Below are 135890 nucleotides of genomic sequence, written 5' to 3'. Positions count from 1 at the left end.
CAAGCTCTGTGTTAGACCATGTTCCTGTCGTCTAATAAACCTCTGTTTTACTGGCTGGCTGAGAGTCACGTCTGACTGCGGAGTTGGGGTTCAGGACCCTCTGGCTTCCCCAGGACCCCGCCTGGGCGGACTCGCTGTGGAAAGCGCACGGAGGGGCAGAGGAGGCTGAATGCTCCGAGGTCAGACCCAGGAAGGTGGAGCCGGGTGAGCTGTGTGTCCTGCAGACAGGCTGCTCACAGGAAGGAGACTTCCCCAGAGTCCTGCCTGGCTTCGTAGGGAGCAGTTCCAGAGCATCGCCCAGGGACCCCGTGACAACCTACGCCTGCACACACCCAGCTCAGCAATTATCAGACCAATTCTAGTAATAAATCCTTGCTGGAGATCCAAAATACTGAAAAAAGAACAGGAGTGCTTGTGGCACCTTAGAGACTAACAAATGTATTTGAGCAGAATAGTGAATACAGCCTAATTGCATTGTGAGCTCCCTGGGAGAAACCACCACCCAGAGCCAAGAGTGATCAGCTCCTATTGTCTAGCCTAAAGAAAACCCTTAAGTCATCAGTTTATCTATAAACAAATCTCTTGTTCTCCCTTGAACCATTGTATTTTCTCTACAAAAATCCCTACTCACCCTCCAGTCAGTGCTCTGATGCACGGACCCAAACTCTGCATCAGTTCCACTGGGACTCCATCATCTCCTGACTGAGCGTGCTGGGGGCTCTGCCTGTCTCCAGCACTCAGGACCCCCGCCACCTGGGAACCCCGACCAGTTCATGCCTCATGGAGTGGGTGAGATTCCCCTCTTTCTCTCTGTTTTCCTTTCTGCCTCAAGTATTAACCTTTCCTAATGAATGTGATGTTGGTTTAGGCTCTCTTTGTGTAGTTATCACTATTATTCAAAAAAAAAAAAAACAACTTTTATGGTTAAGCTGGTTGCTTCTCTCTCTCTCTCTCTCTCTGCACTTTACTCTTTTATAAAAAGAAAAGGAGGACTTGTGGCACCTTAGAGACTAACCAATTTATTTGAGCATCAGCTTTCGTGAGCTACAGTTCACTTCATCGGATGCACCTCACGAAAGCTTATGCTCAAATAAATTGGTTAGTCTCTAAGGTGCCACAAGTCCTCCTTTTCTTTTTGCGAACACAGACTAACACGGCTGTTACTCTGAAACCTGTCATTACTTTTTTATGTTTTTTGCTTCCCCCATTTCCTCTGTCGCGACGCCTCTTTTACCTAAGCGAAAGATCCCTGCGGCATCCCAAAATACTGTGGGGTTTGCTCCTCCAGTGGGTTACTACCCGTACAATTGGGACGTGAAAGCAGGATAGGGACGTGGTAAACCTGTGGCACATAAGGGGGGCGGGGGGGCCGACTGAGAGTGCTTAACCCCACCCAGTGAGTCCAGGGACCTATGAGGGGATCAGCTGGAGGGTGCGGATTGACCCGGTCCGCTTAGACGTGGGGGTGTGTGTGTGTGTGTTTCTAGGGCTGGAGGAACCCAGTCCTGGGGAACCGAGGTCCTGCAGGGTAGCTCCTTTGGGAGGGGACTTGCAGAAGGAAGGAGGAGCGTGGCATGTGAGCACACAAGAGGCACACTGATAAAATTACAGAAAAAAAAGAAACCCCGCCACGCCCCAAAGAGTAACCCTAATAAAGCAGCATATCCCAAAGGAACGGGCATATCTGGTAACACCCGGATCAGCCCAACAGGCCCATCCACCCGGTATCCCGCCCCCTCCCTGCCCCCCAGGCCCATCTACCCCGGTATCCCGCCCTCTCCCGGCCCCCCTGGATCAGACCCATGGGCCCATCCACCCCTGTTTCCTGCCCTCCCCGGCAGGGTACCGTGGTCTGGAAGGTGGAGTGCAGCTGGGTGAGGAAGTGCGGCCGGTCGCTCAGCGCCAGGACCCGCTTCTCCACCATGGTACATTCCACGTCGTCTCCTGGATGATCACGTCCTTCTTCAGGATCTTGATGGCGTAGAGCTCGTCCGTGCCCCGCCGCTCGGCCAGCATCACCTGGGGGGGCCACAGCCCTGAGCCAGCCAGTCCCTGCCCTGGGGCCGGATCGGGGCCAGCGCCCCCTAGAGGGGAAAGGCCCCATCCCCTGCCCCCCTGAGCCAGCCAGTCCCCACCCTGGGGCTGGGTGGGAGCTGGCCCCCTAGAGGGGAGGGGCCCAGTTATGTCTCTCTCCAGAACGTCAGGGCCACTGTAAGATCACAGCTTTGGGGGGGGATGTGCAGGGAGAACGCCTTCCCGAGAGCGACCACCCCAACCTTCTGCAGCAGCCCCGTCGACATCGCCCCGGAGGTAGCGCCCCCCACTCCAACCACCAGACCCCGCTCCCTTGCCAGAGCTGGGAACAGAACCCAGGCATCTGGGCTCCCAGCCCCCATGGCTCTAACCCACTAGGCCCACACTCCCCTCCCAGAGCCAGGGAGAGAACCCAGGTGTCCGGGGCGCCCTCACCTTCCCGAAGCTGCCCTTCCCCAGCACCATGAGGAAGTTGAAGTCGGAGATGTGGAAGCGGCTGGTCCCAAAGAAGCTGCCGTGCTTGGAGTCCGTGGGGCTGGGGGTGTGCGAGGGGCCCGGGCCGTGGCGCACCTTCTGTGGGGGGCAGAGATGGGGCACGGTGAGCAGCTAGCCACAGCCTTAGGGGGAGGGGGAGCAGGTCGGGGGGAGGGAAGTTGGGGGGGCAGGGAGAGGTGGGTGGAACAGGGGCGGGGCCCCGGGGAAGGGGCAGAAAAGAGGTGGGACTGTGGGCGGGGCCACTAGCAGAAGAGGGGGAACAGTGGCAGGGCCGCAGGTGCAAGGGGCGGGGAGGTCTTCCCCCCGTTACACAACTTGCTCACCCCCCGCCCCCAACCACTGGACCACATGCCCCTCCCAGAGCCATGGAGAGAATCCAGGAGTCCTGGCTCCCAGCCCCCCCGCTCTAACCACTAGACCCCACGGCCCTCCCAGAGCCGGGGAGAGAACCCAGGAGTCCTGGCTCCCAGCCCCCCCCCCCCCCCGTTCTAACCACTAGACCCCATGCCCCACTGGGTTGGCTTGGGGCTCTTTGGTGCCCTCTGCTGGAGAGAAGGGGAACTGCCACCCAGAGCATCACCAGCCTGGCCAGCCCCCCGCCCTCTGTGCCGAGGGGCCCCTAGCCCCAGGCGTTACCTGGTACAGCTCCAGGGGGTAGTTACAGGCCTGCAAGAGAGAGAAGGAGAGGGTCAGTGCCCGAACGCCACGTCCCCCAGCCCAGGAGTCCCCACAGCTGCTGGGGACAGGGACGGAGGGGGGCCAGACTGGGAATCTGTCCCCGGGCACCGGGTTCATGCCCCGACTCCACAGTCATCTGGGCTTTGGGGGTTATGTCACTGCTGAAAGATGGGGTGCCTGTGGCACGGCACCCCCTGCCGAGCTCCCCACCCCGCTCCCTGCAGCGCAGCGCCCCCCGCAGTGCTGTACTCGGGCAATGGGGCCAGCACGGACTGCCAGCCCCCACCCTGCTCAGGCTGCCATCCAGAAAGTAAACTGGCCCGACCCCGCTTAGCCAGCGGGGCAGAACAGGAGAGCTTTGGGGGAGGGGTTACCTCAAATTTCTGCAGCAGCTCACAATTTTCAGCATCAGCCACGGGGACATTGTAATACTCCCCTTCCTCCTGGTTGAGTAACTTGTACCTGAGACAGGGACAGAGACAGGCACAACACCGGGGGGGGGGGGGGGGAAGGGCAAGGGATGGAAAGAAAGAAAGAACGGGTGCAAAGAAAAAAAGTGAAAGTGTACAAAGGAGTTCAAAAGAGTGAAAGTGTGCAAAGAAAAAGTGAAAGTGAGAAGAAAAAAGGTGAAAGTGAAAAGAAAGGTGTGCAGAGAAAAAGTGAAAGTATGCAAAGAAAGTGAAAGGGCAAAGAAAGAAAAAGTGACGGGGCGCAAAGAAAAACAAGTACAACCGTGTGCAAAGAAAGAAACACGGCGTGCACGTGTGCAAAGGAAAAGCGTGACAGTGCAAGGAAAAGACAGACGCGAGTGCAGAGGGGACGCAGGCGGAAAGGCGAGAGGGGCAGGAACCGCACGGGGAGGGAGCACGGGGACGCAGCGGCGCCGAGGCAGCCGGGCGCAGCAGCCGGGCGCAGACAAATACCCAAACAGACAGAACGGTGGAGAGAGAGAGCAAGAGTGAGCCGTGGGCCTGGCTTTCCCCCTCCCTGCACGCCCCCCCCCACCCCAGGCGCAGGCCCCCCCCCTTACCATCCGTTCCGCGTGTCCCTTGAGCAGCTCCGACACGCCGAAGGACATGGCTCCCATGAAGTCATTGCGCGAGGTGCGGTCCCAGTCCCACACCTCGACGGACAGCCGCCGCTCCATGTCTCCGGCATCAGCGTGCTGGGGGCGGGATTCAAAGGGAGGGGGATTAAATCACCCACCCAGCCACCTGCCCCTTTAAGTGGGGGTGGGGGAGAATGTTTGCCCTCTGGACAAGACGTGTGGATAAAAGCCCTACTACTGTGGCTGCCGGGGGGGATCTCCGGGGTGGCCCGGACTGCGTTGGAGGGGCTGCAGGATCCCGGTTTATTTTGCGGGGGGAGGAGGGATTGTGGCTGACAGGGGTCTACTGTCCCCCCAACCCCAGAAGACGAGAGGGGGCACTCTGGGTATATGGGGAGAGTACTTGGGCGGGGGGGGTAGGATGCAGACACCTGCGGGAGCTCCGGCAGGTCCATGTTTCATGGCTGTGTCCAGACACCCGTGGGAGCTGTAGGGCCCCCATATCTCCTGTCCAGGCACGTACTCATGCCCACCTGGCCGCCCGCACCCCCCCTGCCCAGAGCACTCACAATAGGAAGGTCTCGTTCCACACGGGGTTCAGAGTGGATTTCACCGTCCGGGTTTTCTGCTTGCTCACGTTCTTGGTTCTTGGGGTCCGGGATGAGCTTCAGCTTCACATAGGGGTCCGACAGCCCATTGGGGTCCATGGGGATGAGGTTCCGGGCCTCACCCACTAGGGGGGAGGGTCCACACATCAGCACGTGGCACTGAGAGCTCAGTCGGAGCCCCTTCTAGGAGCGGAGCTGGGAGCCAGGACTCCTGGGTTCCATCCCCAGCCCAGACAGGGGAGTGGGGTCTAGTGGTTAGCGCAGGGGTGGACTAGGAGCCAGGACTCCTGGGATCTATCCTCAGCTCTGGATGGGAGTGGGGTCTAGTGGTGACAGCAGGATGGGGCTGAGAGCCAGGACTCCTGGGTTCTCTGCCCAGCTCTGGGTGGGGAGTGGGGTCTAGTGATTAGAGCAGAGGGCTGGGAGCCAGGACTCCTGGGTTCTCTCCCCACTGCTGACTCTGTGTTGTGCTGTAGTATCCCATGCCCTGGCCCGGAGGCAGCAGGACCGTGGTGGTGGCGGAGGGCTGCATGCAGGGAGGTGCCGAGGAATCCCCATTATGTAAGCACGGCTGGACGGGTTTCTTTCCACCTCCTACACACTCCCGCTGGGAGCGTGCGAGTGTGAGGGAGGGTGCGAAGGGGAGAGGAGGAGAGTGCGGCGCTGCAGAGCTGGGAATGGAACCCAGGAGTCCTGGCTCCCGCCCCCCCTGCTCTAACCACTATCCCCCACTCCCCTCCCACAGCCAGGGAGAGAACCCAGGAGTCCTGGCTCCCGCCCCCCTGCTCTAACCACTATCCTCCACTCCCCTCCCACAGCCAGGGAGAGAACCCAGGAGTCCTGGCTCCCAGCCCCTCCCGATCCAACCCACCAGACTTAGGCTGAGAGCACCTGGCAGCACAGCACCCCCTGGGGCCAGCAGTGACCGCCAGGAGAGTGCCCCCATTGAGCCCCTCTCTCCCCGGCCCGATCCCTGCCACCAATTGCAAAGCGAAATCAAAGTCACCACTGGGTGGCAACCTTAGCCACTAAAAGAGGGAGAGACGGGGATGGGGTGTGTGGGGAGGGAAGGACAGAGAGAGAGACGGGGATGGGGTGTGTGGGGAGGGAAGGACAGAGAGAGAGAGAGAGAGAAGGGGAATGGGGTGTGTGGGGAGGGAAGGACAGAGAGAGAGAGAGAGACGGGGAATGGGGTGTGTGGGGAGGGAAGGACAGAGAGAGAGAGACGGGGATGGACCGTGTGGAGGGAGGGAGGGATAGAGAGAGGCGGGGGGGGATGGATGAACGGATGGATGGACAGAGAGATGGGAGGATGGAGGGATAGATAGATATAGTGACGGGGAGGGAGGGAGGGATGGATAGAGAGATAGAGAGATGTGGGCAGGGGATTGGAGAGACAGACAGACAGATGCGGGGGGGAGGGGTCGGAAAGACAGACAGATGCTGGGGGAGGGGTTGGAGGGACAGACAGATGCGGGCGGGGGGTCAGATAGACAGACAGGCAGATGCGGGGGGAGGGGTTGGGGAGACAGACAGATGCCGGGGGGGGGGTTGAAGAGGCAGACAGACAGATGCCGGGGCGGGGTTGGAGGGACAGACAGATGCTGGGGCGTGGTTGGAGGGACAGACAGACAGATGCCCGGGGGCGGGGGGGGTTGAAGAGGCAGACAGACAGCTGCGGGGGGGGGGTTGCAAGGACAGACAGACAGCTGGGGGTGCCAGCCCTACAGTGCTACGGCTGAGGAGCCCCCTCTGGCTGGTGGAGACTCTGAACCCTACACGGGCACTCGGGTTGCCTTGAACTTCGCTGTGTTGGGGGGAGCAGGGGGGTAAGTCAGGGATCCAAATTTGGGGCAATCGGAGCCACGGCTCCCAAGGTGCAGCCCCCCACCCCCCAGCCTCTTTCCCAAGCTGATCCGTTCTAGCCAGGGCCTCGGTGCTCCCCCCCCAGCAGCCCCTCGCCATCCCCCCCAGCAAGAGCCCGGCCCCTGGGGGTGTCCGTGGGGAGAGCCGGTGGTGGCCAAACCCGAGGCCTGTGGGGAGCGGGCAGGCCCGGGCGCCGGAGCGAAGCCCGCGGCGGGCAGCGGCCCGGAGAAACCCCCTCCGGCGGCGCGGGGAGCGTCTACACCACGGCAGGGCCCGCGCTCCAGCCAGGCGCCGTCCGACTCTCGGCCGAAATCCCGGAGATCTGCCCTGGGGGCGCGGGACGTCATCTGGGGGAAGCCGAAAGTGCCCAAGCCCCCCCCCCCCCCCCCCCCGTACCGAAGACGCGGATCTCCTCCCCGCCGAGCCTCTCGATGCGGAGCTGCAGGCGGCCCCGGCGCTCGGTGTGATCCACCCCGCACAGGCTGGGCACGCACTGCACACAGCGCTTGTGCACGCTCATCTCGCAGCCTGCGGGGGGCACCAGAGAGTGAGGGGGAGAAGGGGATCTCGCCCCTAGGCCGCCCCCCCCGCGCAGCCCTAACGCCAGGGTTGGCACCCCACCCGCCCCCGGGCCTCGCTCCCCCCCCTCCACGCACCCCGCAGGCCTGGCCCCCGCCCCCATCTCGCGCCCCTCCCCCCCCGCAGGCCTGGCCCCCGCCCCCATCTCGTGCCCCTCCCCCCCCGCACCCCGCAGGCCTGGCCCCCGCCCCCATCTCGTGCCCCCCCCCCACGCACCCCGCAGGCCTGGCCCCCGCCCCCATCTTGCCCCCCCACACACACACACCCCAGGCCCCCGCCCCCATCTCGCGCCCCCTCCCCCCCACGCCTCCCCCAGGCCTGGCCCCCGCCCCCATCTCGCGTCCCCTCCCACCCCCACCCCCAGGCCTGGCCTCTGGCCCCATCACGCCCCCCCCCACACCCCCAGGCCTGTCCCCTCCCCCCATCTCATGCCCACCCCACACACCCCCAGGTCTGGCTCCTCCCCCCATCTTGCACCCCCCCCACATACACACACAGGCCTGGCCCCTGCCCCCATCTTGCGCCCACCCACCCCCACACACACACCCAGACCCACCCCCTCCCTGCTCACCCCTGCCCCTTCCCATCCCCCCACCTTGCTCCCGCCCCCCTGCCCACCGTCCCGCCCACCCCCACTCACAGGAGCACTTCATGCCCTGGTGCACCAGCCCGTAGAGCAGGGAGCCGCAGTGGTCGCAGAAAGTCGGGCTGCTGTAGCTGTGGATCTTGAACTTGTGCTTGCTCCGGGGGTCCTGGGGGGGGGGGAAGAGCAGACAGATCAGAGCCCCCCCCCCAGCAGTGAGGGGGGTGCGAGCTCACAGTCTGTGCAGGCACCGAGTGCGAGTTTGCACGGGGGGGGCGTGCAAGGCTAGCCGCACAGACCAGAGGTGCAAGCGGGAGGGTGAACGGTCCCACCCAAGGGCATGTCTGAGTGTGCCCACGGGAGCCGGCACGGGGAACGGGCCGGCCTGTGCCAAGGGAGGCGTGTGCACAAGTGGGTTGAAGTGTGCAGACAGGAGCTTGCATGGGGTGTGCGCGAGTGTGTGTCCATGTGCACACTTACAAGCATGAATGTGTCTACATGTGCACAGGTGAGCTTGCCCAGAAGGCGTGGGTTTGTATGCATGTGCAAGGGGTGTCAACATGAGCTTGCACAGGGAATTGCACACATGTGTGAGCGTGCGAATGTGAGCTTGACTGGGGAGTGGCGTGCATATGCAAAGGACGGAGCACGCCCAAGTGAGCGTCAGCATGCCTGAGTGTGCACAACTTGCACTGATGAATACACAAGCATCTAGATGTGAACAAGTGAGCTTGAATAGGGTATACCTGAGTGTGTGCACACGCACACACGTGAGCTGGCATGGAGGGTGTGCATTTGTGAGGATGTGCAAGGGGTGTAAGCATGAGCTTGCACAAGGAATTGCACACAAGTGCGTGCAAGTGTGAGCTTGTATGGGGAGCGGGCATGCGTGTGCAAAGTGGAGAGTGTGCATGTGTGTGTCTAAGCATGCATATGGGAGCTTGCACAAAGGAATGCATGAGCATATCTGCGTGTGCAAATGCGAGTTTCCACAGAGAGGTGCAAGTGTGTAGGTGCGTGCAAGTGGTGTGAATGTGAGCTTGCCCAGGGAATTGCATGAGTAGCTAGCACGGGCTGAGCGTGCAAGGGGGGAAGGTGAGTGTGCAGAGGGCCCTGCACAGGTGCCCAAAGGGGAGTTGCACACGGCGGGCACGTGTGTGCGCGCAAGGGGTGGGAACACAACCGTGCACAAGGCTGTGTGTTTCTAAGCAGTATGAACGGGGGGGGCGGGGGGGTGCATGGAAGAGATGTGACTGCTAACGCCATTCCTGCATCCTTTCCCTCCCGCTCTCTTCTCCTCTTCCACCCCCCTTCCTCCTTCCCCCTCTCCAGGCCAAGGACAGTAGAATCTGGGCCGTGCTCCGCCCCCCACTCGGGCAGTAAAAATAGCAGGTGAAATTGGGACACTCACCTGGGGGCCAGGGGCTCCTCCCCCACCAAAGTATTTCCTCCAAAGCCAGGGACAGAACCCAGGAGTCCTGGCTCCCTACCCCCCATCCCCACTCTAACCGCTAGACCCCACTCCCCTCCCAGAGCAGGGGACAGAACCCAGGAGTCCTGGCTCCCTGCCCCTCCCCCCAAACCACTAGACCCCCCACCCCACTCTCAGAACCAGGGACAGGACCCAGGAGTCCTGGCAGCCATCTGTCACTCACATCTGTCTGGGGTCCTTTCCCGGCTCCCGGGCATTCGAAGGTGACAAACTCATGGCACCGTTTGTGTACAACGAAGCTGCAGACTTGGCTGCAGACTTGGTGGGGGGGACGAGGGGGGGGCAGACAGCGGGGGGGGGAAATAGAGACATTAGCAGAGCAAGTTCAGGACAGTAACTGTGACACCCCCCCGCCCCATTCAGACCCCTCCCAGAACCCAGATTCGGGGCAGGGAAATCCTGGCTCAACGGACCCCTAGACTCATAGGTTTATAGCACCTCCTCTCCGCTGTGGGGGGACGGGCCCCCCACAACTCTGGGACAGCCAGCACCAGAGGGACAGGCCAGCTGGGGCAGTAGGGGATGGTTCGGGGGTAGGGATGGGTTTTGGGGGGGGGACGGTTCAGCATGTTGGGGGAAGGTTCAGGGTGAATTGGGGGGGCAGGGTTGAGGTTGGGAGGGAAGGGTTCAGTGCGGTCAAGGATAAGTTTGGGAGGGATGTTTTGGGGGAGGGATGTTTTGGGGGGTTGAGGAGAAGATTCAGTGGGTTTGGGGTGAGTTTGGGGCGAAGGTTCAGAGGAGTTTTGGGGGACAGGTCGGGGGAGTCAGACTGAGTTGGGGAGATGAGTCAGGGGAGTTGGTGGAGTCGGGGAGCCAGGTCGAGGGAGTTGGGGTGAGTCGGGGGGATGGGTCAAGGGGGCAAGTCAGGAGAAGGCTCAGGGATGAGTCGGGGGGTCGTGGGAATTGGGGTGAGTCGGGGGGACACGTCGGGGGAGTTGAGGGATGGATCGGGGGAAGGCTGAGGGATGAGTCGGGGGGATGGGTTGGGGAGTCGGAGTGAGTTGAGGGGGAAGAGTTGGGGTGAGTCGGGGGGACGGATCAAGGGAGTTGGGGGACGAGTCGGGAGAAGGCTCAGGGACAAGTCGGGGGGTCGGGGGAGTTTGGGTGAGTGGAGGGATGCGTCGGGGGAGTGGAGGGGCCCACTCAGGGGAAGTCTCAGGGATGAGTCGGGGGGGGGGCAGAGGACAGCTTGGGGGGGTCGTTTCTCTCCCCTTCCCCCTCTCGCAGCATCTTAAGGCTCCAAGGAGCGAGACGGGGAGATCTGGAAGACAGGTCTCCATGGAAACAGGCAGGAGCAGAAACCACAAGTGCCAGGAGCTGGGGGGGCGGCAGATAGGACTTGGGGGGGGCAAGGTGTGGGCTTGACTCCCCCATGCATCCTCAGAGCCGGCCAGCCCCCCCATGCCACACAGGCTGCTCCCTGCTCCCACCACTAGACCCAGAGCCAGGGATAGAACCCAGGAGTCCTGGCTCCCACCCTCAGTCAAGCTTTCTGCCCCGGGTGGGGAGTGATGGGGGCCCCCAGGGATCTGGGCTGGGACAAAGCAAACTCATTACCTACGGGGGGGGTGGGGGGGATGCAATGAACAATCCCCCCTTGGGGACTTGCCTGATGGTTCCCATAGCAACGGCTCCCCCACATCGCCTCCCCCTGGCCAGCTGCACCAAGAAGGGAAGGGAAGAGGGGGTGTCCGGGAACCTGCTGCATCCCACCGCTGCCACCAGCCGCCCCGGCTCTGCCAGTCTCCCAGGGGGCTCCCCCCTTCCAACTGCCGAGGTTCCAGGGGGGACCCCTGTTCCCCCCACAGCCCTGAGCTCCCCCTGCCCAGGGTCCATCCAGCACCCTGTTGCTCACACTTCGGCCCCACATAGCCACACGCACCAGCCGTATCCTGGGGCAAATGCTCGCCCCCCGTCGTTCTCCCCACCACACACCCTGTGTGCACGCTCCCCCCATCACGACCCACCTTTACAGTGCCTCCTGCACACCCACCCCTGCACACACCCTAGAAATGCTGCACACCCCGGGGCCATCCCTGTGCACGCCCAGCCATGCTTGTGCAAACCTACCCCTTCCTTGTACGCATCCTCCCACCGCACTGCTGCACTAACACCAAGGGTCTGCATGCACACCCCAACCCACACTCGGGCCAATGTGCACAAACATGCATACATTCGTGCACATGCAGACACCACATATTTGTCCAAAGGCACAAACTTGGGCATATACACACATTCCCCTGCATACTCCGGTGCATGTGTGCAAATGTGCGTACATGTGCAACCCCTGCATGTGTGCCAATTCACACTAGTGCATGCCTCCTGCACACATGCAAATGCACACACTTGTACACACACCCTGCACCATTGTGCAAATGCATACACTCATACAGATGCACTCATGCAAATGCACACCAATTCACACGCCCGGCCACTAATCCCACAGATCTGCACCCACCAGCTCTACCTTGCTGCACCAACACACACACATGTGCAAAAGCTGACCCACTTGTGCCCATGGCCGACATGTCTTGCCAGTCGCACCAACAGTCTCCACATGGACCCACCCTCACCAGTGTGTAAAGGCACCCACCACCTAGCCTCTGGCCACACACTTGTGCAAGGGTGTCTGTGTCACACACCCCCATGTGCTATCTCGGCACCTGCACACCTAGCCCCAAACCCTGACACACTCATGCACATCCCCAGCAGCTTGACACTAATACCCCACTTGCTCTTGCACACCCAGCCCCCAAATATGTCCACCACCACAGCCTCCCCCACATCACCGTGTACAACCCGTCACACTCCCCTCCGCCCACCCCATGTGCACACACCCCCACCCACCCATCACCCCCCTCTATCCACCCCGTGTGCACACCCCCACCCACCTGTCACACACCCCTCCTCCCACCCCATCTGCACACACCCCACCCACCCATCACATGTTGTGACGAAGTAGGAATGTTCTTAATGTTTCCTCTGAATAGTGTGGGGGTGCCTCAGTTTCCCCTAGGCAGTTCTTAAGTATCTAGGGGGTGGGATAAGGGTGTATGATCATTGCAGAGCCCTAGAGGGCAGGTGTGTGCAGGGGTCTGGACACAGAGACTGGCCGACACCCTGTTTCCTGGCAACTGATGGCCTGGGCCCTTCTCCCCTGCAAGGTGAGAGCTAAAGGGTTGGAGAACAAAGGAATCCAGTGACCTCCTGGCCAGGGAAGGGACAAAGCCCAGAGGAGGGGGTTGGGGGGCTAGAGAGAGTTTCAGTTTGGGGCTGGCTGGAGACATGGAGTGAACGGCAGACGGGGTTGTCTGGCTCACTGCCCCCCAACATGGACCCAGCTGAGGGGTCCTGTTCTCTGCACCTGCAAGCTCTGTGTTAGACCATGTTCCTGTCGTCTAATAAACCTTCTGTTTCACTGGCTGGCTGAGAGTCACGTCTGACTGCGGAGTCGGGGGGCAGGACCCTCTGGCTTCCCCAGGACCCCGCCTGAGCGAACTCGCTGGGGGAAGCGCACGGAGGGGCAGAGGAGGCTGAATGCTCCGAGGTCAGACCCAGGAAGGTGGAGCCGGGGGAGCTGTGTGTCCTGCAGACAGGCTGCTCACAGGAAGGAGACTGCCCCAGAGTCCTGCCTGGCTGCGTGGGGAGCAGGTCCAGAGCATTGCCCAGGGACTCTGTGACACATGTGCACACACCCCCCACCCATCATATCCCCTCCACCCGCCCCGTGTGCACTCCCCCTTCCTCCCACCCGTCACACCCCCTTCCTCCCACCCCCATGTGCGCACACCCCCCCCATGCATGCATCACCCCCCCTCCACACACACCCCTGTGTACACCCACCCCCAGTGAGGACACTCTAAGAACCACCCACCGTCCCATCTATTTGGTCCCCCCCACCACCACTTAACACTCAGATCCTGCCCCCACCACACTGGGCCTCATGCTGCCAGCTGGGGGGAGGGGGGGCAGAGTCCACTAGAAACTCTCACCCCACCAGCTCTAGGACTGGCAGGAATCCCCACCCCCATTTTACACATGAGGAGCCCAACACACACACCCCCCCTCAGTCCCTCTCGCCCACCCTGCCCAGAGCTGCTCCCCCAGTTCATCACTGGCTAATCAACCACAGAGCCACACCCCCATTCGGAGCATATGGGGATTTCCCCATTATCCCCCCCCAACACACATACACACACACATACCTGCGGGAGGGGGGAGGCAGGAAGAAATCTCCTCACCCCACCCAGAACCCCCAGATCCCCTACACAGCCGCCCAGCTAGCCCCACTGGCCTCCTACCCCACATGCAGCCCACCCCCACACACACAACGCCCCTAAACACAAAAGCTCCACATCCTCCACCCCCAGCCCCCACAAATCCACACTCCCCTCCCAGAGCCAGGCAGAGAACCCAGGAATCCTGGTTCCCAGCCACCTGCCTGCTCTAACCCAGCAAGGCCGGTGCCAAAGCCGTCCCCCATCCCTGGCCCTGGGACTTTGACCTCCTGGCCAGACACCCAGGAGCAAAAGAGCCCCACGTCACTGCAGAGAACCCAGGAGTCCGGCTCCCAGCTCCCCTGCTCTAACCACTAGACCCCGCTCCCCTCCCAGAGAACCCCAGGAGTCATGACCCCCAGTTGTCAAAGAAGCTTAAAGAATAAAGCTTCGAGCATTTGAAAGGTCACCCGGTATTAGGTATTTTGGGGCTTTTTTCAAGCAGAAACATGGAATTTTCCAGCCAGTCCCTAAAATAGCCAGAGTCGAGAAATCTAGTTCAGAGCCATGGGCTGTGTGCTGGGAACAGGCTGCAATGTTCCCCCTGACATGCGACCACACCTGGGGTGGAGCACGGGGGATGATTATACCCCTCGCCCGGTGCTGAGACACGGCCCCTCTGGGGTGGGGCGTGGGGGCTGGTTATGCTGGGAGCCCTCGCCCGGTGCTGAGACGCGGCCCCTCTGGGGTGGGGTGCGGCTGTGCGGGGGCTGGTTATACCATCAGCAGAAGGCAGAAGAGAGGACCCCAAGGCTGAGAGTGGGAGTGACTGTCTCCCCCCAAGTATGGAGTGGGGGCCCCCTCAGTGGAGTGGGGGCGGTCACTGACCCTGCAGGGTGGGGGGGTCTCTTACCTAGACACTGCAGTCCCTGCTTCCCAATCCCCCTAAAAGCAAGAGAGAAACACAATGTTACTCTGGGGCTCACAGCTGTCATGAGTTGCCAACACTCAGCTCACCCCAATACACATATTTAACATGCGCCCCACTCCTCCCCTGCCCTAACATCTGCTATGCCACAAAGTAGGAGGCTGGGAGCCAGGACTCCTGGGTTCTATCCCGGCTCTGGGAGGGGTGTGGGGGCTCGTGGTTAGAGCAGGGGGCTGGGAGCCAGGACTCCTGGGTTCTATCCCGGCTCTGGGAGGGGTGTGGGGGCTCGTGGTTAGAGCAGGGGGCTGGGAGCCAGGACTCCTGGGTTCTGTTCCCGGCTCTGGACCAACCAGTCCCTCTATGCTAAGACTAAAGGAAGGGCAGCAGCAGCAGAGCCATGGGGGGTGAACTGGGAAGGGGATGAGTTGGGGGGTTCTGCGGGGGGGTCTCACCAGATGAAGTCGGTGCAGTGGCTGCAGAAGGTGGGCTGGGGGTACTGGGGGGACGCTAGGGGGTGCTGGGGGGGCGCTATGGGGGGTCTCACCAGATGAAGTCGGTGCAGTGGCTGCAGAAGGTGGGCGGGGGGTATTGGGGGGGCGCTAGGGGGTGCTGGGGGGGCGCTAGGGGGGGTCTCACCAGATGAAGTCGGTGCAGTGGCTGCAGAAGGTGGGCTGGGGGCATTGGGGGGGCGCTAGGGGGTGCTGGGGGGGCGCTAGGGGGGGTCTCACCAGATGAAGTCGGTGCAGTGGCTGCAGAAGGTGGGCTGGGGGCATTGGGGGGGCGCTAGGGGGTGCTGGGGGGGCGCTATGGGGGGTCTCACCAGATGAAGTCGGTGCAGTGGCTGCAGAAGGTGGGCTGGGGGTACTGGGGGGCGCTAGGGGGTGCTGGGGGGGCGCTAGGGGGGGTCTCACCAGATGAAGTCGGTGCAGTGGCTCCAGAAGGTGGGCTGGGGGCATTGGGGGGGCGCTAGGGGGTGCTGGGGGGGCGCTAGGGGGGGTCTCACCAGATGAAGTCGGTGCAGTGGCTGCAGAAGGTGGGCTGGGGGTATTGGGGGGGCGCTAGGGGGTGCTGGGGGGCGCTAGGGGGGGTCTCACCAGATGAAGTCGGTGCAGTGGCTGCAGAAGGTGGGCTGGGGGCATTGGGGGGGCGCTAGGGGGTGCTGGGGGGGCGCTATGGGGGGTCTCACCAGATGAAGTCGGTGCAGTGGCTGCAGAAGGTGGGCTGGGGGTACTGGGGGGGCGCTAGGGGGTGCTGGGGGGGCGCTAGGGGGGGTCTCACCAGATGAAGTCGGTGCAGTGGCTCCAGAAGGTGGGCTGGGGGCATTGGGGGGGCGCTAGGGGGTGCTGGGGGGGCGCTAGGGGGGGTCTCACCAGATGAAGTCGGTGCAGTGGCTCCAGAAGGTGGGCTGGGGGCATTGGGGGGGCGCTAGGGGGTGCTGGGGGGCGCTAGGGGGGGTCTCACCAGATGAAGTCGGTGCAGTGGCTGCAGAAGGTGGGCTGGGGGTATTGGGGGGGCGCTAGGGGGTGCTGGGGGGGCACTAGGGGGGTCTCACCAGATGAAGTCGGTGCAGTGGCTGCAGAAGGTGGGCTGGGGGTATTGGGGGGGCGCTAGGGGGTGCTGGGGGGCGCTATGGGGGGTCTCACCAGATGAAGTCGGTGCAGTGGGTGCAGAAGGTGGGCTGGGGGCATTGGGGGGGCGCTAGGGGGTGCTGGGGGGCGCTGGGGGGGTCTCACCAGATGAAGTCGGTGCAGTGGCTGCAGAAGGTGGGCTGGGGGCATTGGGGGGGCGCAAGGGGGTGCTGGGGGGGCGCTGGGGGGGTCTCACCAGATGAAGTCGGTGCAGTGGCTGCAGAAGGTGGGCTGGGGGCATTGGGGGGGCGCTAGGGGGTGCTGGGGGGGCGCTAGGGGGGGTCTCACCAGATGAAGTCGGTGCAGTGGCTGCAGAAGGTGGGCTGGGGGTATTGGGGGGGCGCTAGGGGGTGCTGGGGGGGCGCTAGGGGGGGTCTCACCAGATGAAGTCGGTTCAGTGGCTGCAGAAGGTGGGCTGGGGGTATTGGGGGGGCGCTAGGGGGTGCTGGGGGGCGCTAGGGGGGGTCTCACCAGATGAAGTCGGTGCAGTGGCTGCAGAAGGTGGGCTGGGGGCATTGGGGGGGCGCTAGGGGGTGCTGGGGGTGCGCTGGGGGGGTCTCACCAGATGAAGTCGGTGCAGTGGCTGCAGAAGGTGAGCTGGGGGCATTGGGGGGGCGCTAGGCGGTGCTGGGGGGGCGCTGGGGGGGTCTCACCAGATGAAGTCGGTGCTGTGGCTGCAGAAGGTGGGCTGGGGGTATTGGGGGGGCGCTAGGGGGTGCTGGGGGGGCGCTAGGGGGGGTCTCACCAGATGAAGTCGGTGCAGTGGCTGCAGAAGGTGGGCTGGGGGTACTGGGGGGGCGCTAGAGGGTGCTGGGGGGGCGCTGGGGGGGTCTCACCAGATGAAGTCGGTGCAGTGGCTGCAGAAGGTGGGCTGGGGGTATTGGGGGGGCGCTAGGGGGTGCTGGGGGGGCGCTAGGGGGGGTCTCACCAGATGAAGTCGGTGCAGTGGCTGCAGAAGGTGGGCTGGGGGTATTGGGGGGGCGCTTGGGGGGGCGCTAGGGGGGGTCTCACCCGATGAAGTCGGTGCAGTGGCTGCAGAAGGTGGGCTGGGGGTATTGGGGGGGCGCTAGGGGGTGCTGGGGGGGCGCTAGGGGGGGTCTCACCAGATGAAGTCGGTGCAGTGGCTGCAGAAGGTGGGCTGGGGGTATTGGGGGGGGCGCTAGGGGGTGCTGGGGGGGCGCTAGGGGGGTCTCACCAGATGAAGTCGGTGCAGTGGCTGCAGAAGGTGGGCTGGGGGTATTGGGGGGGGCGCTAGGGGGTGCTGGGGGGGCGCTAGGGGGGGTCTCACCAGATGAAGTCGGTGCAGTGGCTGCAGAAGGTGGGCTGGGGGTATTGGGGGGGCGCTAGGGGGTGCTGGGGGGGCGCTAGGGGGGGTCTCACCAGATGAAGTCGGTGCAGTGGCTGCAGAAGGTGGGCTGGGGGTATTGGGGGGGCGCTAGGGGGGGTCTCACCAGATGAAGTCGGTGTAGTGGCTCCAGAAGGTGGGCTGGGGGTATTGGGGGGGCGCTAGGGGGTGCTGGGGGGGCGCTAGGGGGGGTCTCACCAGATGAAGTCGGTGCAGTGGCTGCAGAAGGTGGGCTGGGGGTATTGGGGGGGGCGCTAGGGGGTGCTGGGGGGGCACTAGGGGGGTCTCACCAGATGAAGTCGGTGCAGTGGCTGCAGAAGGTGGGCTGGGGGTATTGGGGGGGGCGCTAGGGGGTGCTGGGGGGGCGCTAGGGGGGGTCTCACCAGATGAAGTCGGTGCAGTGGCTGCAGAAGGTGGGCTGGGGGTATTGGGGGGGCGCTAGGGGGTGCTGGGGGGGCGCTAGGGGGGGTCTCACCAGATGAAGTCGGTGCAGTGGCTGCAGAAGGTGGGCTGGGGGTATTGGGGGGGCGCTAGGGGGTGCTGGGGGGGCGCTAGGGGGGGTCTCACCAGATGAAGTCGGTGCAGTGGCTGCAGAAGGTGGGCTGGGGGTATTGGGGGGGCGCTAGGGGGTGCTGGGGGGGCGCTAGGGGGGGTCTCACCAGATGAAGTCGGTGCAGTGGCTGCAGAAGGTGGGCTGGGGGCATTGGGGGGGCGCTAGGGGGTGCTGGGGGGGCGCTAGGGGGGGTCTCACCAGATGAAGTCGGTGCAGTGGCTGCAGAAGGTGGGCTGCTTGAAGAATCGCGCCGTGAATTTGTGGCTCTTGACCTCGTGGATCACCTTCTGGCGCAGCGCCCCCTTGCGGCAGAACAGCGGCTTGGCCAGGCACTCCAGCTCGGTGGGCGAGGTGACCAGCGCCATGGCCCCACCTGGGCCCCCCAGCCCCGGGCGGGAGTGGTGGGAGGGGGGAAGAAAGACAGAAAGAGGAAAGGGGGGATGGAGGGAAGGGAGGGACTGGGTGGATGGAGGAGGCAGAAGGAGGGGGAGAAAGCGGGGGATGGAGGGAGAGAAGAGATGGAGAGATGGAGAGAAGGAGGCAGGGGACGGAGGGATGGGAGAGAGAAGGAAGGGAGGGAGGAGAGAAGGGATGGAGAGAAGGCAGAGGACGGAGGGATGGGAGAGAGAAGGAAGGGAGGAAGGAGAGAGGGATGGAGAGAAGGCAGAGGACGGAGGGATGGGAGATAGAAGGAAGGACGGGAGGAGAGAGGGATGGAGAGAAGGCAGAGGACGGAGGGATGGGAGATAGAAGGAAGAGAGGAAGGAGAGAGGGATGGAGAGAAGGCAGAGGACGGAGGGATGGGAGAGAGAAGGAAGGGAGGAAGGAGAGAGGGATGGAGAGAAGGCAAAGGACGGAGGGATGGGAGAAGAGATGCGGGATAGGGAGAAGGAGGGATGAGAGCAGGGGGGATGGAGAACGAGGGATGGAAGCGGAGGCGGGGACCGGAGGGCTGAAGGCGACAGCGGAGCGGAGGTTCCCAGCCGCCGCCGCCGCCGGGGGCCGAGGTGGGGACGGACGCGCCGACAGGAAAGCTGCCGGCCGGTCGGGCAGTGTGTCGGCTGTGGGGGGAGAGTGGCGGGGGAAGGCGGGTCTCTGACGGCTCCGGGGGAGGAGTCGGCCTTAAAGGAGAACTGGGCCGGGCGGGAGGGGGGCGTTCCCCGAGGGGGGCCTGAAAAGGACACCCCCAAATGTAGATCCCCACGGACAGACACCCGACCCCCGCTCCAGATCCCGAATCCCCCCAGTTCCCAGCTCTGGGAGGGTAGGAGGCAAGAGGAGTGACGGGGCTGGGAGCCAGGACTCCTGGGTTCTCTCCTGGGGTCTGGGCAGGGAGTGTGGACTAGTGGTTAGAATGGGTGGGGGGTGGCTGGGAGCCAGGACCCCTGGGTTCTCCGCAGTGACGTGGGGCTGTTTTGCTCCTGGGTGCCTGGCCGGGAGGTCAGAGTCCCAGGGCCGGGGGTGGTTAATCGATAACCTGGGGGGGGGGTATTTATATCCAGGGCCGGGGACACTGGCTTCACAGGGACGTCGCAGGACCCCGCCTGCCATGCCCCGCGGTGCCCCCCTCCTCCTGCTGCTTCTGCTGCCCTGGGGCAGTCACTGCACCACAGGTGAGGGGCAGGGGACCCCCCCACCCGCTGGCATATCTTCCCGCCAGCCGCCTGCCTACCCCCCCCAGGGCTCCCCCACCCGCTGGATTCACAGGCTTCCCCCTCCCCTCTCTGAGGGTTTCCCCCATGCCCCTCCCCCGCCTGCCGGTGTCCTCCCTTCTCCCCTCCCTCGTCAGGGTAACCCCCCAGCTCACCCCCCCCCGCTGGCCTCGCGTCCCCCTCCCTCACTAGGGACCCCCCGGCTCCCTGCCTCTTCCCCCTCTCCTCCCCCCCCAAGGGGTCCTTCCACCCCCTCTTCTCTACCCCCCAGGGAGGGGGGCTATAGACTGGAGGGGGGATCCGCACTCCCAGGGAGCGGGGCTGGGGCGGGGATCCCGTGCCCCCAGGGAGGGGGCCTATAGACTGGAGGGGGTGACCTCTCCCCCCCTGCCCCACCCGAGGAGTGGGTCTGGCTCAGCCGCCTGCCCTTGTCCCGTGTGATTTTGTTCCCAGGTAATTGTCCCGGCTGGGGCTTTAAACAGCCTTTGCTAGAAACCAGGGAGGGGCCCCAGTTCTCAGCCCCAGAGAAGTGACCCCCACGGCCCCCACCATGGGCTGGGCAGGGTTGAGAAAGAGATGGAGGGATAGATGGATGGATGGGGATGGGGGGATGGATGGGGATAGAGAGAGGAGGGGGGGAAGGGGATAGAGAGAGGAGGGGCGTGGATGGGGATAGAGGGGGGGTGGGTGGGATGAGGGGGGTATGAGGATGGACGAATGGTGCATGGGGCCAGGTGAAGAGACAGGTGTCTGGGGGATGGACACCCCGCCAGGCTCCCCAGCTGGTACGGAGGGGAGAATTCTGCCCCCCCAGCCCCCACCCTGGCTCCCAGAGGCACTCGCAGGCCCTGCCCCACCAGCTGGTGGCTATGGTGGGGACTGCAGGGGCCCCTTTCCCCTACAGGCAACCTGCCCTCCTACCTTCCCGTTAAAGTGAGGGGGGCTTCGGGGGTGGGGAGGGAAATGTTTGTAAGAGGCCCCCCCCTCTTCAAACTGCCCCATTTCTAACAGCAGTTTGGGGGGGGTCCCTGTGTAAACAGCTGAGTGGAAGCCAGGACGTCTGGATTCTATTTGCTGTGACTTCCTTCCCCTCCTTTTATGCCTCAGTTTCCCACCTATACAAGCCACTCCAACAGCTCCCCTTCGTGTCCCCGCAGGCGCAGAGGGGCCCAGTCCCTGCCCAGCCCGGAGGGAGGCGCCGGCAGAGGGAATGGGCCAGACCTGCCAGAGGACCTGCACCCAGGACCGCGACTGCTCTGGCCGCAGGCAGTGCCTGTGTGATGGGGCCTGCGGGCTGAGCTGTGTGATACCAGGTAGGCACCGGGACTGCTGCCGGCCCCCACCCCCCCACTCTAACCACTAGACCCCACTCCCCTCCCTGAGCCGGGACACAACCCAGGACTCCTGGCTCCCAGCCCCCCCACTCTAACCACTAGACCCCACTCCTCTCCCTGAGCCAGGACACAACCAGGGAGTCCTGGCTCCCACCCCCCCCACTCTAACCACTAGACCCCACTCCCCTCCCCGAGCCGGGACACAACCCAGGAATCCTGGCTCTCTCCATCCCAACTGTCTTTGCGTTTCCCAGGCCGGACCTGCCCGTGGCCCGTGCAGATTGATAATGCCAAGATACGTTTGGCCCAGGCTTCCCGCGGCTTCGGGGCCCTCATGGAGGTGACCTGCCAGCCAGGCTTCAGGATGTCCAAAGGGCAGGGAGCGGCGCTGAGCCGATGCCAGGGGGACAGGAAGTGGAGTCTGATGGCACCCTGCGAACGTAAGGGACGGGAACACCTCCGCCAGTCACCAGTCGGGGCCTTCGCCATCCTCCACCCTGCAGTGCCAAGCACCGTGATCCTACCTCCAGCACCATCACCCAACACCCGTCCCCAACCCTGTCACCCTGTCCCCAACCCCGTCACCCAACATCCTCCCCCAAGACTGTCACCCAACACCCGCCCAACCCCACCACCCCACCCCCAACCCTGTCACCCAACATCCACCCCAACATCATCACCCCGCCCCCAGCGCCATCACCCAACACCCGCCCCAACCCCGTCACCCCATCCCCAACCCCATCACCCAACACTCGCCCCAACCCCGTCACCCCGCCTCCAGCACCGTCACCCAACACCTGCCCCCAACACTGTCACCCCGTCACCCCAACCCCATCACCCCACATCCGCCCCAAACACCATCACCCTGCGGCAACACCATCATCCAACATCCGCCCCACCCCAGCACCGTCACCCAACACCCGCCCAACCCCGTCACCCCACCCCCAACCCCACCACCCAACATCCACCCCAAACACCATCACCCTGCCCCAACACCATCATCCAACATCCGCCCCACCCCCAGCACCGTCACCCAACACCCGCCCCCAACACTATCACCCAACACCCGCCCAACCTCATCACCCCCCCCCAATCCCATCACCCAACATCCACCCTAACACCATCACCCTGCCCCAAACACCATTGTCCAACATTCGCCCCACACCAACCCCATCACCCCACCCCGAACCCCGTCACCCAACATCCGCCCCATCACCCCGCCCCGGCCCCATCACCCCGCCCCAACGTCATCACCCAACACCCGCCCCAACGTCATCACCCCGCCCCCAGCACCGTCATTCACGCTGGCAGTTGCCAAGGGCAGGCTGCTCTCTAAGCAGTGAGCTGATCAGGATGAGTCCCGGGGCTGATTCAAGGATAACGGATCCCCTGGCAAGCGGAGACCTAGATATGGAGGCAGAGCAGCTCTCCTGGACCTGCGTCCTCCCCCAGCCCACCCCCAGGGGGAGCCAGGGAACACAGCATCTGGAGCAAGGGGGCCCGGCGCTAAATAGGGTTAAGGGACCGCCTCCCCAGAGGGACCGAGCTCTGGGCCACATGGAAACTGTCCCACCGCCCCCTGCGACAGTACACTTGCGGGAGGGGCTGGGAGCCAGGACTCCTGGGTTCTTTCCCCGGCTCTGGGAGGGGAGTGGGGTCTAGTGGTTAGAGCAGGGGGGCTGGGAGCCACGACGCCTGGGGTCTTTCCAAGCTCTGGAAGGACAATCCAGAAAGCGGGGGGTTGGGAGGCAGGACCTTCTCCTCCAAAACCAATTTACTCCCCTGAATTTTCCCCTCAGAGCCAGGACTCTGCCTCCTCCCTAAAATTCCAGTGAAATAAGAGAAATGTTCCCCTCCAAGCCTCAGATGCTGCCCCCCCCGAAAAAAAAATTAGAGCCAGATCCTCAATCTAAACTCTGAACCCCCAAATTGGGTGACCCCTCCACTCCAAGATAATCTCTGACCCTTCGGCTCCAGCCACGAGGGAAGGAGCCAAAGTCTTCTTTATTCCCCCCCACATGAAATCTTCCCCGCCCCATGCCACCCAGGAGAGAGATGGAGCCTGTTGCAGGGAGCAGAACCCAGGAGTCCGGGAGAAGCAGCATTCGGGGAGGGACCTACTCCCAGCAAAACCCACGGGGTTCCCCCGCTTGTCTGGGAATTACAGCCCCAAGGGGAAGGCTTTGGAGGAGAGGCGGAGCTAAATAAGGGGAGGAGCCAAATGTGGAATGGGGTGGGGCCTGCTGGGAGGGGGAGGAGGCAAATGGGGCAGAAGGGGAGGAGTTTACAGAGAAGGAGGAGCCAAATTGGGTAGGGAGGGTCCAAATGGGGCAGAGGAGAGTCTTACCATGAAAAGGGAGGAGGGAAATAAGGGAATTGCAGGGCGCAATGGGACAAGGAAGGTCCCAGTGGGGATGGAGTCTACTGAGAGGGAGGAGCAAATGGGAAAGGGGAGGGGCCTATTGGAAGAGGGTGGGGCAAGGGCCTGTCTCTTAAAGGGAGACTGCCCTACCTCCTGCAGGTGTTAAAGGGGAAGGAACCTAAAAATATACCTTCCCCTTGCTGAGGGAGGCCTTTAATGGCTCTTTGTGTCTGGAGGATGCTAAGGGTTAAGGGAGAGGAACTTGGCTGCCAGACAGCGGTGACCCCCCCCCAAGTTGACTTCCCTCCCCCTCCCGTCCTCTGTTCCAGGGGATCTGACCCCGTCGTCCTTCTGCAGCCCCCCGCCAGAGACCGACAATGGATTTCACAGCGGTGCCTCCTACAGGGCAGGCGGGGAGGTGCGGTACAAGTGCAAGCGCGGGTGAGTTCCCCCCCCAGTTCTGCTGGTGCCCCTCACTCCCGACCCGCAGCCCCCTGCAAGCCCAGCCCAGAGCTCCCCCCCCGCACACCAGCCCTGCCATTGCCCCTCACTCCCGACCCGCAGCCCGTCAGAGAGCCCAGCCCCATCTCCAACCTCACCTCTCCCCCCGCTCCCCAGGTACCGGCTGGAGGGCCCAGAGACCATCCGATGCCAGGAGAACCAGGAGTGGTCTGGGCCCGCCCCAACCTGCCACCGTGAGTAGGGCGAAGGGGGGCAGGGGTGGGGGGTCCTAGTTTCTCTCTGTCCTCATCTGCCCCCATGCTGGGGCTGGCCCATCCTCCTGGGCTCCAGTGCCAGGCCGGGCCCCCTCCCAGCTCGAGGGAAGGTGGGGGGCTGGGACGGTGCTCTTGGAGGGGGTCGTGAGGGAGCTTGGGGGATGCCCTAGAGAGATAGAGACATGCCCCCTCCCTCCCCAGCCCCCTTCCCTTCATCCCTCCATCCACTGCTGCATCTCCCCCCATCTGCCACGTATATCCTGCATCCTCTCCAGCCATCCACCCCCATCTGCCCCCTACATCCCCTCCAGCCATCCACCCACCACACCCCCCCATCCAGCCACACACCCCCATCCACCTGTCACTCCCCCATCTGCCTCCACATCCCCTCCAGTCATCCACCTGTCACACCCCCATCTGCCCCCCACATCCCCTCCAGCCATCCACCCGCCACACCCACCATCTGCCCCCTACATCCCCTCCAGCCATCCACCCCCCACACACCCCCATCTGCCCCCCACATCCTCTCCAGCCATCCACCCCCCCACACCCCCATCCATCCCCACACCCCCATCTGACCCCTACATCCCCTCCAGCCATCCACCTGCCACACCCCCATCCGCCCCCCACATGCCTTCCAGCCATCCACCCCCACACACCCCCATCCACCGGTCACACCCCCATCCACCCGCCACACCCCCATCCACCCCCCACATTCCCTCCAGCCACCCACCCCCCACCCTCCTGCATCCCTGTACCCCCCATGCAGCCTCCATCTCTCCACCCAGCCCTTCGTCCTTCCCTCCCCCTGGCCCTGCTCTGTCCATCCCCCGGGCCCGGCCGTGACCCCCTCTCTCCCCCAGCCGTGTTCTGCCCACCCCCCGGGGACATCGCCGAGGGCTACCTGGTGGCGGTGGAGAAGGCTCAGTACCGGGCCGGGGAGCTGGTCTATTACCTCTGCAAGCGCAGCTACCTGCTGGACGGCACCAACCGGGTCACCTGCCGGGGCAATGGCACCTGGTCGCCCCGGCCCTCCTGCAGAGGTACTGCCCCCTCCCCCACTCCCCTCCTCCCCCAGAACCTCCAGCCAGAGCCACGGGCCCATCTACCCCGGTATCCCGCCTACTCCCATCCCTGCCCGATCAGCCCCTGGGCCCATTTACCCCGGTATCCCCTGTCCTCCCATCCCCACCCCGCGATCAGCCCCTGGGCCCATCTACCCCGATATCCCGCCTACTCCTATCCCTGCCCGATCAACCCCGGGCTCATCTACCCTGGTATCCCCTGTCCTCCCATCCCCACCCCGTGATCAGTCCCCAGGCCCATCTACCCCGGTATCCCACCTCCTCCCACCCCACCCCCATCAGCCCTGGTATACTGCCCTCTCCCTGCCCCCAGATCAGCCCCATGGGCCCTGGTATCCTGCCCCCTCCCCGCCCCCTGGATCAGCCTCCTGGACCCATCTACCCATTATCCTGCCCCTCCCTAACCCTCCCCACCTGGAGCCATGGGCCCATCACCCCAGTATCCCGTCTCCCCGCAGCGCGCTGCATGGTGCCGGCCCAGCGGAGCCGTGTGCTCTACCAGGGCCGCAAGCTCTGGATCCAGGAGATCCCAGAACGGCAGGTCCAGCACGGGGAGATCGTCACCTTCTACTGCCGGAGCCAGAACCAGACCCAGAGCTGCAGCTACCCGGCCCCCTCACACTGCTTCGACGGCCTGCTGCCCCTGCCTGCCTGCTACGACGGTGAGGGGCAGGGGGCTGGGGTGGAAGGGGGAAGCCGTTGGGGGAGCTATGGGGCAGTGGGGGGGGCAAGGAGAGAGCCGTTGGGGAGCTATGGAGAAGTGGGGGCAGGGAGGGAGCTGTGGGGGGAGTTATGGGGAAGTGGGGGCAGGGAGGGAGCCATGGGGGCAAGGAGAGAGCCGTGGGGGGAGCTATGGGGCAGTGGCGGGCAGGGAGAGAGCCGTGGGGGGAGCTATTTGGAAGTGGGAGCAGGGAGAGAGCTGTGGGGGGAGCTATGGGGAAGTGGGGGGCAGGGAGGGAGCCATTGGGGAGCTATGGGGAAGTGGGGGGCAGGGGGGGAGCTGTTGAGGAGCTATGGGGAAGTGGGGGCAGGGAGGGAGCTGTGGGGCAGGGAGGGAGCCGTGGGGACGAGAGATGTACTGGGGGGGGCGGCTGTGTGGGGACAGGGAGCTGTAGGGAGGCAGTAGGAAAGGGGTGGGGGTGTAGATCTGTGGGGGGAGGGGTATGTCCACAGGGCAGGGGGCGGAGGAGGGGGATCCTGGGGGGGGAGAGGGGAGTCCGGTGGGGGGAGAGCTGAGGAGGACGGAGGGAGCCCTGTGGGGTTCGGGGGGATTCAGAGGGGAGCTGCAGGGGTGCTGGGGGTATTTTTGCCCCACTCCCCTCCTCACTCCTGACCCCGTCTCATTTCAGAGCCCACCTGGCTGCAGTACAAACTGTTCCCCAAGCGGGTGGTGTCCGAGATCCGCCCCTGCTGAGCCCCCCCGGCCCCCCACACCCACACACAGCCTGTCCGGATGGACCGCCCATGTGGCGGGGAGGAGCCAGTGGCCAGCAGGGGACCCGCTGGACAATGCTCCCTTCGTGGGAGGAACAATCGTGTGAAAGCTCCTCGTGCGAGGGCCCCAGATTGCAAAGGCTGCTTGTACAAAGGTCCAGTTGTGTGAGGAGCCCGTCGGGCGAAGGCCCCATTGTGCAAAGAAGGTCCCCTTGTGCAAAGGCCCCATCGTGCACAGACTGTGATGCCAAGGCCCCAGTGTGAGTTCCCATCGTGCGAAGGCCTCGTTGTGCAAAGGACCCATCGTACGAGAGCCCCATCGTGCACAGGCTGCAGTGCCAAGGGCCTACCGTGAGACGGTCTTATCGTTCGAGGTCCCATCTTGCAAGGGCCTGTCGTGCAAAGGGCCCATCGGTACCAGGGCCCCATTGTGCTGCGCATGAAAGAGCTGTGGGTGGAGTGGGGCGGTGGAAGGGGGCTTCCCTGCCCCCATTCAGTGCATTCCAGTTGCCAGGGGGATCCAGTCCTGGCTTTAGAGCCCATCTCCACCCCAACAGAGAACGGTGGGGGTGGGTGGGAGGGGGAGAGAAAATCAAGGCAACTCCATTCCAGCTGGCAGTGGGATCCAGTGCCGGGTTTTCCCTCCCCCCCATAGGGCACACTTGGGCAATGCACGATGGGAGGAAGCCTAGCGAGTCCATTCCTGCTGCCAGGGAGATCCAGGGCCGGGTTCCCCCTGCCCCCGGCCTGCAGTCCCAGAGGAGCAGTCCATGGGGCGGGAGGGGAATCTAGTCGAGTCCATTCCAGCTGGCAGGGTGATCCAGTGCCGGGTTTTCTCCTCCCTGTGGCATCAGTGAAATCCCGGCCCGGATTCCCACACCTGGAGTGGACTCCGAGTCCATCTCTGTGGCAGGAGGTGGGGGGCCATGCCGGGGAGGTCTCTGCTCTCTGGAGGGGGAAGGGGGCGGGGCGGGGGCTGTACGTTCACTTGTATTTATTGGCTGTGAGGTTGCCATTTTTAGTAGAGAAATAAAACAAAGCATGATGCTGAAATCTATTCCAGAATCCTCTGGGGCCTGGAATTGGGTGGGGAGGGAAATGCCCCACTAAGGGATGATCTTGGGGTTCACCAGAAGAACGCCCTGCTATGGGATAATATCAGAGTCACCAAGGGAACTCCCTGCTACAGCATATCAGGGTTCACCCTGGGGGAATTCCCCAAAAAGGATAATATGAGGGGTCACCTGAGGAACTCCCTGCTACAGGATGATAGCACAGGTCACCTTGGGAACTCCTCACTATGGGATATATTGGGGTCACCTGGTGGCACCCCTATGATATCAGGGTTCACCCAGGGAATCCCCTCCCTAGAGCATAATAGTTTTCATTCTCAGGGTCCCCCCAGGATAATATCAATGCACCCAGGATCTCCCTGCTATGGGATAATATTGGGGGGTTCACATCCCTGCTATGGCTAATATCGACATTCACCCAGGAGACCCCTGCCCTGTGGGATAATATTGGGGTTCACTCAGGGGGACCCTTCCGGACTCATATCAGGGTTCAACAGGAAAAATCTCCCTGCTATGGGAAAATATTCTGGTTGAACACAGGGAATTACCCCTTGTGAGCTCATTTTGGGGTTCAGCCAGGGGAACACTCCCTTGACAGGTAATTTTGGGGTTCAGCTGAGAAACTCCCTGCTGCAAGGGATCCCCCTTTTCTCTCTTCCTCAGTGCTTCTGCCACCACACCCCAAAATCCCTCTCCCAGGAAACCTACATGGGGGGGGTCAAATTCCCCAGAGCTGGGTGGTGGCATTGTGGGGGCTCACACTTCCCCTTCTCCCAGGCATGCGGCTTCCTGGAATAGGGCCTGGGCAGCGTCCAATGCAGGCAGCCAGGGAACAAAAGGCCAAAGACCTGATACTATTCACGCACAAACAGAACAGGGGCGCAGAGGTGAAGGACTCCAGGAAGGAAGGGGACAAGGATGGGGGGGGTCAGTGTGTCCATCCCTATCCCACCCCAGACCACAGCGACTTGCCTCCCCCAACCACAGGAGCGGTGCCCCGTGCTGTTAAACCCGGGACATGTCACCTTTAGCCTGCGGAACTGACCGACACATGAGTTAGCATGGCCTCAGGGGCAGTGGACCTTCCTGGGCCCAGAGTGAGGTCAGGAAGGGCTGTGAGGGTTCCCTCTTCCCCCAGATGCATTACAGGGGGGGGAGTAGGGGGCTGGACCAGTCTTTCCTTATGGGGAGTTATTCCTCCATTGCCCATGTGGGGGCGTTTGGTATCTTCCTTTGACTTTGACAAAGCTACAACTGACCACTATCTGAGACCGAGGTAGATGGGCCCATGCCTCTGGTCGAGGGGGACAGGGAGGGGTGGTGAGATACCAGGGTAGATGGGCCTGTGACTCTGGTCTGGGGGGCAGGGAGGGGTGGGATACCAGGGTAGATGGGCCCGTGGCTCTGATCCAGAGGCAATGAAGGGGGCAGGATACCGTGGTAGATGGGCCCATGGCTCTGATCTGGGGAGCAGGAAGGGGGTGGGATACCAGGGTAGATGAGACCATGCTGTGGTGCAGGGGGCAGGATACCTGTCAGCTCTATGTTCTTGGTGAACCAGGGCGCAGCATCCAGTCTGTCTGACTCACAAAAGATCTCCATCTCCCCCGCACTCCCCCAAGCCTCTGCTTGCACCAAAACTTCTCCAAAGACAGACTTACAAAAAGCAATGGAAAGGCCGTGGGAAACCCACCGAAACCCCTGGGAAGAGGGTGACAGGATTAAGGCAACTCCCCGGCCTCATGTGCATCAGAGGTGGGACAAGGAGGCATCTCCATCAGCCTACAGCCTGGAGACCAGAGATCCCAAGGCAAGACCCGCAGGGAACTCTGGGACCAGCGAAGCAGGGAAGCACGGCACGCTGGGGGATCGCTGCTCCTGATGTTAATGAACCCACGCCTGCACACCCCCAGCTCAGCAGTTATCAGCCCAATTCTAGTATTGAATCCTTTATTGGTATCCAAAATACTGAAGCTCCCTAATTGCACTGTGAGCTCCCTGGAAGGAACACCGGCCGTAGCCAGGAATGATCAGCTCCTGTTGTCTAGCCTGAACAAAACAACGTTGGTATCCTCTCTTGGGCCGACAATTTACCCACAAACACATCTAATGTTCTTCCTTGAACCACTGTTCTTGCCCTACCCCTCTACCCACGCTCAAGTAAGTGCTCTGACGCCTGGATCCAAAATCTGCATCGGTTCCATTGGGACTTCATCCTCTCCTGACTGATCGTGCTGGGGGCTCTGCCTGTCTCCAGCACTCTGGACCCGCAGCTACCCCCACCACCTGGGACCCCCGCTCGATTCAAGCTTCACAGGGTGGCGAGAACCCAGCTCTCTCTCGGCGTAGCCTTCTGACCCTGGCTTGTGTGATCAGTTCTAGTTTTCTAAACCTGCCTTTTATAATCAAGTTTTAGTTTGATTTAATATTATAACCGCTTTGTTTGTTTGGCTCCTCTCTGGCTATTACCTGGCAATAAATAACTTTCACGGTTAAGCTGGTTGCTTCTCTCTCTCTCTTTGTCCCCGTTGTGGGTGTTTTTTGGCTTCCCCATTCGCTCTGCAGTGACACTCCTTGTAGCTAAGCTAAAGATCCCGGCAGGGCCCAAAACTCCTGTGGGGTTTGCTCATCAAGTGGGTTCCTGCCAGGGCAATTGTGCCGTGAAAGTGAGGATAGGGACATGCTGAACCGGGGACATAGGAGGGTGGCACCTTGGAAGTGCTGCTCAACCCAGTCTGCTGAGTCTGGGGGCATATAAGGGGTCAGCTTGGGGGTGCTGATTAACCGGGTCCTCTCCGATGTGCTCTGTGTGTGTTCATCCGATTCGGGGGCTGGAGGAAGCCAGCCCAGGGGAACCGAGGTCCTGCGGGAAGCTCCGTTGGGAGGGACCGTGCAGCAGGGAGAGGCAGAGCTCCGTGTGAGAACACCGGTGACATAACCAGCACGTTAATAGAAATACAGAACCCCCCCACACCCAAAGAGTAACCCTAATAAATGAGCGTACCCCAAAGTAACGGGCAAATCTGGTAACACCAGGGCTCTGGTCCGGTGGGCAGGGAGGGGGTGGGATACCACGGTAGATGGGCCCATGGGGCTGATCGGGGGGGCAGGGAGGGGGTGGGATATTGGGGTAGATGGGCCTGTGGGTATGGTCCAGAGGGGCAGGGAGAGGGCAGGATACTAGGATAGTTGGGCCCGTGGGGCTGACTGGGGGAGGAATACTGGGGTAGATGGGCCCAGGGGGCTGATCGGAGAACAGTGAGGGGGCGGGATACCAGGGTAGATGGGCCTGTGGGGCTGATTGGGGAGCAGTGAGGGGGCGGGATACTGGGGTAGATGGGCCCAGGGGGCTGATCGGAGAGCAGTGAGGGGGCAGGATACCAGGGTAGATGGGCCTGTGGGGCTGATCAGGAAGCAGTGAGGGTGCGGGATACTGGGGTAGATGGGCCCAGGCGGCTGATCGGGGGGCAGGGAGGGGGCAGGCTATGTCCTGTGCTCTAGGTTTCCCATGGCCCTGAGGGTTAATGATTAGAGCCTGGAGGGGAACAGGGGCCTTATCAGAAGTCCAGGGAACAGCTGCGGGGGGGCGGGGGGAGGATTTCCCAACCCAGGGGACTGGGGGAAGGAGTGTAGAACAAACAGCCCAGGAAGATGTGGTTCCCATCAGACCTTGGGGCCAGGAGGGGGGCTCTCCCCCCGGGCAAAGGGGGAGCCTAACAGAAGAGCCCAGGGTGGGGATGCTGTGGCACGGGTAGGGAAACTGAGGCAGAGAGAGGGGCAGCAGCATGGCCAGTGTCATTAAGCACAAGAATGCAAGAGCCGGGGATAGAACCCAGGAGTCCTGGCTCCCACCCCCCCTGCTCTAACCACGAGACTCCGTTCCCCTCCCGAGGCGGAGGCGGGGGTGAGGAGCGCAGGGGTGTCCCTGGGGCGCGGTTTTCTGTTGGTCTCACACCAGCCGGCAGGTGTCGCTGCAGCCCAGCGTTTCTGCCGGTTCCACACTGGGGAGCGGCAACCCCGGGCCGGGCTGGGGCAGGGCCGGATTGACCTTGTGTGACCCCATGGGGGCAATGGGGCTGGGGGGGGCCGGTCCCCGGAGCGAGGCGCCGGCCGGGGGCAATGGGGCGGGGCGTGGGGGGGGCTGGTCCCCGGAGCGAGGGGCCAGCCGGGGGCAATGGGATGTGGGGGGGGCCGGTCCCCGGAGCGAGGGGCCAGCCGGGGGCAATGGGGCCGGTCCCCGGAGCGAGGGCCCGGCCGGGGGCAATGGGATGTGGGGGGGGCCGGTCCCCGGAGCGAGGGGCCAGCCGGGGGCAATGGGGCCGGTCCCCGGAGCGAGGGCCCGGCCGGGGGCAATGGGGCCGGTCCCCGGAGCGAGGCGCCGGCCGGGGGCAATGGGACGTGGGGGGGGGCGGTCCCCGGAGCGAGGGCCCGGCCGGGGGCAATGGGGCTGGGCGTGGGGGGGGCCGGTCCCCGGAGCGAGGGCCCGGCCGGGGGCAATGGGGCTGGGCGTGGGGGGGGCTGGTCCCCGGAGCGAGGCGCCGGCCGGGGGCAATGGGACGTGGGGGGGGCCGGTCCCCGGAGCGAGGGCCCGGCCGGGGGCAATGGGGCTGGGCGTGGGGGGGGCCGGTCCCCGGAGCGAGGGGCCAGCCGGGGGCAATGGGGCTGGGCGTGGGGGGGGCCGGTCCCCGGAGCGAGGGGCTGGCCGGGGGCAATGGGGCGTGGGTGGGGGCCAGTCCCCGGAGTGAGGGGCCCGGCCGGGGGCAATGGGGCTGGGCGTGGGGGGGGCTGGTCCCCGGAGCGAGGGGCCGGCCGGGGGCAATGGGGCTGGGCGTGGGGGGGGCTGGTCCCCAGAGCGAGGGGCTGGCCAGGGGCAATGGGGCTGGGGGGGGGCCGGTCCCCGGAGCGAGGGGCCGGCCAGGGGCAATGGGGCTGGGGGGGGCCGGTCCCCGGAGCGAGGGGCCGGCCAGGGGCAATGGGGCGTGGGGGGGGCCGGTCCCCGGAGCAAGGGGCCGGCCAGGGGCAATGGGGCTGGGGGGGGCCGGTCCCCGGAGTGAGGGCCCAGCCGGGGGCAATGGGGCTGGGGGGGGCCGGTCCCCGGAGCGAGGGCCCGGCCGGGGGCAATGGGGCTGGGCGTGGGGGGGGCTGGTCCCCAGAGCGAGGGGCCGGCCAGGGGCAATGGGGCTGGGGGGGGGCCGGTCCCCGGAGCGAGGGGCCGGCCAGGGGCAATGGGGCTGGGGGGGGCCGGTCCCCGGAGCGAGGGGCCGGCCAGGGGCAATGGGGCGTGGGGGGGGGCCGGTCCCCGGAGCAAGGGGCCGGCCAGGGGCAATGGGGCTGGGGGGGGCCGGTCCCCGGAGCGAGGGCCCGGCCGGGGGCAATGGGGCGTGGCAGGGGTGGCCCCGCTCCTCCTAGCCCAGTGCGCGGCACTATTTACAAACCAGCGATTGGCAGGTGCACAGTGGCCCGCGTGGCCCTGTGCTGCCAGTGTGCCCCTTCCCCCCTGGGGCGGGCCCAGGCCACGCCACGCACACATCCCCCCCCAGTTCCAGAGCCCCCCTAGCCCCACTATGCCCAGCACCCCCTCCCCCGGGCCCTCCCACAACTGCCCAGCACCCCCCACCGAACCCCACTCCCTAGTGCCCCCACGCACACATTTTCCCCGCCCCCTCACCGCCCAGCACCACCCCAGAGTTCCCACAGACCCACTCCCCCATGCCCTGCCTCCAGGCCGCACGCACCGGCCGTGCTGGAGGGGTGGGGTGGATGGAGGGGTGGGTAAAGAGAGGGATGGAGGGGTGTGGGGGAGGAATGGAGGAAGGGCTGGGTAAAGGGACAGGTGGGGGGTGGATGGGGTCGTGGGTAAAGGGAGGGATGGAGGGGTGAGGGGGAGGAATGGAGGAAGGGCTGGGTAAAGGGACAGGTGGGGGGTGGATGGGGTCGTGGGTAAAGGGAGGGATGGAGGGGTGTGGGGGAGGAATGGAGGAAGGGCTGGGTAAAGGGACAGGTGGGGGGTGGATGGGGTCGTGGGTAAAGAGAGGGATGGAGGGGTGTGGGGGAGGAATGGAGGAAGGGCTGGGTAAAGGGACAGGTGGGGGGTGGATGGGGTCGTGGGTAAAGGGAGGGATGGAGGGGTGTGGGGGAGGAATGGAGGAAGGGCTGGGTAAAGGGACAGGTGGGGGGTGGATGGGGTCGTGGGTAAAGAGAGGGATGGAGGGGTGTGGGGGAGGAATGGAGGAAGGGCTGGGTAAAGGGACAGGTGGGGGGTGGATGGGGTCGTGGGTAAAGGGAGGGATGGAGGGGTGTGGGGGAGGAATGGAGGAAGGGCTGGGTAAAGGGACAGGAGGGGGGTGGATGGGGTCGTGGGTAAAGGGAGGGATGGAGGGGTGTGGGGGAGGAATGGAGGAAGGGCTGGGTAAAGGGACAGGTGGGGGGTGGATGGGGTCGTGGGTAAAGAGAGGGATGGAGGGGTGTGGGGGAGGAATGGAGGAAGGGCTGGGTAAAGGGACAGGAGGGGGGTGGATGGGGTCGTGGGTAAAGGGAGGGATGGAGGGGTGTGGGGGAGGAATGGAGGAAGGGCTGGGTAAAGGGACAGGTGGGGGGTGGATGGGGTCGTGGGTAAAGGGAGGGATGGAGGGGTGTGGGGGAGGAATGGAGGAAGGGCTGGGTAAAGGGACAGGAGGGGGGTGGATGGGGTCGTGGGTAAAGGGAGGGATGGAGGGGTGTGGGGGAGGAATGGAGGAAGGGCTGGGTAAAGGGACAGGAGGGGGGTGGATGGGGTCGTGGGTAAAGGGAGGGATGGAGGGGTGTGGGGGAGGAATGGAGGAAGGGCTGGGTAAAGGGACAGGAGGGGGGTGGATGGGGTCGTGGGTAAAGAGAGGGATGGAGGGGTGTGGGGGAGGAATGGAGGAAGGGCTGGGTAAAGGGACAGGTGGGGGGTGGATGGGGTCGTGGGTAAAGGGAGGGATGGAGGGGTGTGGGGGAGGAATGGAGGAAGGGCTGGGTAAAGGGACAGGAGGGGGGTGGATGGGGTCGTGGGTAAAGGGAGGGATGGAGGGGTGTGGGGGAGGAATGGAGGAAGGGCTGGGTAAAGGGACAGGAGGGGGGTGGATGGGGTCGTGGGTAAAGGGAGGGATGGAGGGGTGTGGGGGAGGAATGGAGGAAGGGCTGGGTAAAGGGACAGGTGGGGGGTGGATGGGGTCTGTTAAGGAAAAGTTAGCACATGTGACTCCATTTTGGTTTGGGGCCCACCATTGTTTAAATGCCAGCACAGCATACACCAGGAGGAGTGATCCTTAGATACTGAATCCCTGTGAAAATCCTCCTCCTTGTCTCCAGCCTGCCTTGACTCCCAGTATCTGGTTTTTGTTAGTCTCTAACTCCCTGTCTCTTGGCCTTGATGTGAGGCCTCCCATCCTGATAATAAAAGTTACTGATGCATGGCTTTAAAACCATGCTGTGTAATTAACACACTGGTATAGCACGAGGAATGCACCAAGCAGGGATAGGTGGTAGATAAGACAAGGGTTTGTTTATTGGCTAAGGTTTCCGATGCACGAGGGCAACATGCTTTGCTAAAAAGTATATAACCTTTGTATAATTTGTATTCAGGGTCCCCTCCTGGCTAGCAGGGGGGCACCACGCTCGAGCGTAATAAACTTAGTGCCTTTTGGGAACTCTGCATTGTGGACTTTATTTCTGTGCCTCAGCCTAGATTCGAACTGTGCGTGTCCTCTCAGGTGTAATTCGTAACAGTTTTGGCGACCACGAAGGGACTCTAGGCTCGCCCCAACAAGCGAGACTACACGCCTCCTCTCGGACAGCTCCAGCCGGCACAGGGTGAGTTCACCTTTGAGTACTCCGAGGAGGGGGGGTGTGAGCCGTCGCTTAGGCGATAAGGTGGCACATTTTGTGTTCTTTTGGTAGCCCACTATGGGTTCTGGGCAGAGTATAAGTAAGGGGAGCCCTTTGGCTGAAATTCTCAAGAATTGGGGAAATATTTCTGGCACCCATGGGTTAGGTAGGAAAAAAGCTGTTATTTTGTGTAAGGTTGAGTGGCCAGCACTAACAACTCAGACCTCTGTTGAATGGCCACCGGATGGGTCTTTTGCTGGGGATACATTAACGGTGCTTAGAAGGAGGCTGGAGGACAAAGCTCCAGCCCAGATGGATTATTGGTATGTATGGGACAACTGGGCTTATGCGCGTGCGAAAGGACGTCCTCTTTCCTCCTCCTTTTCTTATTCATCTCAGGGGTCTCCAGCCCCGCTCTGTGCTGTGCCTGCTTCTGCCCCTCCTCCGGCTTACCCTCGACTTTCTGACTTATGCCCGTCACCTCCTTGCTTGCCAACTAGCCGTGCTTTCTGTCCAGGTAACAAGCCTCATGGGGGGAGGACTCGGGTAGCCCTTGTAAGTAAAAATATTTAAAAAAAGAGACCAGGAGGGCTGGGGGCTGGTTAAGAAGCCCACTCTCCTTGTTAATTTGGTAGTGAAACAAAGCTGGTGCTCATGGAAGGAACAGTTCAGAGAAAAAAAAAAAACAGAATCGGGCCCAAGCAGGCAGGCAACAGATAGAGAGATTGGAAAACAGGTTGAAAACTTGAAGGTCATAGTGAAAAAAGAGAAGTAAAGAATTACAGGAATGAAAAACGTAAATCCCGGAATAATACTTAAAATGGTAAAATCTAAGTTAATTGGGTGTCGTTTTGGGAAATAAGCAAGTGATTTAAGAAAGAAAAGTAAGAAGTTAACTCTTTAGTTGCTGAAAAAAATTAAGCAATTAAACTTTGTAAAATACTGGAAAGAAAAAAAAATTCTTGGTTTCTTTGCAGCCATTTTGGAAAAAAAATGGGCCCTTTTCCAAAGAAATGCAATTATACAGTGCTACTTAATTAATATCTTATTAGGCTCCAAGGGGCTACAATAGGCAATGTCTTCCTTTTCAGGTCGCTGTGTCTTTGACAGCAGGAGTTAAAAGTAAAAGGCAATCAAAAGTCTGGTAAAGTTTATTGTGCCCTTTTTAAAGTAAAAATCTTTAACCTGTGAATCCAAAAGCAAGCCAGAAAGCATTTGTTTTAATGTAAATTACCTAACTGATAAGGTAGAGGCCACTGAAACCTGGGCTGCCTATAAAACAAATACAAGAAAATCTGGGTAATTCCTCTGTTTTGCCTGCAATTAACAAGGGTATTTGTATAAAAAGAAAATATTTTAAGCAATGACTGACTGCCCAAAAGGGGTAGATCTGTGTTTTATTTTTGTCTTTCAGAAAATCAGAAAAAACTAATGCCAGCTGAAAAGCAATTCAACATCTCATAAATTTACTGGCACAATAGGAATTCTGTTCTGTGTTCTATGTCCTGTCTTGTGGTGTTTGTCTTGTGGCCAAAATTGCTGTGTTTAATTTTTCATAGGACAGTTTAGTTTAAAACTGTTAAATCAAAATGCAGATACTTGTTTTATTCAACTTGGAATACAAAGTGTTTGGATAATATCAAAAAATGTAATATACTAAAGTTTAATACATTTGCCTAAGTTAAAAAAAAAAAATTTCATTGGCCAAATCTTTTAATTAAAAAAAATTGTTGTTAAAATTTGCACACCAACAGTCTTTGGAAGCAAGGACATGAAAGGTTAACCCACTCCCCATATTATACATGAGATCCTTCTGGCTACCTCACATTTCTAGCCAGAGGGCTGGGGAGGGAGAAAAGCTATTGGACACCAGAGGTTGTACCAAGTGGACTCCTCAAAAGTGGGTGTGCTTGTCCTGGCTTGTTGCTCCAAAGCTCTGTAAAAAAGTCATTTTCCTAAAAGGGTGTATGTGGCATACATTAAACAATAAGAACTAAAGTGCTGTATAATGGGCAATGTACATGTGTTCCTTTTTAAACAAAGGTGTATAAGTAGAAAGTAAAAGTTTCCTTTGCAGGTTAATAAAAGCCAAGAAGGGGAAAAGAAATAAAACGAAGGACAAGCTAATTCAACGCTGCAGCTGGCAGGCTCGGTCCAAAGATAAGACGCTGGCCTGCCCAAGGACACTACTCACAGCTAGGATTTGGCTAACAGCCAAGAAAGAGGGGGGCTTGAATGTGCCCAAGCAGCTGTGAGATCTGCAACACACTGTCAGACATTAATAAAATGTGTTAGGTCTCTGTATTTACAGGTAAAAGAAGTCCTGCTTCAAGAATCCTGAGCAAACCTGCCATTTGTTAAAACCAGGTGACTGGGTCTACATAAAGGTCCATCAATGAAAAACTATTCTGGCCCCATGCTGGAAAGGCCCTTATTAAGTCCTGCTAACTAACAACACCGCTGTGAAGTGCCAAAGACTGACTTCCTGGACCCATGCTTCTTACTGCAAAAAGACCCCTCCACCTCGAGATGACTTCACTTCGACTTCTGATCAGCCTGTCCCTCCTTCTGGGTTTTTTTTTCTTTCCTCCTTTTAAACAGCAGAAAAAAAACAAAACAAAAACAAGGTGACGTGCTAGTAACCTCTCCCCTGTATAATGCAAAACCATGACTGTTCCAAGAAAAAAGAAAAAACACCTGCTCTGCTAAAACCACCAAAATCCAAGGATTCCTGACTGCAAGAGACACGGAGAATTGGCCTTAATGGCAAAAACGGAGCATTGTACATTGGCAGGGAGGAAGTTGCGGGATGTATTCTTGGAAATGTGAAGTGAAGTGGTGGGGTGGGTTTATTCCAGAGGCTGGAACCTGTGCTTGTAGGCAAGTATAAATACCAAAAACGCCTTACAGCCACAAACATTACTCCCACCATCTGCCACCACTCCTTTGCAGGTAAAGGTTCCTGGATCCATCATAGCTACGTTAAGTTGGCGCTGGGACCCCCACCTGACCCTGACAAGCCTTTGGACGAGCCACTTCACGAATGAACACTACAACCAACCCATGGACTGAGCTTTCCAGCTACTGGGACCTTCACAGCCCACCAGGACTTTTTGTGTTCCTGTGTATTGGACTTACATTGGGGGTAGTGTTTTTTGTATGGTACAGGGGAGGATGTCGACATTGGTATGGTTTGCCTGGGGGGCCCTCTCCCTATTCCCAAGTCCAGTACAAGGATGGGAGGGCAATAGCTTCTTAAATTTAACCCGTGCTATCAAACAGGGTGTAAATCGAACGCAGTGTTGGATTTGTATTCATACCCCCACATATTTAGGTCAGGGAGTCCCGTTGGTAGGGGTACCAATCCCCCTTAATCGAACACTTCAAACTAAGCTATGGGCAAACACTACATTTAACTGGAATGTTACAATCCAAATATGGTCTATTAATATGGTGGCCCAGGGTAATTATGCTTTATGTGTGTCACGACATAAGGGCATAGAAAATACAGTTTTTGTAGGGAATTTTGTGGGGTGCAAGGACACCACCCAAATCAGCTCTGGTGCGGGAGGCCCCTCCACCTACTCCGGGGCCCCGTGGCCAGTCCCCGAGGGGTCTGGCTGGTATTGGTTATGCAATCACACAGCCTATAAGGTTCTCCCAGCAGGATGGCGTGGTACATGTACCTTAGGGGCTATAGTACCCGCCGTGACAGTACACCAGAACCTGACCCGGGGAGAGATCCGCAATCTAGTATGGAGGGACCGACGAAGTATTCTTTTAATCCCCCTTTCTCAAAGGCCCAAAGGCTTTCACTCCTTTGTGCGTTGGTTTCTGCCATGGTTGGGAGTAAGCGAGCTGAAAAAAGCTATAGTTAATATTTCAGCTGCTTTGGAACTAATGGCAAATGCTACTGCAGATGCTTTATCTGCCCTTCAAATTGAAGTCACCCAACTATCCCAAACCACATTGCAAAACCGCCTAGCCCTGGATTATCTCCTTGCAAATCAGGGCGGGGTTTGTGCTCTGGTCAACTCAAGCTGTTGTGTATTTGTAAATCAGCACCATAGGGTGGAAACTGACATCCACATCCTCAAACAACAGGCAGCCCTATTCCATCACGTCAGCCTCGACACTACCAGCGCCGGATTCCAGGGGGTCTGGGACTGGCTCACCTCATGGCTACCGGATGTGGGGACTTGGGAACGGCGTACTTTGTATTTACTTTTTTTGACTGTTATTGTTTTTGTGTTATTTTTTGTATGCCTACAATGCTGCAGTATGTGCTGTCGGCAGTTGCTAACCCTGCAGCGCGGTTACTCAGCCCCAATATAGCTTACTGACGTACAAAAAGAAAGGGAGGACTGTTAAGGAAAAGTTAGCACATGTGACTCCATTTTGGTTTGGGGCCCACCATTGTTTAAATGCCAGCACAGCATACACCAGGAGGAGTGATCCTTAGATACTGAATCCCTGTGAAAATCCTCCTCCTTGTCTCCAGCCTGCCTTGACTCCCAGTATCTGGTTTTTGTTAGTCTCTAACTCCCTGTCTCTTGGCCTTGATGTGAGGCCTCCCATCCTGATAATAAAAGTTACTGATGCATGGCTTTAGAACCATGCTGTGTAATTAACATACTGGTATAGCACGAGGAATGCACCAAGCAGGGATAGGTGGTAGATAAGACAAGGGTTTGTTTATTGGCTAAGGTTTCCAATGCACGAGGGCAACATGCTTTGCTAAAAAGTATATAACCTTTGTATAATCTGTATTCAGGGTCCCCTCCTGGCTAGCAGGGGGGCACCACGCTCGAGCGTAATAAACTTAGTGCCTTTTGGGAACTCTGCAGTTGTGGACTTTATTTCTGTGCCTCAGCCTAGATTCGAACTGTGTGTGTCCTATCAGGTATAATTCGCAGCACTTGTGTGCGTGTCCTAACAAGGTGTAATTCGTAGCACTTGTGTGCGTGTCCTACCAGGTGTAATTCGTAGCACATGTGTGCGTGTCCTACTAGGTGTAATCCGTAGCACTTGTGTGCGTGTCCTATCAGGTGTAATTCGTAGCACATGTGTGCGTGTCCTATCAGGTGTAATTCGTAGCACTTGTGTGCATGTCCTACCAGGTGTAATTCGTAGCACATGTGTGCGTGTCCTACCAGGTGTAATTCGTAGCACATGTGTGCGTGTCCTACCAGGTGTTATTCGTAACAGGTCATGGGTAAAGGGAGAGATGGAGGGGTGTGGGGGAGGAATGGAGGAGGGGCTGGGTAAAGGGACAGGTGGGGGGTGGATGGGGTCATGGGTAAAGGGAGAGATGGAGGGGTGTGGGGGAGGAATGGAGGAAGGGCTGGGTAAAGGGACAGGTGGGGGGTAGATGGGGTCGTGGGTAAATGGACGAATGGAGGGGTGTGGGGGAGGAATGGAGGAAGGGCTGGGTAAAGGGACAGGTGGGGGGTGGATGGGGTCGTGGGTAAAGGGAGAGATGGAGGGGTGTGGGGGAGGAATGGAGGAAGGGCTGGGTAAAGGGACAGGTGGGGGGTGGATGGGGTCGTGGGTAAAGGGAGGGATGGAGGGGTTGGGGGGAGGGAGGGCGTGCTAGGGGCGATGGCTGGACGATGCCCCAGTGCATGCTGGGCTGGGGCAGTGTGGGGTGCTCTGCTCGCTGTGGGGCACCCCACGTGGGTCCCGTTCAGCCCCTGAACCCAGCAGCCCTTGGGCAGGTGAAGGTGCTTGCAGAGAATAGCTGGTCCCTGACTCACACTGTGGACACGCCCCCCCCCCAATAAATCTCCCTTTCCTGAGAACAGATTGACTCATCCAGGCTAAAAATAGTGTGTGGGGGGGCGGGGGGGGGAGCGGGGCTGGGACTGGGAGCCAGGACTCCTGGGTTCTCGCCTCGGCTCTGAGAGGCTTCTTGGTCCAGAATCAAGTTTCCCACATCCTGCGTCCGGTCGGGAACCCCGCTGCACCCCACCCCACCCTGTGCTGCTCCCACCCCAAGGCCGAGCAGGGCTCCAGCCACGTTTCTCAGTGCAACAAGTAAAGACAGAACTGCTCCGGCCCACACAAAGGCCAGCAGAAATCCCGGCCCTTGCCCCTCTGCACATCCCCGTCCTCGGGGAGAGGCTGACCCGGACCAAAGGTACTGCCCTGGCCCAGCAAATGGGCCTGCTGGCCCTCGTGCCCAGGAGGCTGGCTGGTGTATTCAGAGCCATGCCCGGCCTCCTGGCTGGGGTCTGTATCGAACCTCCGTGCCCCTGGCAATGTCCTAGACTTGAGGGTCTTAACGAGCGTCGCTTGTTTCCACGCACGCCCCTCAGTTGCCAAGGCAGCTTCGGGGTTAAGCGACCCCAGAACCTGGTATCGCGCCTCCCCCACCCCACCCCGAGCCCACTGGGCCCAGCGCCCCAAAACTCAGGGTGGCTGACAGGCCATTCGGCCTCAAAGCTTTACATGAACCATTTACGCCCGTGCCTAGATACGGGCCCGGAGCCTACAATGCCACTGCTATGGGCAAGAGGTCTAGTGGCTAGAGCGGGGGGGGCTGGGAGCCAGGACTCCTGGGTTCTCTCCTTGTTGCTTTCCCCTCACTGTGGAGGACACAGCTGCCAGGGGAGGAGAGGGCAGGAAGGGGTTAACACTAGCCAGACAGGGCTGTTTGTAGGAATCGCCTAATTCCAGGCCCTGCCTTGCCCGGCCCCTTCTGGCACCAGCCCCAGGAGCGCACCCTGGCCAGCTCCTCCCGGCGCTGGAAAACAGAGCCCCCCAGCTATACATAGCAATGATCTCACCCGGCGCTGGGACCACGGCCAGCTCTGGGGTGGGGCGCAGGGGCTGGGTATACAGGGACCCCTCGCCCGGTGCTGGGACGCGGCCACCTCTGGGGTGCGGTGGGGGCTGGGTATATGCGGACCCCTTGTCCAGGGCTGAGAAGCGGCCGCCTCTGGGGCGGGGCGTGGGCCTCTGCGCGTCCCAGTGTGGTGACTGGAGTTGCCAGCACGGGAGATGGTGACATATCCTCTCTCTGGGTCTTCCCCCGGCCCATCCCTATGCAACAACAGCTGCGTTCAGAGAGCTCTCCACAGCGGAAACGGAGCTCTGAGCTGGAATTTCCACTGGGCCGGACGCCCGTCCCGTCCCCACGCCCAGCCTCAGCCTCAGCAGAGAAACAAGCCTTTCACTGATGGGGGGCTGCCCCACATGCCCCCTCTTCTGTGTTCACCCCACCAGCCAGCCTGCCCCCCAATTCTTGGGCAGGATCAAAGCCAGCGCTCCCTAGAGGGAAAAGGCCCCATTGCCCACCCCCTGAGCCAGCAAGTCCCTGCCATGGGGCCGGATGGGAGCTGGCGCCCCCTAGAGGGGAAAGGCCCCATGCCCCATTCCCCGTCCCCCTGAGCCGTTTTGTCAGGATAACCCCAGCTTATCCTTATCAGCAAAGCTCTAAACAGGAGAGACGACAGACAAACACAAAGTACCTTTCAGTCATTTATTGTTACTTCCCATTTTCTCTCTATATATTTATACGTATATAAACTCCCCCCGCCCCATAATTTGCTAGGTCAATTGTGACACAAACACTTGCAACAAAGACCATAATACTTTTTGTCTGCTTTTATACCAGTGTAAAAAATAGATGTATAAAAAAACCCAGATGAATGATACAAAGAGAGAGACTGGACCGATGTAAGCAGCTAGCTACATTCTAGCACTGTGAGGCACGGATCCGGCAACATCACCTTTAAGATAATGGCCGGCAGGACTATTTAAAACCCCTGGATAAATATTCAAGAACCAAGCAAATGGGGTTTTTGTTTTTGTTTTTTTTTTTAATTTCCAGCTAGAGGGCTGATTCGGTGATTTACCTTTAAGACTCCAGCAGGCAAGAATTTCTGACCTCCAGACAAATATTTTCATTAAAGGCTGCATGCTGTTTAACCACTGGTGGCTTTTTCTTAGGAAGGTGCCAGAGTGCACCCATTACCTTTAAGACTCTGGCAGGCAAGCATTTTTAACCTCCAGACAAATATTTCCATTAAAGAGGAGTCCTCACCTCTTTCCCGCCCTCCCCACTGTTTCTCCCTCTACTTCTGCTGGGATTGGAGGTGCTGGGTTTAAAGGCTCCGGCGCCCACTGGGCCCTGCTGGTCAGGCCACCGATCTTTCATCTGCTGCAGCTCCCGCTGGATAAAAGGCATAGAATGGCCGGTGATTAGCCATGATTCCTCCCCCACTCCCGCCCCCCAACCACTGTGGAGGGGAACCAACGGGCTTCTTAGAGGGCCAGGCTAAGGCAAAAAGGATAACACTTTTTACAAGGGAGTGGGTATGCCAGGACGGGGAATGCTGGAGAGGAGGAGAGGGGGGAGAAAAGAAGAAGGAAAAAGAATGAAAGTGAGAAAATAAATGAGAGAAAAAGAACAAAAGACCAAGAGAAAGAAAAGAAAGTGAGAGAGAGAGCTCCAAGAAAAGAAGGAATAAAGGAGAACAATCGAAAGAGAGAGAAAGAAAATAAACAAATAAATACATGACAGGAAAGAATAAATGAATTAATGAGAGGAAATGAAAGAAAGAGAGCAAAGAAATAAGAAAGAATAAGAGGGATAAAGGAAAAGAATCAAGGAAAGATAAAGACAGTAAATGAAATAGAAAAAGAAAAAATGAATAATTATGAGAAAGGAAAAGCACAAAAGAAAGAAAAAGAAAGAAAGAATCAAAGAGAGAAGGATAAAGAAAAAAGAAATAAAGATAAAGACAATAAATGAAAGAGAAAAAGGATAAAGAAAAAGGAAAGAAAATAAAAGAAAAAATAAATGAATGAGGGGGCAAAACAGACAGATGAAATCCAGAGAACCCGGTGGGGGACCAGCCCTTGTCCCCAGCACTCAGCCGGTCCAGCAGCCCCCGGCGACTAGGCCTGGATGAAGATGAGCCGGGCGGAGTACACCAGGTCGGCCAGGTAGACCAGCAGGTTGATGGCCGTCAGCACAGCAATGGCCACCAACTTATCCCAGGAGCAGAAGCTGTGGCTGTGGCAGGAGGAGGGCCGGCGCGGCTCACCGCCCTGCTTGCGGTCGAAGCTGTAGATGGGCCAGATGACGGTGGCCGTGGCGTACATGAGCACGGCCAGCAGCGTGTAGCCACTTAGGAACTTGTTGAAGGCACAGGGCAGCCAGCCGGTGCACTCCCCGATGCACAGCACAATGACCACCAGCGAGAGGATGAAGCAGATGCAGTAGACGGCCAGGCACCACTTCAGCGCCTCATGGCGGTCGTAGGAGACCGGCTCGCTGATGAAGACAAAGATGATGCAAGCCACGAATGTCTCCACCACCTTCAGCAGCCCGGGCACGGTGGCCATGTAGCCCGTCACCTCACCCGGCTTGGCCCGGGTCATGGTCACCTCCACCGAGTAGGCCAGGCAGGTGAGGCAGGAGAAGACGGTGGCAGCGATGCGGTAGTCCTTGGTTTTGCCAGTGACGTGGCTGTTCTGGATGTGGGTGACCGGGTAGATGACGGAGGCCGAGAGGCACATGAGGGTGGCGTACATGGCGAAGGTGATGGGGAAGTTCTTCCAGGAGACGGGCATGCGGTGCTGGAGCCCCACGAACTCCACCACCAGCACCAGCAGCGTCACGGCGAAGCAGAAGCACCAGCAGAACATGCACCAGTCTCCGTTACGGTTGTGCCAGCCCCCCTCGTGCACCACCAGGCTGAAGGTGACGCAGGCGAAGAGCGCCTCCAGCAGGCGGACAATGCCCACCTGGGAGGTCAGGGCCTGCGTGTTGCCCACGGACTTGGTGCGCTGGATCGGCATGGCGGGGTCACCTGGGGAGGAGGAGATGGGGGGAGAGAGTCAGGGCGTGTTACGGGAATCCGGCATATGCACAGAGCCGGGCAATCTCCATCCACTCCAGCAGGGGGCAGCAGGGACACACCCACCCCCACCCCCCAGGGCCTGTCTCCGCAGCCGGGGGCGTCAGACACACGCAGAGCCCAGCCGCTCCAGCAGGGGGCAGCAGGAACAGACACACACACGAAATAGGGGGGCCGTTTCTGTGCCTCTGGTCCGAGGCGGACGCCCCATCCCCAGTCGCCGGCAGCGCCCGGCTGAGCTGACCCTGGGGTTCGTGACCCAAGTGCCCTGTGGGGAGTGCCAGGCTGAAAAACTTGAGGAGAGGGGGCTGGGGGCCAGGACTCCTGGGCTCTCTCCCCAGCTCTGAGCGGGGAGTGGGGGCTAGTGGTGAGAGCACGGGGAGGTGGGAGTGTGCATCTCTGTACCATGAATCGGGTGGGGAGGAGAAAGGGAGATGGAGGAAGAAAGCGGCTGAACGAAGGAGTGACGGAGGGCTCTGGGCTGGGACAGGAAGATGGGTGCTTGATGGGGGCCCCCTGAGGCTGCGTGGCAGAGAGGGGGATGGGTCCAAGCCACCCCAGGGGCACTGCCAGGCATAGGGCAAATTCACAGAGGGAAAGATCCCCCGCCACCAGTCCTGGGAGCCGACGCCGCCCCCTGCTCCGGCCCCGCCCGGGTCCTGGGAGCCGACGCCCCCAGCCCCCAACTCCAACAGCTGGAACTGCTCAGCCAGGCCTAGAAATATCCTGTCAGGGAAGCGGGGGGGGGGATACACTTAGGTCCCCTCCCCCAAAACCAAGCGGTCAGACGGCCGCTACCCAATATGCCCCGCTGCCACCCAGTGCTGCCCCCACTTCCTCCCCCCCAGCTTCCACCCACTGCCCCCCCCCCGCTTGCTTGGATGCGGGGGTGAAAGGCTTACAGCCCCTCCCACCTCTCAGTCCCTGGGGCAGGCCAGGAACCTTCAGATTGAACTGGGGGGGGGTTAACGGGCCCCACATGGTTTATGACGGGGGGGGGCAGGGAGGAACTGAGAGCCGGACGCTGGAAGGGAGACCTGTTCCCATACCCCAGTCCTGGGGTTCCCCCACAGTGGAGTAGTGGGCCCAGCTGATGGTAGGGGAGGAGGGTCTAGTGGTTAGAGTGGGGCAGGGGGGAGCGCTGGGAGCCAGGACTCCCGGGTTCTACCCCGACACACTGCGCACCCTCTGACCACTCCGTCCCCTCTGCCTGCCTCAGTTTCCCCACCTCCGAGGAGAGGAGGGGCTGGGAGAACCAATGAGTCAGTCAAGTTCATTAGACACTGACAGCCGGAGTGATGGTGAAGGCGGTTAACGGTGCCCTGTCATTTCCTCTCGGTCCCTCCCTAGCATAGATCCGCTGTGCGGGTGCCTGGCAGACGGGAGACTCACCCTGCCCCAGCCCTGCCCACGATGCTGGGGGCCAGACACTAGATCCTGCTCTGCCTGGGAAGAAACTAGGCAACTGGGCTGGGAGCCCTGCTCCTCCCTGACCATGGAACCCAGGAGTCCTGGCTCCCAGCCCCGCCCCCCGCCCCCGCAACCAACCAACCAACCCACTAGACCAGTGATTGTCTGTCTCAGAGCTGCTCCCTTGGTCTCTCGGATAGTGCTGGGCTGGGGGCCAGAGAGGAGGGGCAAAGGGAGGGGGGGAAGGGCAGTGAGGGGGGTGACTGAGGGGGCGGGGGGCAGCCTGCAGCCGCTGCCCTTATAAGGCCTAGAGAAAACCCAACCCCGGCATGTTATTTTCCACCTCACGTCGGCATTTCAGGGCCTTGGGCGCAGGCCTGGAAGGGCGAGAGCTCCAGGATGCCTGGGTTCTGTCCTGCCCCTGTGCAGGCAGTGGGGTCTAGGGGTTAGAGCAGGGGCTGGGCGCCAGGACTCCTGGATCCATTCCCTGGCTCTGTTACTGCTTTGCTGGGCTACCTGGGGCGAGCCACTACCCCGCTCCATGTCTCTGTTTCCCCAGCTGGGAAGCGGGGCTCACGACCCCACGCCTTCCTGCACCGAGCGCCCTACGGGCGCCCGGCGCTGGCCCAGGGCAGCGGCTCCCCAGAGTGCCACCAGCCCGGACGAAAGCCACCACCCCCCTTCGCCAACATTTCGATTTACGCCTCCCTCGGCACTGGCCCTGCTCAGCCGCGGGAAATCCAGGTCTCGGCTTTCTATACAACCCTGCTGATGCCGGGGCCCCACCCACTCTAACCACTAGCCCACACTTCTCTCACCCTAGCCCACAGAACCCGCCTGGAGGGGCTCCTGCATTGCCATGTTGTGCAACCTCCACCCCACCTGAGCAGGGGCAGCTCTGAGCCCTCCCTGTAGGGGGCAGCGGGACAGACGGACACACCCCACCAGCCCCTGCAGGGCCCACCTGCCAGTGCGACAGACAGACACTGCCTGGTAAACTCCTTCCCCCAGCCGTGACCCCCCCACCCCGCCCATGTCACTCAAGGGGCCGGGAGGTCAGGGGATGAAATATATGGGGTCACAGTCATTCCCCCCACAATTCCCTCTTCCGGGGGGCTGAGAGTCTACAGCTCCCTCCTTTTAATGGGGTAACCCCCCCGGCAAAATATTTACCCCAGTGATGGGCCAAAATCGCTATGGGGGGGATATGTTAAGAGGCATGGGGGCAGTGTCCTGTGGTGGGGTTTTTTGGAGGGGACAGAGGGGTAGCCCCACAAATCCTGCACGCCAGGTTTGACAGTCCCCGCCCCCAAATTTCAGTGCAGACAGGGTGTGGCTGGACCCTGAGCTGCCTGGAATAAACTGCCATCCACAGGGTGTGGCAACCCCCCACGGAGGGACCAAATCCCCCCACCCTCAAATCACATCCGGCCCCTTCAATCCACGAGAGAACAGGGTCATCCCACCCACTGCAGCCCCCCCCCGTACTCCACTCACCCCCCACTAAACCCCTCACTTTCTGACCCAGCCCCCAGAAATCCTCCCAAGCCACACACCCCTCATCCTCCCCACAGCCTCCCCAAAACGGTGATACCCCCAAACTCCACATTGTGCTGGACCCCCAAAAAGATCCGCTCACCACCACCCCCCCAAAATAACTCCTCGGTTCCGATCCAAGCCCCACACCGAGTGTGACCCCCCCCCACACCCCGCTCCCAGAGCCGGGGAGTCCCCCAGACACGTTTCCATTACGCTCTAGGCGCGATGTGTAGGAAGCTGGGGGGCGGGGGGGGACGCATGGAGCAGGGTATTTACCTCGCTGGGGGGCCCGGAGAGGCGGCTGGGGGGCTGGAGCGGATCTGGGGCGCTGGTTCCTCCGCTGCGCGCTAGCTGCGGAAATTTTGAAGCACTGGGCTGGGCGGGGAAAGGGGGGGGTCTCTCCGCTCCGGGCGGGGGCAGACACCCCGCCCAGCCCAGCCGGGACAGCGGCGGCCACGTGCCACCCCGGGGAGGGTGGGACAGTGTGTGTGTCCCCGCCCCTCCCCTGCCCTCCCCGCCCCACCCCACAGGCAGAGACGGGACCCCCGGGCATGGACTGCCTGGACTAGGGACATAACCCCCTGCCCGTGTCCCCCCCATGTTCCCCCGTCTCCCCTCGCCTCGGCAGACACACCCCAGAGCTCCCCACCATACACACAGCCCCCCGTGCCCCAGAGCTCCCACAGCCCCCCATCATACTCCAGAGCTCCCACCCCCCATGTACACCCCCCCATACCCCAGAGCTCCCCACCCCACCATACACACAGCCCCCCGTGCCCCAGAGCTCCCACAGCCCCCCATCACACTCCAGAGCTCCCACCCCCCATGTACACCCCCCCATACCCCAGAGCTCCCCACCCCACCATACACACAGCCCCCCGTACCCCAGAGCGCCCCACCCCCATGCACACAGCCCCCCGTGCCCCAGAGCTCCCAGCCCCCCCGCACACAGCCCCCCATCCCCCAGAGCTCCCACAGCCCCCCATCATACTCCAGAGCTCCCACCCCCCCATGTACACCACCCCCCATACCCCAGAGCTCCCACCCTCCCCATGCACACAGAGCCCCATAGCCCAGAGCTCCCAACCCCCAGCGCCCCCACATGCACCCCGGTCCCCATGCACCCCAGAGCTCCCCACACTCCATACACAGAGCCCCCCCATATCTGAGAGCTCCCCACCCCCAGCGCCCCCCACATGCACCCCCTCCCCATGCACCCCAGAGCTCCGCACCAACCCTTCCCCTGCACACACCCTATCCCGCCCAGAAACATCAACCATTTCAGAAGGGTCCGAGAGGGATGGGGGAGATTCACCCTAAGGGGATGTGTGTGGCGGGTGCTCTGGGAGGGGGCAGGATACAGGAGTGGATCCGAGGGGCAGGGCAGGACACCGGGGTGGATGGGCCCTGGGGGTGGATCCGAGGGGCAGGACAGCGGGGTGGATGGGCCCCGGGGCAGATCCGAGGGGCAGGACACCGGGGTGGATGGGCCCCGGGGCGGATCCGAGGGGCAGGACAGCGGGGTGGATGGGCCCCGGGGCGGATCCGAGGGGCAGGACAGCGGGGTGGATGGGCCCCGGGGGTGGATCCGAGGGGCAGGACAGCGGGGTGGATGGGCCCCGGGGCGGATCCGAGGGGCAGGACAGCGGGGTGGATGGGCCCCGGGGCGGATCCGAGGGGCAGGATACCAATACCGGGGTGGATGGGCCCCGGGGGTGGATCCGAGGGGCAGGACAGCGGGGTGGATGGGCCCCGGGGCGGATCCGAGGGGCAGGACAGCGGGGTGGATGGGCCCCGGGGCGGATCCGAGGGGCAGGACAGCGGGGTGGATGGGCCCCGGGGTGGATCCGAGGGGCAGGACACCGGGGTGGATGGGCCCCGGGGGTGGATCCGAGGGGCAGGACAGCGGGGTGGATGGGCCCCGGGGCGGATCCGAGGGGCAGGACACCGGGGTGGATGGGCCCCGGGGGTGGATCCGAGGGGCAGGACAGCGGGGTGGATGGGCCCCGGGGCGGATCCGAGGGGCAGGACAGCGGGGTGGATGAGCCCCGGGGCAGATCCGAGGGGCAGGACAGTGGGGTGGATGGGCCCCGGGGGTGGATCCGAGGGGCAGGACAGCGGGGTGGATGGGCCCCGGGGCGGATCCGAGGGGCAGGACAGCGGGGTGGATGGGCCCCGGGGCGGATCTGAGGGGCAGGACAGCGGGGTGGATGGGCCCCGGGGGTGGATCCGAGGGACAGGACACCGGGGTGGATGGGCCCCGGGGCGGATCTGAGGGGCAGGACAGTGGGGTGGATGGGCCCCGGGGCGGATCCGAGGGGCAGGATACCAATACCGGGGTGGATGGGCCCCGGGGGTGGATCCGAGGGGCAGGACACTGGGGTGGATGGGCCCCGGGGGTGGATCCGAGGGGCAGGACAGCGGGGTGGATGGGCCCCGGGGCAGATCCGAGGGGAGGACACCGGGGTGGATGGGCCCCGGGGCGGATCCGAGGGGCAGGATACCAATACCGGGGTGGATGGGCCCCGGGGGTGGATCCGAGGGGCAGGACACTGGGGTGGATGGGCCCCGGGGGTGGATCCGAGGGGCAGGACACCGGGGTGGATGGGCCCCGGGGCAGATCCGAGGGGAGGACACCGGGGTGGATGGGCCCCGGGGCGGATCCGAGGGGCAGGACAGCGGGGTGGATGGGCCCCGGGGCAGATCCGAGGGGCAGGACACCGGGGTGGATGGGCCCCGGGGCGGATCCGAGGGACAGGACACCGGGGTGGATGGGCCCCGGGGGTGGATCCGAGGGGCAGGACAGCGGGGTGGATGGGCCCCGGGGCGGATCCGAGGGGCAGGATACCAATACCAGGGTGGATGGGCCCCGGGGGCAGATCTGGGGCAGAGAGGGGGAAAGGGAGCGATCCAGAGAGGGTGCTGTGCAGGGCCGGGGCCTGCCGGAAGGTTGCTTTGGCGTTGCTCAGAGAACAAAGGTGTTTCCTGTCTTTGCGGTAAGTGTCACATCACTTCTGCATCAGTCCCCCCAGCGGTGCCCAAGCCGGGACTCCGGCGCTGCGAGCTTCCCCGCAGCAGTGCCCCACAGGCTGGAGCTGTGTTTGGGGGGGACTGTTTTTTGTTCCCATGGTGACGGGAGGGGGAGGGGCTCCCCGCTGCGCACAGCTGCACTCCACATCTGGCTCAGCTTCTGCCACCAGCGGGCGGGGCAGGGGGGACAGCAGCGCCCCTCCCCCAATGCAGGGATGTCCCACAGGAGGCCCCGCCCCTCCCGGATCTCAATATTTGGTTGCCCAGACAACCCTAGTGCCGCCCCCAACTTCCATCACCTGACACAGGGGTTTTCACACGTCCCGCACCCCGACCCGCTTCTGACAACGACAATTACGGCACCTAACGCCAGCCCTGGCGACCCCATGACAACGGGGTCGAGACCCACAGTTTGATAACACCCGTCCTGACCCCTAGAGGGCCCCTCCCCCTGCCAGCGCGGCAGAGGGGGCAGGGTCTAGTGGTTAGAGCGGAGGGGGGGGGGGCTGGGAGCCAGGACTCCTGGGTTCTCTCCCCGGCTCTGGGAGGGGGGCAGGGTCTAGTGGTTAGAGCAGGGGGGGCTGGGAGCCAGGACTCCTGGGTTCTCTCCCCGGCTCTGGGAGGGGGGCAGGGTCTAGTGGTTAGAGCAGGGGGGGCTGGGAGCCAGGACTCCTGGGTTCTCTCCCCGGCTCTGGGAGGGGGGCAGGGTCTAGTGGTTAGAGCAGGGGGGGCTGGGAGCCAGGACTCCTGGGTTCTCTCCCCGGCTCTGGGAGGGGAGTGGGTTAGAGCAGGAGGAGCCTGGGAACCAACAGAGCGCTCTGAGCTGCCTTTTAGCGCTGCAAGCCAGGAGGAGCCCCCCTGAAAAGAAAATTCCCAGCCCCTCCGCCCCCCCACTCGCCAATCCGCCCCACCCCCCACGCTCCCTCCACAAGGCAGCCGCTGGTTCCACTTCCCCTTTCCTTGGTGGCAGCAGGGAACAGAAGGTTCATTCACCCCCCAGCCCGGGCCCAAAGCTCCCTGGAAGTGGCGGGGCAGGGAATGGGGCTGAGGGCCTCTCCCCTGTGGGGGCTGGCAGAAAACGAGACATGGGGCCTTTCCCCTCTTGTCAGGACCTGCCCCATTACTGGGGCAGAGCTGCCTCCTGTGGCCAGAGCCGGCATTGCAAGAAGCAGCCAACACCTTTCAGCGGCTCTCCTGGGGCCCCCTCCCCTCAGCCCCTTGGTTACAGCAGGGACAGCGAGCCAGGACTCCTGGGTTCGCTAACTGGCTCTGGGAGATTCTGGGCGGCAGGGAGCGGGGCAGGGGCTCCATAGGGGGTGCTCTGCTCTGGCCATCAGCGCTGGCCCCAGTGCAGTGCTAGGGGACATCAAGCCAGGGGTCCCCATATACCCAGCCCCCGCACCCCACCCCAGAGGGGCCACATCCCAGGGCCGGGCGAGGGGTCCCCAGATAACCAGCCCCTGCACCCCACCCCAGAGGGGCCGCATCCCAGCGCCGGGTGAGGGGTCCCCAGATAACCAGCCCCTGCACCCCACCCCAGAGGGGCCACATCCCAGGGCGTGGGGAGCTCACACAAACGCCCGGCAGGGGGCAGCACTGTTTCACACAATACAACCTTGTGGGGTTTATTGCCGATTCCATCCCTCCACTGATACAATCCCGCCACTGATTCCCACGCAGCATCCTCCACTTTGGGGTTGGGGGTCTGCCCTCTCCTGGTTCGGGGGAGGGTGGGGAGAGAAATTTCCATCTCACCGGGAGGGGGCATCCTCGCTCCACATCTGGGCATGCTCCTTGGAGACCATCTGGCTGTGGTATGTGGGGGGACATGGTGTGCATGGGGGGGGCGGTATCGGGCATCTGGAGCACATCAATTTCAGAGTGTGAAATTAACGAGCTTCCATCCATGATTGATTGGCGGGAGAGACCTGAAGATTAGACAAGATTCCCAGAGCGGGGGTGTGGTTTTGGGGGGACAGCGGGAGTGTCTCACCTTGCAACGCCCCCCCCCACACCCACTCCCTGCTGTCGGGCCAAAGGAACCGGCCACTTCAGCAGATGGAAAGGGGGGCAGCTTGACCTGCTGTGGGCATCAGTATTGGGGGTTCCCCCCACGGCTCCCCCAGATCTAGGGGGACAGGCAGCCTGGGAAGGCAGAGGGGACGATGGTGGCGGGGTGCATTCAACTGGAAGAGGGCAGAGGTGGAATCCAGCCCCAGGACAGCGCCGAGTGGGGACAGGGATGGGGGGAAAGGCAGAGAAAGAGGGGACCATGGGGTGGGGGGAAGCAGCACACACTACAGGAGTCTGACCGGGATGCTATTTGTCACAGGAGACCCAGCTCCGACCCCAGCCCCGGCCTCAGGCCTCCATGGGGTGCCGGGCCCCCCCAGCCGCCCGCAGCCCCCCCGGCTCGGTGTACTGGGTCTACTTGTGCGACGGTGTCTCCTCCTTGCTCAGCACCTGTGGGGAGGCAAACGAGATAGCTTGTTTCAGGAAGAACTGGGGGGGGGGGAACCCAGGAGTCATGGCGCCCAGCCCCTCTGCTCTAACCACTAGGCCCCACTCACCTCCCGGAGGATGCGGTCTCTCAGTTCACTGTGGGTGAGGGGTCGTTCTTCTTCCTCAGTCCCAGCTTCATATTCCTCCCTGCAGGGGGAGAGAAAGAGAATGAGGGGGCTAAGTATGTGTGAACCCCACTGCCTCCTGCGGAAGATAGAACCCAGGAGTCCTGGCTCCCAGCCCCCCAGCTCTACTGGGTCAGGTCTTTCTAGACCATATGTGCTGTGGGTGGGAACCCCCACCCCGATCCCATGGTTGTAGGGGGTTGGGGGCATGGTGCTTACCCAGCAGTGGGGGGCCGCAGGGGGTACGCTTTGGGGGCATAACCCACCATCTGCCCCAGGAGCAGTCGAGCCGTCTCTTCGGGGTGGTAGGGCAGATCGTAATTCTGGGGGGAGGGGGAAATGGTTGGGGGATGGTCTGGAGGTGGGGGGGCTCACCTCCTGCCCCCCCACAACTCCCTCGGACCATCCCGTCCCCCTGATCCCTGCTCCAGCACACATACCCCCACCCCATCCCACTCCCTGCTCCCTCCCACCTGGGACGGATCCCCCGAGCACCAACCTCCACACTTCCTCCCACCTGACACAGACCTGCCCCCTCTGCCCCATCCCACCCCCACGATCCCTCCACCAGCACAAATCCCCTGCCCCTGGTTTCCCCATCCCATCTCCCAACTCCCCCCTCCCTGCCCCCTCATGCCACGTCCCATCCCCCACCACGGTTGCCAGTACAGTTCCCACCCCAGCTTCACCCCATCCACAACGTCCTACCCCCCAGCACACCCCTGTGCAGAACCCCGCCTCCCCCCATCCCAGCTGCCCGTACCTTGGAGGCCAGGTAGGAGCGCATGGCCAACAGCTCGTGGGCCCGCTGCTCCAGGAGACCCAGGAACACGGAGATGTTCCTGTCCTGCACCACAGCCGAGCCCCCCAGCGCCAAATCCAGCTCCGAGCACTGACAGTCCAGCTTCCTGAACAGCGACCTGATCCCTGCCAGGACAGACAGACAGCCGAGATGCCTGGGTTCTACCCATAGCTTAGGGAGGGGAGCTGGTGGGTCAGAGCGGGGGCTGGGAGCCAGGACTCCTGGGTTCCTTCTACCGTTGGCTCTGGGAGGGGAGTGGGGTCTAGTGGTTAGTGGAGCAGGGGGGCTGGGAGTCAGGGCTCCTGCGTTCTCTCCCCAGCCCTGGGAGGGGATTTGGGTCCAGTGGTTAGAGCAGGGGGCTGGGATCCGGGACTCGTGGGTTCTACCCCTGGCTTACAGAGGCGATGGGGGTCCCGGGACCCCAAACCCCACCCTCCTCCCCGGCTCCGTACCCTCTTTGAGCTGTTCCAGGGTTTTCCTGACCACCTTCTCTTTGCTCAGCAGCTCCTGGGCCTCCTGCACGACAGCCTCCTGCTGCATCTCCAGTGCCAGGGTCTGCGCCCACTGCTCCTGCTGCTCCTGCTGCTCCTGGGCCTGTGCCTCCTGGATCTCCCGGCGCACCTGGGAGGCAGCAGAAGGGTACAGGGAGGGCACAGGAGCGGGGAGGGCATGCAGTGCCAGGCGTGGCCCTCCGGGGGGGGGGGAATTTGGCACCGCCATGGAAGGCAGCAGGGCTGTCTATGGGGGACAGGGCCCCAGGTGGCAGAGCCACGGGGGACAGAGTGAGCAAGGTTGTCTATGGGGGGCAGTGCCACTATGGGGGGGAGTGGCGGGCAGGACAGTCCATGGTGCAGAGGGCCCTGGAGAGGAGTTGGGAGGATGCAGGGCTTTCTGGGGGAGCAGGATGCTTGTGGTCAATGGGGAATAGTGCCTATGATGGGGGAGAGTGGGTGGCAGGGCTGTCTATAGGGGGCAGAGCCCTGGAGGGTGTTGGGGGCAGGCCCCTCTCACCTGGGTGATTCGCTCCCCCAGTCGCTCCAGCTCGTTGTTCTGCTCATTGACGTAGTTGAACTGGGCGAAATTCCGGTCCTCAACTGGGAGGGGGAAGGAGCGTCAGAGCCCCTGGCTGAAGAAACTCCACAGACCCTCCCTCCCGACCAGAAAGGCATCTCCCCCGACACACCCCTCCATTTCCACCAGAGCCAGCCTAACAGACCCCAGCCCTCGGACTGGAGAGAGAGCCCCCCACCCTGGGGCTGGATCAGAGCCAGCGCCCCCTGCAGGGGAAAGGCCCTGTGTCCCCGGAGCATCCCCTGGTGCCCCTCACCTGCTATGAATTTCTCCACCAGCACATCCAGGTCGTCCTCCCCTGTCAGCTGTTGAATCTCCTTAAAGGCAGTTTCATAGGATTCCAGCAGCTCCTCCCTGGGGTCCCGGTGTTTCCCCTCGGCCTCCTCTTGCTCTGAACGGGGAGTAAACCGGACACGGTCAGCGCCCCTCAGCCACCAAACCTAGGTGTCCTGGCTCCCAGCCCCCCTGTTCTAAACCACTAGACCCCATTCCCCTCCCAGAGCCAGGAGAAAACCCAGGCGTCCTAGCTAGTACCTCTCTTGCGCTTGGCCTCCAGCGCCTCCTGGGTGAACGTCCGCTCCTGCACCTTGATGTCCAGGAAGCGACGTAAGCGCCGGTCGTGGTCCAGAACCCGCTGCAGCTCCTTCATCTCGGCCCCATACTGGGCCAGGTCCTTCTCCGCCTTCTCCCGCAGCTGCCCCAGCTTGGTCTGGGCCTCGTCCCTGTAGGAGGGGAGGGGAGCAATAGAAGTGGGTACCCTGCCCACAGACAGCCTGCAAAGCCCTGGACAGAACCCAGGCATCCTGGCTCCCAAACCCCACCCTCCCTCTAACCACTAGATCCCAATGCCCTCCCAGAGCCAGGGAGAGAGCCCAGGGGTCCTGGCTCCCTCACTCTATACAGTAGGAGATACCAAGACCCCGGCCAACCCTGCCCTTTCCGGGGCCCCATGGAGGGTGCAGGGGGGCTCAGTCTCTGCAGCCCGTCTAGCCCTTGGCTGCTGCTGGAGGGGACAGTACCCTGGGGCAAGATCAGACAGGCTCATGACATGTGCGCGGATGGGATGGCCGATCCTGAGTGCACGGAGCAGCGGGTGGGGGGGGAAGTTGTGGCGCCAGCAGAGGGGCACCCTGGGGACACGAGGGATTGCTGTGGGTCTCCTTGGCACCAGGTGTCCAGCAGGAGGCGCCAGGGCCAGCAGGGGGCACCGTTGGGCCAGCAGGGGGTGCCCTGGGGCCCTACCTAGCATCAAAGGCCGAGGAGGAGGAGTCAATCACGGCTCCAATGGCTTTCCGCGTCTCCTGCAGCTCCTGGGAATCAAGGGGAGAAGGTCATGGGCTTCTGGCAGCCAATCAGTTCCCTCCGTTCTGGCCCTGTGTCACAGTGGGATCTCTGTCAGCCAATCAAATCCCTCCGTTCTGGCCAATCAGACCTCTCCATCCCACACCAATTTCTTAACAAGACCTTTGTTGGCCAGTTAGATCCCTCCATTCCATGCCTACTTCCCACTGGGGCCAGCATCAGACAACCACAATTCTTCATTTTATGTGCATCACCAGCCCTACTGGTGGGTGGGGCCAAACTCTGTGTGCTCCTCCCAGTGGTGCCCATTGGTGCCTCAGTTTCCCATGCTGGGCTTGGTGGGGCCTGATGGATCCCTGGTCACCATGTGACAGGCCTGGTGCAGGGGGTCCGTGCAGCTCGAACCATGAAGGGAAAGACGGGGTTAACAGCCACCACCACCGGCTCTAACCATTAGACCCCACTCCCCACCCCTAAGCCGGGGAGAGAACCCAGACGTCCTGGCTCCCTGGCTGAGCTCTCACCCTCTCCAGCCTGCGGTAGAGGTGTTCGAAGCGCCCACGTTCGATACGCAGGGTCTCCAGCTCCTCGCGCAGGCCGGCGTTCAGCGTCAGCTGGGAGTTGAACCGGGCTGATGCCTGACATGCGGGGGACAAGAAGCGGGGATGCTGGCATTAGCCCCCCCCGAGGGCCCAGACACCTGGCGGAGCCGCCCAACATGGAACACAGCCTCGCTCCCTAGGGCCGGCAACGACACCCTAGTCCCCTCCCCGAGCCAGGAGAGAACCCAGGCGTCGTGGCTCCTGTCCCCCCTACCCTCCACTCTAACCACTAGCCCCCACTCCCCTCCCCGAGAGAGAACCCAAGTGTCCTGGCTCCCAGCCCCCTGCTCTAACCACTAGACCCCACTCTCCTCCCAGAGCTTGGGATAGAACCCAGCCCCCCCCCTGCTCTAACCACTAGGCCCCCCTCTGGCAGTGACAGCCCTACCCCCCCTCACCTTGTCCAACTGGTTCTCCAGGGTGCGCACCCTCCTCTGGCCCTGGGCCTTGTGCCGCTGGCTGACTCCTGTGCTGCCCACCTGCTTCGCCAGCCCCGCCAGCCGCTTCTCCCAGCTCCGGATCTGCCAGTGGGGATACACCGTTAGGAACCACAGCCCAAGTCCCATGGTCTCACCGCCTGGGGTGCCCCATAGCACCCCCAAGAGTTTCTGGGTGATGCCCAGCAGTGCCCTTTGGGATGGAGAGAGGAAGGGGGGCCTCCTAGCCTGATCCCCCAGGCTCTGTCCCAGAGCATGCTGGGATGCACCGTAGCATCATAAGAATGGCCATACTGGGTCATATCAAAGGTCCATCAAGCCCAGTATCCTGTTCTCTGACAGTGGCCAGTGCCAGGTGCCCCAAAGGGAATGAAGAGACAGGTTATCATCAAGTGATCTATGCCCTGTCACCCAATCCCAGCTTCTGGCAAACAGAGGCTAGGGACACCATTCCTGTCCATCCTGGCTAATAGCCATTGATGCACCTATCCTCCATGAATCTATCTAGCTCCCTTTTGAACCCCCTTATAGTATTGGCCTTCACAACACTCTCTGGCAAGGAGTTCCAGAGGTTGACAGTGTGCTGCGTGAAAAAATACTTTCTTGTGTTTGTTTTAAACCTGCTACCTATTAATTTCATTTGGTGCCCCTTGTTTTTGTATTATGAGAAGGAGTAAATAACACTTCCTTCTTTACTTTATACCACTCATGATTTATAGACCTCTATCATATTCCCCCTTAGTCGCCTCTTTTCCAAGCTGAAAAGTCCCCGTTTTATTAAACTCTTCTCATACGGAAGCCGTTCTATACCCCTCATCATTTTTATTGCCCTTTTCTGAACCTTTTCCAATTCCAATCTATCTTTTTTGAGATGGGGCAACCACATCTGCACGCAGTATTCAAGGTGTGGGCGTACCATGGATTTATATAGAGGCGATATGAGATTTTCTGTCTTATCATCTATCCCTTTCTCGATGATTCCCAACATTCTGTTCGCTTCTTTGACTGCCGCTGCGCACTGAGTGGATGATCTCAGAGAACTCTCCACAATGACTCCAAGATCTCTTTCTTGAGCGGTAACAGCTAATTTAGACCCCATCATTGTATATGTATAGTTAGGATTATGGTTTCCAACGTGCATTACTTTGCATTTATCAACATTAAATTTCATCTGCCATTTTGTTGCCCAGTCACCCAGTTTTGTGAGATCCTTTTGTAGCTCTTCGCAGTCTGCCTGGGACTTAACTATCTTGAGTAGTTTTGTATCATCTGCAAATTTTGCCACCTCACTGTTTACCCCTTTTTCCAGATTGTTTATGAATATGTTAAATAGGACTGGGCCCAGTACAGACCCCTGGGGGACACCACTATTTACCTCTCTCCATTCTGAAAATTGACCATTTATTCCTACCCTTTGTTTCCTATCTTTTAACCAGTTACCAATCCATGACAGAACCTTCCCTCTTATCCCATGACTGCTTATTTTGCTTAAGAGCCTTTGGTGAGGGAGCTTGTCGAAGGCTTTCTGAAAATCTAAGTACACTATCGCCACCGGATCCCCCTTGTCCACATGTTTGTTGACCCCCTCAAAGAATTCTAGTAGATTGGTGAGGCATGATTTCCCTTTACAAAAACCATGTTGACTATTTCCCAACAAGTTATGTTCATCTATGTGTCTGACAATTTTGTTCTTTACGATAGTTTCAACCAGTTTGCCCGGTATTGAAGTCAGGCTTACTGGCCTGTAATTGCCAGGGTCACCTCCGGAGCCCTTTTTAAAAATTGGTGTCACATTAGCTATCCTCCAGTCATTTGGTACAGAAGCTGATTTAAATGATAGGTAACAGATGACAGTTAGTAGTCCTGCAATTTCATATTTGAGTTCCTTCAGAACTCTTGGGTGAATACCATCTGGTCCTGGTGACTCATTACTGTTTAGTTTATCAATTTGTTCCAAAACCTCCTCTAATGACACCTCAATTTGGGACAGTTACTCAGATCTGTCACCCAAAAAGAATGGCTCGGGTTTGGGAATCTCCCTCACATCCTCAAGAGTGAAGACCAATGCAAAGAATTCAGTTAGTTTCTCTGAAATGGCCTTATCGTCTTTGAGTGCTCCTTTAGCATCTCGATCGTCCAGTGGCCCCACTGGTTGTTTAGCAGGCTTTCTGCGTCTGATGTATTTTAAAAAAAATTTGCTATTACTTTTGGAGTCTTTGGCTAGCTGTTCTTCAAATTCTTTTTTGGTTTTTTTAATTATATTTTTACACTTCATTTGCCAGAGTTTATGCTCTTTTCTATTTTACTCATTAGGATTTATCTTCCACTTTTTAACGGATGCCTTTTTGCCTCTCACTGCTTCTTTTATTCTGTTGTTTAACCACGGTGGCTCTTTTTTGGATCTCTTACTATGCTTTTTAAATTGGGGTATACATTTAAGTTGAGCCTCTATTATGGTGTCTTTAAAAAGTTTCCATGCAGCTTGCAGGGATTTTATTTTTGGCACTGTACCTTTTCATTTCTGTTTCACTAACCTCCTCATTTATGTTTAGTTCCCCTTTCTGAAATCGTTCAAGGCCTTGTGGGTAATTCCCCACATAGCATTGTGGGATAGAGAAAGAGCCACCCCAAGCCTCCCCTCCAACCCCACCCCATCCTGTCCACTCACCAGGGAACAGGAGAAGGGGGAGCCCTGCCAGGGACACAGTCTGATTGCCGCAGCCCCACTCCCATCCCCGAGCCAGGAGAGAACCCAGGTGTCCTGATTCCCAGCCCCCCTGCTCTAACCATTAGATCCCACTCCCCTTCCAGAGCCAGGGAGAGAACCCTGGAATCCTGGCTCTCAGCCCCTCTGCTCTAACCACTACACCACCCTCCCAGGCCAATGGTACCTCATGGTCTAGCTGGGCCACCGTCCTCCTCTCCGTGGCCGCCTGCTCCTCCACCTGGTCCTGGTGTCGCAGCAGGGCACGCAGGCTGCCAGCCTTCTCCTGCTCCCGCTGCCTGTTGGCACGGCCCTCTGCCACCCGCAGCTCCCGCAGCAGCCCCTCCCGCTCCTTCTCTAGCCGTTGCAGGTCGGCCCTGCCGGAGACACCAGGGTGTCCAGCAGAGATGGGGGGCAGGGAGAGGCGCCGGATGGTGGGCAGCGCCGGATGGTGGCAGTGGTGGGGCCCCATGGCGCAGGGTGGAGGGTAAGCGGAGGCGGCAGGGGCTGGAGCTACTGGAGGGTGTGGAGCTAGTGTGTGTGATTGTGTGTATGATCTGGTGGGTGTCAGTGTGCAGGATCAGGTGGGAGATGGTGTGTGCGTGATCTGGTGGGTGTCAGAGAGATCTCGTGTGTGATCTATGGTGATCCGTCATGTGTTGGCCGGATCTTGTGTGATCTAGTGTCTGCACAGTGTTGTGTGCAAGTGAGATCTAACATGGGATCTTGTGGGCAGGTGAGTCTGGGTCACCTGGTTTGTGTGTAAGCTACGGTTTGATCTAATGTGAGAGTGTGGGTGTTCAAGTGTGCGAGTGTGATCTAGTGTGAGCTTGTCTGACTGTATGCATCTGTGTGATCCACTGTGTGTGATCCAGTGTGTTTGATCTCGTCCGAGCGAGTGTGAGCATGGGAGGAATGGGGGGGCAGAGGGCAGTGACTCAGCCTAGTGTGTGTGTGTGTGTGGTGGTGGGGAGTGTTGCTAGGTCCAAGTGGGTTGTTAGGGGGCTGAGTGTTACATCAATAACGCATCAGTGTGCAGAGGGGAGTGTGTCAGTCTGTGTTACAGTGTGAGGGGAGTGTTCGTTGCGTTGTATAGGTTTGTGTGTTGAACCTGCCCCCCAGCCTAGTGACCCCAACCCCTGGGATCTTTCCTGGGTCCCTCCCCCTAACCTAGTGATCCCACCCCCGGGGATCATTCCCAGGCCCCTCCCCACAGCCCAGTGACCCTGCTCTCAGGGATAATTCCCAGGTTTCCTGCCCCAGCTCGGTGACCTGAGCCCCAGGGATCATTCTCGGGTCTCCTGCCCTAGCCCGGTGACCCTGGCCCCAGGGACCGCAGGGGGGTACCTACAGCTGCTTGCGGATGGTCTCCTGGGACTGCAGGGTGTAGGCATGGCGGTCGCCCGCTAGCAGCCGGAACTGGCGCTGCAGCTTGGCCAGCTCACTCTCGGCTGGGGGCGTGAGATGGGGGGGGTCAGAAAAGGGGGGAAGGGAATAGTTAGAGAAGGCAGCAGACGAGTCTGAGGCCTTTGTCATCTGAGGCCAAGATTCTTTGTCTTGTCACGCCAAGGCCCCGTGACATCACACCAAGGCCATGCCCCATCACGCCAAGGCCCCATCATGTCATGCCAAGGTCTGCCATGGCCTCACCCTGTCATGTCAATACCCCATCCCATCATGCCAAGACCCCTTATCATACCAAGGTCCCACTTCCAAGGTTCCACATCTTGGAGTGAAGCGTTGGCCTCATCCCAGCGATGGGACAATGCCCCAGGCCAGGACAGAGTTGGGGGTGGGATATCTGGGGATCGGAGGGACTAAAGGCAGAGGGCAGGGCCGGGTTCTGATCTCAGCCCCAACCCCCCTCGGGGCCAATCCAGAGTCACTCCTGACTGCAATGGGGACAGAGCCAGGTTCTGATCTCAGCCCTCTGGGGTCAATCTGGAGTCACTCCTGTTTGCAATGGGGGCAGGACCAGGTTCTGATCTCAGCCCCCTGGGGTCAATCCAAAGTCCGTTAAGTGCAGTGATCTGGCTAAGTGAGGTGCTGCCCCCATCCCCAGACGCAGGATTGGTCCTCTGGCCACCAGCCCTGCTGCCCCCCTCCCACATGCCTTCCCCACAGCCTCTGGCATCCTGGCAGGGAAGGACATGTCCCCCAGCGTGGGGGGGAACCCCTTGCCCTGGCTGGGCTGATGGGGTAGTGCTGGGAGGGCCAGGGTATTGTTACCACCAGCTCCTGGGACCGAGGGCACGGGGCAGGGATCAGACAGAGATGTGGGGCAGGGAGAGAAAACAGGGAGGGCACCAGAGTGGTAGGGTCATGAGTAGGGAGCCCCATGTGGCACTGGAACAACAGGCTGTGGGGGCGGGGGACCATGCTGCGGGGCACTGGAGCCAGAGAACGGGGTGGGGCCACACAGCAGTATTGGGCATGGGGCCATGCTGGGGGTAGGGCCATGCAGAGTGCATGGGGCGGGAAGGCCATGGGGTGGGTACCAGGGGGCAGAGCACGGAGAAGGGGCCACACATGGGCACTGGGGGGCAGAGTACAGGGGGCGGGGCCACGTGGGGTAGCTCCCATTCTGTCTGCTGGCAACCAGGAGATGCCAACCCGTAGACTTCCCACAAAGCCCTGGGGCAGAGCCATTACCGATGCCCTCTAGGTCCAGGTCGCTGCCCTCCGAGCGGGTACTTGAGGCGGATCGGTGCAGTGGCATCTTCTCCTCCTCCTCCTCGCCAACAGGTGGCCAAGAAAGAACAATGAGGAGAGAGAGAGAGGGCTTTTAACTGGATCCCGGCTGCCACGGCCCAGAGAGAGATGGGGGTGCAGGGGGTGCGGCTGGACATTGGGGGCACGCCGGGGGTGCCCAGCCCAGCACTGGGGCATCAGGAGAGAGGGTAACCTCCTGAGGCTCTGGGGGCGCTGTCAGGCATGTGGCTGATTCTGGGGTGGGGCGTCGCGAGCCGAGGCTAACGCCGCCCCCATTCCCCACCTCGCGCTTTGGAGGGGCTGGAGAAGGCATGGGGTTGGTGCATAGGGGCTAGGAGGGTTTAAGGAGTTGGTGGGGTGGGATTGGGGGGGAAGGTTCAGGGAACTGTGGAGTTTGGGAGGCGGTCATTTGGGAGCAAAGGATCAGGTGGTTTATTCTGTGGCTAGGGGCAGGTTCAGGTGGTCAGGGCAAGTTTTGGGGGAAGGTTCGGGGGGCTCAGGCGAGATTTTAGGGGGAAAGTTCAGGGGTCGGTGGTGAGTTGGGGAGAAGGTTTGGAGGCTCAGGGGAGAGTTTGGGGGGAAGGTTCAGGGTGGGGGGAGATCTGGGATCCAATTTCCTTCCTAGCCCCAGTACTCCCCACCCTTGGGTGCAGGGATTTACCTCACTCTCCGGCAGCCAGTCCGGGGGGGATGGTCAGTGGGCTCGGGGGGAGCGCAGCCCGTGCCAGGCACAGGGAGGTGCGGGGATCACGCCTGGCCTCTCCTCGCCTGCCAGCATCCCAGTCCCCACTACCCTGCACTGCCCGAGTTGTTAGCAACCGTCTCCAAGAAGCAGAAATACCTCAGCCAATGAGGGGAGAGGACAGAGCCCTGGGAGGAGAAAAGGAGGGCGTGTCAGATTAGGGGGAACAGGAGAGCCATGCTGGAAAATCCTCTTTATTCCCCCCACCAACCCCCCACCTCCCTTTCCCCCACTCCACTCCACCCCACACCCATCCCCTCTCCCCCCTCCCCACCCCACTCCAACCACAAACACACCCCCATCCCTCCTGCCCCCAGCCATGCAGAATGTCTACACTGCACGGGGGGACGGAGGGCTGGGAGCCAGGACTCCTGGGTTCTATCCCCGCTCTGGGAGGGAAGTGGGACCTAGTGGTTAGAGGGGTGCGATGGAAGGATGAACAGGGACTCAGGAGGTATTTATTTCCAAGCCAGGGAGCCCCCAGGTGCCTGTACCAGGGATGGCAGGTTGGGGTGGGGTCCTGCTGGGGTGGGGGATGCCAGGATGTGGGGGAGGAGCCAAGGGACAGCAGAGCTGGGGCCACGGGGTGAGGGAGGACACTTGACACTGCCCCCTTCCCCAGTGGTTCTGTGTCCCGATGGGATGGCTGTTCTGTCACGACCACAGGGGGCGCCATTGCTGCTCGGGGTTGTTTCATTTCACCTCAGCGCCCTCAGGCCACACTAAGACTCTGTCCCATGTTTGCCCCCTCCTGTCATGCCAATACACCATCAGGTCACGCCAAGGCCCAATTACCCCAAAGACACATCAGGTTACACCAAGACACCGTCCCATCTGACCATGGCCCCAGAAGCTCCCGCTACACCCCAGCTACAGCAGGCCATGGCAAACCAAGGCCCCATCATGTCACGCCATGGCCCCATCAAGTCACGCCATGGCCCCACTACACCACGGTCCTGATGGGTCACACCAAGGCCACATCACTCCACAATCCTGTCACACCAAGGACCTGGCAGGTCATGCCATCATGCCAAGGCCCCGTCCAGTCACACCAAGTCCCCAGCTGGTCACACCAAGGTTCCAGCTGGTCACACCAAGGTCCCGTCCAATCACACCAAGACCCCAGCAGGTCATGCCAAGGCCCCAGTGGCCCCGTCAGGTCACGCCAAGGCCCTGTCATGCCAAGGCCCCATCAGGTCATGCCAAGGCCCCGTCACGCCAAGGCCCCGGCAGCTCACATGAAGGCTCCATCACGCCAAGGCCCCGGCAGCTCACACCAAGGCCCCATCACACCAAGGCCCCGGCAGCTCACATGAAAGCCCCGTCATGCCAAGGCCCCGGCAGCTCACACCAAGGCCCCGTCACGCCAAGGCCCCGGCAGGTCACACCAAGGCCCCGTCACGCCAAGGCCCCGTCATGTCACACCAAGGCCCCGTCATGCCAAGGCCCCGGCAGCTCACACCAAGGCCCTGTCACGCCAAGGCCCCATCAGGTCATGCCAAGGCCCCATCAGGTCATGCCAAGGCCCCGTCACGCCAAGGCCCCGGCAGCTCACATGAAGGCTCCATCACGCCAAGGCCCCGGCAGCTCACACCAAGGCCCCATCACACCAAGGCCCCGGCAGCTCACATGAAAGCCCCGTCATGCCAAGGCCCCGGCAGCTCACACCAAGGCCCCGTCACGCCAAGGCCCCGGCAGGTCACACCAAGGCCCCGTCATGCCAAGGCCCCGGCAGCTCACACCAAGGCCCTGTCACGCCAAGGCCCCGGCAGCACACACCAAGGCCCCGTCACGCCAAGGCCCTGGCAGCTCACACCAAGGCCCCGCCAAGTCACGCCAAGGCCCCACACCCTGCCCTGGGGGTGATGGGGTGTCTCACCAGGAGGCCAGGCGAGGCCAGGGGGCGTGGCTAGTTCAGGGGGCGGAGCCTGGCGTCACTCCCACCCCCAGACTCCTAAATCACCACCCTGAGCAAGATGGGCCAATACTGCGCATGCGCTGTCCCAACAGCTCCCTCCCTCCTCCCCCCACCCTCCACCGAGGCCTCGCCCAGTGCGCAAACCCCGCCCCTCTCGGCTGCCCCCGTCCTTCAGCTGGCGCCCCGCGCATGCGCGGTTCCTCCCTCCCTGGTCTGTGGCGGGAGTCGGGACGGGAGCGGTGTGCTGGGCCTGGGAAGTGGATGGAGGGCTGCGATTGGGAGCATTGGGGCTCGTGCACAGCTGGCGCCCTGGACGCATGGGGCACGTGCATAGCTGGGGGGATGGTGTATTGGGGGTGGGGTGCATAGAGCAGTGGGGTGCACAGCTGGGGGGGCCGTGGATGCATGGGGCACGTGCATAGCTGAGGGGGGCGGGTGCATAGAGGAGTGGGGTGCACAGCTGGAGTGCTGGATGCCCCGGGAAGCAGGGTGCACGGATGGGGGGGGGCAGGCGCACGGGTAGGAGGCCAGGGGCATAGGGAAGCAAGTGCATAGCTGGGGGGCTGGGTGCATTGTGGCACGTGCACAGCTGGGGGAGTTGGGTGCATTGGGGGAGGGGAGATGCACAGCTGGGGGGCTGAGTGCATTGGGGCAGTGTGCATTGAGGCACGTACATAGCTGGGGGCAGGTGTATTGAGCGGGTGGGGTGCATAGCTGGGGGAGCCAGGTGCATTGGGCAGGTGGGGTGCACAGGGAAGCAGGGTGCAACAGATGGGGAGGCAGGTGTATGAGCAGGGTGCTGGTACAGCTGCGTGAATACATCCAGGAGTGGGTTGGGCTGCTGGGGGCTGTGTGACTCATGGGCCTCTGGTCACCCCCCCCCCCACACACACACACCACGCAACACCCCAGCACAGGAAACCACCAAACCCCAACACCCCACCCACCCATCTGTGTTTGTCCCATCACAGCGGTTGCCATGCTGCTTGCAATGACTGTTGCCAGGGCACTGTGTGCCTGATTGGGCTGCGGGTTCGGGGACAGGATGTTGAGTGCGGAGATGATGATACATGGGTCTGCTTTCCTATTGCCCCATCTCCGCCCCCTTGAGCTCTCTGCCTGAGGTACCTGGGGTCGCCACCAGGGCCCCCCACAACAGCCAAGCCAGGGTGGGGAGGGGCAGCTGCATCCATGGGAATTTGCCTGCTGCTCACTGCTGAGCTCTAGATCCCATTCCACTCCCAGAGCTGGGAAAGAACCCAGGAGTCCTGGCTCCCAGCCCCCTGCTCTAACCACTAGATCCCATTTCACTCCCTGGCTCCCAGCCCCCGTCCCTGCGTTTTAACCACTCCCCAAGATAAAGAGCTGTTTATTTCTATTCCTGGTTCCCCAGCACGGGCTCCTTATTTTGTGCAAACCTCAATGGGGAAGTGAAAGCCCCAGTTGCCCAGGGGAGGGGGAATCTTATTAACCCTTTAAAAGTGGGGTGCACAGACCCCCATTAACCTGCCCTCTTTGCTGTCCAGGATTGGGGTCCCTGGCTGGCCCTGGGGGGCTAGTGTCCCATAGCCCTTCCCATCTGCCGTCCAGTGTGGGGGGGTTAGCAGTGGTGGAATGAAATTTACGGGTTCTGTTCAAATGTTGGGGGGGGGTCTTTTATGACGGGGCACAAACTCCTGCAGTTTGCTTCCCGACTTTACCTGGGGCGGGGGCTTTGGAGGGAATGATTTTGGCGGGCAGCAAAGTCTCGGGGGGGGATGCTGGGTATTGTTCTGGGGGGTTACCACGTTGAGGGGGGTGGAACGCTCTGGGGGTTCCCCTGCGTTCGGGGATGCCCCCCCCAGGGGGAGTGGAAATCCAGGGGGTTGTACTTCGCCAGACACACGCCAGCCCCGTCCGGCCCCTCCCTGCTGGGGCGGCTGCCAGGGGTAGGGCTGGGGAGCGGGAGGAGGATTCAGACGGGCAGAGAGAGAGGGATAGAGGCAGCCGGCGCGAAAGAGGAGAGACCCCCCCAGCCCGTCTGCAGCGCCAGGTATCCCCCACCCCCTCCAGCGGGGGGGACCTGCCCCCTTTCACTCTGTCCTGGGGGGGGGATCTGCTCCCTTTCACTCTGTCCTGGGGGGACCTGCTCCCTGCCCCCCTCCAACTCCCCGCTGGGGGACCTGCCCCCTTTGACTCCCTGCTGGGGGACCTGCCCCCCTTGACTCCCTGCTGCGGGACCTTCTCCCCCTTAACTCCCCGCTGGGGGACCTGTCCCCCTTAACTCCCTGCCCTGCTGGGGTCCTGCCCCTTTACCACCCTGCAGGAGGGGAGATGTCTCTGTCTGTCTGTGGGTCGGTCGGTCCGTCCGTCTCTGTCTGGACGTTTTCTTTGCGGAGTGTAAAAGTTCTGCACTAGCTGCTGTGCGGGGGGGGCGGTCCCAGGGCTCTGGCTGCTCCCCCCAACTTCCATGCTCTTGGTTTAGAGGGGAAGAAATAACCCCTGAACCCCTGCCCCGGACACTATGCGGCCTCTAGTAGCCCCTCCTGCCCACAGCATCCCTGCCCCTCCACAAACAGCTAGGTCCCTTCCCCCAGCACACGCAGCGCCCCACCCAACACCCCCCCCCAGCACACACAGTGCCTTCCTACCCCACCCAACCACCCCAGCACATGCAGCGCCCCCCCTTAACACCCAACACCCCCCCAGCACACACAGTGCCTCTCCAGCCCACCCAATCCCCCCCAGCACATGCAGCGCCCCACCCAACACCCCCCCAGCACACACAGTGCCTTCCTTCCCCACCCAACCACCCCAGCACATGCAGCGCCCCCCCTTAACACCCAACACCCCCCCCAGCACACACAGTGCCTCTCCAGCCCACCCAATCCCCCCCCAGCGCACGTAGCGCCCCCAGGTACACCCAGCTCCCCCCCCAGCACACACAGTGCCTCTCCAGCCCACCCAATCCCCCCCCAGCACACGCAGCTCCCCCCCCCCAGCACACACAGTGCCTCTCCAGCCCACCCAATCCCCCCCCAGCACACGCAGCACCCCCAGGTACACCCAACTCCCCCCCCCAGCACACTCAGTGCCTCTCCAGCCCACCCAATCCCTCCCAGCACACGCAGCGCCCCTCCCCCACGAACACCAACCCCCCCCCCCCCCAGTCCGCCCAACCCTTGCCCCCAAAGTGCACACAGCCCCAGAGGAGGGCCCTGTTTCTGGATCCATCCAGCCCTTGGACTCTGCTCTGCTTGGTGTCTGTGGACCCCCATCCCACTAGGAGCTGGGCTGAGACCAATGGACACCCACAGTGGGATAGAAGTTGGCGCCCCCTGGAGGGGAAAGGCCCCGTGCCCCATTCGCTGCCCCCCTGAGCCAGCCAGTCCCTGTCCTGGGGCTGGATGGGAGCCGGCGCCCCCTAGAGGGGAAAGGCCCCGAGCCCCATTCCCTGCCCCCCTGAGCCAGCCTGTCCCCTGCCCTGGGACCGGATGGGAGCCGTTCAGTGAGGCAGCCAGTCACACCCAGGCCAGCACCACTGCAATCAATGGTCAGTTGTTTGTGTCTCTTCAATGGTGTCTTGATTTAGAACAGAAAATACTAACTTGTGGCTGAACGGCCCCGGGCTGGGAGCCAGGCCGGTCACCAGCACTGCCGGGCAGGGCTGGGGCTGCCTTTGAGGGGGTTACTGTGACTCAGAGTGGCCCACAGTGCCCCTGTGGGGGGTGCCGTGCTGCAGGGAGCAGGGCGGGGGGCTCAGCAGGGGATGCTGGGCTACAGGGAGCTGGCAGTGAGTCAGCAGGGGGCGCTGGGCTGCGGGGAGTGGGGTGGGGGACTCAGCAGAGGGCGTTGGGCTGTGGGGAGCAGGGCAGGGGGCTCATGAGGGGGCGCTAGGCTGCGGGGAGTGGGGCGGGGGGCTCAGCAGGGGGCGTTGGGCTGGGGGGAGTGGGGTGGGGGGCTCAGGAGGGGGTGCTAGGTTGCGGGGAGCAGGGCAGGGGGCTCAGCAGGGGGTGCTGGGGCAGGGGGCTCAGCAGAGGGCGCTGGGGAGCGGGGCGGGGGGCTCAGCAGAAGGCGCTGGGCTGCGGGGGGCTCAGCATGGGGCACTGGGCTGCGGGGCAGGGGGCTCAGCAGGGGGCGCTGTGGTGCAGGGAGCAGGGCGGGGGGCTCAGTGGGGGGCATTGGGCTGCGGGGAGTGGGGCGGGGGGCTCAGCAGAGGGTGCTAGGCTGCACAGAGCGGGGCAGGGGGGCTCAGCAGAGGGCGCTGGGCTGGGGGGAGCAGGGCAGGGGGCTCAGAAGGGGGCGCTAGGCTGCAGGGACCAGGACGGGGGGCTCAGCAGGGGGCGCTGGGCTGCACAGAGCGGGGCAGGGGGGCTCAGCAGAGGGCGCTGGGCTGGGGGGAGCAGGGCAGGGGGCTCAGAAGGGGGCGCTAGGCTGCAGGGACCAGGACGGGGGGCTCAGCAGGGGGCGCTGGGCTGTGGGGAGCAGGGACGGGGCTCAGCAGGGGGCACTCTCCCCAATCAGCACAGACTCTAGGGAGTGCTGTGCTCACGGATGCAGCATGTTTGAAACGAGCTGTAATACTGAGGCTATTCTCTGTAAATATTTCCTATTTCCCCCACAAACTGGGGGGTGAACCCTGCCACAGTCCCAGCTGATTCATTTTGGCCTGCCTCAATTCACCGGCGGGGGGTCCCTGTATACCCAAACCCCACCCCCCACCCCAGAGTGGCTGTGTCTCAGCACCGGGTGAGGGGTCCCCGTATAAAGTGCCATCCTACATGGAAACATGGGGTGGGGGGAGCTGGCCTGAACCCAACCCCAGAGGCCGATGGAGCTGGGGGGAGGGCGGGATTCCCACATGCCCCAGCTGAGAGGCCAGGAACAAATTGGGAATTCCTGAGTAGGACGAAATATTCAGTGCTAAATTGATAGGCCCATCTACCCAGTATCCCGCCCCCTCCCTGCCCACCAGATCAGATCCCCGGTCCCATCTACCCCAGTATACCACCCCCTCCCTGCCCACCGGATCAGACCTCTGGGCCCATCTACCCCGGTATCCCGCCCTGCCATCTGGTAAATGGGGAGGCTGGGAGCCAGGACTCCTGGGTTCTCTGCCTGGCTCTGGGAAGGCAGTGGGGGGTCAATCCAGCCCCACACCCAGCACTCACATGATCCTGGAGCATCTGGAACCCATTAGGGGAGGCTGGGACAGAGGGATGTTTGTATGTGTGCATGGGGGGTGGGGAGTGGAGTCAGAGATTCGGGGCGGGACGGTGCCTGGGGGGGGTGTGCTGGGAGCTTCCCGCCTCAGAGTTAGTCTTCCCCTTTGGATTGGAACCGGGAAGTGTGTGGAGACGAGCGGGAGACCGGGGAGGGGGGCACGGAAGGACTGAGGGGTAGCCAGGAATCCGGGGGCACAGGGGTGTGGGCTGGCTCCTGGCTGGTTTGTGGGGGAAGGCCTGGGGGATGTCCTGACAAGGGGGTGTGTGAGGATCTGGCCCAGGCCTCAGGAGGTGTTTGGGCATGGGCAGGTTCCCCATTGACACCCGCTATCTCTGAACCCCCCCCACAGCACTCGCCATGAGCTTCCTCCTCTTTGCCATCACGGGCCTGCACGTCCTCATCCTCGTGCTGCTCTTCGTTGCCACTCTGGACAAGGTGAGATGCCCCCCCCCCCACGCCAGGCAGAGAACCCAGGAGTCCTGGCTCCCAGCTTCCCTGCTCTAACCACCAGCCCCCACTCCCCTCCCAGAGCCAGGGAGAGAACCCAGGTGCCCTGGCGCAAGTCCCCAGGCAGGGGGAGGGGAGGCCATCTCAGGGCCCTGTGCTAACCCCCTTGTCCCCCCAGTCGTGGTGGGTGCTGCCGGATGATGAGACCGTCAATCTGTGGTACGACTGTCTGTATGACAACAGCACCCAGAGCTGGGTGTGCGCCTCTGTTGCCGACAGCCGTGAGTGGGGGTCCCGGAGCGGGGCAGGGAATGGCGGGGGTTGTTCTGGGATGGGGGGAAGGGGGTGGTAAGCATGAGGGGGATGGTAGGGGAGTGCCAGGGGGCAATGACAGGATGGGGTGGTCCCAGATACTCTGGGCCAGCCGCACCACACTCCAGAGGGGCTGCATCTCTGTGCCGGGCGAGGGGTCCCCGTATACCCAGCCCTCGTGCCCCACCCCAGAGGGGCCACATCCCAGCGCCGGGGGGCGGGGGGTCCCTAAACACACAGCCCCCGTGTCCCACCCCAGAGGGGCTGCGTCCCAGCACTGGGTGAGGGGTCCCCGTATACCCAGCCCTCACACCCCACCCGAGGGGCCACGTCCCAGCGCCGGGGGGGGTCCCTAAACAACACAGCTCCCGTGTCCCACCCCAGAGGGGCTACGTCCCAGCACCGGGGGGGAGGGGGGGCGGGTCCTATATACCCAGCCCACGTGCCCCACCCCAGAGGGGCCACATCCTGGCACCGGGCAAGGGGTCCCTGTATACCCAGCTCCCGCACCTTACCCCAGAGGGGCCACGTCCGGGCGAGGGGTCTGTGGTCTCACCAGCGGCTGTTCCTCGGTCCCCAGAGTGGCTCCGTGCCGTCCAAGCCCTCATGGTCCTGGCTCTGCTCTTCTCCAGCTTCGCCTTCATCCTCTTCATGTACCAGCTCTACACCATGGAGCGCGGGGGGCTCTTCTACGCCACCGGCATCTGCCAGCTCTTGGCCTGTGAGTGCCCAGCTCCGCGCCATGCGAGGGGGCCCTATGTAACCAGCCCCCACACCCTGCCCCAGGGGGGCCGTGTCACAGCACCACTTTTCTCCCCAGCTCTGGGAGGGGAGTTGGGTCTAGTGGTGTCAATGTGGTGGGGGGGGCCGGGAGCCAGGACTCCTGGGTTCTATCCCTGGCTCTGGGAGAGGAGTGGGGGCTAGTGGTTAGAAGGTGGGGGCTGGGAACTAGGACTCCTGGGTTCTATTCCCGGCTCTGGGAGGGGAGTGGGGGCTAGTGGTTAGTGGGGGTGGGCTGGGAGTCAGGACGCCTGGCTGCTCTGGCCTGAAGCTGCCCCTCACCCCTCCTCTCTCTGTTGTCCCCCCCTCACCCCCGGTGCAGGTCTCTCGGTGTTCACGGCCGCCTTGATCTACGCCATCCACGTGAGCAAATTCCACCACCACCGGCAGCCGGGCGGCTCCTTCGGCTACTGCTTCGTGCTGGCCTGGCTGGCCTTCCCCCTGGCGCTGCTCAGTGGCATCATGTACATCCACCTCCGCAAGAGGGAGTGACCCCTGCCCCCATTGTGGGGGGGCACATGACCATGGCCCATGTTGGGGTGGGGGAGTCATCCTCATGGGCTGATCCCTTCCCCCTGCCCCAGGGCAGCCTGGCTGTCACACACCACTGGGGCCCTGGAGCCTGTCCTGGCCACACCCAGCTCCCTTCGCCTTGCCTGTGCCGGGGCACCCAGGGTCGGGTCCCCCTCTGCATGGGCACCTGCTCTCCTCCCACCCATGGCCAGGGCTCCCTCCTGCCCCCATGACAAGGCCCCCTGGCCATCCCCTGTTCCCTAGCCTGTTGTGGGTGGGACAACCCAAGCCATTCCCCTGGTCATGGAGAGGATCCCCCCGGCTGGGGTGACACTGTCCAATCATCTTGCTGAACACGCTGGGGACGGGGCCCCTGGCCATGCCTTACAAATCTGGGTGCCATGCCCCTGAACATCACATAGAAATCGGGGGGGGGGTGTCAACACCCCTTGCCCATGGCTGGCAGAGATGGGGGGCAGGGCTTAGTCAAGCCACAGCCCCTGGTCCAGAACATGGCTTATAAATCTGGGGTCCACCCCTCCTTGACAGGTGGCAGTTCCACAGTGCTGCACCCTTCACTCCTCAGGAAGGAGGTAGGCACCAGAGGGGTGGTCCCAGGGAAGGGATACCCCTTCTTCCCCAAGGCGGGGATTTCTGGGCTCCCAGGGGGCTATGGGGAGCCTTCCTTCGGCAGCATCTCAGTGCACGGCTTCTGTCCAGCCCCGTGCCTGGGCTCCATCATTTATACGTTTGGACAATAAAAAAGTGACCTTATCTACCCGACTGGTGGCTTTGACAGCACTTTTGCCTGGAGCAAGGGATTGTGGGTACAGCCGGGCCAAGCGGGTTGTGGTAGAGCCACAAACACCCCTGTGTGACCATCTCCCTCCAGGAGCAAGGGATTGTGGATAGGGCTGGGCTACGCACCTGCCCCCCAGCCACACCAACTCTCTAGGCTGCCCGATGGGGGTGGAAATCACCCTGTGCTGGGGGGGAGGGAATGTAGCGGATTTGCCCCCAGGCTGGCATGCCCTGCGAAGATCAAGGCTGGGGGCAGAGAGCAGGGATCAAACAACAAACCTCTTTATTGCACTGCAAATACAGTAGGAACTCCCTTCCCCACAGAGAGGCTTTCAGGCCGGGGAATAAAGCTGGGCTCCTAAGGCTAAGACATTTTATCGTTGCTCATCCGGGGCTGGGAGCCAGGACTCCTGGGTTCTCTCCCCCCCCCTAGGGAAAAGTGCTGGCTTGGAGTCTGACTAGCCCGGAGTCAATGTGGCCAGCTCCCCCGCAGGCGTGAACTGGCCCTGGCACAATGGGAGGTGTGCTGCGAGCAGTCCCACCCGTGGCAACTAAAGTGCTTTCATTTGGGGGGAGGAGGCCCAGCGTTCTTCCACTCCTGCCCAAAAGTCCCTTTCTCACACATAAATCGAGGCCAGGCGCTGTGAAAATGAGCAGCAGAGGAAATCATGGGAGGAGCCAGAGCGAAGCAGCCCCTGCCAACTGGCCGGCCCGTCGGAAATCACGGCCTGAATTCTGCATGCCCTTCACGGCCTGAATTCTGCACTGGCTCGGGTCGGGTGGGCCAATCCCGCTCCTCTCACAGCAGTGCGGACACTCGCTCCCAGAGAGGCACTGGGTGCAAATCCATGCGCCATGGGCAGCCAGTGCTGGGGTCCGGGCACAGCAGGGAGGGTTTGGCCGGGTGGCCTTTGGGCACTCTCTTTCTGCCAAAGAGAAGGGAAATCCAGGGTCCAAATCCCTTGTGGGAGATGGGGGGAGGGGCTGTAATGGGGCCAGAGCCCTCCCGGCTGAATAGCCTTTGACCCATTGGTGTCAATGAGCCAGCGCTCCCCTGCCAACGTCCACGCATCCTTCTTGAACGGTGGCCAACAGAACCCCTCGGCAACCAGGCAGCCCAGAGGGGGTTAACGACCCAGCAATCCAGCCCTGGCAGTAGCTGGGTAACGGCAGGGCCATGCCAAGCATGGGAGTTGGCGGGACTCCCAGAAGGCACCAGGAACATGCTCAGAGTGTGTGCGCATGGGGGGGGCTCAGTTCTCCTCCCCTTCCTGGGTGTTGCATGCTCCATAGGGGCCCCCCCTCCAGTGCTGTCCCTGCCCTTCTTCCCAGAGCGGCTGTAGCACAGCCGGGAGGAGGGATCGGGGGTGCCCACGCTGCAAACGGCCATGGGGCATCAGTGGGACCCAGGGGCCACGGCAGGATCGGCCCGGTGCCCCCCCTCTAGGCTGAGCAGGTGCCGGCAGGCGCGGTCGGCACAGAAGGAGACTTCCAGGCCCGAGTGGAGCCGCAGCCACGACTGGACGTGCTCCTGAAGGCCAGCCACAGTCTCAGGGTCTGGGGAGAGAGGAGACCTGGGTCACCCTGGGGAGAGCACCCCCTGCTGGGGAACCGCCCCACTGTCAGCCCTAACACCCATGAGAGCGCCCCTTGCTGGGGAACCCCCCCCCCATCAGCTCTGTCCCCGCTTGAGAGCGCCCACTGCTGGGGAGACCCACACACACTCAGCCCTGGGGTCCCTCCAACCTGATGGGGAGACACTCCCTCTCAGCCCTGCCCTCCTGAGTGAGAGCGCCCCCCTGCTGGGGAGACCCCATCTCTCAGCCCTGCCTCCCTGGTCCCTACCTGCGAGGCCATGCGGGGGCCGGGCTGGCTGCCGGCGCAGGAAGCTGTGTGCCAGGATCAGCTCCTTGGCATGCTCCTCCTGGGCCCGCAGCACCAGCGCGCCCAGCAGCTCCGAGTTGTTGGAGGTGCTGCGGTAATACAGCATGTGCGCCAGCTCCAGGGAGTGGATATTCCGCCGTTGCCTGAACACCTGAGCGGGGAGCACAGGGTCAGGATGCCTGGGTCCTATCCCCTGCTCGGGGGGGGAGGGGGGGGTCTAGTGGTTACAGCGGGGAGCCCAGACTCCTGGGTTCGATCTCCTAGCTCTGGGAGGAGAGTAGCTGCAGCACCAAGGCCTGGCAACTTGGTGGTTCCATTCAGATGCCGAGGGGAGCCTTCAGGCCATGTGGTCTCATGGGTAGGGCACTGGAGCCCTGGGTGCTCTTCCCAGCTCGACCCCTGACCTGCTGTGGGACGCTGTCAACTCAATTAGTCAATCCGTGCCTCAGTTTCCCCTCTCCCTTGTCTAATTAAATTGTGAGCTCTTTGATGCAGGACCTATTTCTATGAGAATACACAGGACCCAGCACAATGGGGTCCGCATGGCACGACAGGGGCCCCCAATCTCAGCCGGAAGGGGGGGTCTGCGCAGTGCCCGGAGCGACGGGGGCCCCAACCTCCCTCCCAGGGGTCTCAGCGGCCCCGACCTCACCAGAGGCACCTACCTTCCAGGCGCGGAAGGACATGAAGGCGGCGAAGCAGAGCAGCAGGAAGCTGGTGCCGATCTTGAGGTCGGACAGCACCACCATGCCAACATTGACGAAGAGGACCAGCCCGCTCACCACCAGCGTGACGTTCAGCAGCGTCTTGTAGAAGATGGACGTGCGGATCCTCACGCCCGGCAGCAGCTGCTCCAGCGCCTCCAAGGGGATGTCCTTGAAGCACTTCAGCACCAGGTGGGCGTTCCTGGGCCGGGCCGCCACCAGCACCCGCTTGAAATAATGCCTGGGGGTGGGCAGCACCGTCAGTGGGGTGGGATCTAGGGCCAGGCACTGCAGGTGCAGCCCCCTAGATCATGGTTCAGACCACGACTGACAGGGGTAGGGAAGGGAGGTCAAGAGCCTGGATGGATCCCTGGGGCCAGCACTGATTGCTGGAGGAGAGCGCCCCCTACTGAGCCTCCCACTTCACTCCTGGGGCACTGGGGTCAACTTTGACTGTGAGGGGAGAGCACCCCCTACTGAGGCCCTAGCAGCACAGCGCCCCCTAGCACCGCCCTGGGGCTTTGGCGCGAATGCTGACTGCCAGGGGAGAGCGCCCCGTATTGAGTCCCCTGCCCCATTCCCACAGCACAGCGCCCCAAGCCATTCTGCTCCTAGAGATCCTGGCTGGAGGGTAAGAAGAGGGGGTGTCCTTGCCTTTCCGTGGGGGTCCGGGCCGTGCTGAACAGCCCCTTCCGGGGCCCCAGCGTGGATTTAATCGGGAGGACTCCAACACGCTGGCCGAGGGCCCAGAACCGGATGTACTCGTATTGATCTAAGTTCACTGAAACCTGGGGAACAAAGGGGAACATATAGCCACAACACACAATGGGATGGGTTGCGAAGCCTGGGTCCTCCCAACACAACCGGCCCTCGAATGCGGCCACTTCTGGGGAGGGCCACAAGAGCTGGTTATATGGGGACCCTTTGCCAGGCGTGGAGACGTGGCTCCTCTGGGGTGGTGCATGGGGGCTGTTTATACAGGGACCCCTGGCCTGTTGTTGAGATGCAGCTGCCTCTGGGGTGGGGATTAGGGTTTTTTCATTGCACAGCTCAGGGAGAGAAGGGAAATCCTGTATACCTGATGGGATTATACGCAGGCAGGAGGGTCTGTCCCGAAGTGGTAACCAAGGGAGAGGCAGTTGCAGGGGGCAAGAGGCCTGCTGGCTCAGTAGCAGGGCACGGGATCGGGGCAGAAAGGAATTAGCTTTTCCGAAGCGTTATACTGGGGCAGTGCCGGATGGGCCGCTCCCCTCCCCAGAGGTGGCCGCACCTGGACATCATCCTGAGGGTGATGCACGATGAGGGCGTAGGCCAGGGCATCCTCCGACAGACTGTTGAAGTTGGCCTGATCCAGCACCGGTTCCAACTCAGCCAGGACCTGCCGCTCCTTAGCCAGGCGCTCGGTGTCACTCAGAGCCAACTCTGGCAGGGTGTCCCGGTCGGGGTTAATGGGGTCGTAGAGAACCTGTAGAGGGGCAGCAGGAAGGTACGTCTGTATGAGACACCCAGCCCCAAGGATCCCACAGCACCATGTCTGAGAAGGGATCTGTTCACTCCACACTGAGATGCTGCCAACCCTAGGGTCGAGCACTGCAGCTGTTTATACATGGACTCTCACCCGGTGCTGAGATGCAGCCGACTCTGGGGTGGGGAGCGGGGTCTGCTTATACAGCGATCCCTCACCCAGCGCTGAGATGCGGCTGCCTCTGGGGTGGACCAAAGAGACTGTTTATAGAGAAAATCCACAAGTGAGTCCCCCTATTGAGCCCCTGCCCTGCTCCCAACAGCACAGACCCCCTAGGGCTGCCCTGGGGCCAGCGCTGACTGTCAGTGGAGAGCGTCCCCTACCCACCGTGTTTTCTTTCACCGGCTCCCATCCGAACCTCAGCCTGGCTTAGCTATTTCCAAAGGGGACGCCGTGCAGCTGACACCTTACCTGCAAGTGCCCCAGGAGGGAATGGTAGTGATGCAGGAGGGAAGAGTCCACCCGTGCCACGAAGGCCAAGAAGGAGGCGCGCTCGGCGTCACTGGAAGAGTGGAACTCCTAGAGGGACAGTTAGCGCCAAGTGTGGATTCACCAGGAACCGGCATCCCTGGATCTCAGAGGCATATCCTGTGCTGTGTGTGAGAGCCATCTCCTATGCTGCTCCAACCGCCTAATTGAGAGGCAGGCGCCTCTGGGGTGGAGCATTATGGCTGTTTATATAGAGCCCCCTTGCCCGACACTGAGCTGCGACCGCCTCTGGGGCGGGGCACTTTATACAGGGCCCCCTTGCCCCCAACTTGAGATGCGACCCCTCTGGGGTGAGATCGGCTCTGACTCGGAGGGGATTGCCCTGTACCAAGTCACCCACCCTGCTCTCGCCAGGTGTTTCCCAACGGTATCCCCTCTGCGTGCTGCCCCAGCCTGGCCCTGCTTCGATTTGTGGCCCCCCGGGGAGCGCCCTGTACCTTGAGAAGGCTGCTGACCAGCTGCCCCTTGGAGAAGGGGATGAACCGCTCCCTGTACTGCTCAGCCCACCCCTGGGGCTCCACAGGCTTCCACATCCTCCGGTACGCTGTCATCCGGGAGGCGAGGGAGGCCGTGCTGCGGCAGGGCAGCCCCAGCACCCCTGTCCCCAAGGCGGCCCAGGCCACACCCAGCATCCTGCAAGAGAGGGAGGCATCAGCCCAACAGAACACAGCCGCCATAGCCCTGCAGCGAGCAGCTCCAGCTCCGTGGCCAGCTCAGTCCTCAGTCAAACTGCCGGTCACGGGGTCCATTTATACAGGGATCCCTTGCCAGGCACTGAGATGCAGGCACAGGGGCTGTTTGTACGGGTACCACCTTGCCCAGCGCTGAGATGCGGTCCCTCTGGGGTGGGGCACAGCAGCTGTTTATACAGCAACCTCTTGCTTGGTGGTGAGATACAGCCTCTCTGGGGTTGGGCATGGGGGCTGTTTATTCAGGGACCCCTCGCCCAGGAACCGGGCTGAGACCCAGCCACTCAGTTCACACATGGGCCCAGCAAGCAGAGGTCAGATGAGAATGACTTTTAGCACTCGGTTTCTGAGAGAGGGGAACCAGTACCCCCATGGAAGAGGCAGGCCCCATGTCCCATTCTCTGCCCCCCATGAACCAGCCAGTCTCTCGCCCTAGGGCCAGATGAGAGCCAGCACTCCCTGGAAAGGAAAGGCCCTGTGTCCCATTCCCTGCCCCACTGAGCTGGCCAGTCCTCCGCTCTGGGACCAGAAAGGAGCTGGTGCCCCCTAGAGGGGAAAGGCACCATGCCCCATTCCCAAACCACCCACCGCCGCCCAGCGGCCATATCCCTGGCCAGTGCAAGCCTGTTTCTCTGTTGCGTCCGTTCCCAGGAGTCAGGTCTTGGGAGACTCTTCAGATTCTTCCATGGCACCATTTAAACCCACTGTCCGAGCAGAGAAGAAGGTGGGGCTGCAGAATCTGGGGTGGGGGAGGTAACCCCTGGAGAGTTCAAAGGTCGCCCGCCCCGGGGCAGGAGTAGCAAAGTTGACTTGGCTGCTGTGCAAGGTTCAAAGGTCGCCAGCCGTGGGTGCAGGGTTCAAAGGTCGCCGGTTGCGGGGTGGCAGCACTGAGGGATTCTTGGCCGCCGCGCAGGGTTCAAAGGTCGATCGGTGCACCCGGCTTGACCAGGTCAGAGGTCACCAGGCCTGCAGGGACCAGTCACAGAGGTCAAAGGTCACCAGGCAGCACACACTGCGGGGGGGCCGCTGACTCCCTCCCCCCAGCCACATGCTCCCTCCGCCCACGGACCGCGACCCAGCCAGGCCCCTGAGGGCTGGTTAACAACGTGCAGAGCAGGAAGAAATCCCCAGGCACCAGCAGCAGCCCCCTAACCTTGGGCAAAGCGCTGTTGACATTGAGAGTCTGCGCATGCGCATCAGGACCTCCTCGCTCGCTCTCTCCCCTTCCCTCTGTGCCGCCCGTGCCTCTTCACGGTGCGCATGCGTGCCTTCCTGCCTGCCTCCCAGGCTGCGCGTGCGCACCAGCAATCTCGCTCGGCTGCCCTCACTCCCCTCCCGTCCCCTTTCCCGGAAATCCCGCGCGACTGATTCGAAAACCCGGCGCGCGCGCGCTCGCGCCCCTGCTCCTGCCCCTGTCCCGGACCACCCCACTCTAACGGGCGTTTCCAACCGCCGCCTGAGCGGCGGATTTCGAAATCGGGGCGTGGCCATGGTCTAGCCAATCAGGCGTCGAGCCCTCCCTTTCTCTCCCCTTCCCCCTCCCATCGGGAATGCGGGGAGGGGGAGGATGCGCCTGAAAGGAAAAGGCGGGAAAAGGGGATTGAGGCGAGACTCTGAGGGGGGATAGGGACAGGTGAGCAGGGTCTCTGAGGTGAGAGCCCCCCAGTATCGGGCCCCATAGAGAAGCCACAACCGTGGTCACGCCAACCCCCCAGTGTCAGAGAGAGCTGAGGGGGTCACGGTGGGGGTCACGCCAACCCCCCAATGTCAGAGAGAGCTGAGGAGGGTACAGCCAGGGTCATTCCAGTCCCCCAATGTTGGAGAGAGCTGCGGGGGCAACAGCAGGGGTCACACCAACCCAACCCCCCAATGTCAGAGAGAGCTTAGGGGGGTATAGTCAGGGTCACGCCAACCCCCCAATGTCAGAGAGAGCTGAGGGGGTCACAGTGGGGGTCACACCAACCCCCTAATGTCAGAGAGAGCTGAGGGGGGTACAGCCAGGGTCATTCCAGCCCCCCAATGTTGGAGAGAGCTGAGGGGGGCACAGCCGTGGTCATGCCAACCCAACCCCCCTATGTCAGAGAGAGCTTATGGGGGTACAGTTAGGGTCATGCCAATCCCTCAGTATCAGAGCTGGGAGGGGCACAGCTGGGATCATGCCAACCTCTCAATGTCAGAGAGAGTTGAGGGCGGCACAGTCAGGGTCACGCCAACTCCCCGAATAGCAGAGACAGCTGGGGGTGATGGGGGCAAAGCTGGGGTCATGCCAACCCCTCTAGCATCAAAGGGAGCAGGGCTGGCAATTAGGGTACATAGGGCATAGCTGGCATCATGCCAGCACTGCCACTGTCAGAGATTTGGGTTGTGGTATGACGGATGCTGGGGTGATGGCAACCCCCTTGCATCAGATGGTGCACCTGTTTGTGAGGGAGAGCAGGATGTGATGGGGGCACAACTGGGATCACACCAATCCTGCCTCTGCCAGAGACACGCTAACCCCACAGCAGCCAGGGATGGGTCAGAGAGCAGAGCCAGGGTTACACCAACCCCACCACGATCAGGAAGAGCCTAGAAGTTAAAGGGTCAGAAGTAGGGCTGGGGTCTCACCCCCCTCATAGCAGCAAAGAAGATGAAGAATGGTAGCAGGCAATGCGGGGATCATGCTAACCCTGGTGCAGTCAGGCACAGGTCAGAGGGCACAGCTGGGGTGATGCCATTGCAGTCCCAGTCAGCAATGATGAGGTCATTGGGGTCAAAGGACAGGTGGGGATCACACCAACCCTGGCTTGTCTAGTTGCAGCAGGTTAGGGGGGCTCAGATGGCAAAGATAGGGTCATGCCAAGCCTGCAGCTGTCAGGAACATTGGCAATGTGAGAGGCCGGAGGGAAAAGCCAGGATTATTCCCATCAGAGGGTCACGCTAACCCCATCCTCACCCTAGTTAGGGACAGCAGGAATCTGAGGGAGTCAGCATGGTGTCAGCCCTGCCATGTTCCTGGATACTCACCTTGGAGGAGGTCCCTGGCTGGGGAGGATCAGACAGCAGAACTGGGGTCTTGGCAACCCCAGTTCAGGAAAACTCTGGCATGCTCTGGGATAGTGGGATGGGTCAGCACAGAGCCAGGGTCCATGAGCCCCGCCACAACCACAGTTACCTGGCTGCCAGGGGTCAAAGGGCAGAACCAGGGTCAAATCCTTCCCCTCTGACTCACAGATACCTGGCTGGGGGGCGGGGGCAGCTTAGAGGATAAAGTGAATGTCATACTTACCCCACCAAGTACTCTGGAATGCCTCCTGCCAAATCCCCTGCAGCCAGGCAGGGTTAGCCAGAAGTAGGAGAGGGGAGAGCCGGGCTTACATGAATTCCGTGGCAGTAAATTAGGGGCATCCCACTGAAAATAGGATGTGGGAGCATTATTAGGGTTCAGCTGTTGGCCCTTTTTCCTGTGTGACTGAGGGAACTAAAGATCACCCAGCAATGGGAACACTAGACACCTCTCCTTGCTGTCCATCACCACTTCTAATCTCTTGTTTCCTTGCCTCCCTCTAGCACCCTGCAGATCCATCTTCACCCTGAGGCAGGTGAGAAGACAGCAGGATGAGGAGGGTGAGCTCGAGTCTGCAGGAGCTCTCAGAGAACAACGTGGTCCAGTTCCTGAGGCAACCTCAAACCATTGCTAGGATCCTAGCTGGGGTGAGAGAAACCAAGAGAAAAAGCCCACCTCCAAGCCCTGGGGTTGGAGATTTAGTCTCACAACCAACGCTGGCTTAAACCTTGACAAAATGTGCCCTAATAATTAATTATGAACACGTATATGATAGTAGCAGTCAAAAGGCCCCAAGGAGGATTTGGTCCCATTGTGCTTGGTGCTGTACAAACTCAGATAAAGGGTCCTAGAGAACTTGCAAACTGAAGTCCTCCATTCCCAGGGCAGATGGATGGACACAACACACCCCTACCTACATCCCCCCCCTCATGGTGTTTCCAATTCTGTGTGAAACCAGAGCACTTGAAAATATAAAACACCCCAAAGTACTAAACGTTTTCAAACCTCAGAGTTCACTCAAGCTTTGGGCAAGACACCCAATCTCTTCATATTTCAACCAAGCCAAGCCAGGCCAGCCCATCTGTCTATGTAAAAGGGGTGGTCCTACTGGACTGGATCTCAGGTGTCCTGGGTTCTATTCCCAGCTCTGCCACTGGCCTGCTGGGTGACCCTGTCCCCCACTCCGTGCCTCAGTTTCCCCATCTGTGAAATGGAGATAATAGTGACTTCCTTTGCAAAGTGCTTTGATATTGGTTGATGAAAAGTACTAGCTAGGAGCTGCTTATCACTTTCTTTCACTGTTCATTGGCTAGCAATTGATTCCTCCAATCACATTAATTTTTGCTTGGTGGCTGGGATGCAAGTATTCTGACAAGTGCTCAGGTCCTGCAATCATTATTATCAGTGTTCATTATATCACAATATAATGAACACTCAAGGTCCCAGAACACATTATAAGCTTTTTGGAGTAGGGGCTTTAAATAGACAGGCAGGACTATAGCCCCCATTTCACAGAGTGTGACACAGGTATGAGGACACATAGAGCCTAGACTTGAACTCAGATCTCCTGAGTCACAGTCTGTTTCCCTAACCCCAAGAGCATCCTCTCATGAGAGCAAAGCCTCTTCTTTTTTGCTACAGCAGAGTGGGAGGCCAGAGTTCAGGCACCCCCCACAACTCCTGAGCTACAAACAGAAACGGTGTCCAAGGATTTCTCTGCCCAAGCTGATAAATAATATTTTATCAGAGCCCAGTGCTGTGAGGCGCTGAGCAACCTCAGCAACTGTTGAAGTATATTGGAGGCATGGAATCATAGAAATGCAGGTCTGGAAGGGAACTCGAGAGGTCACCTAGTCCAGCCCCCTGCACTGAGGCAGGACCAAGTAAACCTAGACCATCCCTGACAGGTGTTTGTCCAATCTAGATGATTATGATGGACCCTTCTGGCTTTATAGTCTATGAGTCTATAATCTGTTCTTAAAAACCTGTAATGACGGGGATCCCACAGCCTCCTTTGGAAACCAATTCCACAGCTTAACTTCCCTTAGAGTTAGAACATTTTTCCTAATATCTAACCTAAATCTCCCTTGCTGCAGATTAAGCCGATTACTTCTTTCCTACCTTCAGTAGACACAGAGAACAACTGATCTCAGCCCTCTTTATAACAGCCGTTAACGTATTTACAGGCTGTTCTCAAGTTCCCCCTCAGGCTTCTTTTCTCTAGATTAAACATGCCTAGTTTTTTAACCTTTCCTCCTAGGTCAGGTTTCCTAAATCTTTGATCATTTTTGTTCCTCTTTATTATTTGTATTGTGGTGGTGCCCAGGAGTCCCCGTCACAGACCAGGACCCCTCTGGCACTAGGTGCTGTACAAACACAGGACAAACAAACAATGCTTGCTCCAGAGTGCTTGACTGCTCACCACTTCATTTTATTCGTGTATGTTACAGAATCATACAGTTCGGGATTGGGGACTCATTGTGCTGGGTTCTGAACAAATAGACACAGTCCTTGCCTCAAAGATCTTAATATCTAAAAGAGGAGCTGGCGGGACAATCATATTACCCACAAGTCGCCCCAGCCCTACACAATCCCAGCAGTGTCTGTCTACATGTGGTTAACTCTTTCCCTTTTTGCCACGCCAGCTCTTCTCGCTGATCATATTTGCCTCCCTGGTGACCGACGGCTACCAGAACTTGACAGCTTCATCCCAGCTGCGCTGCGTGCTGAATGACAATGGGGTGGCCTGCAGCTATGCCATCACAGCTGGGGTCCTGGCCTTCCTGCAGTCCTTCCTCTTCCTGGCCTTTGACGCTTACCACAACATTATCATTAGCCACAAGGTCAAATCTGTCATCCTGAGTCTGGACCTGACTTTCTCCAGTAAGTGATTACTCCCCCAGATCCAAATGTCCCTCCATGGGGTTGGTCATCAACAGCTCAGCATAGCACAGCAGCAAGCCCCTCTTCACTCACGCACTTTCAACCCTTTCCACTTTGGCCAGAGCCAAAGGGCTAAAAATCTTGGCATCGAGACATCTTGGCTGCTGTCCCATTTCCCAGCTGGACTGGATCAGACCCATTGGTCTGTCTTCACCCTCTGCCAGTATCACATCAGATCAACTGTCTATTAAGCATGGTATCCTCTCCGCAGACATTTTCAATCAGAAAAGTAGCCCGTTTAAGGCAAGTACCCCTGCCACCATGTCTGAGCAGAGGTGCGGTATACCTGGCTCACCTGATCAGGCTAACAATCCGTCTAGTCTGCTGCATCTGCCCACAGTCTGCCTGCTGCACTGGATCACACCAATAGTCCCTAGCTAGTTCTTTTCATCAGTAGACCTCAAAGCGCTTTACAAAGGGAGGTAAATATCATCATCTACATTTTACAGATGGGGAAACTGGGGCAATGAAGTGATTTACCCATAGCTGAAGCAGGAATTGAACCCAGGTCTCCTGAATCCCACTTCAGGGGAGTCCGGTGATCCATCTAGCTTGGTATTCTGTCTCCTTCTAATGTCTCAGAAGAAGGCAAAACACCTCTTTAATACACCCACCAATTTTCCAGTGACGTTCATCAGAGATAAAAATTCCCCCCGGTCCCTCAGGCAGCTTATCCCCTGGAGCAGTAGATGTCATTGAGTTTCCCATTGATTTGGTTAGTACAATAACCACCGGGGAGCACTTTATTATATTTTTCAGCTGCTTTATTCTTTGAAATGCAGCCCCTTTATCTCAGTCATGTGTGGAGGTTTGCCTCAGATAAATGGGAACACTCACCCTGAGCTTTTGCATGAACCTTTGACAGCTCCATTCCTACCTCACCGTAACTCCCCAACACACCTGTTTGCATTGCCCATAATCTCACTCCCTGTCTTTCCAGTCATCTGGTCGTGCATATGGTTCATTGGCTTCTGTTTCCTGGCAAATCAATGGAACAGGTCTGCTCACCACTACCTGCTGGGAAGTAGCTCAGCCCGCGCCAGCATTGCCTTTGCTTTCTTCTCCATCCCCTGCTGGGTAAGAAATTCTCACTTCTCTTTCTTGACTCCAGTCCTTTCCAGAGTGAATACACCCCGTTGATCCAGCAATCATAGCAAAGCCCCTGCTGTGCTGCCTTGTAAAAGGAAAGTTTCACTACTGGGCAGGAAAGAAAGGAGATTTCCCCTCTTAAATGAGACAGAATTGGCTCTTTCTGGGAAACAGCACTAACTTAAGAATGAAAGTGGGGTGCTACTATGATCCCTGTCTATTTCTTTCCTCCTGCATTAGGGGGCTCCTCCTTCTCATCACTTAACATGGGTATAGCACTTTACATTTCCAATGCAATTAACCCTTTTAACAGACTCTGGAGGTAAGCAGATATATGGGGAAACTGAGGCACAGAGCCAGCTGTGGTAAGAAGCCAAGTGTGCCTGGCTCCTTTGCTGGCAGCACCCATGTTTATCCCACTAGTCCACACAGGTCCTACCCACAGCTGTGACTTCCCATCCTGATGACAGGAATTCTTGGCTTATTTCATACCAAGACACCACCCCCTTCATATTTTGTCAGTCCACCCTTCTTCACGCCTGCACTGAGAGGTGCCAAAAAGAAAGCCTGATGCCTTTGTCTTTAAGGGGAGCAGCAGTTGCTGAGCACCTCTTGGGATCAAGCCCTTAACAGACCATCTGCAAATGGGTGACTCACACTTTCCTCAACGGGCTGCTGACCTAGTCACTTGCTGTCAGGAGGGGCCTTCTTACAAGATCTGTTATGGACCTTCCCTGTCTCACTCACTCACACGCAGGCACCAAATGAATTGAGCAATTCAGGATTCAGCTAGTATTCCAGATTGGGAAGTGGGGGATTCCGATGCCAGAAGGGGGAGCCTTCCTCAGGAAGGGCTGAACTGACCAGTTTACAAACTGAGGGCCAGATCCTCAGCTGGAGTAAATCAGTTGTCAATTCAGTGAAGTCAAGAGAGCTATATGGATTTACACCATCTGGGGAACTATCCCTGGAAGTAATTCTGAGGGCCTGTCTTCACTGCAAAATTAATCTGAGTGTTGCCCCTAACTTGAGTCCCATACACACAACAGCCCTTGAGTGTGGGGTGGTGCTCCTGGCCCGAGAGGGGGTATAGGCTAAAACTGTAGGAAGCACAGCTCATCAGCTGCTAACACGACCTTTTTCCAGCGTAGAGGCAGGCTAGCTCTGCTCAAGTGCTGCTAATCCTTCCCCCAGTCCCTCCCTTGTGCCCAGAAAGGACAGACAAGTTCTCCCGTAATTCACTGGGAAAGAATAGAGAGCAGCTCAGTTTACTGCAGTGCTCAGAACCACCAGATGTGCCCCCCAAGGTCCTAGCACCACACATGCACCAATGCGGACACAGCCGGTAGTTGAATTGTAATTTGAGTGTAGCTAACCTGAGTTAGCTCTGCAGTGAGGCCATTCCCTAAGAGTAAATGGAGATGCTCAGATTAAGAATGACATGTGTGTGACAGGTCTCCACATCTCTGCCTTGCAGGTGTACCTGGGCTACCAAGCCCTGAGGGGCCTGTGGGCTGAGCCCCTCATTCCCTACAAACAGTCCTTGGACGAAGGCGCTGTGGCCCTGAACCCACTCTCTTCTGTCACCACCACCTCCATCCCCAGGAGCATGGAGTATCATAGCCCCACCAAAGGCAGCGGCGGCAGCTCCGCCGCCCCCTTTCCGCAGACTCCCAAGAGAAACCAGCTCACTTTCCTGAATGACAATTAGAGATCTATTTTTTCACCCTGCAGTAAATAAAGAGAGGCTTTTGCTTTCTCAACCAGAACCTGAGTGGCTTAATTCAAATCATAAGGCAAGAGGGAAGGAGACTTGAGACACAGAGAAACAATGTTGAGATGAAAGTCAACAACCACAGGTGTCAAACTCATTGGATGCAAAGGGACAAATTCCACATATAGTTAAGGCCCTAAATATAGGGCTCCATTCCCCCGCCACCCTGCTGATGCCAACTGCAAGTTCACGAAGATCGAGGGTAGAATGTGTCTAAATTAGTTACCGTTCTTTGTCACATTTGGTGACAATAAAGTGAGAAAGATACACCCAACTCCTTAGAGGTCAGTGGTATTTCTGCACTCTTCCTTCTCCCATCCTCCTTTCTCTCCCTCCTCCTTATCTTTGTGGCTCTGCTGTTCTTCCTGCTGTATTTCCTTCCCTGCACCAGCTGCTTCTGCTAAAAGGACCAGCAGCAACACAGTTACATTGACAATGATGCAGCATTTGAATCAACACGTCAACAAGATGCAGGAGCAAGGACTTCATGCATCTCCAAGCTGTTGTTTCAGGCTGCTTGCAGACTCAAGCAGGCAGTGCTGCTTTGGTTCAATGTCAGTTCCCAGGGGAAGGTTTTCTTCACAACCAGGAGGGCTTGAACCTTACTTTTAAAAAAAATGGGTAAAGCAGAGATTCTGCATCATCTGAATGTGGCACATGGGCTGTAAGTTTATTTGAAACCCCTGGAACAGGACTTACTTTGAGCTGAGCAGAAATAAGTGATTCCCAAAGAACTCAGAATTACCGCTGGGCAGAAAATGGTTTCTATTGCCACAGACAATTTTCACTTTTTGGCAGGAAAAAATAAATCAAAACCTGAAATCTTTCAGTTCAAATATGCTGCTGCGGTGTCTCATTGAATTTGTAGTTTAGTTGCCATTCTGCTCCATAAAACAGGCTCCCTGGTTGGATTCCATCTCCCCTGGTGCATGACCGTCTCCCCTCTCACTGAAGGGAGCTGGTGCATCATGGGAAATGAAACTCAGTTGGGAAGCCCAGGCCATGGAGGAGACTGGAAATATTGAGGCACCCAAACTACAATTCCCCTGAGGCACTGCAGCAGCATATCCATAAGAACTGCCATAGTGGGTCAGACCAATGGTCCATCTAGCCCAGTATCTTGTCTCTGACATTGGCCAGTACCAGAGCTTCAGGGTGAACGTACAGCACAGGACAATTTTGGAGAGATGCAGGCCTGTCTTCTCATCCCACGTTCTGGAAGTCAGAGCTTTCAGGTCGCCTGAAACATAATGTTGCATCCCTGATCATCTTGGCTAAAAGCCAGTGATGGACCTATCCTCCATGAACTTATAAAATTATTTTTTGAAACCAGTTATACCTTTGGCCATCACAACATCCCATGGTAATGAGTTCCACAGGTTAACTGGGTGTTGTGTGAAAAATCAAATCAAAATATTTCGGGTTTGGGGCATTTGTTTTTGGATGAAACAATTCAAAGTTACCTGTGGAAAAAACAGACCCTTTTTCAACAAAAATTCCTTTAATCAAAACCCCACTTTTCCATGAAAAAAAAAAATGTTCCAATGAAAAACATTCAATGGCACACACTGCAACACCATGTTTAGGACAGGAAGTGATGGGGAGCCCTGTATCCAATCGAAACTGCCAGAGGAACAGAGGGGAGACAAAGAGGTGACCACACACAGGACAGGAAAACAAAGCAGGTTTCTCTTTTATTTTTATTTTTTTTCCAAAAAAAGGCACTAAGTTGATTTAAAAAAAAAAAGATTTTTTCCTTTTGTTTATTTAAAGCGAACAAGGAATTAACCATCAATTATGTACAAAACAAGGAGATTTACAGAGTTTAGTGTGTTGCACCCTCTTTGCCAATATAAAAAAGGAATAAACTGAGAGATTCAATTCCCACCTTGAAATGAAAAAAAAAAAAAAAGGATTTTTATCAAAAGGAACCAGAGGCTATTTCAATCCCTGCGGTGTGAAATAACACCCCCACCCTATGCCTTAAAAACAGCACCCCAAAAAACCTGGCCTCCATCCGAGCAAGGCGTTGGCGAAACCACGCCGCAGGCACCAAAGACCTCAGCGAGCCTGTCTGGCTACACAACCGGGGAATCAGCCAAAAGGGAAGAGAAGAGCCCATTTAAAATGTCCCCGGCTGTTTATAAAAATAAGGGAAGAGGAAGAAAAAGATGAGAAGGGGCAGGGCAAATGGGGTTGGGTGTTTTCAAAAGGCAAAAAACTATAAACAGTCAAACCCAGAGATCCGTCTTGACCAGAAAAGGCCTGTCGGCTGTTTCCTCCCAAATCCCCACGGTCTCTCGCTCGAGTGGCTAACAGGTCCAGGTGACAGTAAATACAGGAGAGCTCAGCTCGACTTGTGGCTGGTTCGGTTGGTCAAAAAACAAAAAAAGAGCCAGAAATGGTACGTGTCTGTCATCTGCTTGTGAACAGGCTTCCTCCTAGGGGCCGACGGAAGGCAGCGGGAGCAGGATGCCACTATGCTGGCAAACTCAGCTTCTTCCCCTTTAGAACTGTGGGAGGAAGGATTTCAGCATTTCTTACGCCTTTGGTCTCAAGGCATTTTACACCTTCACCCACCACTGAGAGAGGCAGCCCTTTCTAGGGTGGGATGTGATAGCTGTTCCCAAGGGACTTGCTGACCCAGAGGGGAAATGCAGCCACCTGTGGGTCAGGCGCAGCAGCTGCTTGTACAAGGAGCTCTTTCTCAGCACTGAGATGCAGCCACCTCTGGGGTGGGGGCATGGCAGCTATTTAGCAGACACAACCACACTAGAAAAGTATGACAAGCGAGAACAGAGACGAAATGCCAAGCCCTGAATTTTAGGCACTCAAACAAGGGCTGATTCGCAGAGGGGCTGAACACACTCAGCTCCCATTGACTCTGGAGCACCTACTCCCACTGACAAAATCCTGCCTCTTCCCCGGGGTGGATTTTGATGCCTAACTTTAGGCAGCAGAATTCAACATAGTTGGCTGGCGCGGTGGGCTGGCATAGCAGGGGCGACAGGGCCATGGGATAAAATCGCCACTGTGCAGGGATTTGCCCATCCAACTCCCCCAGTAAAGCCCCACAGAGCCTTTAATGACCACACCGGGTCTGTGTTGCACAGATCCCCCCTGAATTACCAGTGTTAGCCCTAGAAGCACAGGTTCTAGGTTCGGCCCCAGCACCCCACACGTGCCAAGCCTGGGAGGTGGGTGAGCACAGCTCAGTTTCCAGAAGTGCTAAGTGGGGTATAGCGAGGGGAAGCGACTTGTTTTCTCCCCAGACCACACAGCGTATCAGTGACAGAGCCAAAATAGAAACCAGAACTCCTCACTTCCAGCCGCCCCCCTGTAACCACTAGACCCCACTCCCCTCCAAGTGGAAGGACAGAACCCAGCAGTTCTGGCTCCCAGCCCCCCTGCTCAAACCCATGATACCCCACTACCCTCACAAAGCCGGGGAGAGACCAAAGAGTCCTGCTTCCAGCCCCCCAGCTCTGACCACTAGATCCCTGTCCCTAATCTCCGGCACGCACCTTTTGTGATGTAGAGGTAGAAGAAGTCGCAGTAGAGGATGGTCTGCACTAGCCCAGCCACGATGGCGATCAGGTCAAAAAAGCCCTCCTGCTGGTAGCGCCAGATCCAGTTGAAGAGGTAGAGGGTGCGGTAGATGCCCAGGGCGAAGAGATAGTGGCTGGTGATGGTCTCCGCCTCGCCCGTCTTGCTCACCATGAACAGCTGCGGCAGGATGGCCACCGACTCCAGGTAGATGGAGAATGTCCAGAGGATCTTAGGACCCGCGCGACGACGGGGAAAGAACCGGTTAGAACTCACGCCGGAGTCCACGGGATCCCCCCGCACCAGGCTCTAGGCGGGGAGTCACCCTCCCTCCCTGCCCACCCCCAAAGTAACCAAACCCCGCCTGACCAGCCTGGCGGTGCCCCCGCCGAGGGCAGAGGCCCACCGTTACCTCCAGCGGGGTGAAGTCATGGTTCACCAGGAAGGCCAGCACAGCCGTGGGCACCACAAGGAACTCCACCCGGAAGGTGTCGTGATTCCCATCATATGTGGCCTTGAACTTGCTGTAGATCAGCCACACCGTGGCATAGGAGCAGGCGATGTACACAACCTGGAGACAAGAGGCGGCGCTGGGTGGGAGCCCAATCTTCCCCTGCTGGCTATCACGGGCGGCGGAGGAGCAGCCGCGGAGAGGAGCCTGCGATAGGCACTGCACAAACCCAGCACAACCAGGTAGCCCCCCGCCCCAAGGTGCAATGACATGGGTTGTGTGCCTCTAGTGCAGACAGGGACCCTTCACCCAGCGCTGAGACATGACCCTCTAGGGTGGGCGCTGGTTATATGGGGTCGCTTCGCCTGGCACTGGGACGCAGCCCCTTTGGGCTGGGGCGTGTGGACTGGCTATATGGGGACTCCTCACCCAGCGCTGAGACGCAGCTGTGGGGGCTGGTTATACAGGGACCCCCTCACTGAGACATGGCCCGTCTATGGTGGGCACAGGGGCTGGTTTTATGGGGACCCCTCACCCGGCGCGGAGACTGGGGTGACAAAGAGCCAAGCATCCAACTGAAACCCAGGGGAAGGCGGGCGGGAGCTGATGAGGGGTGTGGGAGGCGATCGGGGGGGCGGGGAGGTTCAGAGAGGGCCTGGGGGGCAGATGGCAGCAGGGCGGCTGGGGAGCCCCCAGGCACGGTGATCAGGCATTACCTTCATGGAGGTGTTGTAGAAGGAGATGAAGTTGGTGACCAGGTCCAGGTAGCGGGTGGTGAACACTACAGCGAAGAGAATCTGGCTCTTCCCAGAGATCCCTGCCGGGGGAGGGGGAAAGACAGGACATGAAGTGGGGGCCAGGGGGCTGTGGGTCAGGAGTTGGGGCACCTGCAGAGCTGGGGGGTGGGGGGAGAGCCCAGGGCTGGGCTAGCAGGGGGGCGGCATGTCGGGAGCGAGGAGCACCAGCCGTTCCAGGCCTGCTCTATCCAGGGCCTTTCCCATCTGCCCTGAGCGTGGATCGCTCTGCAGCGCAGGGGAAGCTGCTGACGCCAGCCCGGGGCTGCCCCACACAGACCAGGCCTCTGGCTTCACCCCATCACAGCCCCCTGTAGTGCGTGTGTGTTGGGGCGAGGGGTGCCTGGGGGGTCCCAACAGAGGGGGGGCAGGAGGGTAATTTGTGGGATCTCTGACCCCCCCCAGCTTCCATATCATCACCCTCCTCCCCTTCCCCACAAATCACCCCCCCTCCCAAAGCTATTGGGGGTGGAATGACCCAATCACTGGGACCACCTTTCCCCAGCCCCCCAACACCCCCCAGAGGAGGGGACATAACCCCTCAAATTTCCCCCAAAGGCAGCTCTTCAAGTGGGGAACCCTATTTCCTCCCGTCCCCCAAGTCCTCCGCCCTCCAGAACCCTATGCCATTCAAAAAGGAGCCCTCCAAAACCGAGCAGAGGCTAATCCCACCCCGCCTCAAAAATACACAAGTGGGAGGGTGCACTGAACCCCGCAAATCAAAGGGCCCATCCCCACTTCATGAGGGGTGTCCGCTTCTCAATATGAAGTTTAATTATCCCCAAATCTCTCCCCCAATTAGTTCTCTAAAAGCCCAGTCACGGAGGGGTGCGCTGGGGGGTCATGCACCCCAATAATTTCCCTTTGTTACATGGGAGGCGGAGAACCACCCTGCTCCGGGCGAGAGGCTGGGCTGAGCCAGAGAGGACCCCTCCAAAGAGAGCCCGGGACAGTTTCCCAGGGGAGACCCGGAGGGGCAGTTTGGGGGCACAGAGGAGGGATAAAGGGGGGCCCTCCTTACCAGCACAGGACCTCGTCTTCCAGATCTTCATCAGCAAGATGATAATAGCCAGGAGGTGGGAAATGTCCCCCAGGAATCGGAAAATGTTCATGGTGGGGGGCGAGGAGGTTTTTGGGGCGCTGGCTGGCGAGATGGGGGGAGGGGCGCCCCTTACTGTCTGGGAAGAGCCCGGCTGGAGTGTGTGTGGGGCTGAGGAAACAAGGCCCGAGCAGGTCGAGGAAGGAGGAGCAAAGAAAATCCCCTCCCCCCAGGGGGCTGGGCTGAGAGATGACAACGTGTCCAGCCCCTCCCAGAGCCGGGGAGAAAACCCAGGAGTCCTGGCTCCCTCGCCCCCTCTGTTCTAACCACTAGACCGCCCCCCCTCCTGGAGCTGGGAGGAGAACCCAGGAGTGCCAGCACCCACCCTCCTGCTTCAGGAAACCAAGCTGAATGACTTGAATGCCACCCCACTGCTCCCCAAATTTGCTGTAATCCAAGTTGCCCCTGTCTTTGCAACAATCCTCCCCCTGCTGGCGCCACAGAGGATATCCAGAATAAATGGGTCTTTGGGGACGTCCTCCCCCTCCTCTGCTTTCAGCTCAGGGACACCCCTCATGCCTGCCCCCCAAATCTCAACCCAGCCAAATACACAGTGATGTCACCTTGACAGTCACCGCTGGCCCTGATGCCCTAGGACAGCTCTAGGGGGGGCGCTGTGCTGCAGGGCGTGAGGCAGGGGCTCAGCAGGGGGCGCTGCGCTGCGGGGAGCGGGGTGGGGAGCTCAACAGGGGGCGCTGGGCTGCGGGGCGAGGGGCAGGGGCTCAGCAGGGGGCGCTGTTCCCATCCTCTATGCTGGCCTCAATGCCCTAAGGCGACGCTAGGAGGCGCTGTGCCTTCGGAGTTGCCACATTTCTGATAAGAAAAGGAGTACTTGTGGCACCTTAGAGACTAACCAATTTATTTGAGCATGAGCTTTCGTGAGCTACAGCGATGAGCATGTGGGAGTCAGGATTCCTGGGTTCTATCCCAGCTCTGGGAGGGGAGAGGATTCTAATAGTTACAGGTGGGCGGGGTATGGGGGGGGGGACTGGGAGCCAGGACTCCTGGGTTCTCTCTCCGGCTCTGGGAGGAGAGTGGGGGCTGGTGGTTAGAGCAAAGAGGGTTGTGAATTAGCTCTGTGGTTCTCCCATCCTTTGGCGGGGGGCAGGGTATAACACCTCCCTCTCTCCCCCAGGTTGCCCCAAGAGAATGGGCTCATGCTGTATGAGCATCTAGCCCCCACCCCCAAATAACCCCACAGGTACAGCCCAGCAGGGCTTTGCCCATCCCCTGGGGCAGAAGGGTTGGGCCCAGAGAACATAGCCTGGGGGGAAGGCATTTTGCCTCTGTCGGGGGGGGCATAGCTAATGGGGGTGGGGTGATTTGGGGGTCCCCACAGGCTCCAGCTTCGTTGGATGTCCAGCACACAGGCTGGTGCCACCCACAGCCCTCCACGCTGTGCCTTGCAGGACAGCTGTGCCACGGACAGAAGCTGGGTGGAGGAGTGCGAGCTGCCAGGTCACCATGTCCTGCTTACAGCTGATGCAGGGAGCGGCTGGGAGGGAAGTGCCAGCCAGTGCCTGCCAGGGCTGGGTAGAGGTGGTGGAGAAATTATGCTAAACCCCTGCTCTACCCACTAGACCCCACTCCCCTTCCAACCCCCCTGCTCTAACTGTCCACATGCACTTTCCAGGGACCCTTTGCCCAGCGCTGAGATGTGGCCTCTCTGGGGTGGAGCATGGGGTCTGTTTATACAGAGACCACTTACCCAGGGCTGAGATGCGGCCCCTCTGAGATGGGGTGCAGGGGCTGGTTATATAGGGACGCCTCACCCAGGGCTAAGATGTGACCCCTCTGGGGTGGGGCATGGGGACTGGTTATATAGAGAGGCTGGTTATACGGGGACCCCTTACCCAGGGCTGAGATGCAGCCCCTCTGGGGTGGGGCACCGGGGCTGTGTAACAGCCACACCAAATGTTTAGGCAGGAAGAGAAAGAGAATCCTTCATCAGATGCAGGCTCCAGTGGGGGATTTAGGGAGGGCTACGCTGAGTCCTTTGGGACGTGGCATGGTCCGGGCACTGGGGTCCGCCAAGGGAAAAAGGTCCTGTGGCCCCATCCACAATTCTCAGTTCATGTAGCTGAGCCCCTTCTGGCCAGCAGGGGGCAGCGCCAGCTCAAGAACTGGCCTAGCCAGCCTTGGTGTGCTACCCAGCCAGCTGGCCCTGAGCCCTGGGCAAACTCCAGCCACTGGTGTGTGCAGACACAGAGGGGTCGCTTCTGCCCCATTACATGGGGATGGAACCCCGGCATCCTGCCTCCCAACCCCAGCATGCGCTGGGGCAGACAGAGCCAGGCAGCAGAATATAGACAGGCCATGGGCCAGGTTTTCCCAGCTCTAGCCACTAGGCCCCACTCCCCTCCCAGAGCCAGGGTTAGAACCCAGGCGCCCTGGCTCCCAGCCCCCCTGCTCTAACCACTAGGCCCCACTCCCCTCCCAGAGCTAGGGATAGAACCCAGGCGTCCTGGCTCCCAGCACTCTCCTCATAAGCCTTGTCCGTCCCCATGGGCTGCCTGGCACCTGCGAGCCCTGGAGGCAGCGCCCTGGGCTGGGGGAGGGGGCAGCGAGAGAGGGGAGGGGCGCAGCTGTTCATTGCCTCTGGCTAGAAAAGTGGGGAGGCAGCTGGTGCTGGGGGGGAGCTGGTGTGGGCGGGTGCTATTCCCCTCACGCTGCCAGGGTCGAGCAGCTGGCGCTCCGCACCAGTCATGCTCCCCTGTTTGCTAATGACGGTAGTTAATTGCTTTCCGATCCACATGAGGGGAATGGTAAGCAGGACAGCAAGCTTGCTGGCGGGTGGGGGGGGAACCAGGACTCCTGGGATCTCTCCCTGGCTCTGAGACGGGAGTGGAGGCTAGTGGTTAGAGCAGTGGGAGCTGGGAGCCAGGATTCCTGGGGGCTTCTGAGAGGAAATTCATTGAGGTTTCTAAAAGCCCTCTGGTAGGCACTTAGAAAAGGCTAAAGATAGATTAATAACGCTTTCCAGTTACAGCTTTTATAAAATACAGCTGCCTCTGGGGTGGGGTGCTGGGGCTATTTATACAGGGACCCCTCACCCGGCGCTGGAACGTGGCCACCTCTGGGATGGGGCGCGGGGGCTAGGTATCCGGGGCTCCTTGCCCAGCGCTGAAAAGTGGCCCTGCTGGGGTGGAGTGCAGGGGCCGGTTATACGGGGACCCCTCACCTGGTGCTGAGATGCAGCCCCTCTAGGGTGGGGCATGGGGGGCTGTGTAACAGCTCGCAGGAACATCTGGGGCAGGAGATGAAGTTTCCCGTTGAAATGTCAGGGGAATTATGGGATTGGTCCAGGACACCTGGTTGCACAGCACCACTTTTGGAGGGAAAAAGCCAAGGGATGGGAGATGAGCTTGGCACTGCCAGTAATAATACAGGGCCCCCAGGCCTGGGCAAGCAGGGAGGGGCACTGGCGGAGCTGCGTGTGGGCTGAGTTCCCCTCCCCCACCGTTCCTGGCACCTAATGAAGGGGGTTTAGGGAGATGATTTAGGGGGCCATGGAACAGCAGGAATGTCAGGGGCCCACAGTGGCTCAGCACCAGCTCCAGGCTGGGTCAGATCAGCCCCCACCCGCCCCCGGAGCATCCCAGCTGCCCTACGCCCTTTCCCGCTCACTCTCCTTCACCCCGGCCCTCCCAGAGCCAGGGAGAGAACCCAGGTGTCCTGGTTCCCAGCCTCCCCTGCTCTAACCACTAGACCCCACTCCCCTACCAGAGCGGGGCGGGGACTGATCGGCTGTCTTCTCACACCCAGCTGGCGCTCTGCCGTTACATTTTCTATCGGCCGTGTCTATTTTTTCCTCCTTTCTTCCTCCTTCCCCTTGTTCTCTGCAGAGAGCCCGAGCGTCACGAATGGGGGACGGGGCCTTTGTTCCTGTGAGCCGCCTTGCTCCCCGCTGCTCCTAACCAGCCCCAGTCGCAATCTGCCACGGCTTCCATCGTCGTGCCTGCTCCAGCAGGGCGTGGGGACTGCACCGGACAGCGCCGAAAGAGAAGACAGCTGGACTGAGGTGCTAGGGGGGTGCTTGGCAGGGGGCACTCTCCTCTGCCAGTCATTGCAGACCCTGGTGCTCCAGGGCAGGGCAGGGAGGGTGCTCTGTAGGGGGTGTTCTTCTACCCGGTAGTGCTGCGGGGCAGGTATCTCCCCCAGCTTGGTGAATCTTTTTGTCAACACCTATCCCATAGTGATCCCTGGGTTCTGGGGTGAAACCTGGCGCAAATTTACCCCTCTCTGGGCCTGTGAGCTTCTGAGCCTCCCAGTACCACCAATCCCCCCATAGCACAGCCCCCCTTTTGGTTCAGGGGTCTTTGGCAGCCAGGGGAGCACCCCCCCCTTTTCAGCCAGCAGCCTCTAGGTACAGCCCTGACTGCAAGGGGAAGATATCCCAGCCACACACCCCTTAGACTCTAGAGGTCACTCGCCCCTTTACCAACCACTTCCCAGCTGGTCTCTCCTCCACCCTCCTAACTTCCTGGGCCCTGCTTAGCTTGCAGAGACCAGCTGGTATCACAACTCGGGGTGCCTATAGGGGCAAATTGGTGGCTGGCTTCTGGGGGGAGTGGGGGAGGGAGGGGAGTGTGGCATTGTGTATACCTCACACACACCCCTCTGAGACATACATTCCTTGCACACCCTCCTCTGCTACACACACACACCTTTACTACATACACACACATGCACACACACCCCTCTGACACATACACCCTCACACATTCCTGGGCTACATACACCCCTTGCACACACACATACACCCTCACACACCCCAGTGTTACATACACCCTTGCACATACACATACACCCTCACACACCCCTCTGAGACATACATCCCTTGCACACACATACTTGCACCCTTCTCTGCTACACACACCCCTCTATTACATGCACACACACACCTCTGACACATACACCCTCACACACCCCTCTGTACATACACCCCTTGCACACCCACACACCCCTCTGCTACATACACCCTTTGGACAACCCCTGCCCCTCACCTGCTTACCTTCTCTCATTGTCTTGCTCTGATGGGGGGGGGGGACGGGACCCCAGACAGCAGGGCTGGGTGGGTTGAGATTTGGGGGAGCCCGGGGGGGCAAAGGCCGCCCCCCCTTCCTGCTCCAAGCTCTCCCCTCCCACTGGGCTCCATCCCTCTCTCTTCACAACCCCCTCCCTTTTCACTTCAGGGGTGATTCCTGTCTCCCCCCACACACACACCCACACCCCCCTTCCTCCGGGGGTGGCTGGCTTGGGACCCCCCCTCCGCTTCAGGCAGCCACGGCCCGCAGCGCCCGGCTCCAACCTGCGCCCGCCTGGCTGGGCGGCGATGGGCTGTGAATGTTAATGACCCTGGCGCTGTGTGTGTGTGAGTGTGTGTCCCAGGCGGGTGTGTGTGTGTGTGTGCGGGGGGGGGGGGTGCGCGCGCCAGCCAGCCGGGGCGGGTGTAGCTCTGCGTTAGAGGAGTCAACCCCCCTCCCCCGGTCCCCACTGCGCGCTCCCCGGGCGCACGGAGAAGGGTGACCCGAGGGGAAGGGGGGAAAAACCAGCCAAGCGGAGTCCGGGCGAGCAGGGAGGAGACACGGGCCGGCGGATCGGCCATTCTGGGAGGAGGAGAGGAGAGGAGAGGGGGGGCCCCCCCGACCCCTCTGCCGGAGAAGCTGGGGCGGCGGGGGGGGGGCCTCCGGGAGCCGAAGCAGACGCGTTTGGCATCGCGCTAACTTCGGATGCAACATGTGTAGCGGCTGCCGGGCGGCGGAGCTGGGGCTGCTGCAACCTTGAGGAGGGACAGACGGGGGGGGGGGGCGATGTCGCCTCTTGGGAGCTTTCCCCGCGGGGGGGCTTAGCCTGGGTTTTCTCCAGGCAGGACAAAGGGGGGAGGGGGCGGGAACCCGCCGCTGCCCGGGTTGCGGAGCCGGTGTCGCTCCGGATTTTGCCCGGCTCCGGCTCTGCTGCAGAGGTTCTGAGCTCCCCGCCCTGCTATGCAACGGAGGTGTCATGAAAAGGTAAGAGGCTTCCCCCTTCCTCCTGGGCTAGGGCTGAGACACCCTCACACCCCCAGACAGACTCCCTGCCACACACACAAAACCACCCTGACACACACACAGACACCCTGGCGCACACGCCCTGACACACACTGACCCTGACACACACACACCTTGACACAAACACAGACACCCTGACACACACACCCTGACCCTGACACACACAGAAACACCCTGATACACACACACAGACACCCTGACACACAGAGGCACACAGATACCCTGACCCTGAGACAGACACAAACACTCTGATACACAGACACATATCGGCACACAGACACCCTGACAGACACCCTGACGCACACTCAGACACACAAATAGACACCCTAACCCAAACAGACAGACACACACTCAGACACCCTGACACACACACAGAGGTTATTGTGCAGGTGCAATAGGCACAGACGGATTGTGCATTGCTGGGCTGTGTGAGTGCCTTGTGGCTGTGCAGAGACCATTTGGCTGTCAAGCAGCACAGAGAATTTCTCTTTCAATATCTATTTATCCAGCCCCAGACACTCCACCCCATCCACCCCATCTATCAATCCCCAGCCACCCCATCTCTCTCTCTCTCTCTCTATCCCCACACCCCTTCTATCTATCTATCTATCTATCTATCCCCACACACCCCTTCTATCTATCTATCCCCACACACCCCTTCTATCTATCTATCTATCTCCTCACACCCCTTCTATCTATCTATCTATCTATCTATCTATCTATCTATCTATCTATCTATCTATTCCCACACACCCCATCTATCTATCTATCTATCTATCCCCACACACCCCATCTATCTATCTATCTATCTATCTATCCCCACACACCCCATCTATCTATCTATCTATCTATCTATCTATCTATCTATCTATCCCCACACACCCCTTCTATCTATCTATCTATCTATCTATCTATCTATCTATCTATCTATCTATCTATCTATCTATTCCCACACACCCCATCTATCTATCTATCTATCTATTCCCACACACCCCATCTATCTATCTATCTATCTATCCCCACACACCCCATCTATCTATCTGTCTATCTATCTATCTATCTATCTATCCCCACACACCCCTTCTATCTATCTATCTATCTATCTATCTATCTATCTATCTATCTATCCCCACACACCCCTTCTATCTATCTATCTATCTATCTATCTATCCCCACACAGCCCTTTTATCTATCTATCTATCTATCTATCTATCTATCCCCACACACCCCTTCTATCTATCTATCTATCTATCTATCTATCTATCTATCTATCTATCTATCCCCACACACCTCTTCTATCTATCTATCTATCTATCCCCACACACCCCTTCTATCTATCTATCTATCTATCTATCTATCTATCTATCTATCTATCTATCTATCTATCCCCACACACCCCTTCTATCTATCTATCTATCTATCTATCTATCTATCTATCTATCTATCCCCACACACCCCTTCTATCTATCTATCTATCTATCTATCTATCTATCTATCTATCTATCTATCTATCCCCACACACCCCTTCTATCTATCTATCTATCTATCTATCTATCTATCTATCTATCTATCCCCACACACCCCTTCTATCTATCTATCTATCTATCTATCTATCTATCTATCTATCTATCTATCTATCTATCTATCCCCACACACCCCTTCTATCTATCTATCTATCTATCTATCCCCACACACCCCTTCTATCTATCTATCTATCTATCTATCTATCTATCTATCTATCTATCTATCTATCTATCCCCACACACCCCTTCTATCTATCTATCTATCTATCTATCTATCTATCCCCACACACCCCTTCTATCTATCTATCTATCTATCTATCTATCTATCTATCCCCCACCCCCACCCCCAAGCCATACATTTTCTTGCTCCGTTTCCCCCCAGCGATGTGACTGTCTTGTCCCCATTCTCTGGGGCTGATCCCTTTTTCTGCCAGGAGCATTTGGCACCCCTGGCGGTGCAGGAGTCGGGGCATCCCAGTCACCTTTCGCAAAACTCCTCTCTGAAGGGCAGATGGCCCCCAGTGCCATTACCCCCTACCCCTGAGGCTGGCGCTTTGGGGAGCTAAGATCACAGCATTCCCTCAGTCCCTGCCACCTGTTCCTCGTGAGATGGGCACTATTTTAGTTCTCGGTATTTCACCCACCTTCTTCCGTACATGACTGGTCCATATACCCCCAGTGGTGCCTATATCCTGTCCAGAGCAGAGCTGGAAAGCAGTCCAGCAGGAAGGATAGCGAGCCCAAGGTACAGTGCATGGGTGAGGCAGAAAAACAGGGCTTCGTTTGGGTCCAGATGCTGGGCCATATACACGCTCCAGTCCTTAGAGGCAGTTGTCATGCAAGTAAGCTGCCTCTTGTTTGTAGGAGAAGGTGGAACCTGTCCTTAGGAGATCCTGTGAGGATCTCCAAGGTAGATTGGATGAAACTGGTCCATATAACTGGTCTCTACTGTGGGGGGCTTGAACGGTCCCATATAAGTAGTCTTTATATTAGAAGGGGCTCCAGCAAGATTAAGTTGTCCATATAAGTGGTCTCTACTATAGGGGGGTGCAGTGAGGGAGAAGTGGTTTCTATGAGCAGTCCATATAACTAGTCTCTATGCGAATGAGGGGCTTTGTGAGGGTGGAGTGGTCTATATATAACTGGTCTCTATACATGGGGGAACTGGAGACATATAACTGGTCTCTATACATGGGGGAACTGTGAAGATGGAGTAGTCTGTATGAGCAGTCCATATCACCAGTATCTCTGAGTGATGGGGTCTGTGCAGGTCGAGCACTCCATATGAGTGGTCCATATAACCAGCCTCTATGCAACGGAGAGGTTTCATGAGGGTGGAGTGGTCTATATAACTGATCTCTATACAAGGGGGGGCTCGATGGGGGTGAAGCAGTTCATATAAGTGGTCCGTATAACCAGTCTCTATGCTAGAGGGGTTTGTGTTGGGTACCTGGCATTGGATAGCCAGTGTGTAGGGAGAAGCATTCTCTGTATAAGGGCTTGGATGGAGCAGTCTGTATGAGCAGTCTATATAACAAGTCTCTATGCAGAGGTGGACTTTGTGTGGGTGGAATGGTTCATATAACTGGTCTCTATAAAAGGGGTGTGGGGGGGTGGAGCATTGTGTATGAACAATCCATATAACCAGTATCTATGTGTGATGGGGGTCTATGGAGGTGGATCAGTCCATGTGAGTGGTCCGTTGAACCAGTTGCTATGCTAGAGGGGTAAGTGTGGGACATTTGGCATCGGGTAGGTGGTCTGTACAGATAGGCAGTCTCTATGCAAGGGCTTGGATAGAGCAGTGTGTATGAACAGTCTATGTAACCAGTCTCTATGAGACAGGGTCTCTGTGGGTGTGGAGCAGTCCATTGGAGTGGTTCATACAACCAGTCTCTATGAGACAGGGAGCTCTGTGGGGGTGGAGCAATCCATCGGAATGGTCCATTGACCAGTCCCTATGCTAGAGGGGTTTATGTTGGGTCCCTGGCATTGGGTCAGGTAACCAGTCCATACAGAATGGCAGTCATTACACAGGAGCTTGGGGGCTCAGTGGGGGCAGGGCAGTCCCTATCACTGGTCGCTATAGGAGGGTGTACCCGGACAGGGTGCAAGGATATGAGTGGCAGCAGGACAAAATGGGAGTGATTTCTCAGCTGGTCATTTTAATAATCACCACCTGTCTGGAGGTGAAAGGAGAAATGTCTCAGTCCCTTCAGGAAGCTGGCACTCTCCCTGTTCTGCAGTGAGAGAAACTGTGGCACACAGAAGGGAAGGGTCTCACTTGAGGTCACAGAGGGAGCTGGGATTTGAACCCAGGAGTCCTGAAGCCCACCCCGACCCCCACTTCAACCACTCTACACCCCACTCCCCTCCCAGAATCTCTGCTCCCCTTCCCCTGGGGGCATCTTTCTTTCCGTCACACAGTCTGGAGCGGTTCACAGCCGTGTGTATGCACCTCAGGGCAGACTGTCAAGAAACAGGGCACAGGCCCCAAACTGGTTGTGAGTGTTATAATTCGATTGTGCCAGCCCCATACCCAGTGTGAACGCCTCAGGCCCTACCACAGCCGTAACACGGAGCCACCAAGCGTGCCGCTGGGTGCGCCAGTCTGTCTTGCCGCCCAGGTGAGCCCGCCCTTGCGAGAGATGGTCCCTTATGCCAAAACTCGCAGCAATATTCAGGTTACTGCCAGTCCCCAAGGCCCGGTCATTTACCCCAAGTCAATTGCACCCGAGATCTCACACCAACCACAAGGCCTGTAGAGAATCCTGGAATAAACTAACTGAAGATTGATTCACGAGGGGAAAGAAATAGAGCAACTGACAAGGTTAAAGCAGGTGAACACACACACACACACACACACACACACACACACACACGAGGTACAGTCCAAGGCAGGGGTGCTGGAACGGGTGGGCCTGGCCTCATCACTTTTTATCAGGACGAGCGACAGGGGCGAGGGGGCAGACAGGAGTGAGCAGGGGGCATGGCATTGGGGAGAAGGGGCGGTGCATGGGGCGGGGCCTTCGGGGAAGGGGGCAGGGCCACAGCTCAGGCACCGGTGGCCCGCCCTCCTTTAGGAAGGTTCCCCCACTCCTGTTGTTCGGGTCCAGGACAGTAGCTGCTCTGATGTGCAAGCTCTGGCTCTCCTTGAGGAATAACCCAAGCCAGTTACCCTGGGGATCCCTTGCTTATGCTTAGAAATATGGCCCTCTCTGAGCAGCACAGCCCCACTGTTTTCTTCTGGTCCGGGATTTTTATTCCCTCCCCCCGGAGTTCAGAGCTGTGATGGGACGTCCCCGCTTCGTGGGCGTCGGGGGCGCCCTCACCAAAGTCTTTTGTCCCCCCCCACAACGGTTTGTCTGGCGTCTGCTGGCCTTCTTGTGCTGGGCAGGAGCCGACGCCTCATGGGGTGGACTGGGATTTCTCTCCTGACTTGGCGGGAGGGGGGGCGGGTGTCCCAGTTTCAGAGCAAACAGGTTTAGAGTTACAGAGCAAATATTTTAAGGTGGGACACAGGTGTGATAAGTGAGATTAAGGCCGGCAGCAATTTACAAGCATTTCGTAGGAAATCTGTCTCCTGTTTTACCGCTGGGAACACACCAGTGAGCCAGGCTGGTTTCCAGCCACACATTTGTCAGTGTTCAGTGAGGCCTGGGGGCCTTGGCCTGAGCTGGCACCTCCTCTGCCAGTGTCACACTTTCTTCCTTCGCGCCAATGGGCAGCACCCCATGCCCCATGCCAGCAAATCCCCAGTCCCAGCCTCTGAGCTCACCCCCTTTCTGGGGCCCCCAGACTCCTGGAGCCTATGACCTCCCCCTGCTCAAAGTTACCCCCCTTCTTCTCAGACACCCACCCAGACTCCTGGGTCCTATCCTCAGAGAGCACCCCTGGCCTGGGGCACCTGGATTTCTGGGTCCCTATCAATGCTGAGGTCTCCTCAGCTTCCCCTTCTGAAACGCCAGGACTCCTGGGTCCTCCAACCCCCTGTCCATCCCTACCCCAATGTCTGGGAGACACAGGCAGGGCTAGTGAGGGGGAGGCACCCCCCCTTCCAAGGAGATCCCAGAAACAGGCATTCATGCACAGTCAGAGCACACACATATCCTGGCACAAGCCAATCCCTGAGACAGGCACAGATGCACACTCAGAGCCAGCCCTTGTCCACCAACCCCCAGCAAGGAAATTCCCAGAGACAGAGACAGGCGCAGTCACAGCCGAAGCCCACACATCCCTCAAAAAGAGACACCAGGGACTTGTGCACATGCAGTCAGACTCTATATACCCCTCTCACAAGCCGAGTCCAGAAACAGACAGACATACACACACAGTCAGATGCAGAGCCCAGAGACTGGCAGTCTCACACAGTCAACCGGCAGTCACACAATATACAGCCAAACACAGAAGCCAGAGACAGATGGTAACGCACACACAGTCAGACGCAAAGCCCAGAAAGAGACAGGCAGTCTCTCTCTCTCTCTCTCTCCCTCTCTCTCTTTCTCTCTCTCTCTCACACACACACACACACTCAACAGGTAGTCACACACGCACAGTTGGATCCGAGCCCATTGATATTTGAACTATGGGCCCTGAATAGGGCTTTGCAGTTTCTGTCCCGGGGCAGGATATCGAACCCCGCAGCCGGCTGTATTACGTCCAAGTTTGGCTGTCACCTGGAGAGAACACAACAGCCATTCCCTTCCTCATGGGGTGGCCTTCCCACAAGGGTCCTGCTGTCGCATGGGAGTAGTGTGAATTTCACATGGCAAAGTTCAGGAGATTTTGGCGTGTTCCCACCAGTTGACATCAGTTGGAGGAGCCACCTGTAGCTAGGGGCAGAATCTGTGTGCAAATGACAATGCATCTGCACGCACGGCCAGTACAGCATGTAGTCGACATCCCACCCAATGTACGCTGCATGTCACAACTCCGCCAGTAGTGTTACACTCGTGTGCAGAGAGAGTGTCTTGAGAAATGTAACTACATATGCTCTGAAGGACACACAAATGTACAGACTGTACCTCCACACCCTCATGAATATGCTGTTCCTATACACTGTCATAAAAACACCTTCACGCTGGAGCTTCATACCCTCCTAAATACCCTCTCAGACTGTGCCTACACACTTTCGCACTGCAGCTACACTCCTTTATGCTATCCCTACACACCTTTCCACACTGTCCTGACAACCATCCCTAGCTACACACAATACTCTACTGATACAGCCTATAAGTGTATTATCAGGCGATACCTACACACTTTCATAATGTAGCTACACAACTTTGCACTCTCAAGTGGAAGCTACATAGTTTCACACTGGACTGACACCTACATCCCTTCATACTGTACTTACACCCCAAACTAAATATATTTTCAGACTGTATCCGTAAACCCACAGATTGTGCCTTTGCACCCGCAACAGTGCACAGTCACACTGTACCTACATTTTTACACTGTGGTTATACATCCATAGAAATACACTCGCAGGCTCCAGCAACGCACATGCAGTAGTTACCATCTTCACATTGTACCTACACAACATCATACATCCACTTTCTCACTGTACTTATACATCTTCAGATTTTCAGGCTGTTACCTACACATCCCTATAATACACAGTCACACTGTATCTACACCTGTGTAGACTAGAACTACTCCCCCCCACCAAGTACCCTTTCATGCTGTACCTACAGCAACTTCAGACCAGAGACGTGAGGCAGTCACACTGATCCTACAGCCCATACATAGCACTGTATCTGTTCACCATCAAACACCACCACTGCAGACACCTCAGCAACAGGCAGCCTCCATCCATCTCTTCACCTGTCCCTTGTCCATTGCTCCACCTGTCTCTCTGTCTGTCCCTCCACCGGTCCTGTTGTCCATCCCTCCACCTGTCTCTGTCCATCTTTCCCCCTGTCTCTCTTCTAGTGCCTCCAGCTGTCCCCTTCTCTGGCCCTCTGTCTGCACCTCGTCCTATATCTCAGTCCATCCCTCCACCTGTCTCTGTTCATGCTTCTCTCTGTCCCCTTGTCTGTCCCTCTGCCTGTCCCCTTGTCCATCCCTCTGCCTGTCTCTGTCCATCCTTCCACCTGTCCCTCTTTTAGTGCCTCCACCTGTCCCCTTCTCTGGCCCTCTGTCTGCACCTCCGCCTCTCAGTCCATCCCTCCACCTGTCTCTCCCATCTCGCCAAGGCCTCTGTCTGCATGTTTTCCTCTCCCCACCCCACCGTCCCTCTGCAGCTCTCTGGCACAATCCCCCCACCCCACCCCCTGCTCTAGTTCCCAGAATAACCCTCTAATAGGTATTTATGAGAAAATTTCCAATGCCCTGGTTGAAGCAGAGAGCCCGGCTATTAGCTGTTCCACCATGGTCGAGCTGAACCAGCTGCAGCGAGCAAGACCAGCCCCTTGATCGAGATGCAGAAAAGGGGGAGTGGGGGGAGAGAGAGAGAGAGAGAGCAACCAGAAAAAGTCTCTTTGCTCTCTTACTGCACAAAAGACACAGCCGCTGTCCTGGGCACCCCTGGCCCGGCACCGGGACGCGGCCCTTCTGGGGTGGGGCACGGGGACTGGGTATCCGGGCACCTCTGGCCCGGCACTGGGATGTGGGCCCTCTGGGGTGGGGCATGGGGGCTGGGTATCCGGGGACCTCTGGTCCGGCACTGGGATGTGGACCCTCTGGGGTGGGGCACGGGGGCTGGGTATCCGGGGACCTCTGGCCCGGCACTGGGACACGGGCCCTCTGGGGTGGGGCATGAGGGCTAGGTATCCGGGACCGCTCGCCTGGCCCTGGGATGTGGCCCCTCTGGGGAGGGCTGCAGCGGGGGCTGTGGGTGGGTGGCCGCGTGTCCCATCACCCCAGGGCCGTGTAGGTTTCCATGTTTCCCTCCTGCTGAGACATGAAGCGAGACAGGGAAGAATGAAAGCGAGAGAGGCCAGCGCGGCCCCAGGGGGGAGAGGAAATCAATACAGTTCCAGCAGGCGCAGGAGAGGGGCGGGGGGCAAGGGGGGATGCGAGGGGTGGAGAGCGGAGGGAAGTGGGGGTGAGAGAGCACAGACGGCAGATGAATTATGAGGGCTCATGGAGCGGGACTGGCTGGCTGGCTCGATTGGCAGGACTCCTGGGTTCTCTCCCCAGCTTGGGGAGGGGAGTGGGGCCTAGTGGTTAGAGCTGGGGGGCTGGGAACCAGGACTCCTGGGTTCTCTCCCCGGCGAGGGGAGGGTAGTGGAGGCTAGTGGCTAGAGTGGGAGAGGCTGGGAGCCAGGTTCTCTCCCCGGCTCTGGGAGGGGAGCATGCTGGCGTGTCTGTATCTTAGGGTGTGTGAGTGTGTGTTTTTTTCTGTCAGAGCCCTTTGGGATGTGTGTATCTGGTGGGGTTCAGGTGTAGATTTCTCACGGGGGGGGGCATGCTTGGTGTGTATCTTCCAGCACTTTGGGGAGATGCAAGTGTACTTGTGTGTGAGCCATGTGTCTGATCGGGAGGGCAGGGAAGGGAAGGGGCAGGATACCACGGTAGATGGGCCCATGGCTCCGATCGGGGAAGACAGGGAGAGGGCGGGATACCGAGGTAGATGGGCCCATGGCTCTGCACAGTGGTGTCGCTGGGGGGGTTAAGCCTGGGATCTATGGAATCTGTTTTCCTTTACGAGCTGTAATTTCCGGAGCTGGCAATCAGTGAAAGTGTTTCTATTCCCAGGCGGATAATCAGGGCTGGCAGTTTACTCTGCTAATCAGCACCTTATGTTAGCGCCTTCCCGCCCCCCAGAGCCAGCTGTGGGACAGCAGGAACATGCTGCTAACCAGACAGCATGGGGGGAATGGGAGATGGGGCCTCTCCCCTCCAGGGGGTGCTGGCTCCCATCTGGCCCCAGGGTGGGTGACTGGCTGGCTCCGGAGGGAGGGGGGTGAAAATGGAACATGGGGCTTTTCCAGGAGGGGTGGAGGACACCGTGTGCATGCTGGGGATGAACATGAAATATTCAGGAGCCGACATAATTTCCCCTCAATTCTGCTGCTGACAAGAATGATCCCCGGATGCCTGGGTTCTGCCTTTCTCCTCCACCTGTCCTCACTCCTACGAGGAATCAGAGAGCCACAGAACTGGACCTTACACAGAGGGAGCAACTCAGATCACTAGACCCCCGTTCCCTCCCAGACCCTTCTCCCCTCCCAGACCCAGGGATAGAACCCAGGAATCCTGGATCCCAGCCCCCCACCTCTAATCACTGGACCTCTCTCCCCTCCCAGACCTGGGGATAGAACCCAGGAGTCCTGGATCCCAGCACCCCCCCCCAATCACTAGACTCCTCTCCCCTCCCAAACCTGGGAATAGAAACCAGGAATCCTGGATTCCAGCCCCCCCTCTAATCACTTGACCCCATGTCCCTCCCAGAGTCAGGGATAGAACTCAGGAGTCCTGGCTCCCGTCCCAGTGTCTCCCCTGAGGTGGATGCTTCTTGGGGTGGGGGTGGGATGTCGGGTTCCCAGCCTGAGTGAGGTGGACGCCATGGGTGTATGTGGAGGGGTGGAATTGTGGCAGGGGCAGCAGGTGGGCCTTTGGAAATGGGGCCAAGTGGCGGGGAGGGGCTGTCTCTGTCTTTTTCCCTGCGGCCCCCCTCAGACCAATGGGTGGGGCTGGGCTGGCCCTTGCCAGGCTGGGAGCCCGTCCATCAGTGCAGGCCCTGACTCAGCCGGCAAGGCAGAGAGCAGCCTGCTCCCACTGGGCTCAGGAGTGAGCCGCAGGCCCATCTACCCCAGTATCCCGGCCCCTCTGTGTAAGGATCAGATCCAGCCTGGGCTCCAGTGGCTCAGATCCAGGGATCAGATCCAGGGGCCCATCCAGCCTGGGCTCCAGTGTGTGCTTTGAACCCCTGTCACTTAGTGCGTGTGCACACGCCGTATGTGTTCACAGTGGGCATGGACACGCATGTGTGTGTGCATGTGAGCATGTTCGTGGGAGAGCCTGAGTGTGCTGAGCGTGTGTGTGGCAGCGGGCGCTTCGCATGCCCTTCCCCAAACCGGGTGCATCTCTTGGGGGGTGACCAGTGCATGATGGCATAGTGCTGCTGGGAATGCCTGTAACTGGGGGGGACAGGGACGGAGGTCCACACGGGGCAGATTCCATGAGGGGGCTGGGGGTAATCCTTGGGGGAGATTCCGTGGGGGGGCACTGGGGGGTGAATCCTAGTGTTGGTGCCCAGGGCTGTGGATCCTGCTGGGCAGGTAGCAAACTCCTGCATTTTTGGGGTGGGGGGGGGTGTCTGGGCCTGAGGCTCTGACTGGTGCAGATGGGCATCAAGCAGGAACCGGCTACTCTCCGGCCCCTTCCGCCGGCTCCCATCTGGCCCCAGGGCAGGGACTGGCTGGCTCAGAGGGGCAGGGAATGGGACATGGGGTCTTTCCCCTCTAGGGGGCGCCGACTCCCATCTTCACCCAGGGCAGGGACTGGCTGGCTCTGGGGAGCCGGGAATGGGGCACGGGGCCTTTCCCCTTGAGGCAGCGCCCCAGGGTGGGGGATGCTGTATAGAGTCACATGAGCCTAATTCTCTCTTTCCTTCCTTGTTTTCCCCTCCTCTATCTCAATCCTTCCCTCCCAACCCATTCCCTTTTATGCACCCTCTTACTTCCCTTCTCCCTCTCCCCTTCCCTCTGATTCCCCCCTCCCCCACCCATTATCCTGTCGCCTGCGGACCCCTCCCCTCTTCCATTGCCCCCTCCCCTGGAATCACCCCCTCCGATGCAGGGGAAGTGCTGAGGCCCTGCGAGATGAGCCTGTCCCCTGGCCCCCCCGCTGCTAGGATGCTCTTTGTGCTGGCTCTGGCCTGCGCCAGCCCCTTCCTGGATCTGCGCCCAGACGGGCCGCGCTCGCTCAACGTGGCCATCATCTTCAGTGGCTCGTCCTACACGCCTGAGAGTGCCCGCTTTGCCCCCACTGCCTTCCGCAACTTCTCCATGGAGGTGAACCCCGTCTCGGTGCTGCTCAACGACACCAACCCCCGCAGCCTCATCGTACGCCTGTGTGACGTTCTCTCCTCCCTGCGCATCCACGGCGTGGTCTTCGAGGACGACACACGCACCGAGGCCGTGGCCCAGATCCTGGACTTCATCTCAGCCCAGACCTCAGTGCCCATCATCGGCATCAACGGGGGCTCAGCCATCGTCCTCACACCCAAGGTGAGGGGGTCACTGGGTTCCAAACCTGCCCCTATTTGTGGCACATTTATCCCTGTAATCCCCACCCATATGCCCAACTCAACCTCAACCCAACCATGCTCAACTCACCCCACAAAACCACGCAACCCAACCGGAATCTCGCTCAACTCAACCCCAACCCAACCCAATCCAACCTGACAGTCAACCCCTACCCAACCCATCCCAAACCAACCACACTCAACCCAACCCCAACGCAACCAATCCCAACCCAACCACACTCAACTCAACCCGAACCCAACCCCAATCCAGCCTGACCACACTCAACCCCAACCCGACCACACTCAACCCAACCCCAGCTCAACCACAGTCAACTCAACCCGCCCACACTCAACCTCAACCCAATCATACTCAACCCAACCCCAGCACAACCAATCCCAACCCGACCACACTCAACCCATCCCCATCCCACTCAACTGAACCCAACCCATCCCAACCACACTCAACTCAACTCAACCCAACACTCAACCCAACCACAATCAACCCCAACCCAACCCATCCCAACCTGACCACACTCAACCCGACCCCAACCCAACCACACTGAACTCAACCTGACCACACTCAACCCTAAACCAACCCAACCCAACCACACTCAACCCAACCCAACCCATTCCAACCCCAACCCAACCAGACGACACTGAACTCCAGCCCGACCTCACCACACCCAACCCATCCCAACCCCACCTCAAACCAACCTCAATCCTACTCAGTTCATTCACAGTCAACCCAACTGCAACTCAGCTCGACTCATCATCTCGACCCAAACCTCAATGCCCAACACTGGTATCAACAGGGGCTCAGCCATCAAGGGGAGGGGGTTGCCAGGCCCCACACCAATGCCTATTTGCCTGCACACTCATCCCTACACACCTCACCCATATCTCCAACTCAACCCAACTCCAACCTAACCCTAACTCAACTGAGTGCATGCAACAAAACCCACCCTAACCCAACCCAACATACCCAACGCAACATAACACAGCCCATCCCGACATAATGGAAAACAGCATACACATCCATTCCTGACCCAACCCAACACAAGCTGCCCAGCCCAATGCAACCCAAACCAATCAACATAACCCAGTCCAATCCTATACACTCAGTCTAACTCAGTGCAGCCTATTATCTCAGCCCATACCTCCATGCCCCTGTGCCCATCATTGGAAGTGTATGTGTCAGGTTTGGATTGAGAGGCATCAGCAGACCTGTGGAAGGGTAGGTGGAAGCCCAGGTGTGGAATTGCACAGAGGCTGTTGTTCAGATTTGAGATGTATAAACAGGGCTGCAGGAGGAGGGGCAGCCCAGGGCCAGGCTAGCAATAGGCTGCAGGTCAGGACTGAGGGGCATTGGCAGAGCTGGGAAGGGGAAGCCCACGGCTGGGATGGTAGGAGCTGCAGGTCAGGATTGAGGAGCACCCCCTGACCTCCCCATTTTCTCCCTGCCCAGGAGAAAGGCTCCACCTTTCTGCAGCTAGGCTCATCGACAGAGCAGCAGCTGCAGGTGATGTTCGAGGTGCTGGAGGAGTACGACTGGACGGCCTTCGCTGTCATCACCACGCTCTTCCCCGGCTATGAGGACTTTGTGGATTACATCGAGGTGCTGACCGACAGCAGCTTCATTGGCTGGGAACACCGGGGCGTCCTGACCCTCAACCTGACTGATGACCCTGACGGCTCCCGGGTCAAGCGCCAGCTGCGGGAGATCCCTGCCCAGATCCGCCTGCTCTACTGTTCCCGCGAGGAGGCAGAGAGCATCTTCCAGGCAGCACGGGATGCCGGGCTCACTGGACCTGGCTATATCTGGTTCATGGTGGGCACCAACCTGGGTGGCACTGACTACATGCCTGAGCACCTGCCTGTTGGCCTCTTCACAGTGTTGTCGGCCGGCTGGCGGGACGACCTGCACCACCGCGTCCAGAACGGGGTGGCCATCATTGCCAAGGGCGCTGAGGCACTCTCCAGGGACTACGGCTTCATTCCCGAGTTCAACAATGACTGCCGGTCACCCAACCTCAGCCAGATCCATGAGAACCTCCACCGGTGAGTTGAGGGAGGCGGGGGGCAGAGTGGGGGATGGAGAGCTGTGAGAATGTGGTGCCCATCAACGCAATCCCAACTCAACCCAACCCCAGCCCCAAGCCAACAGAACCAACTCAGAGGGATGGGTGGGCAGATCTACAGGAATCTGGTGCCCATCAGTGTAATCCCAACCCAACTAACCCAGTCCCACCCCTACAACCCAACTCAACACCAATCCACCTCAGTCAAACCCAACTCAATATAACCAACCCAACAGGGGAGGTGAGCAAATCCACAACCTGTACTGATGAGTGTGGTTGGGGCAGATCTGCCCATCAGCAGAATCCAACCCAACGCCAATCCAATTCGCCCCAACCCAGTCCAACCACACTCAACCCAAACCAACATAACCAAACCAACGGGGGAGGGGACAGATCCATGACAACCTGCAATGCCCTGGAAACTGGAGTAGAAGAGGAAATGGGACATGGGGCCTTTCCCTTCTAGGGGGCACTGGCTCCAGGGCAGGGGACTGCCTGGCTGAGTGGGGCAACAAGACAGAGGGGCACCAGCAGAGCTGGGGGGTGCTGGGTCCCCCCCTAACTCTCTCCCCACCGCCAGGTATTTCATGAACATCACATGGGGGCAAAAGGATTTCTCGTTCAACGAGGACGGCTACCTCATCAACCCATCGCTGGTCGTCATCTCCCTGAACAAGGAGCGCACTTGGGAGGTGGTGAGTACCTGATCCTGCCCACCTGTCTGCCCAGCCCCCTGCCGAAGGCTTGCCCCACCCCCTGCTGGAGCCCTGCCCTATCCCTCTGCCCCACCCCTTACCAGAGCTCCACTCTATATCTATGTCATGCCCCCAGCTCTCTGCCCCTCCCACTAACAATGTCTCCCAACCTCCATCTTTCTGCCCAGTGGTTTGGAGTTCGGTTTGGGGTCAAGCCTGGTCTGGGGTGGGGGCTGAGTCTGATCCGCAGGTTTCAGGGGAGTCAGGGTGAGTTTGGAGGGGCAGGTTCAGGGAGATTGGGGTGAGTTTTAGGGGAAGATTTTGGGGTGAATTTGGGGGGCAGGTTTGGGGGGTGTTGGTGTGTTTGGAGGGGCAATTTCAGGGAGATTGGGGTGATTTGCGGGGAAGGTTTGGGGAGCGTAGGGGTGATTTGGCTGGCAGGGTTGGGGAATTTAAGGAGTGAGTTTGGGGGGAAGGTTTGGGGGGCAAGTGTGACTCTGGGGTGTATCCGGTGGTGCTGGGTGAATTTGGTGGGACCGGGGCTCAGGCCCCAGGCAGGCACCCCGCAGTGAAGCCCTCCCACCCCATCCCCACGCAGGTGGGGAGCTGGGAGCACCAGATCCTACGCATGAAGTACCCGGTCTGGTCACGCTACGGCAAGTTCCTGCAGCCGGTGGATGACGACCAGCACCTGACGGTGGCCACGCTGGAGGAGCGGCCCTTCGTCATCGTCGAGAACATCGACCCGGCCACCGGCACCTGCATCCGGGACTCGGTGCCCTGCCGCAACCAGCTGAACCGCACCGACAGGTACCCACACTGTGAACTTCCCCACGGCAGTGCCCCTGGCGGGGAGCTCCGCCCTGCGCTGTGAGCTCCCCCGTGGCAGTGCCCCTGGTGGGGAGCTCCGCCCAGTGCTGCGAGCTTCCCCATGGCAGTGCCACCAGCACTGCGAGCTTCCCTGTGGCCGTGCCCCCGGCGAGGAGTTCCACCCAGTGCTGCGAGCTTCCCCACGGCAGTGCCCCTGGTGGGGAGCTCTGCCCAGCACTGTGAGCTTCCCCGTGGCAGTGCCCCTGGCGGGGAGCTCTACCCAGTGCTGTGAGCTTCCCCATGGCAGTGCCCTCGGCGCTGTGAGCTTCCCCGCAGCAGTGCCTGCTCACAGAGCTGTGTTCTCTGTCCATCCCCATTTCTGTTTTGCTCCCCCCCCAGCCAACCCACGGACCCGCTGCTCTTCGAGAAGAAATGCTGCAAAGGGTTCTGCATCGACATTCTCAAGCGCCTGGCTAAGACCGTGGGCTTCACCTACGACCTCTACCTGGTCACCAACGGCAAGCACGGCAAAAAGATTGACGGGGTCTGGAACGGCATGATCGGAGAGGTGAGACACCTCTGCCTCCAGCCACTGCAGCCCACTCACCTCCCTGAGCCAGGGAGAGAACCCAGGAGTCCTGGCTCCCAGCCCCACTCCTTCTAACCACCAGATCCCACTCCCCTCCCCGAGCTGGGGAGAGAACCCAGGAGTCCTGGCTCCCAGCCTCCATAGGTTGGTGCCACTTTTCCCCTTCTTGGGGATCCCCAATTTCTCTGCCTCCCTCCAGAAATCCCTGGGCAGGTTGGGGGTTTCTTTCAAAGACCCCCCCCCAATCTCACCTGGTTAATTCCCCCCCTTCAAATCCTTCCCAGAAATACCCTGCTCGCTTTGGGGTCCCACCGTAGCCCCCCTGAACTGCACAGCTGGGTTACTGGGTAAGACTGCCCAGCATTGCATGGGGAAGGGAGAACATCCTTCTGAAGGCTCTGCCCCCTTGCTGACTCTTCCCCCTCGGTCTCCCCCCAGGTGTTTTACCTGCGTGCAGACATGGCCATCGGCTCCCTGACTATCAATGAGGAACGCTCCGAGATCATCGACTTCTCCGTGCCCTTCGTCGAGACGGGCATCAGTGTCATGGTCTCGCGGAGCAACGGGACCGTCTCGCCCTCCGCCTTCCTGGGTCAGTGCCCGCTGCCACCAGAAGGCATTGTGGCAAGCTCCTGGGGACTCTGGCCCCAGCCTCTGCCAGCAAGGGGGCTGCGGGGAATAGAACCCAGGAGTCCTAGCTCCCAGCCCCCACCTTGCTCTAACCACTAGAGCCCTTCCCCACTCAGAGCTGGGGAGAGAACCCAGGAAGGTCATTGGGAAGTTTAGACTTGAAATTAGACGAAGGTTTCTAACCATCAGAGGAGTGAAGTTTTGGAATAGCCTTCCAAGAGAAGCAGTGAGGGCAAAAGATCTATCTGGCTTTAAGCTTAAACTCGATAAGTTTATGGAGGAGACGGTATGATGGGATAACATGATTTTGGTAATTAATTGATCTTTAAATATTCATGGTAAATAGGCCTAATGGCCTGTGATGGGATGTTAGATGGGGTGGGATCTGAGTACCCAGGAGAGAATTTTCTGTAGTATCTGGCTGGTGAATCTTGCCCATATGCTCAGCTGATTGCCATATTTGGGGTCGGGAAGGAATTTTCCTCCAGGGCAGATTGGAAGAGGCCCTGGGGTTTTTTTCGCCTTCCTCTGCAGCATGGGGCATGGATCACTTGCTGGCGGATTCTCTGCTCCTTGAAGTCTTTAAACCACGATTTGAGGACTTCAATAGCTCAGACATAGGTGAAAGGTTTTTCGCAGGAGTGGGTGGGTGAGATTCTGTGGCCTGCGTTGTGCAGGAAGTCGGACTAGATGATCATAATGGTCCCTTCTGACCTTAGTATCTATGAATAGCAGCCCCCAGCCCCCTTTCCCTAACCACTAGGCCCCCGGGAGAGAACCTAGGAGTCCTGGCTCCCAGCTCTCTCTGCTCTAACCTCTCACCACCAATCCCCTCCCAGAGCTGTGCATAGAACCCAGGCGTCCAAGCACTGACTGTCCCTTCCCCCCGCAGAGCCCTACAGCCCAGCTGTCTGGGTGATGATGTTCGTCATGTGTCTGACCGTGGTGGCCGTCACCGTCTTCATCTTCGAGTACTTCAGCCCCGTGGGTTATAACCGCAGCCTGGCCGCCGGGAAACGTGAGTCCCGCCCTCACCCGTGCCGCTCCGCCCGGGGACAGCAGGGGGCTGCGGATCAGGAGTGAGGGGCGCTAGCAAGGCTGCCTGGGGCGGGGCGGGGTGGGGCACGGAGGTGCTGTGCGGGCTGACCCTTCCCATGGTGCTTTGCAGGCACTGGGGGCTCCAAGTTCACCATTGGCAAGTCCATCTGGCTGCTCTGGGCTCTGGTCTTCAACAACTCGGTGCCGGTGGAGAACCCCAAGGGCACCACCAGCAAGATCATGGTGCTGATCTGGGCTTTCTTCGCCGTCATCTTCCTCGCCAGCTACACGGCCAACCTGGCCGCCTTCATGATCCAGGAGGAGTACGTGGACACGGTGTCGGGGCTGAGCGACCGCAAGGTGAGGCTCTCCCTTTCTGCTGCCCCCCCGATCTCTGTTCCCACAGGCCACCCCTCCCCTGCCGCCGGGAGCCGGGTGCAATCAATCCCTGGACACTTCCAGATCCAGCCTGCGTCGATCCAGAGATCTTGCTGGGTTCAATACAGGCCTCGGGCATGACAGATCCCATCTAGACAGATCCACTCAATCCCTGGATCTCAATAGAGCCAATCCAGCCAGATCCAAACAACCCACCGGTCTCGTTAGACCACAGGACCAGTGGGTCCATGGATCTCAACAGAGCTGATCTAGACCGATCCAGTTGATCAGTGGATCGCAGTAGAGCCAGTCTCATGAGATCCAGTCACTTCATAGATCTCCATAGATCCGATCTAGTTTGTCAGACAGTAGATCCCGCTAGATCCAGTCTAGCCCGATCATCTCATTGATCCAGGGATCACAATAGAGCAGTGTCACTAGATCCAGCTGATCTATGGGTCACGGTAGATCCAGTATGGCCGGTTCCAGCTGATCCATGAATCATGGTAGATCCTGTCCGGCTCGGCCCAGGGATCCGTGGGTCTCGGTAGATCCCGTACGGCTCGGCCTGGCTGATCTGTGGGTCGCGGTAGATCCCGTACAGCTCAGCCCGGCTGATCCATGGATCGTGCTAGATCTCATACGGCTCAGCCCGGCTGATCTGTGGGTCGCAGTAGATCCCGTACGGCTTGGCCCAGTTGATCCGTGGGTCACGGTAGATCCTGTATGGCTCAGCCCGGCTGATTGCCATAGACACAGTCTAGACAGAGCCCTCACTCCTGGGAGGGGGCGGGACAGGGAAACGTGATGGGGGGTAACTGACCCCTGTGGGGGGTAACTAATCGCTGCCCCCCCCAGTTCCAGAAGCCGCAGGACCAGTACCCGCCGCTCAAGTTTGGCACCGTGCCCAATGGCAGCACGGAGAAGAACATCCGCAGCAACTACCCCGACATGCACACGTACATGGTGAAGTACAACCAGCGCAGTGTGGAGGACGCCCTGCAGCACCTCAAGTCGGGGTGAGGGGCAGGGCCAGGAGGATGGGCGAGGGCAGGAGCGGGCGGGGCCGGAGGGAGGTGGGGCAGGGCCAGGACAAGGGGGCCGGGCCAGAGGCAGATGGGAAGGGGGCAGGACTGGAAGGAGGTAGGGCAGGGCCAGGACAAGGGGGCAAGGCCAGAGGGAGATGGGGCAGTGCCAGGAGGAGGGGGCAGGGCCGGAGGGAGATGGGAAGGGGGCAGGGCCAGGAGGGGTTGGGGCCGGGGCCGGCGGGAGATGGGGTGGGGCCAGGAGGAGGGGGTCGGGCTGGAGGACGAAGGGAAGGGGGTGGAGCTGGAGGGAGCTTGGGTGGGGTTGGGGCTGGAGGGAGATGGGAAGGGGGTGGGGCTGGAGGGAGATGGAGAAGAGGGCGGGGTCATGGGCAGAAGAGGTGAAGGGCTCGGGGGGGGGAAGTGGGGCGGGGCCGGGGGGGCAGACGGGGTTAGAACGGTGTTACCCTGCCCCACACCTCTAACCCCTGCCCCCCCGCTGTCCCCCAGGAAGCTGGACGCCTTCATCTACGACGCGGCCGTGCTGAACTACATGGCGCGGAAGGACGAGGGCTGCAAGCTGGTGACCATCGGCAGCGGGAAGGTCTTCGCCACCACCGGCTACGGCATCGCCCTGCAGAAGGGCTCCCGCTGGAAGCGCCCCATCGACCTGGCGCTGCTGCAGTTCCTGGGCGACGGTACGTGCCGCCCGGACGCCTGGGGTCTCCGCCCGCGCTGGGAGGGGAGCAGGGGCTAGTGGTTAGAGTGTGTGGGTGGGGGGTGGGGGGTCTGGGCACCCAGATGCCCGGGTCCCATGCCTGCCTGCTGCCTTGCAGACGAGATCGAGATGCTAGAGCGGCTCTGGCTCTCGGGGATCTGCCACAACGACAAGATCGAGGTGATGAGCAGCAAGCTGGACATCGACAACATGGCGGGCGTCTTCTACATGCTGCTGGTGGCCATGGGGCTGAGCCTGCTGGTCTTCGCCTGGGAGCACCTCATCTACTGGAAGCTGCGGCACTGCATGCGACACACCGGGCGCCTGGACTTCCTGCTGGCCTTCAGCCGGGTGAGGGGCAGTGCTGCCGGTCTGCCCGCGGGCGCCCCCCCCGCGCCCGCCCGCCCCGCCCTCCGCGTCCGTCCCGCCGCCGGCCGGCGCCCCCCCTCTGCCTCCATCCCCCCCGCTGGCGCCCCTCCCTCTGCCTCCATCCCGCCCACCGGCGCCCCTCCCTCTGCGTCCCGCCCGCCCCGCCCTCCGCGTCCGTCCCGCCGCCGGCCGGCGCCCCCCCTCTGCCTCCATCCCCCCCGCTGGCGCCCCTCCCTCTGCCTCCATCCCGTCCGCCGGCGCCCTTCCCTCTGCCTCCATCCCGCCGGCCAGCGCCCCTCCCTCTGCCTCCATCCCGCCCGCCGGTGCCCCTCCCTCTGCGTCCTGCCCACCCGCCAGCGCCCCTCCCTCTGCCTCCATCCCGCCCGCCGGCGCCCCTCCCTCTGCCTCATAGAATCATAGAATATCAGGGTTGGAAGGGACCTCAGGAGGTCATCTAGTCCAACCCCCTGCTCAAAGCAGGACCAATCCCCAATTAAATCATCCCAGCCAGGGCTTTGTCAAGCCTGACCTTAAAAACTTCTAAGGAAGGAGATTCTACCACCTCCCTAGGTAACGCATTCCAGTGTTTCACCACCCTCCTAGTGAAAAAGTTTTTCCTAATATCCAACCTAAACCTCCCCCACTGCAACTTGAGACCATTACTCCTTGTCCTGTCATCTTCTACCACTGAGAATAGTCTAGAACCATCCTCTTTGGAACCACCTCTCAGGTAGTTGAAAGCAGCTATCAAATCCCCCCTCATTCTTCTCTTCTGCAGACTAAACAATCCCAGTTCCCTCAGCCTCTCCTCATAAGTCATGTGTTCCAGACCCCTAATCATTTTTGTTGCCCTTCGCTGGACTCTCTCCAATTTATCCACATCCTTCTTGTAGTGCGGGGCCCAAAACTGGACACAGTACTCCAGATGAGGCCTCACCAATGTCGAATAGAGGGGAACGATCACGTCCCTCGATCTGCTCGCTATGCCCCTACTTATACATCCCAAAATGCCATTGGCCTTCTTGGCAACAAGGGCACACTGCTGACTCATATCCAGCTTCCCGTCCACTGTAACCCCTAGGTCCTTTTCCGCAGAACTGCTGCCGAGCCATTCGGTCCCTAGTCTGTAGCTGTGCATTGGGTTCTTCCGTCCTAAGTGCAGGACCCTGCACTTATCCTTATTGAACCTCATCAGGTTTCTTTTGGCCCAATCCTCCAATTTGTCTAGGTCCCTCTGTATCCTATCTCTGCCCTCCAACGTATCTACCACTCCTCCCAGTTTAGTATCATCCGCAAATTTGCTAAGAGTGCAATCCACACCATCCTCCAGATCATTTATGAAGATATTGAACAAAACTGGCCCCAGGACCGACCCCTGGGGCACTCCACTTGACACCGGCTGCCAACTAGACATGGAGCCATTGATCACTACCCGTTGAGCCCGACAATCTAGTCAACTTTCTACCCACCTTATAGTACATTCATCCAGCCCATACTTCTTTAACTTGCTGACAAGAATACTGTGGGAGACCGTGTCAAAAGCTTTGCTAAAGTCAAGAAACAATACATCCACTGCTTTCCCTTCATCCACAGAATCAGTAATCTCATCATAGAAGGCGATTAGATTAGTCAGGCATGACCTTCCCTTGGTGAATCCATGCTGACTGTTCCTGATCACTTTACTCTCGTGTAAGTGCTTCAGGATTGATTCCTTGAGGACCTGCTCCATGATTTTTCCGGGGACTGAGGTGAGGCTGACTGGCCTGTAGTTCCCAGGATCCTCCTTCTTCCCTTTTTTAAAGATTGGCACTACATTAGCCTTTTTCCAGTCATCCGGGACTTCCCCCGTTCGCCACGAGTTTTCAAAGATAATGGCCAATGGCTCTGCAATCACATCCGCCAATTCCTTTAGTACTCTCGGATGCAACTCGTCCGGCCCCATGGACTTGTGCACGTCCAGCTTTTCTAAATAGTCCCTAACCACCTCTTTCTCCACAGAGGGCTGGCCATCTACTCCCCCTGTTGCGATGCCCAGCGCAGCAGTCTGGGAGCTGTCCTTGTTAGTGAAGACAGAGGCAAAAAAAGCATTGAGCACATTAGCTTTTTCCACATCCTCTGTCACTAGATTGCCTCCCTCATTCAGTAAGGGGCCCACACTTTCCTTGGCTTTCTTCTTGTTGCTAACATACCTGAAGAAACCCTTCTTGTTACTCTTGACATCTCTTGCTAGCTGCAGCTCCAGGTGAGATTTGGCCTGCCTGATTTCATTCCTACGTGCCCGAGCAATATTTTTATACTCTTCCCTGGTCATATGTCCAACCTTCCACTTCTTGTAAGCTTCTTTTTTATGTTTAAGATCCGCTAGGATTTCACCATTAAGCCAAGCTGGTCGCCTGCCATATTTACTATTCTTTCGACTCATCGGGATGGTTTGTCCCTGTAACCTCAACAGGGATTCCTTGAAATACAGCCAGCTCTCCTGGACTCCTTTCCCCTTCATGTTAGTCCCCCAGGGGATCCTACCCATCCGCTCCCTGAGGGAGTCGAAGTCTGCTTTCCTGAAGTCCAGGGTCCGTATCCTGCTGCTTACCTTTCTTCCCTGTGTCAGGATCCTGAACTTGACCATCTCATGGTCACTGCCTCCCAGATTCCCATCCACTTTTGCTTCCCCCACTAATTCTTCCCTGTTTGTGAGCAGCAGGTCAAGAAAAGCTCCCCCCCAGTTGGCTCGTCTAGCACTTGCACCAGGAAATTGTCCCCTACGCTTTCCAAAAACTTCCTGGATTGTCTATGCACCGCTGTATTGCTCTCCCAGCAGATATCAGGAAAATTAAAGTCACCCATGAGAACCAGGGCGTGCGATCTAGTAGCTTCTGCGAGTTGCCGGAAGAAAGCCTCATCCACCTCATCCCCCTGGTCCGGTGGTCTATAGCAGACTCCCACCACTACATCACTCTTGTTACTCACACTTCTAAACTTAATCCAGAGACACTCAGGTTTCTCTGTAGTTTCGTACCGGAGCTCTGAGCAGTCATACTGCTCCCTTACATACAGTGCTACTCCCCCACCTTTTCTGCCCTGCCTGTCCTTCCTGAACAGTTTATAACCATCCATGACAGTACTCCAGTCATGTGAGTTATCCCACCAAGTCTCTGTTATTCCAATCACGTCATAATTCCCTGACATCACCAGGATGTCCCGCCCGCCCCGCCCTCTGCGTCCGTCCTGCCGCCCGCCGGCGCCCCTCCCTCTGCCTCCATCCTGCCCGCCGGCGCCCTTCCCTCTGCCTCCATCCCGCCGGCCGGCGCCCCTCCCTCTGCCTCCATCCCGCCCGCCGGCGCCCCTCCCTCTGCGTCCCGCCCACCCGCCGGCACCCCTCCCTCTGCATCCATCCCACCCGCCAGCTCCCCTCCCTCTGCCTCCATCCCTCCCGCCAGCGCCCCTCCCTCTGCGTCCCGCCCGCCCCACCCTCCGTATTCGTCCCGCCCACCGGCACCCCTCCCTCTGCCTCCATCCTGCCTGCCAGCGCCCCTCCCGCCCACCAGCGCCCCTCCCTCTGCATCCCACCCTCCGCGTCCATCCCGCCTGCCACCGACCCTCCCTCTGCCTCCATCCTGCCCACCAGTGCCCCTCCCGCCCACCAGCGCCCCTCCCTCTCCATCCCGCCCGGCCACCGGTGCCCCTCCCTCTGCATCCCTCTGCTGCCTGCCACTGCCCCTCCCTCTGCCTCCGTCCCGCCCGCCGGCGCCCCTCCCATCCTGCCTGGCCGCCGGCGCCCCTCCCTCTGCATCTCACCTGCCAGTGCCCCTCCCTCTGTGTCCAACCGCTGGCGCCCCTCCCTCTGTGTCCGTCCCGCCCACCGGCGCCCCTCCCTCTGTCCTCCTGCATACCTGCATCCACCCACCTGCAGGCACACCTCTGTCCCCGTGTCTACTGCCCAACCCCCATTGTCTGCCCGCCCCCCCATCTTCCACCTGTCCTACATCTGCCCCATCCTCTGCCTGCCCCCCCCACCTCCGCCCACCCCATTCATCCCCCCATCTGCTGCTGGTCCTCCATCCATCCCCGCCCCCATCGTTCCCCCACACCCACACTGCTCCATCTGTCCTCCCTCCCTCCAGCCACCCATCCTGGAGTCCTGCAACTATGGTCCCCCCTTGCTGCAGCAGTGTCACGGTAATAATGGTCCCCCCCTTGCTGCAGCATTGTCATTGTAATAATGGTCCCCCCCTTGCTGCAGCGGTGTTCCTGTAATAACGGTCCCCCCCTTGCTGCAGCAGTGTCATGGTAATAATGGTCCCCCATTGCTGCAGCAGTGCCCCTGTAATAATGGTCCCCGCTTGCTGCAGCGGTGTCCCTGGAATAATGGTCCCCCTTAGCATACACTGCAGTGGTGTCTCTGCGATAATGGTTCCCCAGATAGTGCTTGCTGCCTGGGTGTTGCAGCAACAGCACTCCCATAGCCCAGAGGAGGTGGCGTTAATGGTTCCCCCATGACACACTGGGGGCAGTGTCACGGTTATAGCGCTCCCACCGGGCGGAGCAGGTGCATTATTGGTCCCACCCCCGCCTCACGTCTTCTCTCCCCCACCTCCAGGGCATGTACAGCTGCTGCACCAGCGAGGACCCCAAGCTGCAGGACCATCAGCAGCTGCCCATCCTGAACCATGGCTACCCCCCGCAACGTGGGGGGGCCACGGCCTTGCCCAGCCCCCCCGCTCCGCCCCTGCCCTGCAGCAGCTTCCTGCCCCGGGACCGGCGCATCGTGGAGCGCTGGCGCCATGCCCGCAGCCCCAACTGCTACAAGGACCTGTACCCCCCGCCCGCCCCCTCGGAGCCCCCCAAAGCACCCCCGCAGCGCCATGGCCTCCAGAACGCCTTCGCTGAGGGCTTCCACCGCTTCTACGGCCCCATCGAGCCCGAGGGGCTGTCGGACCACCTGGGGGCCAGCGGCGGGGCCCAGGCCAAGAAGCTGGGGCCATGCCAGCTCTCCCCGCCCCTCCGGAGCCTGGAGAACCCCCCGTCCTACTTCGCCATCGTGCGGGAGAAGGAGGGTCCCGACCTGGGCGCCTCGGCCTGGCAGAGGAAGTCACTGCGGGGACTGTACGAAAGTTTCCAGGCAGGCAAGGCTGGGAGCCGGACACCAGAAGCCAAGAAACACGGTGCTGGGGGGCTGGGCGGCGCCTACGCCACCAAGGGCCCCTGCGAGGCGGAGTGCGGCCGGCCAGCCCAGGAGCCGGGGCGTTACGGCTACACCCGGCTCTCCTATGAAGATGAGCGCAGCCCGCCCCTGGGGGCGGCGCCCTGCGGGCGGGAGCGGCGCTATCGGCGCCCCGAGGAGCCACGGGACAGCGAGAGCCAGCCCTTGCTGCGGCCCACTTGCCCAGCCGGCCGGTCCCACGTCTGCCGCAGCCGCTCCCGCCCGCCGCCCGCCGGCTTCCCCAGCCAGAGCCGCTACGTGGAGCTCTCGGACTCGGACTCGGAGCCGTGCGAGCGGGACGGGCCGTGCCCGGAGGCCTCCCCCCCGGCCGGGGCGCCCCCGGCTGACGGGCACAGCTGCTGGTACGCGGCCCCTGATTTCTTCTGCACCTACCCCTCCCGGGAGCCCCCACTCTTCGCCCCCCACAAGCCTGTGCGCTACTGGTCAGCCGACAAGCTGGCCCCCTGCCGCTCGTGCCACCGGCTTTGCCAGCACTGCGCCAGCCTGGAGCTGCTGCCCCCCCCGACCCCGCCCTGCCGCAAGGAGGCCCGGGGCTACTTCAGCCGCTCCGAGGAGCGGCTGGAGCGCTGGCTGGACTGGGAACACCGCCTCTGCGGCCCCTACGGCTGCCTGGCACCCCGGCACCACCCCGGCCTCTACCGGCGCTGCCACCACCACCACTCCTGCGAGCTGGGCCCGGCTGGCTCCCTCCTGCACCCCACCTCCCGCAGCCTGGAGGACCTGAGCTCCTGCCACCTGGTGCGCTGCGGCCTGGCCCCCCACCGCCTCGGCTTCTCCCCGCCCGAGTGCCTCCCACCCCGCCTCAGCCGCAGCGGGGAGCTCTTCGCCCGCCGCGGCTCCGCCCACTTCTCCAGCCTCGAGTCGGAGGTATGACCCAGCCACGGCCGCGGGGGGCAGGGGACGTGGGACGTGGGCGCTGCGGCGGACCTGGGGGGGGACTGGGCCATGGCGGCTGATACCACGGCTGTGGGGACAGGGCCACAGCGGCTCATGCCACGGAGGCCACCGCAGACCCAGGGGGACGGTTTAGCTCCCGCCGGTGCCAAGGACCTACGGCGAGGCGGGGGGTGGGTCACAGGCCACGGTCGTGATGCTGCCACGGGGGGCGGTGCCACGCCTGGGCCCACCGACCCACGGAGAGGCGGAGCCTGCCACGGACCCTGGAGAGAGACGGGAGCCGGCCACGGGAACCGGGACGAGGGTGGCCCCCGGCACCACGGATCCAGGCTGAGATGGACCCAGCTGCCATGCCACGGATCTGGACCCCGCAGAAGCGGGGGGTGGGGGGGTGGCCCGGCTATGTGTGGGGCGGCTGCCCCTGGTATCAGAAACTGGTGAGAGCTGGGGCAGGACCCATTGAGCCGGGGGGGTGATGTCCGTCCCCCCGCCCAGCCCCACAGTGCATCCGGAGGGGGATGGGCTGGATCCATCCACCGGGGAGCTGGCTGGGGGAGGGGGTTATCAGCCACATGGCCATGCTGCCCCCCCCCGGCCCTGTCTTGTCTCCAAAGGGCTCTTTCATTGTATTGGGGGGGACACGATCCAGGGCGGTGGGATCTCAAAGGTGGGGGCCGGAATGGAAGTAAAACATCCCATCTGTGGCAGGTGGGGGGGCTGTTTGGAGACTTCCCCTCCCCACAGGGGAAAATGTCAGGGGGAGCCTGGCCAGGACTTCACCATGTGTGGGCCGTGGGGGGGTGCCGTGGGGTCCCCCCCTTTCAATACACAACCGGGAGTAGCTGTTTCACCTTTTTAAAATCTCTATTTTTCGGGGGAGACGAAACTGTGATTTAAACACCTGCAAAACTGAAACTGTGATTTCCACCACCCCCGTCCGCCTCCTCCCCCGGCGCTCCCCCCTTGTCCTTCTTCACTGGCATCTTTTTCACTGACGCCCCCCCCCCCCCGTCTTTCTCTCTGGCCTTTTCATTTCATTTCCCTTTCCTTGGTTTTCAGCTTTTCACCTTCTGCCTCGTTAGTCACTTTTTTCTTCTCTCTCATCTTCCATCTGTCCCCCATGTACCCCGTCTTCAATCCATCCCACCCCCCAAAACCCCTGTATCCACCCCCACACCCCTCTCTACCTATCGATCCCCCGCACGTTCCCTCCATCCGTCCCCCCACCCCTCTCCATCCATCCACCCCCACACATCCCTCTATCCATCCATCCATCCCCTCACCCTTCCCCATCCATCCACCCCCCCACCCCCTCTCCATCCATCGGCCCAACACCTCTCTCCATCCAACCCCCCGACCCCTGTCCATCCATCCAATGCCCCCACCCCCCTCTCCATCCATCCACCCCCACACACCCCTCTATCCATCCATCCATCCCCTCACCCTTCCCCATCCATCCACCCCCCCACCCCCTCTCCATCCATCGGCCCAACACCCCTCTCCATCCAACCCCCCCACCCCTGTCCATCCATCCAATGCCCCCACCCCCCTCTCCATCCATCCACCCCCACACACCCCTCTATCCATCCATCCATCCCCTCACCCTTCTCCATCCATCCATCCATCCAAACCCCTCACCCTTCTCCATCCATCCAAACCCCCCACCCCCTCTCCATCCATCGGCCCAACACCCCTCTCCATCCAACCCCCCCACCCCCTCTATCCATCCATCCCCCCCACCCCTCTCCATCCACCCATCCCCCCACCCCCTCTATCCATCCCCCCACCCCTCTCCATCCATCCAACGCCCCCACCCCCCTCTATCTCCCATCCCCCCACCCCTCTCCATCCATCCAACCCACCCACACCCCTCTCCATCCATCCCCCCCACCCCTTTCCATCCATCCAACCCCTACCCCCCTCTCCATCCTTCCACCCCCACACACCCCTCTATCCATCCATCCCCCCACACCCCTCTCCATCCATCCAATGCCCCAACCCCCCCATCCATCCATGCCCCCCACCCCTCTATCCATCCATCCCCACACAAGCCCTCCCCCCCCCCGCATCCATCCACTCCCTTATGTCCATCTGGTTTTGGTTCCCTTCACCCCAGTTATTTTCTCGGCTGTTGTTTCTTTTCAGCCATGGGGGCGGTTGGGGGGTGGGGAAGGGGCTGGCTGTGGGCCATGCTAACTGCTTGGGGGTCTCTGGGGAGTGGGGAAGGAGCAGAGTGGGCCGGGGCATCTGGATACCAGAGGGGTGGGGTCTGGCTGGAGGGGGCAGGGTCTGGGGCCCGAGGTGTGGGGAGGTCAGTGGGGAGCTCTCCAGCCAAAGCCGTGGACTGAGGTGTGTGTGGGGCGGGGGGAGGGGAAACAGGGGCCATGAGCCCTGAATTTGTCAGACTCAGGTGTCCTGGGAGAGCGGGGTGGGGGGGAGCTGTCAGTTCAGCTGGGGGTCTGGGCTCAGTCCCCCCCCAGCTGTGCTGCATATGGGGTGAGGCCAGGAGCGGGAGGATGTCCAGCAATGTCTGAATGTTCCTAATAAAGGCTTTTCTATTCCCGCTGGGCCACAGCCCCGTGTCCTGTGTGTCACAAAGGGGGAGCTCCCGGCTACCCCAGCCCCACCTCCGCCAGCAGGGGGCACTGTGGGGTGGGGGGGGGCTGGCCGGCGGCCAGGCACCTGCCTGAATGTGCAGAGATCCTGGGGGGAGGAGCTGGGAGCCAGGACTCCTGGGTTCTATCCGGGCTCTGGGAGGGGAGTGGGGCCTAGTGGTTAGAGCAAGGTGGGGCTGGGCGCCAGGACTCCTGGGTTCTCTCCTCAGCTCTGGGAGGGGAGTGGGGCCGAGTGGTTAGAGCGGGGGTGGGGGCGCGCGTTTGGACGCTGCCATGATTGGCTGGCGCTTTGTGGGGAAAGTTCATTTACATAAAAATTAAAAATTAAATTAGTGAGAAAATCTGTAATTCAGCTGGAAAATGTAATTACAGTGGGACCAGGGGCCCGGCGCCGAGGCAGCAGGGGGCGGGAGACGCACGTGGCTCAGCACCCTCGGGCAAGCCAGCTGCGGCAGCACCCCCCCCACACACACCCGCCTTACAAGAAGGCCCAGCTGTGTGTTCACACCAACCCTCATCCGCATCCAACACCCCGATATTCGCACAACCGCAGCGTGAAAAGAGGACAGCCTCAGGCAGGCAAACCAGCACGGTGACGCACACCAACCCCCAGACCACAGCCGCACAGCAACACATGAACAGTCACACCACCACACAAGACCCAGACTAAGCCTGCCCAGCCACAGCCACCAAAACCTGGACTACACAAGCACAAAACATACACAAGCACACCACCACCACCACACCAACACCTAGACTGCAACCATGCAGCAACACCCACAATCACACCCCTACACGCCAACACCTAGACTGCAACCATGCAGCAACACCCACAATCACACCCCTACACGCCAACACCTAGACTGCACCCATCCAACAATGCCCACAATCACACCCCTACACGCCAACACCTAGACTGCACCCGTCCAACAATGCCCACAATCACACCCCTACACGCCAACACCTAGACTGCACCCGTCCAACAATGCCCACAATCACACCCCTACACGCCAACACCTAGACTGCACCCGTCCAGCAACGCCCACAATCGCACCCCTACACGCCAACACCTAGACTGCACCCGTCCAACAACGCCCACAATCACACCCCTACACGCCAACACCTAGACTGCACCCGTCCAACAATGCCCACAATCACACCCCTACACGCCAACACCTAGACTGCACCTGTCCAACAATGCCCACAATCACACCCCTACACGCCAACACCTAGACTGCACCCATCCAGCAACGCCCACAATCACACCCCTACACACCAACACCTAGACTGCACCCGTCCAGCAACGCCCACAATCGCACCCCTACACGCCAACACCTAGACTGCACCCGTCCAACAACGCCCACAATCACACCACTACACGCCAACACCTAGACTGCACCCGTCCAACAACGCCCACAATCACACCACTACACGCCAACACCTAGACAGCACCCGTCCAACAACGCCCACAATCACACCACTACACGCCAACACCTAGACTGCACCCGTCCAACAACGCCCACAATCGCACCCCTACACGCCAACACCTAGACTGCACCCGTCCAGCAACGCCCACAATCGCACCCCTACACGCCAACACCTAGACTGCACCCGTCCAGCAACGCCCACAATCACACCCCTACACGCCAACACCTAGACTGCACCCGTCCAGCAACGCCCACAATCACACCACTACACGCCAACACCTAGACTGCACCCGTCCAACAACACCCACAATCACACCCCTACACGCCAACACCTAGACTGCACCCGTCCAGCAACGCCCACAATCACACCCCTACACGCCAACACCTAGACTGCACCCGTCCAACAATGCCCACAATCACACCCCTACACGCCAACACCTAGACTGCACCCGTCCAGCAACGCCCACAATCACACCACTACACGCCAACACCTAGACTGCACCCGTCCAGCAATGCCCACAATCGCACCCCTACACGCCAACACCTAGACTGCACCCGTCCAACAACGTCCACAATCACACCACTACACACAACACCTAGACTGCACCCGTCCAACAACGCCCACAATCACACCCCTACACGCCAACACCTAGACTGCACCCGTCCAGCAACGCCCACAATCACACCACTACACACAACACCTAGACTGCACCCGTCCAACAACGCCCACAATCACACCCCTACACGCCAACACCTAGACTGCACCCGTCCAGCAACGCCCACAATCACACCACTACACGCCAACACCCAGACTGCACCCGTCCAGCAACGCCCACAATCGCACCCCTACACGCCAACACCTAGACTGCACCCGTCCAACAACGCCCACAATCGCACCCCTACACGCCAACACCTAGACTGCACCCGTCCAACAACGCCCACAATCGCACCCCTACACGCCAACACCTAGACTGCACCCGTCCAGCAACGCCCACAATCACACCACTACACGCCAACACCTAGACTGCACCCGTCCAGCAACGCCCACAATCACACCCCTACACGCCAACACCTAGACTGCACCCGTCCAGCAACGCCCACAATCGCACCACTACACACAACACCTAGACTGCACCCGTCCAGCAACGCCCACAATCGCACCACTACACACAACACCTAGACTGCACCCGTCCAACAACGTCCACAATCACACCACTACACACAACACCTAGACTGCACCCGTCCAACAACGCCCACAATCGCACCCCTACACGCCAACACCTAGACTGCACCCGTCCAACAACACCCACAATCACACCCCTACACGCCAACACCTAGACTGCACCCGTCCAGCAACGCCCACAATCACACCCCTACACACAACACCTAGACTGCACCCGTCCAACAACGCCCACAATCACACCACTACACACAACACCCAGACTGCACCCGTCCAGCAACGCCCATAATCGCACCACTACACACAACACCTAGACTGCACCCGTCCAGCAACGCCCACAATCACACCACTACACACAACACCTAGACTGCACCCGTCCAGCAACGCCCACAATCGCACCCCTACACGCCAACACCTAGACTGCACCCGTCCAGCAACGCCCACAATCACACCACTACACACAACACCTAGACTGCACCCGTCCAGCAACGCCCACAATCACACCCCTACACGCCAACACCTAGACTGCACCCGTCCAGCAACGCCCACAATCACACCCCTACACGCCAACAGCTAGACTGCACCCGTCCAACAATGCCCACAATCACACCACTACACACAACACCTAGACTGCACCCGTCCAACAACGCCCACAATCACACCCCTACACGCCAACACCTAGACTGCACCCGTCCAGCAATGCCCACAATCACACCACTACACACAACACCTAGACTGCACCCGTCCAGCAACGCCCACAATCACACCCCTACACACCACCCACCCAGCAACACCCAGAAGTACACCAATACCTAGACTACAGCCGCCGAGCAACACGCACAATGACATCACCACACCCCAGGGCCTAGACCACACCTGCAGGCTATCACGCACAAGGACACCACCATCCCCCGGACTACACCCACACAGCAACACACACACAATCTCAGCCCTGCATACCAGCAGCCAGATGCTATCTTGTGGGGTGGGGGAGCTGGGAGGTGAATGCTGACCCTATGGCTGCTTCTCGGGAGGTGGCGGCGGGGGGAGCCTTAGCGGTGAGGGGACCGACTTGGCCCCATCCAAGGAGGCGGGTGCAGAGCCCAGCTGGGCCAAAGGATCAGTCAGTTCTTGCTTGTGTTGGACCCCACCCAAGGGTGGCCATCACCCTCCAAGGGGTGAAAGGCTTCGCCGGCGGGTCAAGTCACTGCTCAGGCTGCAGCAGGCCAAAGGGAAACTGAGGCAGGGTTCCTACCGCACCCCGTTGTGTCCGGAGAGGGTGCTAGCGAATGGTACGTTGAGGCCCGCCAGCCTGCACCCGGACAGCCACGCACCCACACAGGCTACAGCTGCCCACCTGCACCCCCCCGGCATGACCCCCATTGCTGTTGTACCCCTCCCACGCCCCCGATAGGGGCACAGAGCACCCCACAGAGCTGCCCCCCACCCATATTCCCTGGGAGATCCCAGGGCTGGGCTAGCCGGGGGCTGCAGGTCAGGAGTGAGGGGCACTGGCAGAGCTGGGGGGGGGCTCAGCGTCATCCCCCTCAGGCAATTCTCTAGCTCGGCTCCATCACCCGCACCGGAGCTCGGAGTTGGAGCCTCGCCCCAACCCTGCCCCCCCCCACACCCCTGCAGGAGCAGTGTGGCGCGCACACACCCCCACCCCCACCCCCACCCCCTGGCTGACGGTAAATACCATCTGTGGGGGCAGGCTGCCAGCCGCCCCCCGCCCGCGCGTGTTTATCCTCACAGCAGCCGCGAGTGCAAATAGCACAACCCGCCTCATTAGAGCCGCTGCGACCAGCCAGGGCTCGGCCAGGAGTCCCCCCCCGCGAGAGCCCCCCAGGGAACTGCACTAGCGACCCCCCCCAGCGAGATCCTCCCCCAGGGCACAGCACCAGGAACCCCCCCAGCCCCCCAGCGAGATCCCCCCCCGGGGCACAGCACCAGGAACCCCCCCAGCCCCCCAGCGAGATCCCCCCCGGGGCACAGCACCAGGAACCCCCTCCAGCCCCCCAGCGAGATCCCCCCCCGGGGCACAGCACCAGGAACCCCCCCAGCCCCCCAGCGAGATCCCCCCCGGGGCACAGCACCAGGAACCCCCCCAGCCCCCCAGCGAGATCCCCCCCCGGGGCACAGCACCAGGAACCCCCCCATCCCCCCAGCGAGATCCCCCCCCGGGGCACAGCACCAGGAACCCCTCCAGCCCCCCAGCGAGATCCCCCCCAGGGCACAGCACCAGGAACCCCCCCAGGCCCCCAGCGAGATCCCCCCCGGGGCACAGCATCAGGAACCCCCCCAGCCCCCCAGCGAGATCCCCCCCAGGGCACAGCACCAGGAACCCCCCCAGGCCCCCAGCAAGATTCCCCCCAGAGAACAGCACCAGGAACCCCCCCAGCCCCCCAGCGAGATTCCCCCCCCCCCGGAACCCCACCGCAGCGGTCTCCTTCCGCCTCAGCAAATAGTCCCTGTGGCTGTGTTGGGGGGGGCTGGGAGCTGTGTACCCCCCCGCGGCGGGCAGGCCGTGGTGCAGCTGGGAACATCGCCTGGCACTGACATTAGCACAGGGACGTTCCCGGGGGGGGGCCGCACTGACACGTCCCTGGCTCGCTGCCCGCTCGGCTCTTCACGCTCTCGCCGGGTGCCCCCCCCGCCCCAGGTATTTACAGCTCGCGGCCTCCGCCCTGCTGTTGGCACCGACTGGGGAAACTGGGGCGCACATGAGTTGGGGGGAACTAAAATAATGGGAATAGAACCCAGGAGTCCTGGCTGCCAGCCCCCCCTGCTCTAACCACTAGACCCCACTTCCCTCCCAGAGCCGGGGAGAGAACCCAGGAGTCCCAGCCCCCAGCCCCCACTGTCTCCTTCCTCCGTCTCTCTGAATGCACCCCAGGGTGTAATGGGCCCCTCATTTCATTGCGCCCTTTCACAGTCAGATCCAGGGCTGGGATCCAAGAGCCAGTGGGCGAGGCCGGGGCTGGGTCGCCGGGAGCCCCCCGCCCCCACAGCCAGTGCCCCCTGCCCGCTCCCGACAGCCCCCCCACCCCCGCTGAGCAAGGCTGGGGCTGGGTAGCTGAGAGCCCCCCCCCCCACACACACACAGCCAGTGCCCCCTTCTACCTCTTCTCCCCCCCTTCCCCCCTGTTCCCGGCCCCCTTTCCTGGCCCTGCCCCGGCCTCCTCATCCCTCCCCCCAGAGCCCGCCTGGCTGTCACAGGGATTGGGCACCCCCACAGCCGCCGCAGGGTACAGTGGGAGACGGCGCCCCCTAGAGGGGAAAGGCCCCGTGCCCCCTTCCCTGCCCCCGGAGCCAGCCGGTCCCCGCCCTGGGGCCGGATCAGAACGTTTACATGTGATTGAGACATGTCTACGTGTGTCTCGGCATGTGTTGCGCCATGTGCCCTGTGTATCTCTGGGCTTGTATAGCATGTGTCATGTGTGTCTGCGTGTCACCGTGGGTCTCAGAGTGTGTAACGTGTGTCTACGTGTTACCCTGTGTAGCGTGTCTGCAAGTCACTGTGTGTCTCGGCGTGTGTCACGTGCCTGTGTGTCACCATGTGTCTCAGAATGTGTGGCATCTGCGTGTCACCGGGTGTCTTGGCATGTGTCTGTGTGTCACCGGGTGTCTCTGTGTGTAGCATGTGTCTGCATGACACTGTGTGTCTTGGGGTGTCTTGGCATGTGTCTGTGTGTCACCAGGTATCTCAGCACGTGTGGCACCTGCATGTCACCGTGTGTCTTGGCATGTGGCTGTGTGTCACCGGGTGTCTTGGCATGTGTCTGCATGACACCGTGTGACTTGGGGTGTCTTGGCATGTGTCTGTGTGTCACCAGGTATCTCAGCACGTGTGGCACCTGCATGTCACCGTGTGTCTTGGCATGTGGCTGTGTGTCACCGGGTGTCTTGGCATGTGTCTGCATGACACCGTGTGACTTGGGGTGTCTTGGCATGTGTCTGTGTGTCACCAGGTATCTCAGCACGTGTGGCACCTGCATGTCACCGTGTGTCTTGGCATGTGGCTGTGTGTCACCGGGT

General features: G+C 60.0%; 9 protein-coding genes and 1 long non-coding RNA gene across 19 annotated transcripts in view; 5 read left to right on the top strand and 5 right to left on the bottom strand.

Moving 5' to 3' along the window:
* The window catches only part of PRKCG (protein kinase C gamma), a 26329-nt gene extending 7216 nt beyond the window's left edge, over positions 1–19113 (bottom strand). Inside the window, 14 exon segments of the mRNA XM_074938082.1 lie at positions 1847–1944; positions 1947–2019; positions 2470–2607; positions 3166–3195; positions 3582–3669; positions 4238–4242; positions 4244–4372; positions 4821–4904; positions 4906–4988; positions 7126–7257; positions 7949–8060; positions 9547–9629; positions 14514–14545; positions 18253–19113. Coding sequence (XP_074794183.1) covers positions 1847–1944; positions 1947–2019; positions 2470–2607; positions 3166–3195; positions 3582–3669; positions 4238–4242; positions 4244–4372; positions 4821–4904; positions 4906–4988; positions 7126–7257; positions 7949–8060; positions 9547–9629; positions 14514–14545; positions 18253–18419 — 1254 coding nt within the window. The 5' untranslated portion in view covers positions 18420–19113.
* On the top strand, positions 637–27588 carry LOC141976901 (beta-2-glycoprotein 1-like). 6 transcript variants are annotated; one of them, XM_074938077.1, is made up of 9 exons: positions 18951–19061; positions 19557–19667; positions 20864–21019; positions 21295–21480; positions 23732–23843; positions 24021–24097; positions 24982–25161; positions 25662–25865; positions 26553–26731. In XM_074938077.1, the coding sequence occupies exons 1-9, from the start codon at positions 18980–18982 to the stop codon at positions 26615–26617; spliced, it is 1173 nt and encodes a 390-aa protein (XP_074794178.1). In that variant the 5' UTR covers positions 18951–18979; the 3' UTR covers positions 26618–26731. The 6 variants fall into 6 exon arrangements, with proteins under 6 accessions (XP_074794179.1, XP_074794178.1, XP_074794182.1 ...); XM_074938081.1 differs by lacking the exon at positions 21295–21480 and having other exon boundaries at positions 26553–26735; XM_074938080.1 differs by lacking the exon at positions 24982–25161 and having other exon boundaries at positions 26553–26735.
* A 7324-nt stretch (positions 27589–34912) lies between these two features.
* Positions 34913–40397, top strand: LOC141976311 (uncharacterized). The gene is made up of 2 exons (XR_012636098.1): positions 34913–35881; positions 37870–40397. It is a non-coding gene; the product is annotated as an uncharacterized LOC141976311 (long non-coding RNA).
* Positions 40398–43720: 3323 nt separating this feature from the next.
* Positions 43721–53794, bottom strand: MYADM (myeloid associated differentiation marker). Of its 2 annotated transcripts, none has more exons than XM_074937479.1 (2): positions 53719–53794; positions 43721–45379 (listed from the first exon to the last, which is right to left on the bottom strand). In XM_074937479.1, the coding sequence occupies exon 2, from the start codon at positions 45366–45368 to the stop codon at positions 44463–44465; it is 906 nt and encodes a 301-aa protein (XP_074793580.1). In that variant the 5' UTR covers positions 45369–45379; positions 53719–53794; the 3' UTR covers positions 43721–44462. The 2 variants fall into 2 exon arrangements, with proteins under 2 accessions (XP_074793580.1, XP_074793579.1); XM_074937478.1 differs by lacking the exon at positions 53719–53794 and adding an exon at positions 48653–48779.
* On the bottom strand, positions 53738–64474 carry ODAD1 (outer dynein arm docking complex subunit 1). Of its 3 annotated transcripts, XM_074937471.1 has the most exons (15): positions 64325–64474; positions 63604–63682; positions 62303–62402; positions 61139–61328; positions 58209–58331; positions 57733–57846; positions 57149–57216; positions 56441–56628; positions 56163–56297; positions 55847–55929; positions 55288–55456; positions 54797–54960; positions 54253–54356; positions 53977–54055; positions 53738–53869 (listed from the first exon to the last, which is right to left on the bottom strand). In XM_074937471.1, the coding sequence occupies exons 2-15, from the start codon at positions 63668–63670 to the stop codon at positions 53834–53836; spliced, it is 1620 nt and encodes a 539-aa protein (XP_074793572.1). In that variant the 5' UTR covers positions 63671–63682; positions 64325–64474; the 3' UTR covers positions 53738–53833. The 3 variants fall into 3 exon arrangements, with proteins under 3 accessions (XP_074793572.1, XP_074793574.1, XP_074793575.1); XM_074937473.1 differs by lacking the exon at positions 64325–64474 and having other exon boundaries at positions 63604–63685; XM_074937474.1 differs by lacking the exon at positions 64325–64474 and having other exon boundaries at positions 53740–53869; positions 62299–62402.
* Positions 64475–68267: 3793 nt separating this feature from the next.
* Positions 68268–74357, top strand: EMP3 (epithelial membrane protein 3 (MAM blood group)). Its single transcript, XM_074937480.1, has 5 exons — positions 68268–68355; positions 71878–71963; positions 72154–72256; positions 72868–73008; positions 73390–74357. The coding sequence occupies exons 2-5, from the start codon at positions 71886–71888 to the stop codon at positions 73557–73559; spliced, it is 492 nt and encodes a 163-aa protein (XP_074793581.1). The 5' UTR covers positions 68268–68355; positions 71878–71885; the 3' UTR covers positions 73560–74357.
* A 290-nt stretch (positions 74358–74647) lies between these two features.
* TMEM143 (transmembrane protein 143) lies at positions 74648–80951 on the bottom strand. 2 transcript variants are annotated; one of them, XM_074937475.1, is made up of 9 exons: positions 80826–80951; positions 80261–80638; positions 79421–79616; positions 78906–79013; positions 78240–78434; positions 77624–77757; positions 76931–77210; positions 76227–76416; positions 74648–75938 (listed from the first exon to the last, which is right to left on the bottom strand). In XM_074937475.1, the coding sequence occupies exons 2-9, from the start codon at positions 80365–80367 to the stop codon at positions 75778–75780; spliced, it is 1371 nt and encodes a 456-aa protein (XP_074793576.1). In that variant the 5' UTR covers positions 80368–80638; positions 80826–80951; the 3' UTR covers positions 74648–75777. The 2 variants fall into 2 exon arrangements, with proteins under 2 accessions (XP_074793576.1, XP_074793577.1); XM_074937476.1 differs by having other exon boundaries at positions 80297–80638.
* Positions 80952–81274: 323 nt separating this feature from the next.
* On the top strand, positions 81275–88461 carry SYNGR4 (synaptogyrin 4). The gene is made up of 5 exons (XM_074937690.1): positions 81275–81305; positions 83222–83365; positions 85364–85601; positions 86602–86738; positions 88228–88461. Exons 2-5 carry the CDS (start codon positions 83270–83272, stop codon positions 88459–88461), a joined length of 705 nt encoding a protein of 234 aa, XP_074793791.1. The 5' UTR covers positions 81275–81305; positions 83222–83269.
* A 1878-nt stretch (positions 88462–90339) lies between these two features.
* KDELR1 (KDEL endoplasmic reticulum protein retention receptor 1) lies at positions 90340–94527 on the bottom strand. The gene is made up of 5 exons (XM_074938073.1): positions 94337–94527; positions 93238–93338; positions 92483–92641; positions 92049–92301; positions 90340–91037 (listed from the first exon to the last, which is right to left on the bottom strand). The coding sequence occupies exons 1-5, from the start codon at positions 94425–94427 to the stop codon at positions 91003–91005; spliced, it is 639 nt and encodes a 212-aa protein (XP_074794174.1). The 5' UTR covers positions 94428–94527; the 3' UTR covers positions 90340–91002.
* Positions 94528–100286: 5759 nt separating this feature from the next.
* Positions 100287–127614, top strand: GRIN2D (glutamate ionotropic receptor NMDA type subunit 2D). Its single transcript, XM_074937190.1, has 13 exons — positions 100287–100425; positions 111735–112165; positions 113648–114240; positions 114841–114955; positions 115554–115765; positions 116165–116333; positions 116793–116946; positions 117877–118002; positions 118153–118382; positions 119259–119419; positions 119936–120123; positions 120262–120494; positions 125110–127614. Exons 2-13 carry the CDS (start codon positions 111758–111760, stop codon positions 126604–126606), a joined length of 4086 nt encoding a protein of 1361 aa, XP_074793291.1. The 5' UTR covers positions 100287–100425; positions 111735–111757; the 3' UTR covers positions 126607–127614.
* Positions 127615–135890: the final 8276 nt, after the last annotated feature.

Source organism: Natator depressus, chromosome 23 (assembly GCF_965152275.1).
Source record: "Natator depressus isolate rNatDep1 chromosome 23, rNatDep2.hap1, whole genome shotgun sequence".
In the NCBI taxonomy this organism is placed as follows: Eukaryota; Metazoa; Chordata; order Testudines; family Cheloniidae; genus Natator; species Natator depressus.
The sequence above is the reverse complement of the archived record's forward strand: the minus strand, read 5'-3'. Positions and strand labels throughout refer to the sequence as shown.

Coding starts and splice junctions, on each gene's coding strand:
- SYNGR4 (XM_074937690.1), top strand. CDS start 83,270: ATGAGGAGGGTGAGCTCGAGTCTGCAGGAGCTCTCAGAGAACAACGTG. Junction 83,366..85,363: donor TTGCTAGGATCCTAGCTGGG/GTGAGAGAAACC, acceptor TTGCCACGCCAG/CTCTTCTCGCTGATCATATT. Junction 85,602..86,601: donor TCTGGACCTGACTTTCTCCA/GTAAGTGATTAC, acceptor CTGTCTTTCCAG/TCATCTGGTCGTGCATATGG.
- LOC141976901 (XM_074938076.1), top strand. CDS start 18,980: ATGGAAGCGGAGGCGGGGACCGGAGGGCTGAAGGCGACAGCGGAGCGG. Junction 19,062..19,556: donor CGCCGCCGCCGGGGGCCGAG/GTGGGGACGGAC, acceptor ATTTATATCCAG/GGCCGGGGACACTGGCTTCA. Junction 25,866..26,552: donor CCTGCCTGCCTGCTACGACG/GTGAGGGGCAGG, acceptor GTCTCATTTCAG/AGCCCACCTGGCTGCAGTAC.
- ODAD1 (XM_074937471.1), bottom strand. CDS start 63,670: ATGCCACTGCACCGATCCGCCTCAAGTACCCGCTCGGAGGGCAGCGAC. Junction 56,298..56,440: donor GGAGGCCAAGCGCAAGAGAG/GTACTAGCTAGG, acceptor CTCCCCGTTCAG/AGCAAGAGGAGGCCGAGGGG. Junction 53,870..53,976: donor GAGACCGCATCCTCCGGGAG/GTGAGTGGGGCC, acceptor GCCTCCCCACAG/GTGCTGAGCAAGGAGGAGAC.
- GRIN2D (XM_074937190.1), top strand. CDS start 111,758: ATGAGCCTGTCCCCTGGCCCCCCCGCTGCTAGGATGCTCTTTGTGCTG. Junction 114,956..115,553: donor AGGAGCGCACTTGGGAGGTG/GTGAGTACCTGA, acceptor ATCCCCACGCAG/GTGGGGAGCTGGGAGCACCA. Junction 119,420..119,935: donor CTGCAGCACCTCAAGTCGGG/GTGAGGGGCAGG, acceptor GCTGTCCCCCAG/GAAGCTGGACGCCTTCATCT.
- KDELR1 (XM_074938073.1), bottom strand. CDS start 94,427: ATGAACATTTTCCGATTCCTGGGGGACATTTCCCACCTCCTGGCTATT. Junction 93,339..94,336: donor GAAGACGAGGTCCTGTGCTG/GTAAGGAGGGCC, acceptor CTCCCCCGGCAG/GGATCTCTGGGAAGAGCCAG. Junction 92,642..93,237: donor TCTACAACACCTCCATGAAG/GTAATGCCTGAT, acceptor TCTTGTCTCCAG/GTTGTGTACATCGCCTGCTC.
- MYADM (XM_074937479.1), bottom strand. CDS start 45,368: ATGCCGATCCAGCGCACCAAGTCCGTGGGCAACACGCAGGCCCTGACC.
- TMEM143 (XM_074937475.1), bottom strand. CDS start 80,367: ATGGTGCCATGGAAGAATCTGAAGAGTCTCCCAAGACCTGACTCCTGG. Junction 79,014..79,420: donor TGGTCAGCAGCCTTCTCAAG/GTACAGGGCGCT, acceptor CTGTCCCTCTAG/GAGTTCCACTCTTCCAGTGA. Junction 76,417..76,930: donor TGTCCTTCCGCGCCTGGAAG/GTAGGTGCCTCT, acceptor CTCCCCGCTCAG/GTGTTCAGGCAACGGCGGAA.
- EMP3 (XM_074937480.1), top strand. CDS start 71,886: ATGAGCTTCCTCCTCTTTGCCATCACGGGCCTGCACGTCCTCATCCTC. Junction 71,964..72,153: donor TCGTTGCCACTCTGGACAAG/GTGAGATGCCCC, acceptor TTGTCCCCCCAG/TCGTGGTGGGTGCTGCCGGA. Junction 72,257..72,867: donor CGCCTCTGTTGCCGACAGCC/GTGAGTGGGGGT, acceptor CTCGGTCCCCAG/AGTGGCTCCGTGCCGTCCAA.